The sequence below is a fragment of the Plecotus auritus genome, assembly GCF_963455305.1.
Source record: "Plecotus auritus genome assembly, chromosome: 11".
In the NCBI taxonomy this organism is placed as follows: Eukaryota; Metazoa; Chordata; class Mammalia; order Chiroptera; family Vespertilionidae; genus Plecotus; species Plecotus auritus.
In genome coordinates this window covers 46,469,812-46,586,309 of record NC_137777.1, presented here as the reverse complement: position 1 = coordinate 46,586,309, position 116,498 = coordinate 46,469,812, and the positions used below count along the sequence as shown (strand labels likewise).

Below are 116,498 nucleotides of genomic sequence, written 5' to 3'. Positions count from 1 at the left end.
TGAGAACCGCTAGCAGGGTCGCCTAAGACCATCGGAAAACACAGATATTTACATTATGATTCATTAACAGTAGCAAAATTACAGTTATGAAGTAGCAACGGAAATAATTTTATGGTTGGGGGTCACCACAACATGAGGAACTGTATTAAAGGGTCGCGACATTAAAAAGGTTGAGAACCACTGCTCTAGAACAAGACAGCAAATTATAGCCAAAGGGTCAATTCCTCAAACCCCTGGTTTTGTAAACAAAGTTTTACTGGCGCACAGCCACACCTATTCATTTTCATACATTCTACAGTGGCTTTACCTGCTACAAAGATAGAGTGGAACAGTCATGACAGAGACCTTAAGGTCTGCAAAGCCTAAAATATTTACTCTATAGCCCTTTATAGATACACTAGAGGCCCGGCGCACGAAATTCGTGCGTGTGTACAGTCCCTAGGCCTGGCCTGTGATCAGGGCCACCTCCCCCAGCTGCCTGCAGCCGGCCCCACCCCCCCCACCACCACCCACCCCCAGTTCCCCATTCACCATCGGATGATCGGTGCCTGACAGCCAGGGGGAAGGGAACGAGAGGTCGGCCCGCCGGCCCCGCCCCCGCTGCGGGTGGCCATCAGGCGACTGGAGCCTGCCGGCCATGGAAAGGACCAAAAGGTGGTGAGTGTGCTTCATAGTGACTGGTTCAGCAGTTGTTCTGGTCGTTCTGCCGTTATGGTCAATTTGCCTATTACCCTTTTATTATATAGGATTTGCTATCCCCTTGTCTAAGAAAAAGTACAACCTAGAATGGATTCGGTGAGATAACTAGCAGTCTACACGTTCAAAATATATCTCAGAAATTGTTATAAAGACACAAGGACGCCCTAGCTGGTTGGGCTCGGTGGATAGAGCATCGTCCTGAGGACTGAAAGGTCACGGGTTTGATTCCGGTCAAGGGCACATGCCCAGGCTGTGGGTTCAATCCCCAGTGTGGGCTGTGCAGGAGGCAGCCAATCAAGATTCTCTCCCATCACTAATGTTTCTATCACTCTCCCTCTCCCTTCCTCTCTGAAATCTATAAAATATATATATACTAGAGGCCCGGTGCACAAAATTCGTGCACTGGGGGGGGCGGGGGTGTCCCTCAGCCCAGCCTGCACCCTCTCCAATCTGGGACCCCTCAAGGGATGTCTGACTACCTGTTTAAGCCCAATCCCAGTGGGCAGTCGGACATCCCTCTCACAATCCAGGACTGCTGGCTCCCAACTGCTCGCCTGCCTGCCTTCCTGATTGCCCCTAACCGCTTCTGCCTGCCAGCATGATCACCCCCTAACCACTCCCCTGCCAGCCTGATTGATGCCTAACTGCTCCCCTGCCAGCCTGTTTGCCCCTAACTGCCCTCCCCTGCAGGCCTGGTCACCTCTAACAGCCCTCCCCTGTAGGCCTGGTCACCCCTAACTGCTCTCCCCTGCAGACCTGGGTCCCTCCCAACTGCCTTTCCCTGCAGGCCTGGTCGCCCCCAACTTCCCTCCTCTGCCGGCTTGGTCACCCCTAACTGCCCTCCCCTGCAGGCTTGATTGCCCCCCACTGCCCTCCCTTGCAGGCCTAGACCCTCCCAACAGCCCTCCCCTGCTGGCCTGATCGCCCACAACTGCCCTCCCTTGCAGGCCTGGTCCCTCCCAACTGCCCTCCCCTGCTGGCCATCTTGTGGTGGCCATCTTGTGTCCACATGGGGGCAGGATCTTTGACCACATGGGGGCAGCCATCTTGTGTGTTGGAGTGATGGTCAATCTGCATATTACTCTTTTATTAGATAGGATAGAGGCCTGGTGCACGGGTGGGGGCCAGCTGGTTTGCCCTGAAGGATGTCCCAGATCAGGGTGGGGGTTCCCTTGGGGTGTGGGGCGGCCTGGGCGAGGGGCCTGTGGTGGTTTGCAGGCTGGCCACGCCCCCGACGACCCAAGCGGAGGCCCTGGTATCTGGGGTTTATTTATCTTCTACATTGTAGCCTGGAGCAGGGCCAAGCCTTCTGCTTGCTCCGTGGCGGCAGCCATTTCTGTTGGGGATTTATGTATCTTCTATAATTGAAACTTTGTAGCCTTAATCGGAAGTCTAGGCCGGCCAGGGTGTGCAGAAAGGTTGGCTTCCTCCATCGCCGGGGGCAACCCTAGCCTCTTGCTCTTTCCAGCTCCATGGCTGGCCCCATTTCTGTTTGGGTTTATGTATCTTCTATCATTGAAACTTTGTAACCTTGAGTGGATGCCTAGGCCGGCAAGGGCAGGCGGAAAGCTTGGCTTCCTCCATTGCAAGGGAAACCCAAGCCTCCCTCCTGCTCTCTGTGGCCGTAGCCATCTTGGTTGGGTTTATTTGCATATTCGCTCCTGAATGGCTGGTGGGCATGGCTGGTGGGTGTGGTTCGTGGGTGTAGCGGAGTGATGGTTAATTTGCATATTACTCTTTTATTAGATAGGATATGTGAGTGAACTGAATAAATACTACAGTGTTTCCCCGAAAATAAGACATCCTCCGAAAATAAGACCTACTTACAGGTTTCCTTCTGAGTGAAATATAAGGCATCCCCCGAAAATAAGGCCCCCAGGCTCTGCCTCAGAATGAAAAGTAATTTACCGTAAACTGGTCGCTAGGGCCGCCCCGACTGGCGTCTAGCAACCAGTGACGTTACGCGGAGTCCTGACTTCACTGCTGTGTGGAGGCGGAGCGGAGGTCGGAGTGAGTGGTGAGCGCGGGGCAGGAGAGAGGAGAAGACTTTCGCAGATGCGTGTAGAAGAACAGGAGGATTAGAGCGGACGGGATGCGGCGAAGGTGGTGAGTGCTGGTCTGTCTCTGGTGACACTACCTGATGCTCGCAGCTGCCTTCATGATGACTGAAGGTTCTCAGTCAGTGGCAGACCCTGCTCCAGCCCAGATCCAGGCCCCAGCAAGCCCAGTGACAGTCCCCAGGCAGGCCCCAGGGGGTAAATGTCTGATAAAGGGGTAGGGGGGATGTCTAGTGAAGGTGTTCAGTGGCACAGGGGTGGGGGGAGGGGGATCACTTAAAATGACACAGGAGGATCAGAGGGGGCAATTAAAATGACACAGGAGGATCAGAGGGGACAATCAAAATGACACAGGAGGATCAAAAGGGGTTACTAAAATGGTAATCCCCCCTCTGATTCTCCTGTGCCATTTTGATTCCCCCCTCTGATCCCCCCTGTGTCATTTTGAGTGATTCCCCTCCCCCCACCTTGATACCCCAATTCCTTTTTTTTTTTACCCCCAGAAATGAGCGCAAAAAGAAAAAGCTACCCCGTGGAGTACAAGAAAGGAATCGTGGAAGACTCTTGGGGCCAAAATCTTACTGCTTTTTGCAAAGAGAAGATGTTGAGTATCCGATTGGTCCGAAAATGGCGAGCAGGGTATGGTAACCTCATTGAACAAGTGGACAAGGGAAATGCTAAAAAGCGCAAGTGTGGATCAGGTCGGCAACCATTATTTTCTGAGCTGGAAGACCTGATCTGTGAATGGGTTGTTGACAGGAGAGCAAAGGCTTTGGTTGTAATAGGGCTCAGATTCAAGAATTTGCCCTTGCAATGGCACCACAGTTTGACATAGCCCCCGAAGACTTCAAAGCATCACAACACTGGCTGGATAATTTCCTTCAGCGAAGTGAACTGTCTTTAAGAAGATCTACAACATTGTTTAGGTTGGAAGATACTCAAGTTATTAAGCGAGCACTTGCATTCAAGTCCTTTATTGATGATGCTGACTTCTCTAAATACAATCTTTCCAACATGATTGCTATGGATGAAACTGCAGTGTTTATGGGCCAATCATCTCAAACAACAATTGAACAGCGGGGTGCCTCCTTAGCTTACATTCTCTCCACTGCTTACGAAAGTGCACGTGTTTCCTGTATTTTGGCAATTCGTCTGGATGGCACTAAAATCCCACCTTTAATCATTTCTAAGGGCAAGAAGGAAAAGATTGAACGTGTTTTGGGCGTTTTTATTCTTGAAACTGAAAAAGCCTGGGCCACACAAGCAGTTATAAGGAAGTGAGTCGATTTAATGCTGCCACTTGTTATGCGAGGGAGCCAAAGAGGTCTGCTAGTCTGAGATGCAGCCAGCACTCACCGCGCTAAAGACATGAAGACATTTCTTCACAAAAGAAAAATAGATCAGATGATTCCCGCAGGAATGACGGCCTATCTCCAGACTCTTGATATTGCAATAAACAAGCCATTCAAAGACAATTTGCGCATGGAAATTAATGACTACATTGAAAATAGAATGGAGAGAAATCAGCGTGGAAACTTTGTGAAACCTAAACTGCAAGAAGATGTGACTTGGGTGAAGAATTCATGGGAGAAAATCACTGACAGTTGCATTGCAAATGCACTGCGAGCAGGCTACCTTGACAAGAAGTACTCATTTAAAGACAGTGCTATTGCTAAACATGAGAGATTTGGTCCACTGATTCTGAAAGAAATGGAGTCACAAGAAATTCACCAGGAAATTCAGGAATTGGATTGTTACGATGATGTTCCAGAAGATGATGACATGATTGTCATTGAATAAATGAGTAAATTCTTGATACTGTAGGATTCACAGTTTGTCTGGTTTGTGTTGACAACTACCGTACTACCGTACCGTATACAGGTAATAAATTTCCTTTATTTTCATTTAACAATAAATGTGTGCCGTATTCTTCTTCATGGAAAAATAAGACATCCCCTGAAAATAAGACCTAGCCTGTCTTTGGGGGCAAAAATTAATATAAGACACTGTCTTATTTTCGGGGAAACACGGTAGAAAGAGGAACTTTCAAGAAAGCAGGGGGCTGAAATACAATTTGTAAGTTGACTATGGAAATAAAGTATATCTGAACATCTGACATACAGTGGAACAGGGATGCAAATAACCTATCTAATAAAAGAGTAATATGCAAATTAACCATCACTCGGCTACACCCACAAGCCACGCCCACAAGCCAATCAGGAGCGAATATGCAAATAAACCCAACCAAGATGGCTACAGCCACAGAGAGCAGGAGGGAGGCTTGTGTTTCCCCAGCAATGGAGGAAGCCAAGCTTTCCACCTTGGCGTAGGCCTCCACTCAAGGCTACAGAGTTTCAATGATAGAAGATACATAAACCCAAACAGAAATGGCGGCAGCCACGGAGCTGGAAAGAGCAGGAGGCTAGGGTTGCCCACGGCGATGGAGGAAGCCAAGCTTTCTGCACACCCTGGCCGGCCCAGGCCTCTGCTTAAGGCTACAAAGTTTCAATTATAAGAGATACATAAATTCCAACAGAAATGGCTGCCGCCAAGGAGCAAGCAGAAGGCTTCGCTCCACTCAAGGCTACAAAGTTTCAATTATAAAAGATAAATAAACCCCAGATACCAGGGCCTCCGCTTGGGTTGTCGGGGGCGTGGCTGGCCTGCAAACCACCACAGGCCCCTCGCCCAGGCCGCCCCACACCCCAAGGGAACCCCCACCCTGATCCGGGACATCCTTCAGGGCAAACCAGCTGGCCCCCACCCGTGCACCAGGCCTCTATCCTATATAATAAAAGAGTAATATGCAGATTGACCATCACTCCAACACACAAGATGGCTGCCCCCATATGGTCAAAGATCCTGCCCCCATGTGGACACAAGATGGCCACCACAAGATGGCCAGCAAGGGAGGGCAGTTGGGAGGGACCAGGCCTGCAAGGGAGGGCAGTTGTGGGCGACCAGGCCTTCAGGGGAGAGCAGTTGGGGGGGACCAGGCCTGCAGGGGAGGGCAGTTAGGGGTGACCAGGCCTGAAGGGGAGGGCAGTTAGGGGTGACCAGGCCTGCAGGGGAGGGCAGTTAGGGGCAAACAGGCTGGCAGGGGAGCAGTTAGGCATCGATCAGGCTGGTAGGGGAGTGGTTAGGGGGTGATCAGGCTGGCAGGCAGAAGCTGTTAGGGGCAATCAGGAAGGCAGGCAGGTGAGCAGTTGGGAGCCAGCAGTCCTGGATTGTGAGAGGGATGTCTGACTGCCCGTTTAGGCCCGATCCCACCAGGATCGGGCCTAAACGGGCAGTCGGACATCCCTCGAGGGGTCCCAGATTGGAGAGGTTGCAGGCTGGGCTGAGGGACACCCCCCCCCCCCGTGCACGAATTTTGTGCACTGGGCCTCTAGTGTTGAATATAAAAATAAACAAATCTGACCTCAGAGAAAAACTAAGCACAGAAAGACAAAAGTAGAAGTTCCTAAGCCTGATAAAATAAACAACTTTGTAGAAAAATCTTGTAAGGGAACCAACCCACCTTTCCGTTCAAACTGACATTGATCCAATTCACGCATGCTGAAGAGAAAAGGGAACCCACTGGTTTATGTAACTGGGTAGCTCAATAGTTGGAACTGGCTTGAAACACAGATCTATGGCCCTGCTCTCAGTACTGCTCAGTTGCACTCTGCAGTCAGGCCCCTGTCTGTGGCAGCAAGATGCCCACAGAGTCCCAAACCCCCAGGTCCCTAGCTTAGCAATCCTGATGGAGAGAGAATGTCTCTCTCGGAACTCAACACAGCAAATCTGGAGAAGACGTACCAGGTCATTCTTAGACTTGTCCGAGGCTGTGTTCCAAGCCTGGCCCAGTTTAGGCTTTATGCCTTTACCCTCAGGCCCCCAGAACGATATGAAATGTGCAAAGAGGGGTTCCCCAAAGGGCACTGCAGGAATGCTAAGTAAAAAGAAACAATAAATGTCCTCTATGGCCACTTACAAGTTAAGACTATGGCCCCTGGATATTTTAACAGGCTTTCAAAATGATACTCCTTGCTCCTTCCCTGGTTAGGAGACAGGGTTTTTCAACTTCATCAAGGCAAGGTAGCAGAGAAGGTCAAACTACCACACACACACACACTGTCTGATTTGTCTGCACTAGACATAATTTTGAATACCATAGAGAAAACCTGCTTATAGATTAGCAAAAAAAAAAAAAAAAGGCAATTTGTAAATCAGATGACCATCCTTTGGCCCCTCTGAAAACATTTCGTTCAGGACAAAGTATTTCCATGGTGCAGCCTGCCAAATTTTATCTTCTTCATTTTAGCCACATACTTTTTAAATCTCCATTTGAAGGTCAACAAGATATACAAGTTTGAGGTCTATAATTAGCTCTAAATTATAAAATAACTTAAGAGGTTGTATTTGTATTCCTCTTACAAACGTTCATTCACTTTCTCTGAGAAGCTTCCTGGTCAGCTGAACCCAATGGATACCTGATATTTCCTTAGATTGGTTGATCCTTGAGTAAATCATTTCAGTTGCCCCTCCACAGCACAAGGTAGAAAGTTTATATTAAATTAAAGTGTTTTAATAAGCAGAAAACTCATTTAAGATCAAAAGCTTGGGCACCCTTGCTATAAGAAATTATTTTTTACAGTAGAATCAGAAAAACATGGACGAGGGCTGCCGCTATATGCTGGATTAACGCCAAACATCTTTTATTTGGAATTATATTATGAAAGCCAAAATTTCTAACACATCTTCAAGAAGGAAGATTGATAAATGTATTTTAAAGCCATAGTTCCCATCTACAAATTAGAATATTCTTGGGCATCTCTCAGGTCATCAAAAATGACACAAAATCTTTAAAATCAAAATTAATTTTAAATAAATTTTTATTTTTTTTAAAAAAACACACACACATACAAATAGGCCAAACTACATTCAAACCTGAGCGAGCTGTAATCTTTTTAAAGAACTTAGTAGTCCAAAAAGCCTAATACTTACTGCTGATTCAGCTCACAGAATCAGCCCTCTTCAAGCAGCCACACAATCACAAACGTCATCTGGCCACCTTTTCTGGGTATTGGAGATCCACTGTGCAGGGAGCCACAGAGCCCTGCCCGCTAGGAGCTTACAGTGTAGCTGGAGAAGAACGAAACATCCAGAACAGACACAAAGTCTACACTCCATCACAACGAAAGCAGTTACTGGCATAAGTCATCACATGTTTTAACAAATGAGCCGTTAGGACTATCTTGGCAAATATACAGTACATCACGTTTCAACCTGACACATGGGAAAAAAGGTTTTCTGTTTTTGTTCCCTCATGTTTCAAGTGAAATGAATTAAAAGAAGAAAACACAGTTGCAAACCAAAGGTACCAGGAAATTTACTGTTCATGTCCCCGCACTGCTCCGTGGTTCTACATCCGGATGTCAAGTTCAGTAGCTTTGACTGCCAAAACGATGTACAAATTCAGACAGCGAGTACACAGCTCCCCACCCTACCTTGGGGTCCATACTGATAAAGTCATTCAGGTTCATTTTGGAATCTAAAAAAGGACATGAAAGAAATGTCCACTGAAAACACAATTTTGGTTTAACAGCAATAAAACCATCCAGAAGGCCAAAAGTAGGGGGATTTATTCAAATGGATAAGGGTTCAGTATCACTGCTGTGGTATTCTTGTCGCAGATGTAAAACCTTGATCTACTCAGGACAAAACATCACACAAACCCGAACTGAGGGATGCCCTACAAAATAACTGACCAGTACTCTTCAAAGGTTTGAAAGTTACAAGAGAAAGAAAGAATTTGTCACAGATTGAAGGAGACCAAGGAGACATGACAACGAAACCTAAGAGCCTGGACCAGAAAAAACATCAGTGGGAAAACTTGCAAAATGTAAATGACGTCTCTAAGTTCATAGTATTATGTCAATATTTTTTTTATCAATTGTATCATTTTCTTAGTTTTAATGATTACACTATGGTTTACTCGGAATCTGAGTAAAGTGTATATAGGAACTTTGTTCTATTTTAGCAAATTCTCTAGAAGTCTAAAGTTATTTAAAAGTAAACAGTGAATTCCATTGTGTAATGGTTAGCACTCTGGACTCTGAAACTAAACAGTTAAATGAAAAAAAAATGCATGAATAACCAAACTGCCAATTTACATGGAATTCAGAGGATACAAAAGAGACACCATTAGGAAAATCCAGACTGCTTCTCCCAGACTGTTTCTTCAGCAAATAAATTACAAGAAAATAAAAGAATTGCAAAAAGCATCTATATATTTAAAAAGCCCATCCTTACAACGAAAGCAACTAGATAATCAGCAAAACCAGTAGTTTCACTGAAGTCATCAGAAAGCTGGGGATGCAGGGTGACCAAGTACCCCGAAATAAAGCAAAGATAGGAGCCTCCAAGGAGAGAGGGGCAAAAGCTCTTGCTTACCTGGGATAGATACCATGCCCCATGTAAGTCAGTAAGCAGGTCAGCTAACATTTTTAACAAATTGCTAATGGAAACCTCAACTTCTGAAATATAATAGTATTTGTTTTCTAGGCCCTCTAATATATTAAGTAAAAAATTATTACTATCTTCAAGTATTCTTACTTAAAAAGATCAATAGCCCAGCTGGTGTGGCTCAGTGGTTGAATGTCAACCTATGAACCAAGAGATCATGCTTTGGGTTTGATCCCCAGTGCGGGAGGCAGCCTATCGATAATTCTCTTTCATCACTGATGTTTCTACTTCTCTATCCCTCTCCCTTCCTCTCTAAAAATCAATAAAAACATTTAAAAAAGTGTGTATAGCATTAAAAAAAAACAGACACCTCCTCCCTCCCCCATAAAAAAAACCTTTCTTAAGCACAGTGTGCTGACCTTACCACTTTCTAGCCATGCACCTTAGGCAAAGGGCTTATGCATCTATCCAATGTGGAAAATAAAGCTGAACTCGTTGAGTTGTGGTGGAAAATAAATTAATAACAGGATAGCAGTCATCAAACCCTAAGGAATGACTCAAAGACCATCAGGGCTGATGAGGTGGTGTTTCCTGAACGTCTACTATGCACAAGGCTCTGAGTTCACATCCATGAGATGGGAAGCTGCCAAAGCACATTGCCCCAGACCACGCCCCCTACGGCAGGTTGTCCAAGACTGAAAGGTAGACCTGTGAAGCCCTCGCCTAGCCAAGGATCGGTCCCAATTCTGATGCTGAGCCTGGAAAGCAGGCCGGTAGACCAAAGAGCAATTCCAGTATAAATTTTTTAAATTACGAGAGCTTCTCACAGAGACCCTCAAAAATCAGAGTTTGATTCCTCTCTTAGTTCACGCCCTTCGAATATGTTCTTACCTTCTTCCTTGCTAAACTCTGAATACTTCTGCTCCATTTTTCTGGCTGTTGCACAGCTTACAGAGCACTTTCCACAGACAGTATCACCCATGTGAGGGGATGACCTCACCAATCAATGGCAATGTTGTGAATTACTCTCAACCATTAATAATGTTTCAACTCATGTGAATGCCAAACAATAGTAATAGGGTGAAGAACTCTTCATCTACTCAAATCTCAAGGAATTATTAACTGGACTGATGCCTAAAAGCACATACACCAGATGAGTGGTACAATAAAATCTGCTTGCTCTCCCCGCCTCCTAATGCAGATTTTGTTCTAGCGCCAGGGATCTGACGCTTCATCCATCACCAGGATGCACTGGTGATTTTCCCACCATAACGCGAAACCCTACCACAGCAAGGTGCTACTAGCCCCAGTGTTAAACGACACAAACATGCAGATCTTCTAAAGGCCAGTCATGTCCCAGCAATAAGTACATTCAATATTCTAGCAGGTGGCAGGGTCTACTCCCAACACTTTCCTCTCCCATGACTCCTATGTCCTGTTCTCCGTGCCTCAGTTTCTGAAGCTGATAAAAACACAGAACCACACTTCCTCTAACCTCTTTACCACTCAGAGGGTTTACCCAAAAAGCAATGAGATGTTTGTCCCTGATTAGGGGGAAAGGCTGATCTGCACAGGGACTGGAAATGCCTCCACGAGGCGTGTGTGGCTCACCTCCAGTTTGAATGCAGGGATACGAGGGAGGAGGTTCTCTCCAGTTCCCACTGGAATCTTTCATGTGAGATCGGTCAGAAGCGAAGTTCTTCAAGTAAGAATCGGCGCGGATAACTCTAAATTTCCTGCAGATAAATCAGCATTCATTTACCGCAGGGAGGTATCACAGTTGAAATTCTAACCTCAATTTTTGTAAAGACTCATTTTCTATGACATGCACAAAACTAAGCAGGCATTTTGCCCTTACTGGTTTGGCTCAGTGGATGGAGCATCGGCCTGCGGACTGAAAGGTCCCAGGTTCGATTCCGGTCAAGGGCATGTACCTTGGTTGTGGGTACATCCCCAGTGGGAGGTGTGCAGGAGGCAGCTGATCGGTGTTTCTCTCTCATCGATGTTTCTAACTCTCTATTCCTCTCCCTTCCTCTCTGTAAAAAATAAATAAAATATACTTTAAAAAAAAAAAACTAAGCAGGCATTTTCATACTATTAGTAATATGCAAATATGTGTGTGGCTTGTTACCTCTTAAAGAAGCCATGAGAAATGATCAAATGAAATCCAGAACTACAAAGGCACAAAATACATCTGGTATCGGGAGCAAAACACATTATTTTCAGGTGCTGCCATGACGGCCTTCTCAATTTTGGCATCATAAGGCATCCTAACCCCACACCACACACACCCTACCACCCTCTCAAAAACAAGAGTATGAGAGAAATCCCCCAAATGACTAAGAAAATGTTTGAGATCTTATCACACACATTTTTAAAAGAGTGCCAACCTTTTATACGATGGACAACCTTTAAAACTTTACAACATTTTGAATCTTCTGTGTAGCACATCATTCTCAAATATCAACTCAATGGTGATGCCAAGATAAACAATCTTTACTAAGCAAATGCAAAAAGAAACAAACCAACTCTATATCATTGTCAAGGTCTCACGTCAGAAAGTAAGAAAATTCATCCTGAATTTCCTCACCTTCTAAACTGGGGATGGATGTCCTCATCGGACTTAAAGGCATCTTCCACATAAGCATCAAAGAGGCAGGGAAATGGCAGGACAGTGTCGAGATCATAAATGAAGCTCTGTCCTCCACTTGAAACATGAAGCAAAACCACATGGTAATCCTGGAGGTAAAAGTTGCCCAAGTTAACCAGGTTACTCTATGATGGTGAATTCCAAGGCTGAGATATAATGCATATATAGCCCCAACAGCAGACACAAGATGAATACAACCCTCTTTATAAGAGCAAAATAAAATAAAGCAAACACAAAATCCTGAAAACAGACCAATTGTGCAGTGACAGGGTAAACAGTGGAAATGTTCATATATATCAGAAACTCTTTGACCCAGCAATTTTACCTCGAGGAATCCACCCTAGAGAGAAATGGCAATACACAAGTAATGGTATATATATATTTATACATATATAAAATCTCTGCAGCACTGTTTATAATAGTGGAAATTCAGAAAAAAACAAAAGCCCACCACAAGGGGTAAGGTTAATAAACGATGATGCATGCAGCCATAGGATGGAGTAGCTGTTAAAAAGATTTTGGTAAATTTATGTGGAAAACAGAAAAATGTCCATGTTATATAGCTGGGTGGAAGAAGCAAATTGCAGAATATGCATAATATATTCTTTTTAAAAAGTTTATGTGGACACACATGCATTCAGAAGTACATATGCATGCATATGAACACAGAGGATAGAGTCTGCAAGAATATCCTCCCACCTCTTAACAAAGGGGACTGTTTTATACTAGATTGGTAGCTAAAGGAAAGAAAAATGTTGGCTTTTGTTTTTGGTTTGGTTTTGTTTTAATCAGCTAAAACCTCATGTGTAACCATTAAGGAATAAAGAGAGTTTTGTGTGCACAGCTTGGACACTGTACGTGAATCCTCACTCTCACTCCCGGACACCAGGCACTGCTGGAAGGGATGTCAGGGTGGTTATCAAGGAACATGAGGGCAGTCCAGTGCTTTGAGTTCTTCGAAGCAAAAATGCTATCACAGAGAACAGCACTGCGAGATTAAAAGTTCAGTCATCTATATAATATGGCCGAACAACCGGCAGAACGACCAGTAGCTATGACGCGCACTGACCACCAGGGGGCAGACGCTCAACGCAGGAGCTGCTCCCTGGTGGTCAGTGTGCTCCCACAGGGGGAGCGCCACTCAGCCAGAAGCCGGCTCGCAGCTGGCGAGCGCAGTGCCAGTGGCAGGAGCCTCTCCCGCCTCCCCTGCAGGCAGGTGGTAAGGAGCGAGGGGTCCCAGACTGCATGGGGGCACAGGCTGGGCTGAGAGACGCCCCCTCCTCCCCCGAGTGCACGAATTTCATGCACCGGGCCTCTAGTATTAGGATAACATTCATATTATCATCTTACGTTTCTAGTTCTTCAGAGCTTATAAAGCATTTTCTCAAATGTTATTTCATTTGACTCTGTGAGGTGAGAAAGATAATTCACTTATTGAGACTTGAGATGTTGTACCATTGGAGCCTAAAGTGCTTCCTCTGGCTCCAATTCCATCTTAGGACAGCAGAAATAGCTTCAGAAATGGATGCTCATCCCCTGTACTCCCCTCCTAATGCATCTGACCCTCCAGGTTTAAACGAAGAGTTGCTCCCCCATAACAGTCCAGTTTCCTTTCCCCGCGCTTGTCCATCTTATTCCCCCCCATCTGTGGCAACCTTCCCCACGATTCTCTCCACACCCATCACTCAAGCTCCAACTCAAAGGCTCTCTTCCCCATAAGTCCGTGTTGTTGTTTTTTTAATCTTCTCCCATCCCCTGCCAGTCTCTGCCATATCCAAAATCTGTTTCTCAAGGCGTTGGTAGTATAGTGGTGAGCATAGCTACCTTCTAAAACCTGTTTCTCTCTTGACATCTTCTAACTCATGTTACAGTTGTTTTGCCGTACACACTCCCTTCCCTATCGTTTGTGGGAAACGGTGCTATTGAGATACAGACACAGAGATGAGAAAGACCGCTCCTCACCCTCAGGGAGTTCCCAGAGAAGTGAGTGGGAAACAAGTCAACGGCTGCAGGAGGCAGGAGAGCAAGCAGTAAGGGCATTCTGAAGTTGGCTCGCCTCCGCAAGCCCTTCCACTTACCAGCCTGCTACCCTTTTATAAAATGAAGGGAACTGTAGCATGTACCTCAGAGTACAATGGGAGAATGAGTGAGACTATGTATGTAAATGCCTTTTATTTTATTTACTTATTTATTTATTGGTAAATGCTTTTAAAAAGAGGGACATGACCACAGGTCCTCGCCCCGCAAGTTACCTAAAAAAAAAGGGAAGCAAGACCCTGACTCAAAATCAGCTGCGTGGGTCATTAATGAGAATGGTCATAAATGAAATGGACTGTCTGCAACAGGGGTCATGCGGTGTCGCTAACAACAATACTAGTAGCTACCGCTATCGAGCACAGTACCAGGCACCGAACCGAATGCCTGGGTAATATTTCCTGCCTTACCTCATCAAAGCCTCCCAAACCCACTGACCAGAGAGGACACTGAAAAAAGAGGGTACGTAACTGTAGGGAGCGGTTATAGGGTTAAGCCTCGGACTGACCTGCTGGCAAAGCCGCAAACCAGTCCCAGCTTAGAGGGCGCAGCCCTCTAAGCATAATTAAGCTTGATCTTGTGACCCTCCCTAGATCCTTCCTGGGTAGCTAATGGGCTGTGGGAGGTGCAGCAAGTGCTGCCAAAACAAGTGAAACTCACAAGAACACTGTAACTATGGTGACCACTACCTTGTTTACCTCTGACTATAAAATAAAGCATCAGCTTGCAGTCTGGGTCTGTTCTGTGGCCTCAGCCAGGCCCAGAAGATCCACCTCGACCCAGCTTATTCTCTTTGTCTTTTCATCACCCTTCGCCGGCCCTCCCTCAAGCTCGCCAAACCCTTGGCTGTGCTGGCGCAGCACACATAACACGTCCAGTTCAAAGCCATCAATGCGAGACTGGGCTTCACCCCATTGTGTCTGACTCTAAATCCGAGCTCCTAACCCAACACCCAACACCCAACACTGCTGGGTTTGGGCTTTAGTGTCAGAGCCGCACATCACCCGCTGGGGAAAGAAGTGAAAACGTAGCTCTGTGAAGCCAAGGACTTTAGTCTGTTTTGTGCCTGACAAATAATAGGTACCCAATAAATATGTTAAATGAAGCCAATTCAAATGGTATCTTACTTTAAATAAGTATCAGAAACTACATGTTCATTAAATTATCATGAATGGCCCTAACCGGTTTGACTCAGTGGAGAGAGCGTCAGCCTGCGGACTGAAGGGTCCCAGGTTCGATTCCAGTCAAGGGCACGTACCTTGGTTGCAGGCACATCCCCAGTAAGAGATGTGCAGGAGGCAGCTGATCGATGTTTCTCTCTCATGGATGTTTCTAACTCTCTATCCCTATCCCTTCCTCTCTGTAAAAGATCAATAAAATATATTTTTAAAAATTATCATGAATGGAGTTTTTCTTTTACTTTATCTTCGTGGTTACTAGCTTAAACAATTCTGTTCTTCACGGGGCCGTTAAGGTGACGCACGATGTGCACTGGAAAGGACCCAGGCCTGAGACCCAGTTCTGCCCCTGATCAGCTGGATGACCTTGAGCTACTCGCTCTGCCTTTCTGGGCTTGTTTCTTCACCTGAAAAATGAAGGGGCTGGAACAGATGTGTTTTTCCAACGCCAATCATGTTCACTCAGGAGTTTTCTAAAAACGCTAACTCCTAAATCCTTCTCTAGATCAACTACATCAGAAATATGTACAGTATTTTTTAATATATTTTTATTGATTTCAGAGAGGAAGGGAGAGGGAGAGAGAGACAGAGACATCAATGATGAGAGAGAATCATTGATCAGCTGCCTCCTGCATGCCCCCTACTGCATGTGCCCTTCACCGTAACCAAAACTGGGATCCTTCAGTCACCAGGCTGACGCTCTATCCACTGAGCCAAACCAGCCAGGGCTGTAGAGTATTTTTAACAGTTTCCAGATAATTCTCATGTGCAGCCAGACTAGATATTGCTAAAGTCCTTCCCAGTGCTAAAAGGATAAGAGTCTGGGAGATAACAAATATATCTGCCACACAGACCATTTAAATTCATTCCTGTAATGCCTTAGGCAGTGTGGCTCCGTGGATATAGCCCAAAGACTGAAGGGTCCTAGGTTTGATTCTGATCAAGGGCATGTACTTCGGTTGCAGGCTTGATCCCTGGCCCTGGTCAGGACACATGCGGAAGGCAACGAATTGATGTGTCTCTCACATTTTTTCACAGTTTTTCTCTCACTGTCTCTCCCCCTCCCTTCCACTCTCTCTAAAAATCAATGGCAAAAATATCCTCAGATGCGGATAAATAAGAACAACAAAACAAACAAAAAATAAAATCATTCCTGTAATAATTTCAAAATTAAAATAAACATGCCTGTAAGGGCTTCTACCTTAGGCCAACTAACATCTATTCTCAAAAGTCAATTTATAATTAGCCTTTCTCTACTGCCCTATCCTTTCTGCTCTACCAAAACTTTAAGGGCCCTCAGGGATCACCATACTAATAATGCATCAGACACTCTCTGTGTTGACCGTCTTACCCAAATCACAGGCCCATCTCCAGGTCTTGCCTGCTGTTTCCAGATAGGAATCTACAAAAACAATAAATTTCATAAGCCACCCTTTTAGCTAAACCACCACTAAATTCTTCAAAGCAACACATACACGAAAAATAAAATATGTCTAAGCAACCAACAATCCAGGTGAAAGAATGAATGGGTAAGAAATCCAAATACTACTTCTAAGTGTCCTTAAAACTGAAAAAGCAAAAGTTAATTATACGATGGTCCTTGGAAAGTAGAAAGAGACCTGAATGAGGAATCAGAAGGCCTGGAAGGTTCAAGTCTTGCTTTCCCACTTCATTATTCATGAAACCTCCCTGAGTCTCTATTTCCTCACCTATGAAACAGAGACAGCTGTCTGAAACTGCCTAGTTCACAAGATTCCCATTAGGATCAAATGAGGTGATCCTTGCAAACGTGCTTTACAAAATAGGAAGGACTTACTTTTTTTAATACTTCATATATGTTCACTGTAGTTCTACTTAAACTCCTAGAGAAAAGGAATTTCATCTGTGTGAACACACCATCACATATTTCCTACCTACAAGTGAGAAACTAAACTCTCCTAACTCAACTGTACCCTAGAAGGTAAAAAAAAAAAAAATCTCATCCAAAAACAAATGTTAAGATGCTGCTGTATTTTACAAAGCACATTTTAAAATAGTATTAAACCCACTCTATATTTAGCATCTAATGTCCTAAATCTCTTGTTTTCTTTCTGCAGTCACTCACCAACTTACCATCTTCCTCTCATTTGATATGAAGACAGCGTAGCATTCTTCCAAGGGATACTGGTCGTGGTTTTTGATGTATTCACAGAGCTTCCAAATATTTTCTTCACTGGAATAAAATAATTATCTAATCAGTATAATTAAGCAAGAACACTCTGTGTCTTTCAAATCTGAACAAAAGACTGATGATGACATGAAACAGTTGGAAGAGACCTTAAACAAACATTTGAACCTCCTCTAAAACATCCCCAACCATCTGTTATCCAGCCTATACTGTGTGGACCCTCTGCAAACATAGAGCTCATTACCTCCCCCAGCAGTGTGTGTCTATAGAGGCATTTTATTTTATTTTTTTAAAATATATTTTATTGATTTTTTACAGAGAGGAAGGGAGAGGGATAGAGAGTTAGAAACATCGATGAGAGAGAAACATCGATCAGCTGCCTCCTGCACACCCCCACTGGGGATGTGCCCGCAACCAAGGTACATGCCCTTGACCGGAATCGAACCCGGGATCCTTCAGTCCGCAGGCTGACGCTCTATCCACTGAGCCAAACCGGTTTCGGCTATAGAGGCATTTTATAACTGATAAAAAGCTGCGTCAGTATTCTATAAGTCCTGGCCAGTAGCTCAGCTGGTTAGAGTGTCATCCCGATATGCCAAGGTGTGGGTTCGATCTCTGCTCAGGGTACATATAAGAGGCAATCAGTGAATGCATAAATAAGTGGAACAACAAATCAATGTCTCTTTCTCTCCCTCCCTTTCTCTCTCTCTCTAAAAATCAATTAAAAAATAGAATGTCTAATATTTTATAAGCATTGGGTCCAGGGATGTGAGATACAGTTGGAATTCCAACTCAGACACTTAAAAAGTAAGAAACTTCAAACATCCTGAGCTGAGATGAACATCCTTTCTCGTCTATAAAATGGGCATAATCACATTATATTAGAAATACTCAATACATCTTAGTAATACCAGTTGCCTGCTCCTTAAGGATGGGACAGGGTGGGTGTGTGGGGTGGTAGGGCTCCTGAGTGGAAAGGATCAGGGCAGTGATGTGCTATGTCCAGGAATTCTTTGGGGGGAAGCCCCTGTGAGTGTGATTCCCCAAGTCCCTCTGGAACGGAGGAAGTCCTGACTTACATAACGTTCTTTCTCATACTGAATTGAAATCTACTTTCCTATACCTCTGCCCCAGATACAACTCCCTTCTATAGAAGCGGCCTTTAACTATCTGCAGCAGCGGTCAGAACCGCCTAAGTAACGCAATGCCCAGTGCGTCCAACCAAGCCACACTAGTAGCCACAGTCACACTCCTGCCCAGGCACGCACAGCGCCTGCGGGCAGTACTCTCAGGTCAGCTCTTGGGCTCCTTTCTCCAGTGAGCCACACAGTGCCTTTGCTCAAAACCAACTACACCAACACTCCGTTCACGCACGTGACTCAATCTGTCAGAGCCTGACTTCCAGCCACCTACACCATGCTACCCAAAAACAAAGCAAGGCACAAACGGCTTGGAGGGCTGCCACCATTTTATGGAAATAAACCCTTTTTTTATTCACAGGTCTTGCCCTTGTCTACCTGTCTCAATGTTACATGAGACTGGGCTAAAACTGTGGTACATCTACACAATGGAATACTACGCTGCGGTAAAAAAAGAAGTTCTTACCATTTGCAACAACATGGATGGAAATGGAGAGCATTATGCTAAGTGAAATAAGCCAGGCAGAGAAAGATAAATATCACATGATCTCACTCATTTGTGGAATATAATGAACAACATAAACTGATGAACAAAAATAGATCCAGAGACAGAGAAACATCAATCAGAACGTCAAACCTCAGGGAAGGTAGGGGAGGGTGGGGGTAAGGGGGAGAGATCAACCAAAGGACTTACATGCATGCATATAGGCCTAATCAATGGACACAGACAACAGGGGGGTGGGGGCATGAATGGGAGGTGGGGGTAATGGGGGAATAAGGACACATATGTAATACTTTAATCAATAAAGAAATAAAAATTTTAAAAAAGACTGGGCTTAAAGCAACGAAGTTGAGCTTCTGTGTTTTTCTCCAACGATTTTGTACCTAAGAAACCTTATGGGAAAATGGGTGGTAGAGGTAACAACAAGAGATTGCTACTAACTACTTCCATAGGCTATGTCATATGGAGCAACGAAAATGTACTGTTTCAATGGGACATATAACATGTAGTATCTAACATTTTTAAAAATCTGGATGTTTTGAGACCAAGTTTTGAAAAGACATTTGTCCGTCTTGCCTACAGACATTTTGGAGAGTTGGCCACAAACATCTTCAAGAGCCTGTGATACACAAAACGCTGTGCTAAGTGCTTGGAAGATATGATAAATCAGAGCTTACAGACAGTGAGAGGAGACATACAGGTCCATAAATAAGCAAGCATCCAGGGCCATGAAAGATGCATAGAGAAAGCACAGAAGAGGGAATCACTAACTTTAAGGGATAAGGGAAGATGGAGGAATAGGTCAGTTGTTTTTTCTTGTTTGTTCCCCTTAACCTGCTCCCACAGATGTGCATAGAATTAATGCAAAAAGTTCATGAATCCATGCGTACCATAAGCGCTACTTGTAGGCTGAACACACATGTGGTTTGGACATATTTGGCCTAATTCTTCAAATATGTGTGAATGTTACACAGGAGAAACAAATTTAAGAGATACTGAATTTATAGTCCATTTCTATTGTCCTTTTTCTTTCAAGAGTGCAATTAATATCATGTAGGAGGATTTTGTGAAACTTGTGATGTTAATAAAACAAAGGGCCTTATATACTTGGAAACACTGGGATGGAAAGAGCCCCTGATTTAATGTGAGTCCTGGCACCCATTTAACTGGTTTAGAAAAAAGTAGGGAGTGATGATAATTTCTCAACCTGTCGGTTGATTATTTTGGCAGCAGAGAAGCCAACAAAGCAGCATGAGGGCCAAGATTCTGCAAGGAAGGACTGCTCGTGATGGGTTTAGTCAGAGAAGCAGGCAGGAAGGTAAAATGCTCCACAAATCACACAGTGCCACACAGAAACTGGCCACCGCCGAAACCGGTTTGGCTCAGTAGATAGAGCGTCGGCCTGCGGACTGAAGGGTCCCGGGTTCGATTCCGGTCAAGGGCATGTACCTTGGTTGCGGGCACATCCCCAGTAGGGGGAGTGCAGGAGGCAGCTGATCAATGTTTCTCTCTCATCGATGTTTCTAACTCTATCCCTCTCCCTTCCTCTCTGTAAAAAAATCAATAAAATATATATATTTTTTTAAAAAGAGGCAGACTTTGTTGTCTATGCCTATATTCCTCGAAATGTAATCAATGGACTCAAACTCCTCCACTGTGCTGCTCATACACCCAGAGTCTGGGGTGGGACCCTAAGGGCTGCATGTTTTACAAGCTCCCAGGTGATTCTCCAGCACAGTCAAATTCAGGATGGCACTGAGTAGTGTGAAGCCAGCTGAAGTTAAAGACCTGGCAGGGTAGGGAACAGCTGGTAGAATGGCCTGTTAGGAAGAACTGGAACAGGTCCCCAAGAGCTAGCCAAGGAGAGTCTGGCCTATGGCTGAAGAAACTAAAAGATGATCTACTGGAGAAACATTCATCTCCTACCATTCTCCCATCAAACCGCTCCACTCCAACACTGCCAACCTCCTTGTTAGTCCTAGAATATTCATGGCAGAGACCCTTCTCAGAGACCCTTGCCCCTGCTGTTCCTCCTGCCTGGAATGTCCCACCAATATCCACGAAGCTCGCACCCTCTTTTTCTTCAGATTTCTGTTCAAATACTACTTTACCAACAATGTCTTCCTTAAATATCCTAATATAAAAAAGTTAGTCTCCACCTGACCTGGTTTTGTCTTGTAGCACTTACCACCCAAACATGGTTTACTTGTTTTTGTCTGCTTTCCCCCAACAAAAAGCATTTAAAAAATATCAGATCTTACCAGGTACATTGTCTATTTTGTTCACTGCTGTATTCCTAGTGCCTAGAATCGTGTACTACACACTCCAAATGCCTAATACACATTTACTGAATGAATGAATGAATGAATGAATGAAACAATGAATAGACATTAGAGATAAGAACTAATAAGATTTAGGTGAGAGAAGGGCAGACAAAAAGTGTAGTAGTTAAGCATGGACTCCAGCATTACAAGTTCCAGTTTCAGGACTACCATGTGCTAGATGTGTCATCTTGGGCAAACAGGCTTCTCTGTGGCTCATCTTTTTCATTTAAAAAATTAGGAAAATGATAATAAGCAGAACCTGTGTCCTAGGCATGGATGGAAGAACTTGGCACTGGGCCTGACATGCAGTCAGAGCTGAACAAATTGTTAATCTCTTGGTGGCACCAGATTAGTGACCAGCTGAGGGAACAGTAGTTTCAGATGGCCCTAAGGTTTCACAATTGTTTAGGGACTGAAGTGGGGAAGGAGTCATACAGGCAAGGGAAGGGTAGGTGTGGGAGTCAAAGGACCAAGGTAGGCGTGGTCATTCAGCCACAGAGGTGGTCGTGGACAGGGGCACAATATGTAGAGTCCAAAGCCAAATTCTACATGTAAATCCCCATTCCTTACTCACAAGTTATGTGGCCTTAGACATATTACTTCAGTGTTCTCATCTTTAAAATGGGTATAACAATGGGTACCTACCTCCTACCTAGGGTAATTGTGGGACTTCAATGAATTCGTTTACATAGACCACTCAGCACAATGCTTGGCATATAGCAAGTGCTATGTAAGTATAACCATTATTATAATGACAACAGGGTGGTTAAGATCATGGTTTTTGGTACAAGAGGGTCTGAATTGGATTCCGGGCTGCTATTAACTGGGTGATCCTAGGAAAGTTATTGCAAAATCTCTGTGCCTGCATTATCTTCCAAAATTAAAACGACCTTCACATCAGTGTGAAACCACACCGGTTTCGGCAGAATAATTTCCAAAAGGCTGTCTGCGTTCCACCCTCCAGCTCCAACTCCCCTGCCTTGCCCTCAAGCACTGAAATCTGCTGAGAAATGTCCAAGCGAAGAGCGCCCAGCAGAATTAATGCGCCCCCGACCCTACCATTCGCGGAGAAATCCGCCCTTCCCCACCCCCACCCAGAGACCACGTTCTACCAGGAGACGAAGCTACCATTCCCGCTGCCTCCTCCCGCCAAACCAGAAAACCCGCCAGTCGGGACCCAGAGCACCCCGGGAAGGGGCCGGGCGGAGGCGGGGCCCGGCAGCAGCGGAGCAAGCCTGGGAGATACTGGGGGCTGCGCCCGCGCCCCTCACCAGTAGCAGCTGTTGTAGACACAGGCGTCCCGCGGGGGGCTGGCCGGCTGGTACTGGGCGGCTGCAGCGGTGGGGACATCCCCATCCATGGTGGCTTGGACCAGGGCACGGGCTTGAGGCAGGCGACTAGCTCAGCCCCGCAGGCGGGCTTTGGGGACGGAGCTGGCGTGCAGCAGTCCGCTCGGGTTCTCCTGCTGCGGTGGGCGGAGCCTGGGCCCTCTGGTGCAGTTCCGAGCGGTGGAGCCTGGGATGGGTGGGCGGGGCCTGGGTGGAGCCTGGGGGTGAGTGGGCGGGTCTGGGTGGGACCTGGGGTGGGGGCGGAGCCGGGGCGGAGCTGGCGGCGCAGTTTCCCCCGCGCACCGCCCAGGTGGGCAGTTCAAGTTCTGGGGGGTGGGGCTAGGGGCTGGGTGGACTGGCCCAGGGCAGCCCTGAAGGCGCAACACGTGTGGGGCCCGGGCAACGTGGGTGGGATCGGGGTGGGGTGAACGGCCTGAGTTTCCTGCGAGGAAGACTGCGCGATTCTAGAAGGAGCCGGGCCCGGTGGGAGGAGCCAGGGGCGGGCCAGGCGGCGCGGGTTCCGGGTGGACGGCGGGGATCAGGTTAGGTCGGGGAGAGGAGGTCACCGACCGCGACCTGGAGAGGAGTCTGGGGAGCGCTTGGAGTTGGTAAGCCGCGAGGCCCTGGACGACGCTTCGTGAGGCCCCACGAGGAGCCTGAGCCCTTCCTCCAGCCTGGGGCCGGGTTGCCAGCTGTGGAGGAACCCGCTGAGATGCGGAGGGCTCAGTGTGTGCGAGTGAAATAACAGAAACTTCTGTGTGAAAAACACGCTTTAGCACTTTGAGCCTAGAGTCCGCGGGAGGCCGAAGGAAGAATGGGGCGGTGGGGGGATTAATTCCAAACAGGTCAGTGCTCACTGAGCGACACCGGTCAGGCAAGAAAGGTGTTTATTTAGGGGCCTTTAGTGGTTTAACAAAGCCCATTTCATGCCAAATGGACTGCATTTCACATTGTTGGAAGAATTAATTGATTGTCGGATTACAATACAAACAATATAATTTTATTCCAATAAAGCAGCTGGCCCAGTTGTGTTTTGTTTTGTTTTTAAATCCTCACCTGAGGATATTTTTTCCATTGATTTCTAGACAAAGTGAAATGGGGGAGAGGGAGAGAGAGAAACATGGATTGATTGCCTCCTGCACGTGCCCAGGGCTGGGAACCTGCAACCGGTATGTGCACTTGACTGGGAATCGAACCCACGACCCCTTCGGTCCACAGGCCAACACTTAAGCACTGAGCAAACCGGCCAGGGCTGGCCCAGTTTTGTTATCGTGACTCTACTCATTTAGTTAAAAGTCAAGGCAGAAAAACTGTTTATCAGATTGTTTAACACTTTAGGGTGAGCAGCAGAAACCAGGATCTCAAGGGATCAGAAGCAGAGCTGGCCTCTCAGGCCTCCTTTCTTCCCGTGTCAGCCAGTTCCTCCCTGCTTGGCTTCACTCTCAGGTGGCTGCACTTGGTGCTGTGGGAGGATGGCCGCTGGCAGCCCCATATTCATATTTTCCAGGCTTGGCAACCCCAGTGGAAAGAGAAAACTTCTTTTTCCTCATAGCAATCACACAGAGGGACTTGTCCCGTGGTTTTTTACATTTCTGTTCTGCTTGAAATTTCCTCATGTATTAGTTTTTAGGAAATTTTTATTAAACCAAACATATAAGCGTTAATATAAAGAGCTGCATGGACATACTGTTGCTCACTGCATTGATGCCCAACTGTTTGTTGCACATTAGTTTGTTTTCAGATCCTACTATTATAAATAAAGCTGCAATCAACATCTTTACACATAAATCTTGGTCCATGGCCGATTATCATGTTAGGATGGAGTCCTAGAGATAGAGTTCCTGGGTCAAAGGTTTTTAATATTTTCCAGGTTTCTTTTCTTTTTAAATATGTTTTTATTGATTTTTGAGAGTGAGGAAGGGCGGGAAGGAGAGAGAGAAACAAAAACATGTATTGGCTGCCTCCTGCACACTGCACACAACCCAACTCCGGGGACCTAGCCCACAACCCCGGCATGTGCCCTGACCGGGAATCAAACTGGTGACCTTTTGGTGCATGGGACAACACTCAACCACTGAGCCACACCAGCCAGGGCTCCAGGTTTCTTAATACCTGTCGTTATATTGGTTTTAAGAAATAAGCCCATGCTCTAGCTGGTGTTGTTCAGTGGATAGAGCATCGGCCTGCGGACTGAAAAGTCCCAGGTTTGATTCCAGTCAAGGGCACATGCCTGGGGTTGCGGGCTCAATCCCCAGTAGGGGACGTGCAGGAGGCAGCCAATCAATGATTCTCTCTCATCATTGATGTTTCTATTTCTCCCTCTCCCTTCCTCTCTGAAATCAATAAAAATATATTTTAAAAGAAGAAATGACCCCATACCTCAATATCACATTGAGTACTATTATTACTTTTAAAACCAAAAATATTTGTATAAAACTGGCATTTTTATTGTTATTTTAGTTTGCATTTAACAGATTACTACTTTCCTGTACTAAAAAGGAAAATTTTAATATAAAGCAGAAAAATCCTAAGAACAGCAATGTACTACGGGAGCTCTGAAGGGACCACCCTCACTATTGGGGTCAATATTGGACTGGGTTGGAGCACAATACTATTATTGCTCATCTTACTTAGAATGGGATGGGAGGGAGGCAATAGTCCCAGACCCCTCTGCCATGGACCAGTCAGTGACTGTGGTATTAGGGGAGGCTAACTAATGATTTTCCTTCTTTTGTGGAAAACCAGTAAGATTAGCTACAAAGTTAAGGTCAGATTTACAACATTCCTGAAAGAAATCCCTGTGCAAACTGATGTTTACTTTCCAACTTCGTTACCAAAAAAAAGAGAGAGAGAGAGAAAGACCCACCTATGACCTCATCTCAAATGAGGTCATGGAATTATGATTAGCTCTTACCTCAGCCCTCTTTTCTGCCACACTTAAGGAAAACAACAACAGCAACAACAACAAACTTGACCCTGTTTGCAGTCAGGTGATGTGGGAAAGAACCTCAGTTTCCATCACCCCTTCTTTGCCTAAATCAGGCCACTCCTATCTGCAATAGCTGAAGACTGTGGAAAAGGAAAGAAGTACTACTTGCCAAAGGCCAGTTCTAGGCCAGATCTTTAAGTTTCCTAAGGCTGCGGTAACAAATTACCGCAAACTAAGTGGGGGGGGAAAGCACACAAATTAATTCTCAACTCAGGAGGCCAAAAGTCTGAAATCAAGTTGTCAGCAGGGTTGGTTCCTTCTGGAGGTTCTGAGGGAGAATCCTTCCATATCTCCCTCCTACTGGTGGTTGCTGGCAATCCTTGGTGTTCCTTGGTTTAACAATGTATCACTCCAATTTCCGCCTCCATCTTCACGTTACATTTTCTGAGTGTCTGTTGTGTCAAATCTCCCTCTCTTTTATGACACCAATCACTGGGTTTTTAGGCCCACCATAAATCCAGGCTGATCTCTTTTCAAGATCTTTGATTACATCTGCAAAGACCATATTTCCAAAGAAGGTCATATTTACAGATACTAAAGTTTATAACTTAGACGTATCCTTTTGGGGTACACAAATCAACCTGCTGCACCAACCGAAGGCTGAAGCAAGTATGGTAATCCTTAATACTCTGGGAGAGAGAATAAAGGGACAGGAAAACCCTTTGGCTGGCTCTGTCTATGGATGGTCTGAAATTTCTATTTCTTTGCTTTTTTTAAAAGAACTAAAATGACTGCTATAATTTCCACGGAAGTCAATTTGATACTATCTAACAAAATCAGAAAGTCATATGCCTTTTGGGTGGAAGTCCTTTTTATACATTGTTATCTATATATATATAAAAGGCTAATATGCTAAGTGTCCCACCGTCCAATTGGTTGCTATGATGCACACTGTCCACCAGGGGGCAGATGCTCAATGCAGGAGCTGCCATGACGCACACTGGCACTGCGGACCTGGTGCCCACAAAGCAACACTCTGCTTCCCCCAAGTGGGACACAGGCCCTGCCACCACCCAGAGAGACACACCACCAAATTGCAGCCAATGCTACTGAGACCCCATGGTGCAAAATGCAGCCCACAGACCAGACCAGCCGGGAAATGGTCATGGTGTGTGCTGGGTAATGACATCACATAGCAACGCCCAGCTTCCTCAACCTAGCAACAACTGGCTTCCTTGCAGTTTTTCAGCCCAGGAACCCGACTTGGACTTGCTTTATAGCCAGGTGCAAACATTTCACACTGTAACCAAATGTCTGTGAAACATTTTCCTGTGCCTCATCTCATTTGATCCTCACAGAAGTCCTGGAGTAGGTAGACAGGAGACTCGGTAGAATCCCATTTTCTTTTCATTAGCCAGAAAATGGAGATTTAGCAAGCTTAGAAACTTGACCCAACTGAAAAGAAGAAATGGTGGAACTTGAAAATGACTTCAGGTTTTCTCACTGCGCAGAATATAGTCAAACACTGCTGCAGTTAAATATTTTACCCTTTGTTCTCCCTGCATGATCTACAAAAATAAACTGCTTCATGTTGATATTTACTGCTGTGTTGCTGACAATTACCTGAAAGAGAAGTTGGGGTGCTTCACTGAGCTGGAAAAAGTTCAGCTACATCAGAAAGCATGACTAATTAAGCAAGTTTATTCTACATATATAAAAGGCTAAGTTGACTTGTGCATGTGCAATACCTATAAAGCTCTCACTGGCACCAATCGCACGCATGTGTTTCAATCTGTCATTGTCGATCATGAATTTGGTTGACACTTCTATTATAGAGAAAGAGCAAATAGTGATTTAATTTTCCATATAATTTTCCATATAATTAAAACTTTTTTGTTATTGTTAATTAAAGTATTTCTCTAATTAATTTCCTTTCAATGTGTACAAACCCATGCACTGGGCCACTATTTGAGGTATAATATCCATAAAGAAAAGTGAACATGTCAGAAGGGTAAACTATTTGACTTTAAATATTATTTTTTCCTCTTCCACTTATATTTGGTAAGCAGCCATTTAAAGCTTTTTTAATTATAAAATTAATACATAGTCAATGCAAAATTATAATAATTGAGAAAAGTACAAAGAAACTACACAACCATTTATATTACCATGCAGAAATTAACCATTCACATTTTGTTGTAGTTTCTTCTAGGCTTTTTCCAATGCAAATATACACATACAGTTGTTGTTTTTTAAAGATGGAACTCTATGATCCTATTTCTTAACAATTCACAATGCATTGTACAAATATAATTTTCCATATAATTAAAACTTTCCATATAATTAACAGTTACATTCATACTTTTTTTAAAAATATGTTTTATTGATTTTTTACAGGAAGGAAGGGAGAGGGATAGAGAGCTAGAAACATCGATGAGAGAGAAACATTGATCAGCTGCCTCCTGCACACTCCCCACTGGGTATGTGCCTGCAACCAAGGTACATGCCCTTGACTGGAATCGAACCTGGGACCCTTGAGTCTGCAGGCCAACGCTCTATCCACTGAGCCAAACCGGTTAGGGCACATTCATACTTTTTAATGATTGTATAACATTTCTTTTTTGTTATTGTTAATCCTCACCTGAAGATATTTTTCCATTGATTTTTAGAGAGAGTGGAAGGGAGAGAGAGAAACATCAATGTGAGAGAGACACATCGACTGTGGCCAGGGACTGAGCCTGCAACCAAGGGACCCTCCAGTCTGGGCTGACACTCTATCCACTAAGCCAAACCAGCTAGGGCAAACTGCAAGCCGCCGTTTGCCACTATGTTGACTAATGAGTTTGCCGACCACTGAGCTAGGGCATAACATTCTTTTTAAGTGAGGCCTCACTGAGGGACATTACAGATGTTTTCAGTTTTTGACATTATGAACAATTCATAAATATCTTTTTTAGATATGCATTTTTTAAAATTTATTTTTCAATCAGTTTACATTCAATACTTTTGTATTAATTTCAGGTATAGAAAACTTTTTAAAGGTAAAATTTCAAGTGTAGAATATATAATAATTCTGTATCTTAAATGTGCATCAAAAGGAATTCCTAATATTCCCTCCAGACTTGCTTTAGCCATAGCCTTCTCCATCTAAGTGTAGCTTCATCTTTTCATTAGCTCACACGAAAAACCATGCAAACAAAAGACCAAACTTTGCAGTCATCCATGACTCCTCTTTTTCTCTAATGCTGAAATCCAATTAATCAGAAAATTCACTTTGCTCTTTCTTTCAAATATACCCATAATTTGACCATTTTCCATGATCTCCACTGCTCTCATACTATGTCACCATCATCTCTTGCCTGGGTGATTGCAGTGGCCTCCTAACTAGGTTTGCCATATTTAGCAAATAAAAATATAGGACACTCCATTAAAATTGAAGTTCAGATAAACAACAATTTTTCTTAGTATAAGTATATCCCAAATATTGCCTTCTCCGTGCAGGAGCCAAAGGGATTCTTTTAAAAAGTCAGAATAAGTCACTTCTCTGTTCAAAATCCTGTGATGTCTTTTCATGTCACTTATAATAAAAAATAAATAAAAAAACAGCTGAGGTCCACAGCCCTGCAGGATCTATTAGCTGCTCTTTCCTTTTTGATCCTCCCTATCCTCCCCTTTCCTTTGCTTGCACTTCTATTATCTGGGTCAGACTTTTCCTAATCACCCTGTTTAAAATTGCACTTCCTTTCCCTTTCCCTACTTTATATTTCTCTGTGACCACTTTTTTTTTTTTTTTTTTAACAAATCATTTAGTTTGTCTTTCTCCTTCCACAGAATTGAAGTTGTATGAGGGCATTTTTGCTTTTTGTTCACTGCTGCATTCTCAGTGCTTAGCATAGTGCCCAGCAAATAATAGATGCTCAATAAATATTTAATAAATGTCGGAATAAAGTAAATGTAGTTAGCCACATCAATAAATAGCTTTTGTTTCTGTTTCACTAGAACACTCACATTCTGATCATTCAGCATATTATCTATTTCAAAGTAGTCAACTGCTGTAATCTTAAAGAAGCCTTCCCCGCCCCCGATAATTCTATAACAGTAACATTTATAATTGTAGACACGGTTCTGAAGTATAGTAATATCTTACAACTTTAGGTATTATTATTACAGTTAGTTTAAAGAGGAAAATTAAGACCCGGAGAGGTGAGTAATTTGCTTAAGATCGTTCACGTGGGATATGGCAGTTTGGGTAGAGAACCTGCGCTTTTAACTCCCTTTCTGTTTGCTTTTGAACTTGTTTAAGTTAAGCTATCAATAATTAAAAAAATCTCTTGTGGATTCAAGCCCAAACTCAACAAAGGCCAAGCGCTTCATCCCCTCCGGGCAAGGGCTCCACATTTTGCATTTGAAGCCTGCAAGTAGGAAGCTGGAGGCAGGTGTCCTAAGGGGCGGGCCGAAGTAGCCGGGGCCGCCGCCAACCAATCAGAGCGAGCGGCAGCCTCCCTTCCCCCTCAGACAGCCTCGCGCCAAAATTCCAAACGGGACGGCGTGCCGCTACCCGCCGTCTCCCTCCGCCGAGATCCCCGAACCGGAACTATGTAAGGGAACTAAGGCAGCGTTCTCCCGCCACGGTCCGCTCAGGGCCTCAGTACTGTGGGTGCGGGTTCTCCTCCACGTTGTCCTTTGCTCCACAGATGGGGAGGAAAGTTTGGAGACCGCCGCGGTAGGGGGCGGCGTGGGCGGGACCGGCGGCGGAGGGATTCCGGACGCGCGCGCTGCCGTCGCGGGCACCGAGCTAGTGGCGCCAGAATTCAGAGCGCGGAAGAGCCTGAGTGTCCGCTCCTGCTGCTCGGACCCGCCGCCCGCCGCTCGGACCCACCGCCCGCCGCCCACGCCGGGGCCCGGGCCGAGAGAAGATGGTGGTCCTCCGCAGCAGTCTGGAGCTGCACAGCCACTCTGCCGCTTCGGCCACGAGCTCCCTGGACCTGTCCAGCGAGTTCCTCAGCTTGGAACGGATCGGCCGGAGGCGGCTGCGTTCGGCCCGCGCCGCCGAGCAGTCCGCCGTCCCCGCGGCCGCCGTGGGAGTGAGTACCGGCCTGGGGCGGGCTCCTGGGGCCGGGCCGGAGGGACTGCTCGCGGCTCGTTGCTCGGGTGGGGCCTTGGGGTGGGCGGCGCGGTCGGGTGACAGTTGGGGGGCGGGGAGGCAGTTGGGAGGAGTGCTGTCGAGGACGGGTGAAATGGAAGGCTCCTTAAGATCGGAGCCCCACGGGGTGTGGGTCGGGTGAAGAGATCGGGCTGCCAGGAAACGGGCTAAGCCGTGACGACCCGCTTTTACGCAAGAGGAAGCCGAAGCCCTCCGGAGCTGCAGTGCAGTTGAGGGGCGAGCCTTAGTTTGGGGGGCTGCCCCCCCCCCCACCTCACACCTCACACACTTTGCCCAGGCTCCCGCCCTAGGTTCGCATCAATCGAGTACCAGACGCATGTCCTGACTGTGAACTGTACGCACAGGGAAGGTTTTAGGGACCACGGGGATAGGAGGATTGTCATTCCGGTTCCCTGACCTCCATTTACGATCCAGAGAGGTTCCGTAATCAGAGCGCAGTGAATAAATGCCAGGTTGCATAATGTGGAGGGATGGAGACCAACATTTCACGCACAACCGCGTCACGCGAGCCTCAGAACAGCTCCGTGAGCGTGGGGGAGTTAGAATATGTACCCGACAGATGAAGAAACTGACTCAAGAAGGTAACCAGTAAATGGCAGCTCCCCACTGGGGACTTGGATTCTCAGCCTCCAAAACGCTTCCTATTCCAGCATGCTGCAGCTACCAGCAGCGTCTGTAGGGAAGTTTCCAAGGGCTTGGAGCAGTCAATTCTCCTTTGGAAGACGTGCTTCTCCTTCGAGGGAGAGTCCCCTCCACGCCCCACCCCTGCAGAAGGCACGGGTGGAGGGGGCAGCATTCACCAAAGGTTGGAGAAGTGGAGGAAGCAGCACTAGGGAAGTGAAGGCAGCGGGAAGTCTAGTTCTGTTGAGGGTGGGGGGAGGCGGGAGGGGGGGTGTAGGGCCAGAGAGAGGGTTAGGAGCTGGAAGTGGGAATGAGAGACCCAGCAGAGGTGTGTGGGGGGAGAGAGGGACAGAACGGGGTGTTGGGGACGTTCACCGTCTGAATTGAGTTGTCAGTTTCTGTGGTAGATGCTGCATCTACAACAGGGCAGTGGAAGAGTTCCTGTTCCATCTCTGAAATTGTGGTTCTGAATTATAAAAACGATTTCCTGAATTTCAGGGTCTCTGTTTCTCCAGCATGTGCAGAAGCTGGTAGAGATCTGGGGAGGCCAGACACTTATTTCTGCACTGAACTCAACCTATGTTCAAAAAAGTAATTATTTCAGTAGATATGTATGGAATGTTTATCATTTTGAGGACAATGCTGGATCCTGTGACTGTAATAATGTATTGAGTACTGGCTAAATAACCTAGGTGCTTAGAACAGCTGTTATTTTGAATCTCAACTTACCAATAATCAGGTTCCTACATGTTAAAAGGTGATACCCACCACATAGGTAGTGTGAATTAAATGTGATCATGCATGTAAGGAACAGTTGGCATGTACTGTAGTGAGGACTTGGTCATTGCCAGTTATTAAGACCACAGTCAGATAATGGCCACTGTCTTTCCAGTTCCTCAGGCCAAAAGCCTTCGAGTCATCCTTCACTCCTCTTTCATTTTATGTTAGCAAGTTTTGTTGGCTTGCTTTCACCATGTATTCAGACCACTTCTCAGCTCCTTCTCATTATTGCCATGCTGATTCAAGACATTATTGCCTGGATTATTAAAATAGGTTCTTGACTGGCCTCCCTGCTTTCCACCCTTATGTACATATGTGTTGTTGATTGTGCTTGCTCTAACAGAACTTAGTCTAGCATAAGAGACCTAACAGCAAAACGTATACAGAGACTATTTGCCATGAATATCATTTCTGTGACCTGGTGGTTGAGCAATTAACACTCAGTTAGCTGTTGTAGGGTAGAAAGGATTTTTTTCCAGGCCTGGCTTATATCTTTTTGAGACATAGTATTTCTCTCTTTTATAAATCCTCTGTGGACCAAGTGAGCATGGGATTGAATCAAAATAAATGGATAATCCTGAAGAGCGGTGTATTCATGTTGACAAAGCCCACCAATACCAAATAAGAAACATACCTTTGTGATTAGACTATTTTCTAATTTGGGGACATTACATTCAATGCATTTGATTAAATTATAGCTTACCCTTTTTTTTTTTTTTTTTTGGCATTTATCATGTATTTCAGAAGCTTAACACCCTGGTTTTATTTGGGTCTAATTGTATTTTTTAGCCTCCTCAACCACAGTCATTGATAGAGTATTTCTTAGGGTAAGTTACTTTTAAAGATGGTTAAATTTATTCATATACATTAACTTGGATTTTTTTTTCCATCTAATCTCAGAGGCTGACCTTATCTTTAAATTCTGAAGGTACCTGCCTATAGTCATCTATTTATTAACCACATTCTACATTTAAAATTTTATAAATAACAATATATATGTATATATATGTATGTGTGTGTGTGTGTGTGTATATATATATATATATATATATATATTGTTTTTTACTTCAGAGAGAGAAAGGGAGAAAAAGAAACATCAATGACGAGAGAGAATCATCAATTAGCAATCTCCTGCACGTCTCCTACTGGGGATTGAGCCTGCAACCTGGGCATGTGCCCTGACTGCAAGTCAAACTGTGACCTCCTGGTTCATGGGTCAACACTCAACCATTGAGCCACTCTGGCTGGGCCCTCATTCCATTGAGCCACACTGGCTGGGCCCTCATTCTATGTTTTGAATATTATCTCACTCAACTGGGCTTAAGGATTTTTCCTCCTGATTTGTATGGATTCTCTGAATTTTTTGTTTTAATTTTTTAAACTTTTACTTATATTTACCAACTTTATGAGTTTGGATGCCCCCTTTGGTTTCCTTTTCCTTCAGAGTTAGACTAGCCATTGTCTATTTCTATGCTTTCACAGGTCTGGGCTCTGATTTATTAAATTTAGGGTTGTTTCCAACACTGAAGACTCAGTTAAAGATGGATAGTAAAAGAGTTTGGTGTTGATTGTACGTTGCTTTTGGATTGTGTTTATGTACACTTTTTATTCTCTAAGTTAGGTAAAGTAAAATATGCTATAGCCTGTGGAAGATACTTTTTTTTTCATTGTATATTTATTTAAAAGTTGGAAAAGATATTCTAAACTCGACCTTGATGTGTACAACATATGGGAGATTTTTTAAAACTTGTAATAGACTTACAATCTAACTATATATTTTTCCTCTTTTAACACTTTTAAAGAATTATCAGTGCTCTCAATAATTATGTTTTAGTCAAAGAATAAATGAGGACATTACATCTCCAGTCTTATTTGTTTTCAGATTATGTTTTCTCTTTGTTTTTTACTTCTTAGGGAAACTTTTTCTGGTACTGTATGTTGTAAAAATGTAAAAAATAGAAAGTGAAAGTCCCCATTTTTATCATTCAATGTTAATTGCCATTATGAGTTGGCTTTTAACTTACCTCTTGAGAATTATTTTGATTTAATAATTGCGCTAGTTTTCTTTGGAAATCAAATGTGCATAAGATAATTTATTTATGACACACAAAAATTGCAGATAACCTAAGTTAAGCAATTTGTTAAATGCATTCATGTAATGGGTAGAATACTATTGATTCATTTAAAAAGATTTTAGAATAATATTTCACAACATGGGAAAATGTTTGTATTACTAGAAAAGAGTTACAAAACATAAATAGCATTACCCCAATTTTTAAATGAATATTTTTGCATAGGAAAAGAATGCTGTGTACACCAAGAGGTTAATGTGTGTTATTTGTGATTGCTGCTTTCACTTCACATAATGTCTTTTATAAGAAACATTTTTGAATGTTACTGATATTTTAAAATTCTCCCATGTGTACCTCTAGCTGATTCACCCTAAACCTGTTTTTATTTTTTTCCTCCACATAAGGAGAGCCAGTGCTTATTTAGGAAGGATGGACTAAGCCACTCACTACACAAATGAAAGGTTCACTTATGCCATGTTTCTCAAGGAATCTTTTTTCCTATGGAAACATACTTATTTTATTATCCCTAGGAATATGGTGACATTTACTTTCTTTTTTGTTAAAATACAGATATATAAAATTTACCATTTTAACCATTTTTTTTAATGTACAGCTTTATAGCATTAGTACAGTCACATTGTTCTGCAACCATCACCACTATCCATCTCCAGAATTTTTTCATCTTTAAAAACTCTGTACCAATTAAACATTAACCCCATTCTTCCCTCCTCCCAGCCTCTGGTAACCGCCATTCTATGTTCTGTCTCTATGAATTTGATGAATCTAGGAGCCTCAAATAAATATTGTCCCCGAAAAATGCTTATTTTACTGTTTTCTTCTGAGTTTCAAAAAATTTTTAGCTCTATATTCTATTGTACATTTAAAAAAATTTTTTTTTGATTTTAGAGAGGAAGGGAGAGGGAGAAAGAGATAGAAATATCAATGATGAGAGAGAATCATTGATCAGTTGCCTCCTGCATGCCCCCCCCCCCCCCATTGGGGATGTTCCCTTGACCAGAATCTAACCTGGGACCCTTCAGTCTGCAGGGGGAGGCTCAATGATCTGTCCACTGAGCTAAATCAGCTAAGGCTATATTCTGTTGTACATTTTTAAGCTGCTAAATTTCTCCCACCCCAGTTGGTTTAAAGAGTTACAGCAGAGATCATTTCTATCATCTTTTAATGTCGTCATTAAAAAAATAAAACTATTGCCCTAGCTGGTTTGGCTCAATGAATAGAGCATTGGCCTTTGGACTGAAAGGTCCCAGGTTCGATTTTGGTCCAGGGCACATGCCCGGGTTACGGGCTTGATCCCCATTAGGGGGCCTGCAGGAGGCAGCCAAACAATGATTCTCTGTCATCATTGATGTTTCTTTCTCTCCCTCTCCCTTCCTCTCTGAAATCAAAAACAAACAAACAAACAAAAAAAAACTATTACAAGTATCCACTGGAATTTAAAACCATAGTTATTTGATACCTGTCTTAAGAACATTAAAATAATACATGAATAAGCTTTCTTAGCAGTCACAAATTTTATTTTGCTTCTTTACCCCCTCTTGTAATTTGCATTTCCAATCCACAGCATTTTATCTTGATATATTTTTATGCTTTTAATTTGTTTATATATTTGTAAAACAAAATTTGAACTTCTTTCCTACTTTTCTATGCACACAAGGCTCCGATATAAAATTTTTGTGTATTGAATTATAATTACTATTCAACTGAACAAAACAACATAAACATTTTGATTAACATGATTAAGCATGGGAAGTAAGATTTCATTAGGATTTCATGTGTGAAATCCTGCCCACCCAATTCATGTATCTGTAGATAAATTTTATTGCTATAGACAGTGTTTGACATCAGTTTCATTGTTTTTATAATTTTAAGCACTGAAAACATTCATACAAATAAGTAGAAGGTAATGAAAGAAGTTTGTTTAGCAGTGCCATTCAGTTTTTCTGGCTTTTATGCCAAAAATCATTTGCCAAAATTTATTTTTAATGGTCTCTTAGCTTATTTAGGTCTTTTTTCAACTTTGTTGAAAGCAAAGAATTGGAAACCACTTAACAAAGGTAAGGATTTTGTTGCTTAGCTTAGTCATTCAATTACTTAACACCTACTCTAGTGTTTTCTTTGTTTGGCTTTGTGAAGGTTTGTAATGCCTGAAGGCAGTCCACAATAAAAAGATTCAAAATGAGAGAGAGATGGGACTCTGGGTAAATGAAAGAGGGTGCCTTGTTAGTTAAGGTTGCCTTCGCAGGCAAGTCAGTTTTAAGAAAAAGTACCTGTGGAAGTTGAGAATCTGGAAATATTCTCCTCAAACTTTCCTTGGAAAGTCTTATGTTACCTTACACCCATCAAGATGTAGGTGTTTGTTTTAAAAATAATACACTTATCTAAAAGTGTAGGTATCGCCCTGACCAGTTTGGCTCAGTGGATAGAGCGTCGGTCTGCGGACTCAAGGGTCCCGGGTTCGATTCTGGTCAAGGGCATGTACCTTGGTTGCGGGCACATACCCAGTGAGGAGTGTGCAGGAGGCAGCTGATCGATGTTTCTCTCTCATCGATGTTTCTAACTCTCTATCCCTCTCCCTTCCTCTCTGTGAAAAATCAATAAAATATATTTTAAAAAAAAAAATAAAATAAAAAAAATAAAAGTGTAGGTATCTTTTTTTTAAAAGGTCCTTAAATATAGGGATGGGCAAAAGTAGGTTTACAGTTGTGAGCACACAAAATAGTTAATTATTATTTATTATATAATTTATTTGTATTGCAACTGTAAACCTACTTTTGCCTACCCATATATCATATAAAAGCACACGGATAAAAGTGCTAACAAATCATACATATGACTTAGTATTTTATTAAGTATTTTCCCAGTTCTTACACAGATCCTTGTGGTATACATATCTTTATCTTGTGAACCAATCAATATTCTGCCCAAAACAAAAATCAAATGACAAAATGTCTCAATAAAATGAAATAATTGGGTAAAGCCTGTGGGGGCAGGGAGGATTAATCTTTAAACACTTCCTAGTTTTCTAACCTTATCAATTTTCAGAGTAGTAAGGCATCTATCCTATCTAATAAAAGAGTAATATGCAAATTAACCATTACTCCACTACACCCACAAGCCATTCCCACCAGCCAATCAGGAGCGAGTATGCAAATTAACCAAACCAAGATGGCTGCGGCCACGGAGCGAATAGGAGGCTTGGGTTTCCCCAGCAATGGAGGAAGCCAAGCTTTCTGCACACCCTGGCTGGCCCAGGCCTCCACTCAAGGCTACAAAATTTCAATTATAGAAGATAAATAATCCCAACAAAAATGGCTGCAGCCACGGAGCAAGCAGGAGGCTTGGCTCTGCACAAGACTATAAAGTTTCAATTATAGAAGATAAATAAATCCCCGATACCAGGGCCTCCGGTTTGGGTCGCCGGGGGGTGTGGCTGGCCTGAAAACCACCACAGGCCCCTCGCCCAGGCCGCCCACGCCCCAAGGGAACCGTCACTCTGATCCGGGACACCCTTCAGGGCAAACCAGCCGGCCCCCACACATGCACTAGGCCTCTATCCTATCTAATAAAAGTAATAGGCAAATTGACCATCACTCCAACGCACAAGATGGCTGCCCCCATGTGGACACAAGATGGCCGGCAGGGGAGGGCAGTTGGGGGTGATCAAGCCTGCAGGGGAGGGCAGTTAGGGGTGACCAGGCTGGCAGAGGAGGGAAATTGGGGGCGAATGGGCCTGCAGGGGAGAGCAGTTGTGGGGGACCAGGCCTGCAGGGGAGGGCAGTTAGGGGCAAACAGGCTGTCAGGGGAGTGGTTAGTGGGTGATCAGGCTGGCAGGCAGAAGCCGTTAGGGCCAATCAGGCAGGCAGGCAGGCAAGCAAGCAGTTGGGAACCAGCAGTCCTGGATTGTGAGAGGGATATCCGACTGCCCGTTTAGGCCCGATCCCTATAAACGGGCAGTCGGATATCCCTCGAGGGATCCCAGATTGGAGAGGGTGCAGGCTTGGCTGAAGGACACACCCCCGTGCACGAATTTTGTGCACCGGGCCTCTAGTCTATATATATATTAAAGCCTAAACGACCGGTCGCTATGATGCGCACTGACCACAAGGGGGCAGATGCTCAATGCAGGAGCTGCCCCCTGGTGGTCAGTGTGCTCCCACAGGAGTGCCACTCAGCTGACCAGTGGGCATCAGACGTAGGGTTCATGTCTGGCCACCGCAGCCCGAAGACCACAGTGGAGCGGCAGTGAGCCTACCAAGCGGCAGCGGCAGCAGGTGCAGTGGGGCTAGCTAGGATGAGCAGGAGCAGCAGGCAGCGTTGGACTGCCGGTTTCAGCCCGATCCCCACAGGCTATGCCAAGGGACCCCACCAGTGCATGAATCGGTGCACCAGGCCTCTAGTTAAATTGTAGAGTTGTTAGGTACTTTTGCCTTCTAATGTAAAAGTATCCTTTATACATGAGGTGCATATGAACTTTTGAATAGTTTATGATAGAAGTTCTGTAGTTCATGAAGTCTATTGTGCAAAAAATAGTTACATAAAACTCTGGTTTTTACAATAGATTAATATACCTAAGCAGTCTTTGAATTCAGTTGTTGCATTATCTGGGCGAAATAGGTAACTCCTTTTTGTCTTTCAAGCCAGAATTATAATTCTGATTGTCTAGTTATTTTAAGGCTAGTGGTCCAGTGCATGAAATTTGTGCACATTAAAAGGGGATTAATTAGAGGAAATAATTTAATATTGCTATTTGCCCTTTCTCTATAATAGAAGTGTCAGAGATGAAAGAAAATTAGTAAAATGTATATGAAAACCTTCCTCCTGTCAGAGTCTGGGGCGCACCACAGGACCCAGAGTCAAGTCCCCGCCCACCCACATGTGCCTCAAAATTTTGTGAGACCCAGACCCGGCCACGCCTCCCCCCCATTGGGCTAGATCCAGACCTGGCCAGTCCCACCCTTGTCAGTCCCCACCGGGCAGGGGAAGTATCCTCAGGTCCCCTGGCCCAGCGCCAGGATGGGGGGCATGGCCTGAGGTCCCCCAGCCCAGACCGGGGTAGGGGGCGTGCCTTGAGGTCCCCTGTCAAGCCCCGCCAGGAGGGGGACACGGCCTGAGATCCCCTGTCAAGCCCTGCTGGGTGGGGGGCATGGCCTGAGGCCCCCCATCAAGCCCCACCGGTGGGGGGGTGCAGGTTCCCCACAAGCCCCACTGGTGGGGGGGTGCAGCCTCAGGTCCCCCATCAAGCCCTGCTGGGTGGGGGGTCACGGCCTGAGGTTCTTGGTCAAACCCTGCCGGGTCAGGGGCACAGCCTGAGGTCCCCTGTCAACCCCTGCTGGGTGGGGGGCCGCAGCCTGAGGTCCCCTGTCAAGCCCTGCCAGGTGGAGGATGCGGCCTGGGGCCCCGTCAAGCCCCACAGGGGCAGGGGAGGGCATAGCCTCAGGTCCCTGCTGATTGCTCGTTAAGGCTCCTTATGGGAACTTGGCTTCAGCTGTGGGTGCAACCATCTTTGTTACGGAGTGATGGTCAATTAGCATATTCCCTCTTTATTAGATAGGATTGCTATCAGTGATTGCATGACAGCAGTGTGTATCTTTCTAATTTCTGTAGCCTCAAAAAAAGGAGTACTTACTGTTATGAACTATCACAACTTTTTTTTCAGTGATGGAAAAATTCTGTCTAAACTACTTACTGTGAAATAGAACTATAAGTCTCAATAATCAATAAGTCTTGCCATAGCTGATTTGGCTCAGTGGAGAGCGCATTGGCCTGTGGATTCTTGATCTCCAGTAGGGGCATGCAGGTGGCAGCTGATCAATGATTCCCTCTCATCATTGATGTTTCTATCTCTCTCCTCCCTTCTTCTATGAAATCAATAAAAATACATATTTTTTAAAATCAGTGTCTTACATTAGCCATTTCATAGACATTGCTGATATCATAAAATCATTCTAGATACTGTTGGGAAGATACAAAAATGATTCTGCACAAAAAGCAGTTGTACAAACTTGTAATCAGAGAACACTCTTGGAGTAGTTTAACTTGGGAATTTTGACTAAATAAAAACTTAGCCGAAACCGGTTTTGCTCAGTGGGTAGAGCGTTGGCCTGCGGACTGAAGGGTCCCGGGTTCGATTCCGGTCAAGGGCATGTACCTTGGTTGCGGGCACATCCCCAGTGGGAGGTGTGCAGGAGGCAGCTGATCGATGTTTCTCTCTCATTGATGTTTCTAGCTCTCTATCCCTCTCCCTTCCTCTCTGTAAAAAAATCAATAAAATATATTTTTTAAAAAAACCAAAAAAAAAAAACTTAGATGGCCTTCTTAATTTTTCTTGAAGGATGGGTCTTCAGTTAAGGAAGTTGAAACCTACCACCGGAAACGTGTTTTAAGGACTTTGAGAAAAAATGCACAGAATTCTTCAGATTCTAGTTTTGATAAGAATATGGAAGTAACAGAGAAACATGCTAATGGCAGGCATTTTACAAGGTAATACAAGTTTTTCGAATGCTAATTCAGAATAGTTTTAAAGTAACATTTTAGGATTTGCATTTAATTTTTAAGTGTATTCTTGACTGCTTATTAAGATTCTAGGGTTATAAAATGTCATTTATAAATAGTTTTATTGAAATGCACCCAAGCCCATTCATTCTGTTTATGATTGCTTTCCTGCTTCAAAGCTAGAGTTGTGTGAATGTTTGTGATAGAGAGACTATATGGCACAAGAGCCTAAAATATTTACTATCTAAGAAACAGCTTACCAACTGCTATAAGGGGAAAAGTGCTCCCCTTCCTCAGTAGGCAAAAAGGAAAGGAAAAGTAAAACACCCCTTCAGTCATTGTGTCTCTAGTATCTAATTGGAACCTAGTTTATAAAAATAGACCTACATGGTATGGAAGGAGGGGCTCTTTTTATGAGAAAAGTCTATAAGCCTGTTTCACAACAGGTTTCTCAGACTTTGTTTAGACATCCTATATAATAAAAGCCTAATATGCTAAGTGTCCAGTTGCCTGGTCGTCCATTCACCAATCAAAGCATGATATGCTAAGGCCGCTCAACCACTCGCTAGGATGTGCATTGACCACCAGGGGGGCAGACACTCCAACCGATAGGTTAGCTTGCTGCTGGGGTTCACCTGATGGGGACTGCGTGAAACAGGCCGGACACACCTGGAGCCCTCCCACAGTCCCGCCCCAGCTGGCCAACCTCCTGCGTTCTGCCCTGATTGTGCACCAGTTGGGTCCCTTGCCCTGGCCTGCGCCCTCTCGCAATCCAGGACCCCTTGGGGGATGTTGGAGAGCCCGTTTTGGCCCGATCCCAGAGGCCAGGCCAAGGGACCTCACTAGTGCACGAATTCATGCACTGAGCCTCTAGTAATTTATGTAAGCATAGATAGTTTCAAGCTATTTTTTAGTGTTTGTAGGTTTTTATGTATCTACAGTTACTCTCCAAGCTGATTTAAATTTTAGTCCTACTTTGTATATTATGAAATAGAAGATTTAAAATTATGTCAATTATTTTGAATTATTTTTTTTTTCAATAGGCAGTTGGCCAGACAGCAGGCTGATAAAAAAAAAGAAGAGTGCAAAGAAGGTAAGTAATGTTAAAGGCATTTTTTTGATGTTGTTGATTCTCACCTAAGATATTTTTCCATTGAATTTAGATAGAGTGGGAGAAATGGAGGAAGGGAGGTAGGGAGAGAGGGGGAGAGAAAGAGAGAGGAAAACATTGGTGTGAAAGTGATACATTGATCAATTGCCTCCCACACTCACACCAACCAGGGCGAGGGAACAACCCAGGTAGGTGCCCTTGACCAGGAATTGAACCTGAGATCCTTCGGAGTGAAGGCCAACTCTCTAATTATTGGGCAACACTGGCCAGGACTAAAGGCATTTTGAATGTTTAAAAAACATAATGTTTTGTTTATAGGTGCAATGCAATACATACAATAAACTTCCCTTATTTAAAGTATACAGTTTGTTTGATTTTGACAAAAGTATATGCCATGACATCACCACAATAAGGTAGTGAAGATAACCATCACCCCCCCCCTGCCCCGCAGATTTCCTCAGGTCCCTTTATCCCTCCTGACCCCCCAACCTTCTCCATGCCCTCTATCCCCCAAAGTTCCTGAGTATCCATCAATCTGCTTTTTGTCACTATCAATTCATTTACATTTTCTAGCGTACTCTACTTATAATTTTATAATTCTATAAGTAGAATTATACAGTATGCATTCTTTTATGGTCTGGCTATGCAGCATAATTACTTTGAGAATCACCTATTTTGTTGCTGAGCAGTTTTCCATTATATAGATACTAGAGGCCCGATGCACAAAATTCATGCAAGAGTAGGCCTTCCTTCCCCCGGCTGCCGGCACAGGCTTCCCTCTGGCCACCAGCAGGCACCCGGGACCCCAGCTTCCCTCATAGCCCTAGCTTCATCCGGAAGGTCGTCCCGAAGGATGTCCGGTCTAATTAGCACATTATGCTTTTTTTATTATAGATACCACAATTTGTCCTGTCCCATCCCCCCACCCCACCAGTTTTATTGTGAGGTAATCCTATATAATAAAAGCCTAGGTGGAGTCATGCGACGTAACAAGATGGCTGCTGCGACATCATCACAAGATGGCCGGCAGGGGAGGGAAGTTGTGGGTGGTCAGACTGTCAGGAGAGGGCAGTTGGGGGCAACCAGGCCGGCAGGGGAGCAGTTAGGAGCCAGCAGTACCAAATTGTGAGAGGGATGTCCAACTGCTGGTTTAGGCCTGATCCATCGGGCTAAACCGGCAGTCAGACATCCCCTGAGGCGTCCCAGATTGGAGAGGGTGCAGGCTGGGTTGAGGGACATCCCCCCCACCATGCACAAATTTCATGCACCGGGTCTCTAGTTGACATGTAATGATGTATAAGTTTAAAGTGTTAAAGGAATATTGATTTGATACTCATATATTGCAAAATGATTACTAAAATAGCTTAGCTGACACCTGCATCTTGTCACATGATTACTATTTCTTTTTTTGTGGTGAGAATATTTAAGATCTCTCTTAGCAACTATCAGGTATGTATAACAATATCATTAACTATAATCACTCTGCTGTAGATCCTCAGAACTTACTCATAGCTGGAAATTTGTACTCTTTGACTAACATCTCTCTTGAACCTTTACCATCTAGCCCTTGGCAAGCAGCATTTTTGTCTCTTGCTATGTGTTAAGCTTTTTTAGACTCCACATATAAGTGATATCATGTGGTATTTCTCTTTTTACATCTAACATATTTCACTTAGCATAATGCTCTCAAAGTTCATCCATGTTATTGCAAATGGCAAGATGTCCTTCTTTCTCATAATAGTTCATTGTGTATATATAACAGGTCCTTGAACAATGTCATTTTGTTTAATGTTGTTTCTTTTTTAAGATTTTTATTGATAGAGAGAGAGGAAGGGAGAGAGAGAGAAACATTGATTGGTTGCCTCCTGCAGGCCCCCTACCAGAGATGGAACTCGAAACCTGGGCATGTGCCCTGACCAGGAGTCAAACCGGCAACCTTTTGGTGCACAGGACAATGCAGAACCAACCGAGCCACACTATCCAGGGCTAACCTCATCTCTTATAACATTGATGAGATCCTGTAGGAACTTAATTCTTTAAATTAACTAGCCTAATGTAAAATTGGTTTCATTATGTGTCATTTTGCTTAAAGTCACAGAACCTATTTAGAAGAGTGTTACGTGAGGACTAACTATATTCCTCTTCTTTTTTGTTGTTTGTTAATCCTTGCCTGAGAATATTTTCTTTACTGACTTTTAGAAGGTGGAAGGGAAGGGGAGAGAGAGAGAGAAACATATCCTATGTGAAAGAGACACATCGATTAGTTGCTTCCCACACACACCCTGACTGGGCTGGGGATCAAACCTGCAACCCAGGTACGTGCCCTTGATTGGGAATCGAACCTATGATATTTCAGTGCACAGGCTGACCCTCTAACCACTGAGCACACCAGCCAGCGCTCCATGTCTTCTTTATCCATTCATCCATTGATGGACAGTTCGGTTGTTTCCCACAATTTTTCTTTCTCCCCCCTCCCCTCCAATTTCTTTATTCATCTTTTGTTGAATGTTTGGGTTTTCAGTTTGGTGCTAGCACAAAACTGCTTTGAACATTTTGTGTCCAAGTCATTATGTTATATATATATCTTTCCTTTTCTCTTGAGAATGGAATGGCTGGACTATATGATAAGAGTATGTTGTAACTTCATTTTTGTTTTCTAATATTTTAGTAAAGGCTAAGTTCAAGATACTATAATTCTGTTATGTGAAAGTGTAGCTGTTCAGTCATTTATTTTAGAGTTCTTTTTAAAGTGCTATTTCTATTTCTACTTATTTTCATGTATTCATCTATGAAGACAAAGTAATTCCAGTTACTCGGTCATTGAGGACTAGAAACATTGTTCAGACTCCAGAACACTTGCATGAAGAGAATGGTGATGTTGAAGTTCGCCGCAGTTGTAGGATTAGAAGTCGTTACAGTAGTGTGAACCAGTCTGTGCTATTTGATAAACTTATAACAAAGTAAGTGAAAATTATTTAGATCAAGATGATTTAGGTGACAAAAACTTTGTTGGGGAGGGGTCATAAATTTTGACTAGCCTGAATATTTAATACATTTAGTTTACGTTAAGCATAAAGGAGAATGATTACTAGAGGACTTTATAATAATTCTATATACATATTTAAATTATTTTTGAAAATATAAAAAAATATACAAGTAAATTAAGAAATAGAGATATTTAAAATGCCAGTACTCAAAGAATACGATGGAAGGAAAATTAAGTTTTTTAAAATGCAATATTTTACAGTGTTAGCTTATATTTATATAAATTTTTTTTAAGCACTGCTGAAGCTGTACTTCAAAAAATGGATGACATGAAGAAGATGCGTAGACGGCGAATGAGAGGATTAGAAGACTTGACAGTGTTTAATGAAACAGAAGAAGTAAATATATTTTCCATCAAGGGGATAATTTAATAATCTTTAACCTTTTCTATAGTACCCATCCATTTTTTGGTTAAATTGATCATCGTTTTATTTAGCATTTTGATTAGTCACTAGTTATTGCTGGAGTTGTAAGAGTTTATGGCTGTAAATATATTTATTTTAAGTAACATTGGAAAGTCCTATTGAATTTCTTTAAAAAGTGTACTAAATGCTAATGGCTTTTATTTAAATGTTTTTAGGGGAATCTTAATATGTACACAAGAGGAAAACAAAAAAGTATTCAAAGAACTGATGAAGAAACAACTGATAATCAAGAAGGCAGTGTGGGTTAGTCTTTTCTCTTGTTCTATCCCTGAGTTTGAATATTAGTACTTTTATTTAGTAGAATGTAGTCTTTTTATTCAGAAGCTGTGACTTTTATGGTAGTTTGGGAGAGATCAGAGTAGTGGTCATAATTTAAAAGAAAAAAGTGAGGGCAGGGAGAGCTTAAAGGATAGTATGTTTTGTTTGGGAAAGTATTTGAAATCAACTATTCTAAAGCAATAAAACTGGTTTTCTTGTGTAATACAAGATAACACATATCTAGAGATAACATTTACCTATTTTAATTTTTAAAAGAAATTATTAAAATTTTGCTATTCTGTTTAGGACTTATAACTATACTCTGTTAGAAATTTTCTTGAGTGAAAACCAATTGTCAGAAATGCATTTTATTTTTTTATTTTTTATTTTTTTTAAATAAATCTTTATTCAGATTATTACAATTATTTCTCCTTTTTCCCCCCATAGCTCCCCTCCACCCATTTCCCACCCCACCTTCTGCCCTTACCTCTCCCGCACTGTCCTCATCCATGGGTGTATGATTTTTGTCCATTCTCTTCATGAACCCCCCATACCCCTTTCCCCCTGAGAATTATCAGTCCACTCCCTTCTATGCCCCTGATTCTATTATATTCACCAGATTATTCTGTTCCTCAGGTTTTTAATTCACTTGATTTTTAGGTTCGCTTGTTGATAGATATGTATTTGTTGTTCATAATTTTTCTCTTTACTTTTTTCTTCTTCCTCTTCTTAAAGAATACCTTTCAGCATTTCATATAATACTGGTTTGGTGGTGATGAACTCCTTCAGCTTTTTCTTATCTGTGAAGCTCTTTATCTGCCCTTCAATTCTGAATGATAGCTTTGCTGGGTAGAGTAATCTTGGTTGTAGGTTCTTGCTATTCATCACATTGAAAATTTCTTGCCACTCCCGTCTGGCCTGCATAGTTTCTGTTGAGAAGTCAGCTGACAGTCGTATGGGTGCTCCCTTGTAGGTAATTAACTGTTTTTCTCTTGCTGCTTTTAATATTCTCTCTTTGTCTTTTGCTCTTGGCATTTTAATTATGATGTGTCTTGGTGTGGTCCTCTTTGGATTCCTTTTGTTTGGGGTTCTGTGGGCTTCCTGGACTTGTAAGTCTATTTCTTTCACCAGGTGGGGGAAGTTTTCTGTCATTATTTCTTCAAATAGGTTTTCAGTATCTTGCTCTCTCTCTTCTTCTGGCACCCCCCATAATTCTGATGTTGGTACGCTTGAAGTTGTCTCAGAGTCTTCTTACATTATCTTCAACTTTTTGGATTTTTTTTTTGCTTTTTGCTTTTTCGGTTGAGTGTTTTTTGCTTCTTTGTATTTCAATTCTTTGACTTGATTCTTGTGTTCCTCTATTCTGTTTCTGGGTCTCTGTATAATATTTTTTATTTCAGTCAGTGTATGTTTAATTTCTAGTTGGTCCTTTTTCATATCTTCGAGGGTCTCGTTATATTTATCGGCCTTTTCTAGGATATTCTTAAAAAGTCTTATAACTGTGGTTTTGAATTCTATATCCAGTCGTTTGTTTTCCTCCATTTCTTTCGTTTGTGATCTGATTCTTTGACCCCGCATTTTCATTGATTCCCTGAGTTGGTAAGGTAGATATTTGTGCTAGGTTTCCAATATGGCCCAATGGGTCTGCCTCCCCAGTTAACCTGAGTTGGACACTCTTGGTGCACCCCTTTGTGGACTGTGTGTACAGCCTTGTTGTAATTAAGTCTTTATTGTTGTTGGTATCACTGGGAAGAATTGACCTCCGGGCCAGTTGGCTGTAAGGATCAGCTGTGTCTATGCTGGGAGAAGTTCGGTGCTGGAGACAGCCTTATAGGATTAGACTTGCCAAATTGCAATAGGCTCTGTGCTCAGCTTGGATGGGGTGGAGTCTCAGTTTTGGCTTCCTGTCAGCCTTGCCCTTGCGCGCATGTGCGCTTTCAGTCCTCCGCCTTCCCCAGCTCGAGTCTCCGCCTGAGAGTCCAGACTCCCCCCACAAGAGCGTGGGTCCCCAGGGGCTCGCCTGGAACGGGGGTTCAGTGCAGTCAGAACTTGGGCTCAGTGCAGTCAGGATCCTCTGACTCCCTTCCACTAGGGAAAGCCTGTGGCAACCTCCGCAGCCTTTGTGCGCACTGGCCCGCGTGCGCCTTCAGACTTCTGCCTTTCCCAGCTTGAGTCTCCGCCCGAGAGTCCAGACTCCCCTCGTAAGAGCGTGGGTCCCCAGGGGTTCGCCCGGAACTGGGGTTCAGTGCAGTCAGAACTGGGGTTCAGTGCGGTCGGGAGACTTTCTCCTTTTCCGCCAGAGAAAGTCAGCCAGGCTCTCAGCCGCCCTTCCTCTCTGCGCGCACAAAGACCCTTTGCCGTACCTCCAATTCTCTGTGAGCTTTTCTCTTTCCTTCTAGTTGTAGAATTTTCACTCAGCCAGCTTTCCTGTGGTTCTGGATGGTGTCCGTTCTGTCTTTTAGTTGTAGTTTTGAAATTGTTGTGCGAGGCAGCAGTTTAGGTGTTTACCTATGCCGCCATCTTGGTTTCTCCCCAGAAATGCATTTTAAATGTTTGGTGTTTAAATGATCTTAAGTAGATTATTTGAGTTATTCTCTTATGTAACTCAGTGACAGCCAGAAAGGCTGGATTGAATGTCCAAACTGAAATTTAAAAGGCAAAAAGCTAAGTAAGGAGATACTTAAATTTGTCAACATGTTACATTTACTTGAAGCTTAAGTATAGTCATTATATTTATGAAATTAGCAGTAATACCATAAACTTTAATTTGATACCTACTAACAGTAGCCTTTATTTTTAATTTATTTTTTAAATTTTTATATATTGATTTGAGAGAGAGAGAAAATGAAACACTGATTTGTTGTTCTATTTATTTATGCATTCATTGGTTGATTCTTGTATGTGACCTGAACCTGCCACCTTGGTGTATCAGGATGACAATCTAACCAACTGAGCTACCTGGCCAGGGCTAACAGTAGCCTTTAAAAAGTAGAAATTGAAGCACTACAGGCAGAGTTAACTACTTCCTCTAGTTCCTTTATTCTTCCTCTAAGTTGTTTTTAATTCTACAATTATTTTATTTCATTAAAAAATTATTTAATGTTGTGAAAGAATTAGATTCTTTATACATATACTAGAGGCCTGATGCACGAAGATTTCGTGCAAGAATGGGTCTTCCTTCCCCTGGCTGCCAGCACCGCCTTCACTCTGGCTGGAGCCACCTTTCTGCCTTCCCACGCTGCCCAGAGGCCCAGAGCTGCTGGGGCGGTGCAGAACATCTGCGTCGTCGCCCCCGGCTGCTTGGCACCTGTGTATGCAAATTAACCCTCCATCTTTGTTGGGTTAATTTGATTTGTATACTCACTCCTGATTGGCTGGTGGGCGTTGTGAAGGTACAGTCAATTTGCATCTTTCTCTTTTATTAGTGTAGATATATATTTATTGATTTCAGAGAGGGAAGGAGAGAGGGAGAGAGAGATAGAAACATCAATGATGAGAGAGAATCATTGATCGGCTGCCTCCTGCACACCCCCTACTGGGGATCAAGCCCTCAATCCAGGCATGTGCCCTTGACCAGAATCGAACCCAGAACCCTTCAGTGCACAGGCCAATGCTCTATCCACTGAGCCAAAGCAACTAGGGCAGAATTAGATTCTTTTATATAAGAAGCACTCAATGAATGCATAAATAAGTGGAACAACAAATTGATGTTTCTCCTTTCCCCTCTCTCTCTCTGAAATCTTCAATAAAAAAAATGTAAAGAAAAAATTAGATTCTTTCTATGAATAATCTAGAAAAGCCCAGCCGGTGTGGCTTGGTGCTTGAGCATCAACCTATAAACCAGGAGGTCACTCTGATTCCCTGTTAGGGCACATGCCCAAGTTATGGGCATGATCCTCAGTGGGGAATGTGCAGGAGGCAGCTGATCAATGATTCTCTCTCATCATTGATGTTTCTATCTCTCCCTCTCTCTTCCTCTTTGAAATCAATAAAAATATATTAAAAAGGAAAATAGTAATCTAGACGTAAATACATTTTAACAGAAGGGTCTCTTTCTCAGTTACCCTATGTTAAAAAGTGTTAACATTTTGGTGTGAGTATCCTAAGAATAAATATTTTTAAATTGTAGAATCATCTGAAGAGGGTGAAGACCAAGAAGATGAAGATGATGGTGAAGATGAAGATGATGAAGATGAAGAAGATGGAGAAGAAGATAATCAGAAACGATATTATCTTAGACAGAGAAAAGCTACTGTTTACTATCAGGCTCCATTGGAAAGTAAGTGCTATTTTTTTCCCAGGAGATGTAATTATATTACCTTTGTCTTTACTGCCCTTCCTCTTTTATTATTTTTTTAGTCTTTATTTTGCATAATACACATAGTTTTTGTCTTTCTTAACCTATCTTAAAAGTGCAATAAGTCAATTCTTTGAAAAAGAGTTAAATTTTAGTTATTACCCAAAGCAAATAATTGAGCTGTTTTGAAATTTCATGTCTGTCTAATTATTTTAGGTCTTACAGCTTTCTACTTAATTTGTCAGTTTATATAACTAGAACTGCTTATGGTTTATGTTAAAGTTGTGCCTCAATGCTTATGAGCATATACATGCAGGTCTGATAGTGAGCTGTTATCTGTCAGTATAATCATAATGGTTAATTATGGCCAGTGTATGTTTGGTTGTTGGTATATGTGCTATACATATTTTCAGTAGCAGCCCTGCAGACATAAATGATTGAAAATATGAATTGTAGAATATTCTATAGTAGATGTGTACTAATATTTTCATGGAAGGGGCAGCACCTTTGTAAGTGTTTATATGAAGAACAAAATTACCTTCAAACATATTCATATGTCATGTACATTCTAACTCCTTCTTTTAGAACCTCGTCACCAGAGAAAGCCCAACATATTTTATAGTGGCCCAGCTTCTCCTGCCAGACCAAGATATCGATTATCTTCTGCAGGACCAAGAAGTCCTTACTGCAAACGAATGAACAGGTTTGGTTTTGAAGTAGTAATTGATTTATGGCAACATAATTGTGGCTATGTTACGGTAGGATTCTAGAGTTTTAGAATTGAGGATATCAGAATAGAATTCTAGAGTCATATATTTGGGCAAGTAGTTAACTCTGCCTATAGTGCTTTAATTTCTACTACCACTGACTAGTTTTTGCTTCCACTAATAGGAATTGTTAGTAACTACCATGGTAAGGTAGTTTACTCCGTTGTTCCACACTTTAATAATAGAGAGCTTCCTTTGCTTCAATGTTTACTGTATTCCTGGCTTGGTATTAAGCATTTTACGTAGACTATTTTCTTTAATCTTTACATTAAGTTAAATATAAGTTTAATTTTCTCTCCACATACTATCACAGATATATTTTCCTACGATGAAAAGCCTTCTAAGTTACATTGCTTCTAGACTTGTCCTGACTCTGACCATCTTTTTCTGGATCGATCTTAAAAATTTGTTTCTTTTATATATGAGTATTAATTTTCTCTATTTAAATTATTTGTGGTTTTCTTTTTTTTCCACATCCCAACATTTGTTACTTGTTTTTTGTATTTAAATCCAAAGAGGTAATTCTTGTTATTTCCTCTTTCTCCTAAGTAATAAAAGTTTTTCTGACCTATTAGAACTTTCTGGATAATAGTAACATTGTAGTCATTCGTGAATAAGAGAGCTTGTTAGTGAAGACTAAAAAGGCAGGAAAAAAATGACACTGGTGTGGGAAATGGCACTTTTTTCCTAATAGTAATTTGCTCAGAAGTTAAGACTGAAGTCCTGTGAGAATTCAGCTATTTGAACAGTCCTTAGAAGTCTCCTCCTAGAAGCAGACTATGTGATCATGTTTTGGTCATGGAAGGCAACACCTTTGTAGGTGCTGACAAATTTCTTGTCTTCTAGGAAAAATAAAAAATAAAACTGTGTCCCTGGGTCTTTTAATTTTCAGAGTGCCAAAATCACAAGTGTACATTCTAGATTTCTTGTATCATCATTCCTTTTCTCACAACTAGAAGACCAGGAAGGCAAACTCAACCTGCCTGGCTGTTCAAGATAAATTGCACTTGAAAGGAGGCCACATTGTCGATATTTTTCATAGGTTCCTTGTTAAAGACCGATATTTTGATAGTGAAATTTAATGATCTTCAGAAAAGGAAAGGAAGGCATATTGCTCCCTGGAATCCCCAACAATCATAAGGCCCAGGCAGTTCTTGGTTGCGTGACTCAAGGGACAGATCTCTATTTGATTCAGCAGAAGTGAGAGGCTGGCCGTTACTTTGAGATTTAATTTCTTCCCTCATCTTTACTGGAAGTTGCATACTGGAAATAACATACTTGTTGACTGACTACCTCTACAATCACCACCTACAGTATATCTTGTAGCAGGTAGGAATTTTTTTGCCCCTTTTGGTTCACAGAGTCTACTCTTTCTCTATATAAAGTGTCTCACATTGTTGCATAGCTCCTTGGGTGCAGGATTTTTTACCCCCTCCAATTATTTAACAAATGTTTGAGTACTGCCATGTGCCAAGTACTACGCATATAAAAATGATGAAGCCAGGATTCCTGCCCTTGGATGTCATAGACTAGTGGAGGATCCTGGCACATTTAAATTAAAAGTATGAACTATGATTTATGATGTATCCTAGAGTCATATTATGTGACTTGATGACCTTCTTGGTGTTGGTTTTGATAACCCTTTAAACAGTTTTTCTTTGATCACAGCTTTATTGGGACATAATTCACATAAATATAGTTTACCAGTTTAAAATATACAATTCAATGGCTTTTAGTATATTCACAGAGTTGTGCAACTATTACCAAAGTAAATTTATTTTATTTTAAAAATCTCATAATGTTTTTTATTTTAAAAGTGTTTATTGATTGATTTGAAAGACAGAGTGAGAAACATTGATTTTATCGTCCCATTTATTTATCCATTCGTTAGTTGATTTCTTATATACTCCCTGATTGGGGCTTGAACCCACAACCCTTGTATATAGGGACAACACTCTAATCAACTGAGCTACCTGACTAGGGCCCACAATAATTTTAGAATATTTTTCTTGCCTATACACTTTAGTTATCACCCCCAACTCCCAATACTTCTTTTTTTTTTTTTTTAATATATTTTATTGATTTTTTACAGAGAGGAAGGGAGAGGGATATAGAGTTAGAAACATCGATGAGAGAGAAACATCGATCAGCTGCCTCCTGCACACCTCCCACTGGAGACATGCCCGCAACCAAGGTACGTGCCCCTGACCGGAATCGAACCTAGGACCCTTCAGTCTGCAGGCCGACGCTCTATCCACCGAGCCAAACAGGTTTCGGCCCAACTCCCAATACTTCTATCCCCAGCCCTAAGCCACCACAGGTCGACTTTCTGTCTTTATAAATTTGCCTATTTTGGGTATTTCATGTAAGTGGAATCTCTTGTGACTAGCTTCTCTCACTTGTTATAACACTTTCAAGGTTCATTAGTGTAGTGGTATGTATTATTACCTCATTCCTTTTCATTGCCAAATGAGATTCTGTTGTATAAATATACCATATTTTATTTATCCATTTATCAGTTGATGAACATTTGGGTTGTTTCCATTTTTTGGCTGTTATGAATAATGCTACTGTGAACATTTGCATACAACTTTTTGTTTGGATAATGTTTTCATTTCTTGTGGGCATATACCTAGAAGTGGAATTGCTGGGTCAAATGCTAACTAATATTTAATGTTTTGAGGAAGTGCCAGATTGTTTTTCAAATGGCTGCCTCATTTTACATTCCCAGCAGCCAGAGTTCCAGTTTCTCCGTGTCTTTCTAACACTTGTAATTACCTGGCCTTTTGAATGTAGCCCTTTAAACCTTTTTTTTTTTAAACTTTCTTCACAAGGTGGTATGAACATCTCAATTTTTTTCTAACAACTTTAATGATACTTTGCTTAGCCTTTTTATTTTTCAATCAAGAGACCAGCTTCTGTTTATAGTTCATGTTCTACTACAACTACTTAGGCACAGAAACAAAGCACACATCCAAGGAATCACTGAACATTGCTTTTAGTATCATGGCGAATAGTTAAGAAAGCTTTCAACCACAGTGCGGGAGTTTCCAAGGGTCATTTGGCAACTTAACAATAGCAGAGCTTCAGGAATACTGCCTTTAAGCAGGCTTTTCTTTCTTCCTTATGATTGATAACCTCTAGTCATCTAAGGATTATTCTTTAGCTTGATCTGCAGTTTCTGGAACAAGTCTAGTCCCTTTGAACAAGAAGATAATATAATAACACAATTGTTTCACCAGTATTCCAAAGTACTCCTTCCTTGCTAAGGAGCTACAACTGGCGACTCTAGCACTCTAGTTAGGTTTACAGTGTTTGTCCATGCCAAATTTTTCAACAGTTTTTAATAAAATGAAAAACAATGCGCGCACACACACAAATATGGATATGTGTGTTTAGAATCTTTTTTAAACTGAAATAATGGCCTTTCTTCAGTATAGAATAATTATGAAGAACCTGGACCCATGACTATGACAGCTCAGGTTGCCAGCTCAGTTCCACCACTTATTAGTGACTTTGGGCAAGTTACTTAACCTCTCTATGCTTCAGTTTTTTTGATCCACACAATGGGGGTAATAGCACCTATTTCCTAATATTGTGAGAATTAGATGACTTAATACATGTAAACCTTTTAAAATTGTATCTGGCACATATTAAGGGCTACATGTGATTGTTATTGTAACTATACTTTAATGTTTTAAAATCAGATTTGTAAATCAAATGTTGAAAACTTTATGACAGTTCACAAAGTCTTGTTTGCTTGTAATTTTACTGGTTTGTGAAATTAAACAACTGGAAATCACCAGTATAGTAGTGTATAGAATGCAGATTTTTGGAATAGACAGGCATGAGTTTTAATGCTGACACCATCATTGACTAATTCTGGTATTTTGAACAAGTTCTTTAAACTATGAGCCACATTAGCTCTGATTGTAAAATGAGTCTACTAATAAGTACTTTTCCAAAGTTTTAATTAATATTATATGAGACTAGAGGCCTGGTGCACGAAATTTGTGCACTGTGTGTGTGGGGGTGTCCCTCAGCCCAGCCTGCACCCTCTCCAATCTGGGACCCCTTGGGGGATGTCCAACTGCGGGTTTAGGCCCGATCCTTGCAAGATGGGGCCTAAACCGGTAGTTAGACATCCCTCTCACAATTCGGGACTGCTGGCTCCTAACCACTTGCCTGCTTGGCTGCCTGATTGCCCCTAACCACTCTGACTGCCAGCCTAATTGACACCTAACCGCTCCCCTGCCGGCATGATTGACACCTAACCACTCCCCTGCTGGCATGATTGACACCTAACTGCTCCCCTGCTGGCCCAGTCACCCCCAACTGCCCTCCCCTGCTGGCCATCTTATGACAACGTGGCCGTGAGGGTCTATTTGCATATTACCTCTTTATTATATAGGATAATATGTCAACCACTTGGTACAAGAAGCACTTAGTAAATGTTAGTCTCTTTTTTTAAATTGTGAAGTTAGTTTTAATTATATGTGAATGCATACTGAATTCACATACAATTATGTGACTACAAGTTAGAATCTCTTTGTAATATTTATATATATAAAAGGCTAATATGCAAAGTGTCCCCACAGGAGTTCGATCACTCACTATGATGTGTGCTGACCACCGGGGGTGGCGCGGAACGAAGGAAGGCCCCAGCTGGTGGCTGGCAGCCGGGGAAGGGAGGCCCTGGCTGGCAGCCGGAAGGTTCTGATTGGCCCTGATCACCGGCTAGGCCTAGGGACCCTACCCGTGCTCGAATTTTGTGCACCAGGCCTCTAGTTGTAATATATAATAGGTAGGTTTTTTATATAAGATTTCAGACTTATATTAGACGAGAGGCCCGGTGCACAAATTCGTGCACAGGTGGGGTCCCTCGCCCTGGCTGTCTAGCCCAGTCCAGAGGGAGGGACCACGGGAGGTTGGCTGTGGGAGTGCACTGACCACCAGGGGGCAGCTCCTGCATTGAGCGTCTGCCCCCTGGTGGTCAGTGTGTGTCATAACAACTGGTTGACCGGTTGTTCAGTCGAGTGGTCGTAATGGTTGCTTAGGATTTTATATATATACTACTATATAGATAGTTTTAGTTTCAGGCTGATCACAAAGGTGTTCTTGGACATGTTTGGGTAGGTGGACAGTGAAGGATTATTTTCTCATTTATATCTATGTTTCCACAACCCTTTTTCCAAAACCCTTGGGGCCATTTGTGCTTCACAATTCAGATTTTTGAGAGGGGATTTACAAAGGTAACATGCAAAATAAACATCTCCAATGGTGTCTGGGCCAGCACTCCCTAATCAGATACATTAATTCTATAGCAGAACATATGAATAATCATAGTAAGTGGGACTAATGGAGGCTGAATTGCCTTTATGACATTTCAGATCATGTTTTGCTAAATGTATAATGGAAAAGCTTGTGTTCAGAGTTTTTTAGGTACACGATTTTGGACCTACATTATGCAGACAATAGAAAAGTGAACCTTTTATATTTTTGGAAATACCTACTTAACCATGATTGCACTCTGACTCAGAAAAAACTCTAGACCTGGAGCCAATGGAATAATTAAAGGTTTTCCAGCCAGATTTTTTGTGTTTGGTTTTCCCCTGAGGGTCTTTTGCAACTGTCCAAAGGTAGTAGAAATGATTTAAAAATTCTTTGAATATTCGTAGCACTTGAGACCTTATTTAATACTATCAACCAGGCTAAGAATTTCATTATATTTTAATTTTTTTGTGTGAGAAGATTAAGATATGGGTTTGGTAACTCATTTACATTTACACCGTGGTTAAATGGTAGTTGTGAATTTACGGCTGATGATATACTGTAGATAAAAGGCCATTTTATTTGTCCCTGTTTGCATTTTTTTTTAACCCTTCTTGATCCCCTCTGGTTTGCATAAAAATTCTCATGTTCTCCTTCAAAGGTTATTTGACATTTTATAATAGTTAATTCCCTTCCAAATGTAAAATTTTATATATTATAATATTGAAAATAATTTGCTAAAATTACAGTCCCAAAGATTCTAATACCTTCTTTATCTCACCTTTTTTTGAGGGTAAGTGATTTATATAAAGACTAAGAACTTAAGAGTAACTGTCTAGAGACCATATGCTGTCTTAGTGAACATTTGACGGTCAGCTTACCACAGCCTTTTATCTTTTTTCCTTTTCCTCTTAGTTATCCAAGTCTTTTATCTCCTTCAAAAGATTCAGCCAACAAAGCTTATTTCATTGGTTCAACAAATGTATTAATTTTAGGATAAACCATTTTGGATTATTAGGTATTTCTGATGTTTACATCTTATGCCTTTTTTCCCTGCCATTCTTCATCATGATTTTAGTTTTCTTCTTTACTTCAGGCGAAGGCATGCAATTCACAGTAGTGATTCTACTTCATCTTCCTCTTCTGAAGATGAACAGCACTTTGAGAGGCGCAGGAAAAGGAGCCGTAATAGAGCTATCAACAGGTAAATATTATTTGAAGCCTTTTAAAACTACCACCTTTTTTTTCTTAAATGGTGAGAAAGCTGAATAATTTGGGAATAAGAACAGCTTAACTGATTAAGAAGTTATACAACAGATTAATGTATAATAACAATACAGCCCTAGCTGGTTTGGCTCAGTGGATAGAGCGTTGGCCTGTGGACTAAAGGGTCCTGGGTTCGATTCTGGTCAAGGGCACATGGGGTGATCAGGCCAGCAGGGGGGTGGGGGGGACAGTTAGGGGCGACCAGGCAGGCAGGCAGGTGAGTGATTATGAGCCAGCGATCCAGGATTGTGAAAGGGATGTCCAATTGCCGGTTTAGGCCCGATCCCGGGGACATCCTCTGAGGGGTCCCGGATTGGAGAGGGTGCAGGCTGGGCTGAGGGCACGAATTTCGTGCACCAGGCCTCTAGTTATAATTATAATGTGTATTGATACAATCTGAATTCTCAACCATGAATTACCTTATGGTGATGCAGCTTCTTAAAAATTGGTATTTTCTTTTGATTGTATGTCTTTAATAATAAAGCTTCAGATATAACTATTTTCTAACAAATTCTCAACCTGTATAGAAAATGAGGAAGCTGAAATACATAATCTTAAGATTGCTCTAGTTGAAATTTAATTTATTTTTAAATTTTTAAGAAAAATGCTTGTATTTTAACATGGCATTTGGGGGAGAAAGGTGAGTTGATGGTTTTGTTTGTATTTTTTCACATCTTTTTAAAAATAGGTGCCTGCCACTAAATTTTCGGAAAGATGAATTAAAAGGAATTTATAAAGATCGAATTAAAATTGGAGCAAGCCTTGCTGATGTTGATCCAATGCAATTAGATTCTTCAGTGAGTACTGTCCTGAAATGTATGGTGAACTGTAATAATAGTGTTCTTTAACTTTAGTTTTAAAGGTGTGTTTTTTTATCAGAAAGTTTAATTTTTACAGACTTTTTTCTTTTTTATCTTTAGACCACAACTAAGATATGTTTTAGTGTTAACTCAGTTGATTGTGTGTTGGTTGTGTATAGTTTAGAGATAGAGTGACATTTTAACTTTGACTCCAAATCAAAGAATGTCTGTATTTCCCTTCCATCATCAGGTACGATTTGATAGTGTTGGTGGTCTGTCTAATCATATTGCAGCTCTAAAAGAGATGGTGGTATTTCCATTACTTTATCCAGAAGTCTTTGAAAAATTCAAAATTCAACCTCCAAGGTAATTACACATTTTATTTTAGCAAAAAATCTGCATTGTGCTACTGTTGTCCAGAAAGATAATGCTTCTCTGTTGAAATATTTTAGGTCTACAATAATTTGTATGTTTTTCCTGCAAGGTCCTGGGTGCTTTGAATATTTTCACTTAATGTTTAGCATAAAAAATGATTTCAAAATTGATTCTCCATGGAGAAAAAAAGATTGTCCATGGTTTTTCAAACATTTAGTGAAATTCCTTCCATACATACTTTTTTCTCATTTTTAAAATTTAGTTTAAATTTGTATCATAGTAATACATGTACATAGTTTTAAAAATTAAATTGTACTATAAGTCTTAAAAGAAAGGTAGTGCCCTAACCGGTTTGCCTTAGTGGATAGAGCATCAGCCTGCGGTCTGAAGGGTCCCAGGTTAGATTCTGGTCAAGGGCATGTACCTTGGTTGTGGGCACATCCCCAGTAGCGGGTATGCAGGAGGCAACTGATAGATGTTTCTCATCGATGTTTCTAATTCTCTATCCCTCTCCCTTCCTCTCTATAAAAAAAATCAATAAAAATGTATTTAAAAAAAAAAAAAAGAAAGGTAGTAACCCCACTTCTCTATTCTCTATTTCACTTCCCACCTACATGGAAAATTAATATAAATAAACTTTTAAAATTAGTAAGCTTTTTTTTTTTTGCATTGTAAAAGTTGTATATTATAAAATGATCAGTTAAAACATTGGTGAATTCAGTTTTTGTCTTTAAATTTATTTTTCAGGAATATTACTCCATCATAAAAAATTTTTTAATCAAATATTAATATTAAGTAATAGCATTTCTTACAGGAAGTATTGGAACTATCTAGTTAAAGTATTTTAGTGAATTTAAAAAGGAAGAACAAACTCCCTGAATTTTTTCCTCTTTATTTCACCTTTACAACATGTATTTACTCCCGTAAAAATCAAGTATATGACTGTGTAAACTTGTTTTCATATACGCTCTCTTTGTATTTTAATAACTAAGTAATACTCCATTATGTGGTTGTGTCACATTTTATCTGCTTTTGCTGTTGCTAACTGTGTAGTTTTTTCCTAACTTTTCATTATCATAGTGTCAATATGATGAACATCTCATTGCTTCCTCTTTGTGTGAATCCTTAATTCCTTCTTTAAGATATAGTCTAACAAATTAGATTGTTGGCTCAATAGATACGTTTTTATTTTTTTAATATATTTTTATTGATTTCAGAGAGGAAGGGAGAGAGAGAGATAGAAACATCAATGATGAGAGAGAATCATTGATCTGGCTCCTTCAAGCCCCTCATAGGGATCAAGCCCAAAACCCGGCATGTGCCCTGACTAGGAATCAAACTGTGACCTCCTGGTTCATAGGTCAATGGTCAACCACTGAGCCTCGCCAGCTGAGCTCAAGAGATATGTTTTTAAAATCTGTACCTACCTTGGTTTTTGTACGTTGAAATCACTGTTGTTTTTTCCATTTGTTTAGTTGTTTTCTTACCAGGTGCTTTGTTCTTTACATCTCTACTTGATTGCTCCTATCTTATTGTCTTTTCTTTTATATTTTATTAATTTTTAGTAGATTTCATCTGTCACTTGTGACTTTTCCCCTGCCATTCTTATTTTGTCATTTGTTTTTCTGGGATTTTCCTTTAAGTGTTTCTTTTCAAGGGTAGTTATTTGATGATCCAAAACTGATTATTTCATATTAGTTTGGTAGACTTTAATTTATGACATGTATTTCTACACCCTTTTAACATTTCTGTTAAGAATTATGAGCCTGAGTGGTGTGGCTCCCTGGTTGAGCATCAACCTATGAACCAGGAGGTCACAGTTCAATTCCCTGTCAGGGCCACCTGTCCAGTTGCCGGTTTGATCCCCAGTAGGAGGCATGTAGGAGGCAGCCGATCAGTGATTCTCTTTCATCATTGATGTTACTCTCTCTCTCCTTCTCCATTCCTCTCTCAAATCAATTAAAAAATATATATATTTTTAAAAAAGAATTATGAGTAAAGTTCATTTTCTCAGAATTCTATCCTAAGAGCAACAAATAACTTTGGAACTTTGTGGAAAACAAAACAAAACAGTAGGTTACCCTATGGCAGTGATGTCACAAAAATTATTTTAAATTATTTACACTTAGTTCCTACCACCCAACCACCATTATTTAAGTTCTCTCTTATCTTCCTTTCCTATTTAGTTCCAACATGTTTTTTAACAAAACTTTTAGTGTTATGCCGAAACCGGTTTGGCTCAGTGGATAGAGCGTCGGCCTGCGGACTGAAGGGTCCCGGGTTCGATTCCGGTCAAGGGCATGTACCTTGGTTGCGGGCACATCCCCAGTAGGGGGTGTGCAGGAGGCAGCTGATCGATGTTTCTCTCTCATCGATGTTTCTAGCTCTCTATCCCTCTCCCTTCCTCTCTGTAAAATATCAATAAAATATATTTAAAAAAAAAAAAACTTTTAGTGTTATGTTACTGAGACTGAAGCCAAAGATTGTAAACTATGAAGTCTTTTTAAGTGTAACTTTTATGCAAGGAAAGGTAATATGATGAGCACAATGAATGAATAAAAGAAAATATGTTTTACACTTCATTTTAGCCAAAAGACCAAGACTCAATTAAAAGAAGATATGTTTTAAATAAAGGGTTTTATTTAGTTTCAGTATTAATTTTGTAGTATCAATATTAATTCCAAGGTTTTAAGTTATTCCCTGTGAATTGAAATATTTCAGTTGTCTTTTTTTAAAAAATATGTTTTTATTGATTTTAGATTGGAAGGGGAGAGGGAGAGTGATAGAAACATCAATGATGAGAGAGAATCATTTATCGGCTGCCTCCTGCACTCCCCGTACTGGGGATTGAGCCTGCAACTGTGCATGTGCCCTTGACTGGAATCGAACCTGGGACCTTTCAGTCTGCAGGCTGACACCCCACCCACTGAGCCAAACCAGCTAGGGCTCATTTACTTTTTTATTCACTAATTAAGTACACTCATGAAATTGGTTTGTAATTTTGTCTAAATAGTCTTATTTTTTGATGTAGTAATAATAAAATAATACTTATTCTTTTACAGAGGTTGTTTGTTTTATGGTCCACCTGGAACCGGAAAAACTCTGGTTGCTAGAGCACTTGCCAATGAGTGCAGTCAAGGGGATAAGAGAGTAGCATTTTTCATGAGAAAAGGTGCTGATTGTCTAAGTAAATGGGTAGGAGAGTCTGAAAGACAGCTACGATTGCTATTTGATCAGGTATGATATTAAAACTTACCTATATAGATTTTCAATCAATGTAGATGTAAGTATGTAAGGATTAGATAAATCTTGCATTTAATTACTTTTCATAGAGCAAAAATTCAGAATACTTACTTAATCTTCCTAGATTATTTTTCTTTGTGTATCAAGATAACACTGACCTATAAGGAATAGTTTTATAGTAAGAAGAGAAAGGAATAATTGGATCTAAATTCTTTGGAGTCTTAGAACCTAGAAAGAGAGTGGTAGTTTCATACTTAGGGAGACAACAGTAGTGAGCTATGTCTTAATAGAAGATTAGTTCATCCCTAGACTGGCTTTAATTTTATATGCCAGATTGTATTGACAACACACTGTGAGATAATACATTCTGATCTACTAAGGCATATTGTTGCAGATGCTTTTAAATCTCTTTATGGAACTCATTGAGAATTTTTGTTTTAACTTTACTGAGGTATGTCTTTTTTAGACTATGGCATCGTGCTAATTATTTTCCCATCCAGATAGGAAGGAAGGTTGTATCACTTTCTATTCTTTATCTTGTTTTGACAATTGGTCTTTTACAGATTTTTTTATATGTCCCAATAATTATAGCTATACGAAATCTAAGTTATAACCAGTAAAGTATGTATTGAATATTTCCAGTTGAAATGCAAATAAAATTAAACTATATGTTATAATTTAGTCTGAACGCTTAAAACATAGTTCTTGAATTTACATTTAGATTTATAACTTACAAATTTTGTAAGCAAGTTTTAATGAACCGGATTAAAATGGTTTATATTAAGTCTAAAATTTGAAGGTTTTCATGATAACATGCAACCACTGGACCTCCTTTCTAGGCTTACCAGATGCGCCCATCCATTATTTTCTTTGATGAAATTGATGGTCTGGCTCCAGTACGATCAAGCAGGCAAGATCAAATTCACAGGTAAAAACTTGCTTGATGACACTTCTGCCTTTTTCCCTATATTCTGAGCTCTATTGGTATTATATGAGCAATACAATTATTAGTTAAATGGTGAAAGAAACTTTACAAACCAGTAGTTTCCCTTTTTGTTGGTATTAAAATCCCAATATACTAGAGTGGAAAAAGAAAAGGCAAACCTGTTCTGGATGGCAGGGTATTTTAAAGCACAGTATTAAATTTTTGGTTACACTTTTTGGCTCTCTGAGTGGTACCATGGTTGTCAGCAAAAACAAGTGTCTTACAGGAGAAGGCAAAAAGGGAGCCCAGAAGAAAGTGATTGGCCTGTTTTCTAAGAAAGACTGATGTGCTGTAAAACTGCCAGCTATGTTCAACATCCTATATAATAAAGAGCTAATATTCAAGTGGTTGTCACGCCCTCATGCTGTCACGCAGTAATGGCTCAGACACTCAACATTGGGGAGAAAGGAATAGGGACCAGCCAGGCACAAATGAGCTTGCGATAGAGGAATGGGGACCATCCTGGGAGAGGGAGAAGCCGCATACCCCGCGGTCCCGGGCCCCAGAGGCTGCGCCTGCGGCCCAGGAGAGGGACAAGCCACCCGCCCCCTGGTCCCGGGCGCCTGCGGATGCAGCCAGCCCAGGTGAAGCCGGCCAGGTTCTGGCTGCCTGGGGCCAGCCAGAGGGAGGGAAATGAAGCCTGGGTCTCCAGTGCCTGCGACCATCTGGAGGAGGGAATGCTGGATCCCTGGTGCGGGGCGAGGCAGAGGTGGTTAGAGGCGATCAAGCCAGCAGGGGAGCAATTAGGGGTGATCATGCTGGTAGCGGAACAGTAAAGGGTGATCAGGTAGAGGTGGTTAGGGGTGATCAGGCAGGCAGGCAGAGGGGTTAGGGGCGGGCAGGCAGGCAGGCAGGCAAGCGAGCGTTTAGGAGCCAGCGGTCCTAGATTGCGAGAGACAGTCAGACATCCCCCGAGAGGTCCAGAATGGAGAGGGTGCAGGCCAGGCTGAGGGACCCTCTCCCCCACCTCCATGCATGAATTTCGTGCACAGGGCCTCTAGTAAGTAATAATGGAAAAACACGTCATGAGGATTCAAGGAACCAAAATCCCATCTGATGGTCTCAGGGGTCATGTTTTTATTTATTTAAAATATATATATATATATATATATATATATATATATATATATATATATATATATATATAATTGATTTTTTTAGAGAGGAAGGGAGAGGGATAGAGAGTTAGAAACATCTATGAGAGAGAAACATCAATCAGCTGCTTCCTGCACACCCCCCACTGGGGATCCAGCAGCAACCAAGGTACATGCCCTTGACTGGAATTGAACCTAGACCCTTCAGTCTGCAGGACCACACTCTATCCACTGAACCACACCGGCCAGGCAGGGGATCATGTTTTTAAAGTGAACCTAGCTGATCTGCAGAGTGATGAGATTGCATTTAGAAAACTCAAGCAAGCTATGACCGGTTTGGCCCTCGGACTGAAGGGTCCTGGGTTCGATTCCGATCAAGAGCACGTACCTTGGTTGCTCTGGTCGGGGTGCATGCAGGAGGTAACCAATCCATGTGTCTTCCACATCGACATTTCTCTGTCTCTCCCTCTCTCACTCTAAAAACCAATGGAAAAATATCCTCTGGAGAGGATTAACAAACAAAAAAAAAGAAAAAGAAAACTCGAGACCTCTGGTGGAGATGATAGTCCCGCGGACTTGGGCTTGTGGGTCGCATGGACACCCTGGCTCTGGGCCGCTGGCGTTGGCGGAGGCCGGAGGAGTTGCAGGTTCCGGGGGACGCGAAGCGGGTGTGCTGGAGCTTTGAAGCAGCTGCGCAGGAGCGGGGCTGTCCCCAGGTGAAGGCCAGCGCCCTGGTGTCCTGGGGCAGCCGGGAGCTGGAGGCCAGCCTGGAGGCCGCCTCCCTGCGCCAAAGCCAGCCAGCGGCCAGGGGCCACCAAGTGTGGTGGTCCCTCCGCCCAGCCCTGCCTGAGATGTATTGCAGGAGAGTCTGGCCACTTTAACCATACCGAGACTCATTAGAAGATGGGAGATGGAAGAGGAACATTCCGACTTTGGTTTGAACCGCCATGTGATGGCGAACATAAGCCTCTTATGGATGGGTGTGGGTGCACACCTGTGCCATCGTCCAGATAACCCAGCCAGGAGGATCCTGTCACTTCCAGAGAGACTGCGGACCACTAGCACCATCTGAGCCGTCTACCCATGCATCCCGGTGGAAAGGAGGTCAATTGTGTCATTGAAAAGCTTTGAAAATTTCAATCATCAAATTTCCTATGAGGTTGAAGAACCATGTGGCTTCTGGAACCATATCCTGATGTGGCCTCCCTTTTGTACTTTCAGTGGCTTTGTGGGTGTGTCCAGGGCTGCTTGTGCATTCTTTTTAATGAAGACTTATTTTTATACTTAAATGCCCTATCATCTTAAACTGAATCTTACCAAAAAAAAAAAAGAATAAAAGAAAGAAAACTCAAGCTAATTACTGAGGACATTCAGGGCAAAAACTGCCTAATTTCCATGGCATGTATCTTACCTGTGACAAAATGTGCTCCATGGTCAAAAAATGGCAGACCATAATTGAAGCTCACGTTGATGTCAAGATTAGCAATGGTTATTTGCTTCATCTATTCTATGCTGGTTTTACTAAAAAATACAACCATCAAATTTGAAGACCTTATGCTCGGCATCAATAGGTCTGCGGGATCCGGGAGAAGATAATGGAAATCATGACCCGAGAGGTGCAGACAAATTACTCAAAAGGAAGTGGTCAATACATTGATCCCAGATAGCATTGGAAAAGACATAGAAAAGGCTTGCCAATCTACTTATCTGCTCCACAATGTTTTTGTTAGAAAAGTCAAATGCTGAAGAAGCCCAAGTTCAAATTGGGAAAACTCGGAGCTTTGAAGGTAGTAGTACTGGAAAAGCTATTGGGGATGAGACAGGTGTGAAAGTTAAATGAGCTAATGGATATGAGCTGCCAGTCTAAGAATCTATTTTTTTTCCCCATTTTTAAATTGGTTTTTATTTTATTTATTTATTTATTTTATTGTTTAAAGTATTACAAATAGTAGTACATATGTCTCCTTTTTTTTCCCCATTGACCTCCCCCCGGCCTCCCCTACCCCCCAGTACATGCCTTTACCTGCCCCCCCCCCCCAGTGTCTTGTATCCATTGGTTATGCTTATATGCATGCGTACAAGTCCTTCGGTTGATCTCTTACAGCCCCCACCCCAACCTCCCCTGCCTTCCCGCTATAGTTTGACAGTCTGTTCAATGCTTCTTTGCCTTTGTATCTATTTTTTCCCCATTTCTTTTCTTTAAAAAATCTTGCCTCTGCAGACTAGAAATAAACATATAATAACAAAAAGTGTTTGAGTCCCAATTTCAATGTCCAACAGTTCTGAGTCCCCGTTTCAATGTCAAACAGTTCCTTATGTGTACATGTCAGCAATGATATCTGGATGGTGGGCACACAGTGGCAATGCAGGTCCGACCCTCTCTGGTTTGGTCCTAGGCAACCTGCTGCGACACACAGCTGCTGACGGCTAGCATGGCAAGGCGTCGTCAGCGTCTTCCATCTCTGGACTGTTTCTCCTCTTGTCTTCATGGTTGGAGCAGACCTGTCAATTCCTCTCTGTTGCAGGAATCCACATGGTCTTGGAGTTGTTTTCTGAAAATATACAAACATATTCTTGACCAAAAGTTAATAAAGGAATCTTTTCTATATAATTGATTTAGGATCCTTTTTATTTTTGCCCAAACGATTTTTTGTCTTATTTAGACATGTGTGTTTTTCATCGGTGTCTTGCTGTTAGCATTACAAATGAAAATTAATTTTGTAAAGTAAAAACTTTCTAGATGTAATTTACTTATAGGATATTTTTCCTTACATGATATTACCCTACTATCCCCCCCCTTTTTTTTTTGATTAATGGAGGCTTTTGTAAATTTTATAATGCAGTCTTAATAACTTTAAATTTTAATTTTTTGCACAAAAATATGACTGCTTTAGGTTCTTTGCATGTTCAGGAATTTTAGCATGAGATGAACTACCAATAGAAATTTTAGTTACTACTTTAGGAACAGTTTTTTGTCCAGTACAATTAAATTTTCTTGAATATTCACTTATTTCAATTAGCCTATTTAAATTAATCTGAAAACTTGATTATTATTTTACGGTCAAATTTAATACTCTACCAACAATCTTAGTTTACCCTGTAAATATTAGTGGAAAGGATTATTTGCATTCTTGAGTAGGCCCTGTGCATTCCTTGTGCTAGGCTGGATTTAGATATAGGGCAGCTGCTGTCGGCCCCAAGAATCTGTTCAAAGTTCAGACTTTTTTTTTTTAATAAATCTTTATTCAGATTATTACAATTGTTTCTCCTTTTCCCCCCATAGCTCCCCTCCACCCGGTTCCCACCCCACCTTCTGCCCTTACCTCCCCCCCACTGTCCTCATCCATGGGTGTATGATTTTTGTCCAGTCTATTCCTGAACCCCCCCATACCCCTTTACCCCTGAGAATTATCAGTCCACTCCCTTTCTATGCCCCTGATTCTATTATATTCACCAGATTATTCTGTTCCTCAGGTTTTTAATTCACTTGATTTTTAGGTTCACTTGTTGAGAGATATGTATTTGTTGTTCATAATTTTTCTCTTTACTTTTTTCTTCTTCCTCTTCTTTAAGAATACCTTTCAGCATTTCATATAATACTGGTTTGGTTGTGATGAACTCCTTTAGCTTTTTCTTATCTATGAAGCTCTTTAACTGCCCTTCAATTCTGAATGATAGCTTTGCTGGGTAGAGTAATCTTGGTTGTAGGTTCTTGCTATTCATCACTTTGAAAATTTCTTGGCACTCCCGTCTGGCCTGCATAGTTTCTGTTGAGAAATCAGCTGACAGTCGTATGGGTGCTCCCTTGTAGGTAACTAACTGTTTTTCTCTTGCTGCTTTTAAGATTCTCTCCTTGTCTTTTGCTCTTGGCATTTTAATTATGATGTGTCTTGGTGTGGTCCTCTTTGGATTCCTTTTGTTTGGGGTTCTGTGCACTTCCTGGACTTGTAAGTCTATTTCTTTCACCAAGTGGGGGAAGTTTTCAGTCATTATTTCTTCATATAGGTTTTCAGTGTCTTGCTCTCTCTCTTCTGGCACCCCCATAATTCTGATGTTGGTACGCTTGAAGTTGTCCCAGAGGCTTCTTACACTATCTTCAACTTTTTGGATTCTTTTTTCTTTTTGCTTTTTCGGTTGAGTGTTTTTTGCTTCTTTGTATTTCAGTTCTTCGACTTGATTCTTGTGTTCCTCTAGTCTGTTGTTGGGTCTCTGTATAATATTTTTTATTTCAGTCAGTGTATGTTTAATTTCTAGTTGGTCCTTTTTCATATCTTCGAGGGTCTCGTTATATTTATCGGCCTTTTCTAGGATATTCTTGAAAAGCCTTATAACCGTGGTTTTGAGTTCTATATCCAGTCATTTGTTTTCCTCCATTTCTTTCGTTTGTGATCTGATTCTTTGACCCGCATTTTCACTGCTTCCCTGAGTTGGTAGGGTAGATTTGTGTGCTAGGTTTCCAATATGGCCCAATGGGTCTGCCTCCCCAGTTAACCTGAGGTGGACACTCTTGGTGCACCCCTTTGTGGACTGTGTGTACAGCCTTGTTGTAGTTAAGTCTTGATTGTTGTTGGTATCACTGGGAGGAATTGACCTCCAGGCCAGTTGGCTGTAAGGATCAGCTGTGTCTACGCTGGGAGAAGTTCGGTGCTGGAGACAGCCTTATAGGATTAGACTTGCCAAATTGCAATAGCCTCTGTGCTGAGCTTGGATGGGGTGGAGTCTCAGGGCGGAGCAGACAGTCTTGGCTTCCAGTCAGCCTTGCCCTTGTGCGCACGCGCGCCTCCAGACCTCTGCCTTCCCCGGCTCCCGAGACTCCACTCTAGAGTCCAGATTCCCTCCACAAGAGCGTGGGTCCCCAGGGGCTCGCCTGGAACTGGGGTTCAGTGCAGTCAGAACTGGGGCTCAGTGCAGTCAGGAGCTTCTGACTCCCTTCCACTAGGGAAAGCCTGTGGCAACCTCCGCAGCCTTTGTGCCCACTGGCATACCGCGCCTCCAGACCTCTGCCTTCCTCGGCTCCTGAGTCTCCGCCCGAGAGTCCAGATTCCCCCCACAAGAGCGTGGGTCCCCAGGGGCTCGCCTGGAACGGGGGTTCAGTGCAGTCAGGAGCTTCCGACTCCCTTCTGCTAGGGAAAGCCTGTGGCAACCTCTGCAGCCTTTGTGCACACTGGCGTGCGCGCCTCCAGACCCCTGCCCGCCGGGGCTCCCCCGGGTCTCTGAGTCTCCGGGTGCCTTTTTCTATACCTGACAGTCCAGACTCCCCCCGTAAGAGCCTGGGTCCACGGGGTTTCGCCCGGGACTGGGGTTCAGTGCAGTCAGAACTGGGGTTCAGTGCAGTCGGGCGCTTCCTTCCCCCTCCCACCAGAGAAAGTCAGCCAGGCTCTCAGCCGCCCTTCCTTTCTGCGCGCACAAAGACCCTTTGCCGTACCTCCAATTCTCTGTGAGCTTTTCTCTTTCCTTCTAGTTGTAGAATTTCCACTCAGCCAGCTTTCCTGTGGTTCTGGATGGTGTCCGTTCTGTCTTTTAGTTGTAGTTTTGAAATTGTTGTGCGAGGCAGCAGTTTAGGTGCTTACCTATGCCGCCATCTTGGTCTCTCTAAAGTTCAGACTTTTAATGGTGATAAGTAAAAAATACTATTTGTAATTTTTTTAAAATCTTGGTTACAAACTTAAATGCACACTGGCCACTGAAGTAAGGCATAAGGCAAATGAGATGAGTGAGGCAAACTAATGGTAAGTGTGGGGTTGTGATGTGGAATGTGGCTGAGTGTTCAGTCATAAGAGCATAACCAGTTGTTTTTATCTCCAACCTCCTGAAGTGCAGAAGCTGACCCAGACTTGAAAAATAATTTTTCTCTTTCTTAAATTTTATATTCAAATTTGTAAATATCTTTTAAATATTGCCAACCAATTCAGATTCTTTTAAGACACTGCCTGAGCCAAATAAAATATGTCCTAGCATGACTACTAGTTTAATATTCTAATACTAGCACAACTTCCTCATTTTCAGGATGGGAAAATTGAATATCCCTTGTGATAAACTGTTTACTCAAGGGAGTACTTTTCTTTAGTGACACTGCCTCAAGTCCCAGTTCCTTTTCAGTTTTTCAGAACTTCTTTGAAAATGAGCTCATAGCCCTAGCTGGTTTGGCTCAATGGATAGAGTATCAGCCTGCGGACTGAAGGGTCCTGGGTTCGATTCCGGTCAAGGGCATGTACCTTGGTTGCAGGCTTGATCCCCAGTGGGGGGCATGCAGGAGGCAGCCAATCAATGATTCTCTCTCATCATTGATGTTTCTGTCTCTCTCTAGCTCTCCCTTCCTCTCTGAAATCAATAAAAATATATTTTAAAAAATAAAATGAGCTCGTTCATTATCTGTAATTGCTTAATTAGTTTGGGATACCCTAAAGCAAATGTTTGCATGCCTTCATGTATGCCAGTATTGTTCTTTATTGTAAATGATATAAAAGAGGAATAAGAAATAATGTAATAGGTAGGTTTTGACTCTTCTAATACTTGACAATATTTACTATATTCTGGTTGCCTTCTTTGACTTGATGCTATACAATTTCATTTGTTGCTGAGTAGTAAATGAAAATGTCAAGTACTATGGTAAAAAGTTGTCTGTATATGTCCTACCAGTAATCATACAAACTTTTTATATATGACTTTTTATATGTAGAATAAATTTAACAAGAAATTTGATGTACAAGTAATTATATCGATACATTAGAAAATAAGATTGTAGCCTAGGAAAAAGAGGATACAAATATAAAGTAAGTTCAATTAAAATCTTTACTGTGAATTAAAAATATCATTATGAGCATGTGGGCTGTTTCCAGATCTTAGTTATCCTATATAATAAAGAGCTAATATGCTAATTAGACTGGATGGCGGAACAACCTTCCGGAATGACCTTCCAGACCTTCCAGAACGACCAGGGGTGGGGGCGGGCCCGTGAGGCAGTCGGGACTGCGAGGGCCTACGCTTGCATGAATTTTGTGCATCGCAGCTCTAGTTGTAAATAACACTGCTATGAACATATTTCTGACTGGTATTTCAGGCTTAGGATATATTCCTAGAAGTGGATTCACTGGGTCAAATGGCAGTTCCATTTTTAATTTTCTGAGGAAACCCCACACTGTTTTCCTAGGTGGTGGTTTTAATTTGCATCTCTCTGATGATTAGTGACTTGGAGCATTTTTTCATGTCTCTTGGCCATTTGTATGTCCTCTTTGGAGAAGTGTCTATTTAGATCCTCTGCCCACTTTTTAATTGGATTATTTGTCTTCTTTTTGGTGAGTTGTATGAGTACTTTATATATTTTGGAAATTAACCCCTTATCAGATGTATCATTGGCAGACAGGTTCTCCCATACAGTGGGTTCTTTTTTCATTTTGATGCTGGTTTCTTTTGCTGTGCAGAAGCTTTCAGTTTGATGTAGTCCCATTTGTTTACTTTTTCCTTTGTTTCTCTTGCCCTAGGTGTTGTATTAGTGAAAATTCTGCTATGTGAGATATCTGATATATATTTTTTAATTTTAATTTTTTTTTTTTTAGAAAAGCAAACAAGAATTTATTGACCATAGCAAACATATCATGAGGTCCCTTAGAGGTTAGAGGAAATGTGCCTGTCGGGGAAGGAGAGGGGGAGGGCACAAACACACCCCCTGAAGGGAGAAAGCCCAATGTTTTTTAAATTATATTTTCTTGATTTCAGAGAGGAAGGGAGAGGGAGAGATAGAAACATCAATGATGAGAGAGAATCACTGACCGGCTGCCTCCTACATGCTCCCTACTGGGGATTGAGCCTGCAACCCAGGGCATGTACCCTGACCGGGAATTGAACCGTTACCTAGTTTGTAGGTCGATGCTTAACCACTGAGCCACACCAGCCAGGCTGATGTCTGATATTTTGCTGCCTACATTTTCTTCTAGGATTTTTATAGTTTCACAACTTATATTTAAATATTTTATCCAGTTTATTCTTGTATATGGGGTAAGTTGGTGGTCTAGTTTCATTTTTTGCATGTACCTGTCCAATTATCCCAACACCATTTATTGAGGAGACTATCTTTATTCCATCGTATGTTCTTGCCTCCTTTGTCAAATATTAATTGAGCATAATGGCTTGGGTCAATTTCTGGGTTCTCTGTTCTGTTTCATTGATCTATATGCCTGTTCTTGTGCAAGTACCAGGCTGTTTTGATTATAGTGGCTTTGTAGTACAGTTTGATATCTGGTATTGTGATCCCTCCAACTTTGTTCTTCTTTCTCAAGATTGCTGCAGCTATTCAGGGTCTTTTTTGGCTCCATAAAAATTTTTGGAGTATTTGTTATAGATCTGTGAAATATGCCATTGGTATTTTAATAGGGACTGCTCTGAATCTATAGATGGTTTTGGGTAGTATGGACATGTTAATTATGTTAATTCTACCAACCCATGAACACAGTATATTCTTCCACTTGTTTATATCTTCTTCTATCTCTTTTTTCAGTGTTCTATAGTTTTCCGAGTATAAGTCTTTTATCTCCTTGGTTATGTTTTAAAATTATATATCGTTATGAGTTCATGATGAATTTTTTTAAAGAAAAAAATAATTACTAACTCTGGACACTAAAAAGGTCTAGAAGCAATCACAATCCAGTAGCAATTGTACCCCTAGCACACAGATTATGGGCTCTAAATACTAGCACTATTAGGAGAGATGATAGATTTCAGAACTGAGTCAGGAAATAAGACAAGCCTGCAACATCTCGTCATGCCTGGAAGCAAGGAAGCAATCGAAGACAATTAGGTTCATATCAGAATGAAATAGGAGTCAATTTTGAAGGAGTTTTCATTGGACAAAGATGGGACGATTTGAACATCAAAAATAATAATGACTACAATAGATTGAAATACATCAAGTACATTAAAAAGTCAGTTTATAATGATCTTTTTTTAAAAATCTAATTAGGTTTTCTGAGGTTGCTAAGACGGTGACTCATTACTCTGAAAATTGGATAAAGAGAATGAATCAAGCATTTCTTTTTCCTATTCGATAACTATGATTCAGGCCATGAATCAGGATAATTTCATAGTAGATGAATTAATGTTCTTCTTTATAGGAAAATCACAGTTAATAAAAGCAAAGGAAATTACTGAGTTAGAAAAACCAGCATTTCGCAGCCCTTTATGTAAAAGTGAATCTCTACCTGTAGTTTTCAACTGGAGGTGACTTTGTCCCCCAGAGGACAAATGTCTGCAGACAATTTTGATTTTCTCACTTGTGGTGTGGGGAGGGGAGCACGTGGTAGGTGAAGATCAGGAATGCTGTTGCATCCTAGAATGCACAGGACAGCTTTCCACCACAAAGAATTTTCTGATCCAAAATGTCAATTGTGCCAAGGTTGAGAAATAACTGATCTAAGCAGTAAGTAAAATTGATGAGTTGAGTAAGCTGACAACACATCACTTAAAAACCCAACCCACTTGATCTTAAGTGAGAAACTAGTATTATGTAACCCTTGAGGTATACAGTTGGAAACACATGGTATATTCCTATGAAATGTGCTATTCCAAGTAATTTAACCTGCATCTATAAGCTTCTAGATCTAACTACAAGTTTATAGGATACATAAATAATAAAAGACAAGTTATGTTGACCCCATCAGGAAGCTATCAACCCAGTTCACAATGTGGGAAGAATATTCTTTAAGACAAATGACCCAGTTTCTTCAACAAATAAATGGCATGGAGGAAGGAAAAAAAAGGGGAGGGAATGTGATGGGAACTGGTATGGATTTGAGGGTTGTATGGCCTAGTGCAGAGTATGGATCTTGACTGAACAAATTAGTAAATCGGGGGTGATTTGGTACTAGTATTAGGTCATATTAAGGAATTACTATTATTTACATTGATGTCATAGTATCATGGGAGTGTTTAAAGTCCTTATCTTAGAAATGCATACATGATATATTTATATTAAATTATCTACCTGAGGTTTTGATTTTTAAAGCTATCAGGTAAAGACATAGAAAAGGAATATTGTTGGTTGAAACTAGGTGATGAAGATGTGGAAATTATTTTACTGATCTCTCTCCACAATAAAATATTTAAAGTAATTACAATTCTATGCTTTATTTATATTCTATTTTATGCTTTATATGTATTCTATTTTATTTTGGGGTTCTTTGATCTGTATACAATGGAACATTTTACAATTTTAGATACTGTTTATCTGTGTGGTACTTACTAGTATATTTTTATGTTTTGTTTGCGAATTCAAGTTCCTTTGAAAAATCATGTTTTATGAAATGGCTTTCAGGATCCATTCTAAAAACCATCTATGTCTTCTGTTTATTTTAATCTGTACATATTATTTAGTATGCTGTTTTGCAGACATTTTAAAAATCTATTGAAAGTAGTGGGATACTCTAAGAAAATTTGTTCATGTTTAATGTATTAACCTCTTACCAAAAGAAGTGATATAGTCCACATCCAATCGATTAATCTCTTCTCTCTTATTTTTAAATTTAGCTCAATTGTTTCCACCCTGTTAGCTCTTATGGATGGATTGGACAGCAGAGGAGAAATTGTGGTCATTGGTGCTACCAACAGATTGGATTCTATTGATCCTGCTTTACGAAGGCCTGGTCGCTTTGACAGAGAATTTCTTTTCAGCTTACCTGATAAAGATGTAAGAATTTAAGTAACATCACTCAAATTTTGACAAAATATGTCACCCTTATCATGAACAAGTCTTGGTACAGTGAAAATTTGAAGGTTGAGTTTTGTAGGTTCTGAAGCAAAGTTCTATGATTAACACCCAAATATGTATGTATGTATTTTTAGGGAGTATTACTCTATTTAAAGAAAATAAGTCAGATAATTTATTATTTATTTTTTAAAATAATGCCTCCTTAAAAATACTCTTGAAATTCTTTCAATTTGAACACAGCCTTTGAATTTAATCATACAACTTTGTTTTGCTTCAGAACATATGGCCAAATGGACAGTCAATCCTTAGCCAATGTATTAGCCTTGGCTTTTTCATGGGTACCTCCATGTTATTTTAAAGCCACTTAATCTTGCCCTAACCGGTTTGGCTCAATGGATAGAGCGTCGACCTGCGGACTGAAAGGTCCCAGGTTCGATTACAGTCAAGGGCATGTACCTTGATTGCGGCACATCCCCAGTGGGAGGTGTGCAGGAGGCAGCTGATCGATGTTTCTCTCTCATCGATGTTTCTGGCTCTCTATCCCTCTCCCTTCCTCTCTGTAAAAAATCAATAAAATATAAAACACACACACAAAAAAAAAACCCAACCACTTAATCTTTTGAAAACCAAGCAGAAAATACGGCAGAGCTGTTCAGCACTCTTAAAAACAGTTCCATATATATATATATATATATATATTTTATGCATTTCAGAGAGGAAGGGAGAGAGAGGGACACATCAGTGATGAAAGAGAATCATGGATCAGCCCTTCCTGCACGCCCCCCCCTCCTGGGGATCGAGCCTGCAACCCGGGCATGTACCCTGACTGGGAATCAAACCGTGACCTCCTGGTTCCTAGGTCAACGCTCAACCACTGTGCCATGTTGGCTGGGCTAACAGTTCTTAATATGTACCAGAATGAACGTTCATTAGTTATTTACTTTCTCTCATTCACATTTATATGAATGGAACTTGAGTCCTATAAATGTAAATGTGTTTAATATAAAGTTCTTAAACGTGTACAAATAAATTTTTTTTTTACTATTTCATATTTCTGGTTAGGTACTAGATGTCTGGTGCACAAAATTTGTGCATGCGGGGAGGGTCCCTCAGCCCAGCCTGCACCCTCTCCAATCCGGGACCCCTCGGGGGATGTCCGACTGCAATCAGACATCCCCCTTGCAATCCAGGACCATTGGCTCCTAACCACTCACCTGCCTGCCTGATCACCCCTAACCACCTCTGTCTGCCTTCGCCTCATCGCCCCTAACTGCCTCTGCCTCGGTTCCCGCCACCATGGCTTTGTCTAGAACAGTGGTTCTCAACCTTTCTAATGCCGCGACCCTTTAATACAGTTCCTCGTGTTGTGGTGACCCCCAACCATAAAATTATTTTCGTTGCTACTTCATAACTAATTTTGCTACTGTTAATGAATTGTAATGTAACTATCTGTGTTTTCCGATGGTCTTAGGCGACCCTGCTAGCGGTTCTCAACCTGTGGATTGTGACTCACAGGTTGAGAACCGCTGCTGTAGAGCCTAAGACTGTAGGAAAACACAGATAGTTACATTACGATTCATTAACAGTAGCAAAATTAGTTATGAAGTAGCAACGAAAATAATTTTATGGTTGGGGGTCACCACAACACGAGGAACTGTATTAAAGGGTCGCCACATTAGAAAGGTTGAGAACCACTGGTCTAGAAGGATGTCCGGTCTATCTGGTCTAATTAGCATATTACTCTTTTATTATTATACAGTGATATCTTTAACATTTTAGATAATTAAAAGTATTTTAAATTGAAATCATTCTAATCTGAATATCAGTTTATTATAGATGTAAAAATTTGTTTTTATTTGTAGGCTCGAAAAGAAATTCTAAAGATACACACCAGGGATTGGAATCCTAAACCACTGGACATATTTCTAGAAGAACTAGCAGAAAACTGTGTTGGTAAACATTGCTTTTAAGCATTAAAAGAAATACATGCATTTCAAAGATATATAGTCTTACAATGTTATGGTTAAAGAAATTCACACTTATATTTGTTTCTCATCTCTACTGTTCCCTTCCTACAAAGTTCCAGATATGAAATAGAGATATTTGACAAATTAGCTGTTGGGGATTTTGAGAGCCAAGTAGATAATAATAGGTATCTTTTGCTGCTTAGTTTTCTAGTCATCCTGTTGAGCATTCTACATATATTTCAGGTGATTCTCACATCAGTCCTATAAAGTAGGTAACATTATCCCCATTTTACAAATGTAGAAATGGCTGACAGAGCATACATGATTCTCCAAAGAGCACACGTCTAGAAAATGACAAACTGGAATTTGAAACTTGTCCGTGATTTTAAAACTGTTGCTGTTGACCTCTATGCTATATTAGTATTTGCCTATTTCACTCACAAAAGTTGATTTGTTGATGGTTATCACCACCATATTAGCCTTCTTACTCCTAAATATTTTGCTACTGTGCTGTTAGGGTGATTTTTAATTTTAACCATCGTCATGCTAATAGGATGGTAGTTTACTATTCCTTTTTTTCCTCTTTTTTTTTTTTTTTTGCCTTGGGTAGGATACTGTGGTGCAGATATTAAGTCAATATGCTCTGAGGCTGCTTTATGTGCTCTGCGTCGACGCTACCCACAGATCTATAACACAAGTGAGAAACTACAGTTGGATCTCTCTTCAATTACTATCTCAGCTAAAGATTTTGAGGTAGCTATGCAAAAGATGATACCAGCCTCCCAAAGAGCTGTGACATCACCTGGGCAGGCACTGTCCACCATTGTGAAACCACTCCTGCAAAGTACTGTTCACAGGATCTTAGAAGCCCTTCAGAGAGTATTTCCACATGCGGAAATCAGAACAAATAAAGCACTAGACTCCGGTATGAAATTTGATCGGTTAAAGTTAATTTTCATAATCATAAAGCTAAATGTTTTATACATCTCAGAAATGTTTCTTTATACACAACATCTTGAAAGGAACTTGGTCATGCTTTGCTTGGATATTTTAAGTTTGGAATGCATTTTTATATTTACAGCAGGTCCTTAAATAACATTGATTCATTTAACATCGTTTCATTATAACAATGATGAGATGCTGTAGGAACTTAACTCTTGTTTATATCAATTAGCTTATGGTAAAATTGTTTTTTATACATAATTTTGCTTAAAGTCACAGAACCTATTGACTGTTAAATGAGGACTTAACTGTACTTGTTATTCATGTCTACACAATATCTTTGATTCTCTAAAAAATGTCATTGATGTACACTGATTTGCTAACTGAAGCACTACATTAAAATTTGCTTTGCAATCCAGAAAAGTTACTAATGTACAATTTTTTGTTTGTTTATAGATATTTCTTGTCCTCTGCTAGAAAGTGACTTGGCATACAGTGATGATGATGTTCCATCAGTATGTGAAAATGGGCTTCCTCAAAATTCTTTTAGTAAAGCAAAAGAAAATTTTAATTTTCTTCATTTGAATAGGTACATTTCCCTTGCAAATGAATTGTGTGTGTGTGTGTGTAAATTTCCAAAAACTAAATGAGATAGTTGTTGAAAGATTAAAAAAATTCCAACTAATCACTTTCTTTTTTAAATTAAAATATCAAAATATCAAAAAAATTGTTCTTGCTGTTGTCACTGTAGTAGAAATGCCACTGCATATGTATTCTTTTTAAAAACATGTATTTATATTGACTTCAGAGAGGAAGGGAGAGGGAGAGAGAAATAGAAACATCAATGAGAGAGATCATTGATGAGCTGCCGCCTGCACCTCCCCCCGCTTTCCTCACCCCACTGGGGATTGAGCCCGCAACCTGGGTGTGTGCCCTGACCAGGAATCGAACCGTGACCTCCTGGTTCATAGGTAGACGCTCAGCCATGAAGACATACTGGCCAGGCTGATATTCTTAAAAATCTTTGAAAGTTATTTCCAAAACCATGTGAGTCGTGCTGATATGATTGTCCAATGAAACATTAAAAATTTTTGACTATGTAAGTCCATAGTTGGTAGTTTGGGAGAAAAATTTAAACTTTATATTTTTCTAAAACAGCTTATTACTCATTTCTTTCAGAAATGCTTGTTATCAACCTATGTCTTTTCGACCAAGAATATTGATAGTGGGAGAACCAGGATTTGGGCAAGGTTCTCATTTGGCACCAGCTGTCATCCATGCTTTGGAAAAATTTGCAGTGTATACATTAGACATTCCTGTTCTTTTTGGAATCAGTGCTACATCTCCTGAAGAAACATGTGCCCAGGTAATTCATTGTTTTCCTAGATAAGCTGTAAGACAAAGGAAACTTCCAGAGACAAAATGTAGAATTGCTTCTTTTTTTTTTTTTTTTTTTTTTTGGTACTTTTCTTTGTTTACTGATTTGTAACTGTAGGATTAAAAAATAAATAAAACTAAGGCATAAATTTCTTGGTCATTAAAGAGTATGGGTTTAAATCCCATTTTCACCACTTAATATCTTAGTGACCTTAAGAGAGTTGTTAGATCTCTCTGCCTCATTTTCCTCATTTACAAAATGGAGATAATAGTATTTACCTTGTATGGCTGTTGTGAGAATTGTACTTGAGTGACTGCTATGTTGTAAGTACTCAGATATTCTGCTGCTTCTGTTTTTGTTATTTATATAAAAAAAATTTTAATGAAAAGTTGTTTTATACTTATTTTTATATTTAACCTTTGTTACAGCAGAAAAGTCTTCTATATTTCTTGAGTTGTTTTCTAACTGCTTGAAACAGTTATGTTTTCTAACAATGAGACAAAACATAAACAGGATTGAGGGGGAAGCATTTTAGTTATTTTATTTTTTTTAATTTAATAAATCTATATTCAGATTATTACAATTGTTCCTCTTTTTTTCCCCCCATAGCTCCCCTCCACCCGGTTCCAACCCCACCCTCTGCCCTTACCTCCCCCCCACTGTCCTCATCCATAGGTGTGTGACCTTTGTCCAGTCTCTTCCCGCACCCCCCCACACCCCTTCCCCCCTGAGAATTGTCAGTCCACTCCCTTTCTATGCCCCTGATTCTATTATATTCACCAGTTTATTCTGTTCATCAGATTTTTTATTCACTTGATTTTTAGATTCACTTGTTGATAGATATGTATTTGTTGTTCATAATTTTAATCTTTGCCTTTTTCTTCTTCCTCTTCTTAAAAAGTACCTTTCAGCATTTCATATAATACTGGTTTGTCGGTGATGGACTCCTTTAGGTTTTTCTTATCTGTGAATCTCTTTATCAGACCTTCAATTCTGAATGATAGCTTTGCTGAATAGAGTAATCTTGGTTGTAGGTTCTTGCTATTCATCACTTTGAATATTTATTGCCACTCCCGTCTGGCTTGCATAGTTTCTGTTGTGAAATCAGCTGACAGTCGTATGGGTGCTCCCTTGTAGGTAACTAACTGTTTTTCTCTTGCTGCTTTTAATATTCTCTCTTTGTCTTTTGCTCTTGGCATTTTAATTATGATGTGTCTTGGTGTGGTCCTCTTTGGATTCCTTTTGTTTGGGGTTCTGTGCGCTTCCTGGACTTGTAAGTCTATTTCTTTCACCAGGTCGGGGAAGTTTTCTGTCATTATTTCTTCAAATAGGTTTTCAGTATCTTGCTCTCTCTCTTCTTCTGGCACCCTCATAATTCTGATGTTGGTACGCTTGAAGTTGTCCCAGAGGCTTCTTACACTATCTTCAACTTTTTGGATTCTTTTTTCTTTTTGCTTTTCTGCTGAGTGTTTTTTGCTTCTTTGTATTTCAAATCTTTGACTTGATTCTTGCGGTACTGTAGTCTGCTGTTAGGTCTCTGTATATTTTTTATTTCAGTCAGTGTATGTTTAATCTCTAGTTGGTCCTTTTTCATATCCTCGAGGGTCTCGCTAAATTTATCTGCCCTTTCTAGAAAATTCTTGAAAAACCTTATAACCGTGGTTTTGAACACTATATCCAGTCGTTTGCTTTCCTCCATTTCTTTCATTTGTGATCTGTTTCTTTGTCTCCCCATTTTTGCTGCTTCCCTGAGTTGATAGAATAGCTTTGTGTGGTAGGTGTCCTATAGGGCCCAGTGGCTCAGCCTCCCCAGTTACCTGGGGTGGACACTCTTGATGCACCTCTTTGTGGACTGTGTGTACAGCCTTATTGTAGTTAAGTCTTGATTGTAGTTGGTATCACTGGGAGGAATTGACCTCCAGGCCAATTGGCTGTGAGGATCAGCTATGTCTACGCCAGGAGAAGTTCGGTGCTGGAGACACCCTTATGAGACAAGACTTGCAAAATTGCAAAAGCCTCTGTGCTCAGCTTGGATGGGGCGGAGTTTCAGGGCTAAGCAGACAGCCTTGGCTTCCCGTCAGCCCTGCCCTATGAGGCCCATGGGTCTCAGTGTCCCTCGGTAATCGCTGCAAGCACCTCTGAGAGAAAGCCACCCTCGAATTTCGCCCGCTGCCAGACAGTCCATTTTCTCCCCAAATGAGTTGGGATTCCCAGATTCTCACCCAGAACTGGAGTTCAGCGCAGTCGGGAGCTTCAGTCTTCCTCCCGCTAGAGATAGCCAGCGGCACACTTAGCAGTCAGTCCTCTGTGCACACTTGTGTGCGCGCCTTTTGACCTCTGCCTTTCGTGGCTCCCCTGAGTTTCTGTGCGCTCCTCTCTTTTCCCGACAGTCCAGACTGCCCCGTATGAGTCTGAGACCCCAGGGTCTCACCCGGAACTGGGGTTCAGTGCAGTTGAAACTGGGGTTCAGTGCAGTCGGGAGCTTCCGTCTCTCTCCCACTAGAGAAAGCTAGCCAGGCACTCAGCCACCCATCCTCTCTGCGTGCGTGTCTCCTTACTTCAGCCTTTTGCTCCTCTGAGTCTCCGTGTGCCCCTCTCTTTTTTTTTTATTTTTTTATTTTATTTTTTTTATTTTTATTTTTTTTTTTAATTTTAATAAATCTTTATTCAGATTATTACAATTGTTTCTCCTTTTTCCCCCCATAGCTCCCCTCCACCCAGTTCCCACCTCACCTTCTGCCCTTACCTCCCCCCCCACTGTCCTCATCCATAGGTGTATGATTTTTGTCCAGTCTCTTCATGAACCCCCCATACCCCTTTCCCCCTGAGAATTATCAGTCCACTCCCTTTCTATACCCCTGATTCTATTATATTCACCAGATTATTCTGTTCCTCAGGTTTTTAATTCACTTGATTTTTAGGTTCACTTGTTGAGAGATATGTATTTGTTGTTCATAATTTTTCTCTTTACTTTTTTCTTCTTCCTCTTCTTTAAGAATACCTTTCAGCATTTCATATAATACTGGTTTGGTTGTGATGAACTCCTTTAGCTTTTTCTTATCTATGAAGCTCTTTAACTGCCCTTCAATTCTGAATGATAGCTTTGCTGGGTAGAGTAATCTTGGTTGTAGGTTCTTGCTATGCATCACATTGAAAATTTCTTGCCACTCCCGTCTGGCCTGCATAGTTTCTGTTGAGAAATCAGCTGACAGTCGTATGGGTGCTCCTTTGTAGGTAACTAACTGTTTTTCTCTTGCTGCTTTTAATATTCTCTCTTTGTCTTTTGCTCTTGGCATTTTAATTATGATGTGTCTTGGTGTGGTCCTCTTTGGATTCCTTTTGTTTGGGGTTCTGTGCGCTTCCTGGACCTGTAAGTCTATTTCTTTCACCAAGTGGGGGAAGTTTTCTGTCATTATTTCTTCAAATAGGTTTTCAGTATCTTGCTCTCTCTCTCCTTCTGGCACCCCCATAATTCTGATGTTGGTATGCTTGAAGTTGTCCCAGAGTCTTCTTACACTATCTTCAACTTTTTGGATTTTTTTTTTTTTTTTTGCTTTTTGCTTTTTCGGTTGAGTGTTTTTTGCTTCTTTGTATTTCAATTCTTTGACTTGATTTTTGTGTTCCTCTAGTCTGTTTTTGGGTCTCTGTATAATATTTTTTATTTCAGTCAGTGTATGTTTAATTTCTAGTTGGTCCTTTTTCATATCTTCGAGGGTCTCGTTATATTTATCGGCCTTTTCTAGGATATTCTTGAAAAGCCTTATAACCGTGGTTTTGAATTCTATATCCAGTCGTTTGTTTTCCTCCATTTCTTTCGTTAGTGATCTGATTCTTTGACGGCGCATTTTCACTGCTTCCCTGAGTTGGTAAGGTAGATTTGTGTGGTAGGTTTCCAATATGGCCCAGTGGGTCTGCCTCCCCAGTTAACCTGAGGTGGACACTCTTGGTGCACCCCTTTGTGGACTGTGTGTACAGCCTTGTTGTAATTAAGTCTTTATTGTTGTTGGTATCACTGGGAAGAATTGACCTCCAGGCCAGTTGGCTGTAAGGATCAGCTGTGTCTATGCTGGGAGAAGTTCGGTGCTAGACACAGCCTTATAGGATTAGACTTGCCAAATTGCAATAGCTTCTGTGCTCAGCTTGAATGGGGTGGAGTCTCAGTCTTGGCTTCCCATCGGCCTTGCCCTTGCGTGCATGTGCGCGCCTTCAGACCTCTGCCTTCCCGGCTCCTGAGTCTCCGCCCGAGAGTCCAGATTTCCCCCCACAATAGCGTGGGTCCCCAGGGGCTCACCTGGAACGGGGGTTCAGTGCAGTCAGAACTTGGGGTTCAGTGCAGTCAGGAGCCTCCGACTCCCTTCCACTAGGGAAAGCCTGTGGCAACCTCCGCAGCCTTTGTGCGCACTGGCACGCACGCGCTTTCAGACCTCAGCCTTCCCCAGCTCCCGAGTCTCCGCCCGAGAGTCCAGACTCCCCTCGTAAGAGCGTGGGTCCCCAGGGGCTCGCCGGAACTGGGGTTCAGTGTAGTCAGAACTGGGGTTCAGTGCGGTTGGGGGCTTCCTTCCCCCTTCCACCAGAGAAAGTCAGCCAGGCTCTCAGCCGCCCTTCCTCTCTGCGCGCACAAAGACCCTTTGCCGTACCTCCAATTCTCTGTGAGCTTTTCTCTTTCCTTCTAGTTGTAGAATTTCCACTCAGCCAGCTTTCCTGTGGTTCTGGATGGTGTCCGTTCTGTCTTTTAGTTGTAGTTTTGAAATTGTTGTGCGAGGCAGCAGTTTAGGTGCTTACCTATGCCGCCATCTTGGTTTCTCCCCTCTCTTTCCTTCTAGTTGTAGAATTTCCACTCAGCCAGCCTTCCTGTGGTTCTGGATGATGTCTGTTTTGTCTTTTAGCTGTAGTTTTGAAATTGTTGTGCGAGGCAGCAGTTTAGGTGTTCACCTATGCTGCCATCTTGGTTTCTCCTCCCTAGTTATTTATTTAGTGAGAGTTTTTTTGTTTTATTTTTTCCTTATCATCCTTTATCTCCTCTATGCCCCCTTCCACCTCTACCCATCCCCCTATTTAAAAAATTTGACGGATTTATACGATAATTCTGGGAAGTTAAACATTGTTCTAGACCAGTGGTCGGCAAACTGTGGCTCGCGAGCCACATGCGGCTCTTTGGCCCCTTGAGTCTGGCTCTTCCACAAAATACCATGGCCTGGGCGAGTCTATTTTGAAGAAGTGGCGTTAGAAGAAGTTTAAGTTTAAAAAATTTGGCTCTCAAAAGAAATTTCAATCGTCATACTGTTGATATTTGGCGCTATTGACTAATGAGTTTGCCGACCACTGTTCCAGACTAATAAAGCTAGCATTACTGATGTGCTGATTCTCTAACTGAATGTAAATCTTTTTCTCTCTACTAGATGATTCGTGAAGCTAAGAGAACAGCACCGAGTATAGTGTATATTCCTCATATTCACTTGTGGTGGGAAATAGTTGGACCAACACTCAAAGCCACATTTACCACATTATTACAGAATATTCCTTCATTTGCTCCAGTTTTACTACTTGCAACTTCTGACAAACCCCATTCTGCTTTACCAGAAGAGGTAATTTGTGTGGGGAAATTTATTATACTTAAAAAGAAAGTTATTTTTATTAAAACATAAAAATTCCAAATGCTTCAGAATGAATAAAATGATAAAAGCTTCCTTATCAAAGATAACATTGTTAACTATTGGTATATGTGCTTGTTAGGCAGGTTGATGTGTGTATTTGTGTATATGTAGAGTAAGGTTACATTATAGATTATTTTTCTCTTCCATAAAGGGAATTTTATATGATGCATACAATTCTGCAATTTGCTTTATATGTCTTATATAATCTTCAGTATATGCCTTATTCCTTTTAAGAGTAACATGGCTTTTCCCATTGTCTTGATGTACCATTATTTATTTATCCAAATCCTTGTGCATATGTATTTGGTGGTTTTCTAGGGTTCTTTTCTATTGAACTACTACAGTGAACATTCTTGAGTTTTATTTATATATTTATTTTGCATTCTTGGGTTTTAATTTGCATAAGCATTACTATGTGGGTTCTAGCATTCGTTTCTAAAAGTGAAATAACTAGCTTAGTTAAAGAGTATGCACATTGAACACTTTTTTTAAATCCTCCCCTGAGGATATGTTTCTATTGATTTTAGAGAGAGAGGAAGGGAGAGACAGAAAAGCATCGATCAGCTACCTCCTGTACATGCCCCAGCCAGGAATTGAATCTGTGACCCTTTGGTGCATGGTACAATGCTCCAATCAATTGAGCCACACTAGCCAGGGCCATTGAGCTTTTTCTTTTTTTAATATATTTTATTGATTTTAGAGAAGAAGGAAGAGGGAGAGATAGAAACATCAGTGATGAGAGAGAATCATTGATTGGCTGCCTCCTGCACGCCCCTACTGGGGACCCAGCCCACAACCCAGGCATGTGCCCTTGGCCAGAATCGAACCTGGGACCCTTCAGTCCGCAGGCTGACGCTTTATCCATTGAGCCAAACCAGCTAGGGCCATTGAGCATTTTTGATAGTACCAAATTACTATCTAAGCTTATGCCTATTTGTTCATTTATTTAGTATTTTAATCCTTACCTGAGGATATTTTTTTTTTCCAGAGGGAGGAGGAGGAGAAGTGGGGGGCGGAGGGGAGAGAGAGAAACTTTGATGTGAGAGACACACATCGATTGGTTGCTTCCACACACCCCCAGCTGGGGTTTTGGATGGAACCTGCAACCCAGTTACATGCCCTTTACTGAGAATTGAACCCATAAGCCTTCAGTGCGGGGGCATATGCTCTAACCATTGAGAACACAGGCCAGGATTGTTTTATTCTTATTGAAGAACCTCTCTCATATCTCACTTTGACTGTGAAAGTGAATTAATTGATTAAAACAAAACCCTTTAAGTAAAATATTACCATGTCAGTAACCAGAGTTGAGTTTTAAAGATCCCATTTTTTAAATTCTTAATCTGTTATATGCCTGGTTAATTCATAAATTCAACATATATAAAAGATTTGTTTTTAAAAATTATTTCTTTATTAAACAACTTAGATTGTCATTAAAATTGTGTATAATAACCTATTGTTGCATTTATTTTTATTTTTTTAAGGTGCAAGAATTATTTATCCGTGATTATGGAGAAATTTTCAATGTTCAGTTACCTGGTAAAGAAGAACGGACAAAATTTTTTGAGGATTTAATTCTAAAACAAGCTGCTAAGCCTCCTATATCAAAAAAGAAAGCAGGTTAGTTCCTATATCAAAGTTAGTATGTAATGATTTTGAGGAAGTGAGAATAAAACATTAGTTAATGTCTTTGCCATCTTATATTATTACAAGCTAAAAACCTCAGACATGAGGTTGCTACCTCTATTGCTTAAAAATCTGTTTTCCATTAAAATAGACTAAAGTTCCTAAAGCCCACACAACCTTTCAAGTACAGCTTCTATCTGTGTGTACTTTGGGCCTGAATTCATAGTATAGCCCAAATCTTTCTTTCTAAGCCCATTTTTGGCACTTTTGTTACCTCCCTCCCTCCACCTCTTTCCTTACAAAGCATTCTGTCTTTAAACCATGCACAACATATTTCTGCCTTTTCATAAGTTCATTCATGCTTGCTCTCTGTCAATAATGCTTCTATCCTCACCCCCATTTCTGCCTAAGGAACTCTTTGTTCTTCTACTATAACTCATTTTTTCTTCCTTAACCTATCTAGGCAAAATTAATTTTTTATTCTTTCATACTACTAATACGATATTACATTGATGTTGTAATTATGTCTCTTACTCCCTTAATAATAGATTGCTAACTTATTGCGACAATAATCATATTCCTTTTTTTGTGTCCTGAGTACTCAGTACTCTTTAAACAAAATTAAACTTCTGTTATATTTGAAATATACTGCAGTTTTTCATTAGTTCAAAAATTAACTAGTAAAAAATACATTTTAATAGAATATTTTTGTCCTAGAAATAATGCATTTTCAAAGTTGTAAGCACCTGTTAAAATATCTAAAAATGGAACAGAGGCAGTGGATTGGAAATTAGCATTTCAAATTACATGTTACCAGTTATTGTTGGGGGAATGTATTCCATGTTAGTATTACAAATCCTCTGATTCCTGCCAAATGTAAGGAGGATAACCCTGAAAGCCTGCCTACTGTGTGTTCTGAAGGATTTATCACACTTGATATGATGGGAGAGTAGTAACTAAAATCTTCCATTTATGTGAAGTTTTGCAGGCCTTGGAGGTACTCCCAGTAGCACCACCACCTGAGCCAAGACCATTGACAGCAGAAGAAGTGAAACAACTAGAAGAACAAGAAGAAAATACATTTAGAGAACTGAGAATTTTCTTAAGAAATGTTACACATAGGCTTGCTATTGATAAGCGATTCAGAATATTTACTAAACCTGTTGACCCTGATGAGGTATTGATTTAATCTTAGAATCAAATGTTTTCTAAACTATAATGCTTCTAAAGTAGAGATTATTTGAATAGTTTATGTGGTTCTCTGCCTACACTCTGAACTTTTCTCTATATGAAAACCTTCCAAGAATGTCCTAAGCACATGGAAACTTCAAGAGTTATTGAACACATTTTCCTTTCCTATAGAGAATAGACAACTAAATTTGTCTGCTCAACTCAAACATTCTAGAAGCAATCTGTGAATGTCTTAATGCTACATGATCTTATTCTTACATACACAGAGTGAGCTGGAGAGCAAGCTTTTACGTTTTCATTGAAGGATGGGTGGCGTTTGGTTGAGGAAAGAGGTATAGGCTATTACTGGAGAGATAGTTGCCCAAGACTAAGAATAAATACAAAATAAAACCAACCTTAAAGAGTCAGAGGTTTCATATTAATATATTATCATTATCTCTTATGTATTTATTCTCCCTCGCTCCTGTATTGCTTGACAAAGAAACTTTACTCAAATGTATTTTTGTTCAGAGTTAATTTAAGTGACTTGGTCATTTGCTTGAATTTTAGGTTCCTGATTATGTTACTGTAATAAAGCAACCAATGGACCTTTCATCTGTAATCAGTAAAATTGATCTCCACAAGTATCTGACTGTGAAAGACTATTTGAGTGATATTGATCTGATCTGTAGTAATGCTTTAGAATACAATCCAGATAGAGATCCTGGAGGTGAGCATTAGTGGAATGGGGGCTGCTAACTAACTTCAAGGGTTGATTTTATGCCAGGTGCTATCTTATAAACATTTTACATTCACAGTGCCATTTAGTCCTTATACCAGCCTTACCCCTTATATTGCAATGGAGGAAAATGAAGTTTTGCAAGGTTAAAGAACTTATTCAAAGTTATACTGCCAGGCAGTGGCAGAGGCAGAATTTGAGTGCAGTTTTCTTTCACTCCAAAATCCTTGTGTTTATTACATAATATATTCTCTAATAAGACTCAACATTGCATAACAACTTAGCTTGTTTCCTTTGTATGTTAATATTCTTTCTCACATTGGAAAAATAAACACTCTGTAATCAAATAGGTTTGAAATAATTTTCTTGGTTATGACCATTATAATTTTTATTATAAAAGTAATAATACAATATTTTAAAAACTAAGTCTTCCATTTCCTTTCTTCAAAGGTGGATACTTAAGTTTGAGGATATCTTTTCAATGCATGTACCCATTCTGCCCTCACCCAATCTATTAAAAATTTCATAAAGTACAGGATTTTTTAAAATTACATATTTATTCATATACATCAGAAGTGGGGAACCTTTTTTCTGCCAAGGGCCATTTGGATATTTACAACATCATTTGCTTAATATAATTCACTTAGTATAAATTTATGTTCCTTTGAAAAAAGCTCCTAGATTTATTGAATTTTGAGTCCCACCTGGGTTTGCTTTGGCAGGACCAGACCAAAGGATTTCAAGGGCCAGACATTCCCCATCCCTGACACACATAATGATGCATTCGAATATCTACATATTTGAGATAAACTTAATTATTTCCAAAAATATTTTTTCTCCGGTGCTTCTTTTTCTTTTTTAGCATCCTGTTCTTGTTTTATAGATGCAGTGTCCTTAACACTTTCAGTGGATAGTATAGTTTTAATAGTCTGTTTCCTGCATTAACTATCCTATTGGCTGCTACGGTTGTTTGTGCTTATAAATTAGATTAATTAGCATAGGGGCCTACTGAGTTCTTCAGCAATTGAAAAGCTCACTAGTTTTCTACTTCACTTTCCCTGGGCTTTTCCAGACTTCTGGTGGTAAGCAGTGGAAACAGGCTACCAAACTGGGAATGCCCCTTAACTAGAAGGAAGGAACATTGACCGTGGAAGCAGAAGGTTTTTTTTCTCTTTGGCTTCTTCTCTTTCTGTCCATGTGGCAGCCTAAAATTACTTTAGACCAGTAGTGTTCAAACTTTATGAAGTATGAATCTCCTAAAGGACTTGTTGAGATTCAGAATTTCTGAATCTGTAGATAGAGTAAAGGCCTGAGAATTTGCATTCCTGACAAGTTCCTCGGTGATTCTCATGCCCCCACACTTCTGAAACAAATACTCCAACTTTGCTCTGCTTTTCTTCAGGCCCAGATGCCATGTTAGAAGACCCCTCCAACATCCCTTCTGACATTGTAGCTATTGCTGTCATCTACATCTTGGGTGTGAATATTGCAGCCTATTGCCCTGTGAGAAGGACTGATAAAACCCATACAGTCAACCTTGTATTCACTTATTGTCTGCTTTCTGCCTCAGCATATTCCAGTTTACAGTAGTTAGACTCAGTTTAGGATTTCTTCCAGTGTTTCTTGTGTAGGGTTGCTCTTTCATTATCTTTGCTTAGTTTCTCTGTCAATGCAGTAACATTCTCTATATCTCTTCCAGAATTATTTTACATTCTGTTCACTAATGACACTGATAGACTTCCTTTCTGTTTTTGTTTGTTTTGTCATTATATTTAATCTTGCTATTGATTGATTCTTAGATTTTTTTCTTGATATTTCAAAAAGGTATGGATAGGACATAGCAATAAAATTTTTTGGATTTAGTCTGCCATATTGAATTAGATGTCTAGGACACTAGATTAGCACAAAGAAAAGAATTACACAGTTTTTATAACTGTTACTATTCATGATAAAACTAAAAAAAGGAATTGTAATGGCTACAATCTTAACCTTAAAATGTTAAGTTTATTTTTGGTAAGTTATTAAAAGGAGAAAATTTTAAATCCTTTATTCATTTTCCAGATCGTCTTATTAGGCACAGAGCCTGTGCTTTAAGAGATACTGCCTATGCAATAATTAAAGAAGAACTTGATGAGGACTTTGAGCAGCTTTGTGAAGAAATTCAGGAATCTAGAAAGAAAAGAGGTAAAAAAAAATTATTTGGCATTAGAAAAAGATTCTTTTGATGTAGTGTGATTGCTTTTAATTAATCCTTCAGGTAATTTTGAAATCTAGAAACTTAATTTGACGTTTTATGTGTCTATTTATAAGGTTGTAGCTCCTCCAAATATGCCCCATCTTATTACCATGTGATGCCAAAGCAAAATTCCACTTCTGCTGGTGATAAAAGATTGGATCCAGAGCAGAATGAAAAGCTCAAGATGCTTAATATTCCTGTGGCTTGCAGCACTCCTGGTAAGTGCACTTGGGTAATTTTTACTTATGAAATTGTAACCTTTATGCTCTTCAATGCTATGTATTTTCTCCCTCAGTTTTCTTTATTTATATTGATTTAGTGAATTATATTGGTTTGGTTAATATTGAAGCAGCTATGCATTCTTGAAATCCAGATTGTAATGATATGCCACTTGCAGTCCCAATTCATCTTCATCTAATTGTGGATTGATTTGATTTGAAACTAATTTTCATTTCCTTAAAATCCTGGTCATTTCCTATTCCTCCTTATTTTTAGGATATACCTTTATAGGGTACCAACCCAAAGCCTGTGGATTTTCTAAAGACCTCCCTTCCTTGGCAGGCTCTTAATTCCATTTTTTTGTTCTTTAAGCCCCATGAATGAGAAACTCTCAGCTCTTCATTTGTTTTCCCAGATTTAGTTGTCTTAATTCCTTAATGCCTTATTAGACACCAATGCTTTTAAACAGAAATTTTAAAAGTGTGTGTGTGTGTGTGTGTGTGTGTGTGTGTGTGTGTATTTTACTGGGGTTGGAATTTTCCCTTATTGTATTGCATGTTTTTCCATTCTGGGATAATTGATTTGAGATAGGTAAGCCCTACTTTTGTAAAAATGAGAAGAGGCAGGAAGGAAAGGAAGGATGAGAAAGGCAAAGAAATCTCTACCAGAGAGTTCTCAGTCAAACTCTAAGCAAGTATATATGTAGAAATTGAGAGCATGAAAAATGACTTCCTTAAAACAATCCATTCCTAACTATATACCCAACAGGATTGCATGCATTATGTTTACCAAAGACACATACAAGAATGTTCATAGAACAAATATTCAAAATAGCCCAACACTTGGACCAACCCAAATGTCCATCAACAATAGAATTGAAAATGTGGACTATTGTACAACGGTGAGAATGATTAAACTTCAACTACATTTAACAGTATAGATGAATCTCCCAAGCATAATGTTACAGTATGGTCATATATTGTGTCTGGTCTAGGCAGAAACTTTAATCTTTGTATACCTTAGTTACATCATCTGTAAAATGATGTTGATAATGGTAACAAACTGATCAGGTTAAAGTGAAATTTCAGTAACTTTTAGCGTACATTAAGAACTTAGAAGAGCCCTAACCGGTTTGGCTCAGTGGATAGAGCGTCCGCTTGTGGACTGAAAGGTGCCAGGTTCGATTCCGGTTAAGGGCATGTACCTTGGTTGCGGGCACATCCCCAGTGGGGGGTGTGCAGGAGGCAGCTGATCGATGTTTCTCTCTCATCGATGTTTCTAGCTCTCTATCCCTCTTCCTTCCTCTCTGTAAAAAAGCAATAAAATATATTTTAAAAAAAGAGAGAACTTAGAAGAGTTTCTACTGTATGATAGGCATTTAAGTGTAAGCCATTTTTAATCTTGCCTTTTCTCTAGTTTATTCCTCAGATTACTGCCAAAATGTTCTTTGTAATACATGCAGCAGACAGATCATCCATTGCCCTCCTTAAAATTATTCAAGGTTTTACTTTATTATTTTTTAAATATATATATTTTTATTGATTTCAGAGAGGAAGGGAGAAGGAAAGAGAGTTAGAAACATCAATGATGAGAAAGAATCATTGATTGGCTGCCTTCTGCATGCTCCACAATGGGGATGGAGCCCGAAACCCGGGCATGTGCCCTTAACCAGGAATCGAACCATGACCTCCTGGTTCATAGGTTAATGCTCAACCACTGAGCCATACCAGCTAGGCATTATTCGAGATTTTTTTAAAAATTATTCAAGGTAAAACTCAAACTCCTCAGAATGACAAGTCATTGCCCACTTCTCTGCCTTCTTGTAGTACTATATATTTCTGTTTCTATACAAACCATTCAAAACTCTGGTGGTTTCTCAAACTTGCTTATCCTATTATATCTCAAGGTATTTTTCTCCCCACTTACTTAGACTTTAGAAAATTGTTGAATGTTCTTTTATCCTTTTTCTTTAATTCTCTGAAGCTCAGTTGAAGAGAAAAATCCGCAAAAAGTCGAAGTGGTACTTAGGCACCATCACAAAACGAAGGAAGATCTCACAGACAAAAGATGGCAGCCAAAATGTCACAGATGACAAAATTGAGAGTGATACAGAGGAAAATCACGATATAAGTGTAGACCACATCGAGACTGGAAACACAGGAGAGTCTTCAATGGAAGAAAATGAGATGCAGCAAAATGGCTCTGAAAGCAAAATAGATTTGGGAAATAACTCAAGTACCTGTAGTATTGAGAATGAACTTGAATCTGGGAAGGCTGCAGCAAATACAGAACTGAAGAAAGATAAGATCAGTTGCAGTGGAGATTCTTTAAGCTCTCAAATAATAAATGTTTCTAATGAAAGTGAAGCAAAAGGTAAGTCTCAATTAAACAACTTACTAGTTTTAAAAGATGTTTTACTCCAAGTTCTTAAGCAACTAATTACCATCTCAATTTAGTCCTTTGTCCTTGTCTTTTGTAGTGCAGGTGTTAATTCATTAGGAAAGATAGCATTATCTTTAATATCTTTTATTAACTATGGAGCTAATAAATTCACTGTTGCTAAAAGAATACTGTGGCATCTAATAGACCTGGATTTGAGCCCCTAGCCTCCATCCACTACTTGGTAGCTTGTGACTTTGGGCAAGGTTCTTGACCTATCAGTCTCAGTTTTCTCTTCTGCAGAATTAGGGTAGATAGCTTCGGGTAATGAGATATTTTGAGGATTGAGTAAAATAATCTAAAGCAAGAAGTGAAGGGATTTGGCTCTGCCATTTTTTTTAAAGCTGGCAGGATACCCTCATTTTTAAGCAAGATAAGCTGTTTCCTGTGGTTCTTGCTGAGTTGTGTAGAACAACTGTAACCTCCATCATACCTCTATTCATATTGTAGGATAAGTTCAAGATTATTTGTATTCTAATTCTGCTTCCAAAGTTTGTCATTGAGAATTGTCTTCATCTGGATCTTCTTGGATCTTTGGCAGTAGATTTGTTTGATCTTTGGAAAAGGCAAACATTATTTGGTCTTAAAAGTAAAAAGAGCAGGAATAGGGTCAACATTTTCTTTTGGTCAATGACAAGTACTAAGTGAGTTAATGAGACTTTTTTTTCCCCCAGTGGCTTATATGCTGTAGGTAAATCTTTTTCGAATACTTCTTGAAATGAGTTCTAGTGTGTTTGAGTAATCATAGCAGAAGGGGCTAGGATGCAGCCTTTCCAGTATAGATAATTTAAATGTTAATCTTCTGACTATATAATTTAGTATGTTTTGTTTGGGTTCAAAATTGTCTTATTTTTCTTTTATTATTATCGTCTTTATTTAAAAGGACACTATTTAGTGGGACATGTACTTGTTTACATATTAAGAGATTGGGGTTCTTGTCTGGAATCTTATAACAGGTATGTTAACCTTAGAAAAGTCTCTTCACCTTTGGTGGCCTCATTTTTTTAATCTACCAGTGAGTAGATTGCCCTAGATTAGGGATATGCAAACCTTTTCTGTATAGTGCCATCTACGAAATATTTAGCTGCACAGTATCTGTCGCAAGTACTCAAACCTGCCAGAAAAGCCACACTGACAAGCATATGTAAAATGGGAGTGGTTGTGTTCTAATAAAACTTTATTTATAATGATAGGCCAGATTTGGTCTGTGGGTAGTCGTTTGCAACTCCTATTCTCAATTACTGAGGTTCCTTCCAGCTCTTATATTTTGTGAGTCTTATGCCTAAGTAGAAAACAGTTGAGGATCCCCTGAAATACTCAAATGTTCTTAATTTTTGAGTGTATAAGTGACAGCATTTTAATCTTACAGCAGAATCAGTATAACAAAATTGGTATTTGTGTCTTAATAAATGTCCTGCAATTTAATCTGCCTAATATTTATTTACTTTAGGCATTATAATGTGTGTTTACCAAATTGTAACATTATTTAATCACTCATTCTAGAAAGGTGGATTCTGCAAATGACTCGAGCTAGACATTCTCAAATAGAGCAACAGCAGCTCATCAGTGCTGAAAAGGCTTTGGCAATTCTTTCACAGCCTATACCCTCACTTGTTGTGGACCACGAGCGATTAAAAGTATGTAAATTGAAATTGTAATGCTGTCATTGTGCAGATTAGTAACATAACACACCAAAAGAGAACTGTAATAGTATTTTGTATCAATTCAGCATGTAATAAATAATGATCTTTTATGAAAGGGAAGGTTTGGCATAGAATAACTTTTATAAATGTGGTGGTTGGAGGTGGCTAGTATATTGATATTATGGTTTTAACAGACTTGACTACACTATTTACCCATAAATTGTTTTTATGACTGTTACGTATGACTATTTTAGTTAGTTTTTACTTAGCCATAATGGCATGTTTTATGAGGTAATGACATATCCTGCTATGGCCAGACTTGAAGAATCACAGAAATCCAGTGACCATTTCAGTCATGAGAAAAAAACCACTAAGCAAATGGAAAATCCTTTTTATAAGAAAAATAATTTTAAAGTGGTGAGGTAATTCATCATTTATGAAGTTCTTTCTCTTTTTATTTCACATAATGAAATTAGTTACTATATACTGATAGTTTAATAAAATACCCTGTAAAAATGGTGCTTTTTTTCCCTATTAATCTAGTTCATCTGTAGAGATTTATGACTAGCATTGAAATTGGCAACCTCCTCAGCTATAGTTTTTAGGATGTAAGTTACCCAGGGCAGAGACTAGGATCAGAGAATGATGATAAAAGTTAACTACAGCCTATTTACAGAGCCATCATCAGAGGCTGCCATGTCGTATCAGATGACTTGGTCTGTCCTCTCTCTGGTGTATATGCTAAAAATTCCCCCAATCTTCTAAGTTAAAACATCTCAGAGAATTTATCTCTCATATGTAAACACTTATATTTTCTTTTAGAATCTTTTGAAGACCGTTGTTAAAAAGAGTCAGAAATACAATCTTTTTCAGTTGGAAAATTTGTATGCAGTAATCAGCCAGTGTATTTATCAGCATCGCAGGGACTATGACAAAACAACACTTATTCAGGTAAACTAATCTATATAGAAATTAACTTATTTTATAAAAATTTTTAAAGACCATTGTTTAATATATGGCAAACATTGGAACTATAATCAGCAAATTCTGGGAAAATCTTTATTTTCTATATGTATTAATGAAGATATGTAGCTCCTTTTTAAGACATACCTATTTTTCTTTATTTGATCTTGCTTTACAGTGGGCATTAGAGTTCTAACTTTTAAAAATAGATACTGGAAAAAAGGAAATAAAAAAAGATATTGGATGATACCTATATAGTATAATATAAATATTACTGGTACCAAATATATACCTACTAGTATATGTAGTATTTAGTATACCTACTAAAATATACTGTGGTACCTACATGGTATCATATATGTGACACTAGTACCTATAAATAGGTACATCAGTGTCTTGATTATAACTATTTGAATTTAACATAAGATGATCGCATCTCAGACTCATTTGAAAGGGATTTAAATAATGAAGTCCCATCAGTGAGCTCAGTTTATGTGATAGTCTTAAATACTGAACTAAATTTTTGTTTTCAATATCAGATATATACATGGGTAATAAATTCTTAAGGGTGTTTACTGAAGAAAAAAAAATCAATAGAATGATGTTTCTTTAGCGTTTCCACATTGAAACTTACTACTTTTCCTTTTTACCCTTTATCTAGAAAATGGAGCAAGAGGTAGAAAACTTCATATGTTCCAGATCCTGATGTCATGGTATCACGTATTCTTTATATTCTGTTTTTACTTAGTTCACCTCTGCCATGTTCACATAACTGATGCAAGGTGAAATCCTGCATCTTTAAGAAAAATATTAAAATAGTAAATAAAAATATTTAAACTTTTAGTATCTATGTACATGTGTAAGATAAATTACAGAGATAAAATATTGGGAGTTTGATGGAACAAGGCGCTGTAGTAATAGTAATGCTATGGCATATCAGTAGTTGAATGTGGATGACTCTTAATATAAAGATAGTAATGTCTTATGGCACTGAAGAGTAATTAGTGACATTGACATTTTTTTTGTTTTAAGCACTTTTAATTTTACCCGTCCTGCAATCGTTTATTGCATCAGACTAGAAACTTAACCTTTGTATCTTTGCCATCCTTTTGTTGTCTTCAGTACCCATCTCTCATCTACCTTTAGCTTGCCCTGCTCATTCACATGAAAGCCAGTGTTCAATTCATGAGCACCCTTGACAATTTTTGGCTGCATCACAATTCTGTACCTGAATGTCAAAACAAATGCTTTTTAGATAACATTTTTATAATTCTTACTTGGGTTAATAAATTTTAAGTATTTTTAGTTAAGTCTTACGATTATACACAACAAACATATTAATAACTACTTTGTTGAACAGCTTTTTAATAGCACAAAGTTTTTATATTTGAAAAATGTTTATATCCTTCTAAATTTGTGTTTAGGTTATATTCTATAGATACCTTTTATATGCAATTACATAAATATAATAAATTTTGTAATAATGATACCAAAAATATATTTCTTTCTTAAAGGAATAAAACCATTCACCACCATGCACATTCTTTTTCTTTTCTTTTTTTTTTTTTTTTTTTTAGGAGCCATTCTAATATTTGTAAAATAGCTTCTGTTGGAAACTTTCAAAAGGAGTTAGGGGATAATGATCTCAAATGAGAGATTCTGGATTCTAATAATTTCAAACTTGAGCTGCCTTTTGCTGATTTACCTGGATATTGTATTTAAAGCATTTTAAAACCCAGTCATTCAGATACCTTAATTAAAAGATACTCTCTTAGTAATGCATAAAGCAATGCCATTCACTATAAACATCTGAGTATGTGCATATTTCTGGATTCATGCACATATACACATACATACTTATTTTTATTGAAATTTATTATAATTTATTCCAGATGCATCTTTTATAACTAGGATTTCATTTTGTATGTATAATTTCTGTAATAAATGTTAAATGTAAAAATTGTTTCTCAAATTTGTTTCTATTTCTTCATCATTTTAAATTGTCCTAAAGATAATTCAGTGCAAAACAGGTACAAAATTTTGTTTTATTACTGTTTATAATGTTGACATTGGAATGTTTATTTGGTATAGGCTTTTAGGCTACAAAGACTGATGTGCTTCCTGTCCTTTTCAGACATACTGTCTACAGACATGGGAAGTAATAGGTCTACATTCCTAGATTTTCAAAACCATACTAAATAGCAAGCCTGGAATGCTTCTTTCTCATTTGTTGCTTAAAAGTACAGTCAGTCTATAGTAATTAGGCAAGAAAAAGAAATAAGAGACATCCAAATGGGAAAAGAAGTAAAACTACTCACAGATGATATGATCTTATAAAGAGTCCACAAAAATGTTAAAGCTAATAAATGAATTCAGCAAAGTGACAGGATTGAAGATCAATAGATAAAAGTCAGTTTTATTTCTAAACCTTAGCAATGAACAATACAAAAAGGAAGTTAAGAAAGCAGTGCTATTTATAGTAGCATCTAAGATAGGGGTGGGCAAACTTTTTGACTCGAGGGCCACAATGGGTTCTTAAACTGGACCGGGGGCCGGAACAAAAGCATGGATGGAGTGTTTGTGTGAACTAATATAAATTCAAAGTAAAGGAGCGGAGGGGAGAGCAAGAGAGAACAGCCGGATCCGGCCCGCGGGCCGTAGTTTGCCCAAGGCTGATCTAAGACAATAAAACACCTACAAATAAATTTAACCAAGGAGGTGCAGGACTGTTGCTGAAAGAAATAAGACCTAAACAAATGGAAAGACATCCTGTATTCATGGATTGGAAGACTTAATGTTATTAAAATAGCCATATTCCCCAAAGATGTCTGCAAATTTAGTGCAATGCCTATTAAAATCTCAATGCACTTTTTTGCGGAAATAGGGAAGTCAATGCTCAGTTAGTAATGGAATTGCAAAGGACTTTGAATAGCTGAAACAATCTTGAAAAAGAAGAGAAAATTGGACTCACACTTCCTTCCCTATTCCAAAACTTACATTAATAAAAAACCTACATTAATAAAACGTGGTATTGCCATAAGGACAGATATAATAGATCAATGGAATAGACTTGAGAGTCCAGAAATAAATCCGTATATCTATGGGCAATTGATTTTTGACCATGGTTCCCAAGACCATTCCATGGGGAAAGAATAATCCCTTCAACAAATGGTGCTGTGAAAATTGGATATCTACATGTAAAAGAACGAGGCTGGACCTTTATTTCACACTGTATACAAAGTAATTTAATAAAATGGAACAAAGACCTAAATTTGAGAACTAAAATTAAAATTCTTAGAAGAACGCAAGGACGTATGTTTATGACCTTAAATTTGGCAATTATTTCTTAAATATAGCACCAAAAACACTGGCAACAAGACAAAAATTAGATAAATAGGACTTAATCAAAATGTAAAACATTTGTGCTTTTTCTAGAGATACTATCATAAAGGGCTATTTGGTTGGAGCATCGTCTTGTACACCAAAAGGTTGTGGGTTTGATTCCCAGTCATGGCACATACCTAGGTTGCAGATTTGATCCTTGGTCAGGGAATGTGTGGGAGGCAACCAATCGATATTTCACATCGCTGTCTCTAAAATCCTATATAATAAAAGGCTAATATGCAAATTATCCCCTCCACCGGGAGTTTGACCAGGGGTTGGAGCCAGCCGGCCAACCACCCACAACCGCCCTCGCTGGTCCCGCCCCAATCAACCCCCACCCCCACCCCAATCAGGGTGAGCCACTGAACCCCACCTGTGCATGAATTCGTGCACTGGGCTTCTAGTAAAATAATGATAATAAGACATATCCTTGAGTGAGAATTAAAACACAACAACAACAGTTCCACTAATGGATGTAAATGCTTTTGATGACTTAATGATTTTGAGGACTACTGGTCAAATATTTTGGAAGATGCCCCTCTATTGCAATTAGTCTGTTTTTTCTGCACTGGATTTTGGGAGGAAGATCACAAAAGTAAAGTGATCATATCAAGGTCACCTATTATCAATGTAACATGATGATTGACCTTGATCACATGGCAGAAATAATGTTTCTCAGGTTTCTCCAATGTCAGATTACTCTTTCCCTCCCTTTGGAAGATCACTGTGCACAGCCTACTGTTAAATAATGGGGAGTGATGCTCTTCCTTTGCTTTTTTATTTTAACTGATTGTCTCAGGGATCCCTATAAATATGTACTATGGTATTGTGGTTACTTCAGACTCAACGTCTTCACTACCACCCCCCCATACACATACACTACTTTTTTGCACAAAATAATGCATTTGAGATTGCCCCATAAAATGAGGGACTTCGTTAGAATTTGAATATAAGTTAATTATTTTTTGCTGAGGGATAATGTGCGAGTGCTAGTTTGCCCTCTAATACCATTCTCTCATTCCTGGTAACAGCCCTGGGTACCCAGCTGGTATGTCTCAGTGGTTGAGTGTCAACCTATGAACCAGGAGATCAGTTTGATTCCCAGTCAGAGCATGTGCCCAGGTTGTGGGCTCAACTCCAACCCTAGTAGGGGGCATTCAGGAAGCAGCCCATCAATGATTCTCATTGATGTTTCTCTTCCTCTCCTCTCTGAAATCAATAAAAATGTGTATATTTAAAAGCCCTGGACAATTTCCCAGTATTTTACTGGGAAATTATGTTTTTGTTCCTATATTGTGGCAAGAGGTGGCCATGTGACGAAGTTCTGGCCAACGAGATACAAAGGAAAACGCACAATTTCTGGGAAAGCTCTTTGGAAGGGAAGTGGGTGAGAGCTCTTTCTGCCTTTCTGTGCTTCCTTTTTTACCTGCTGCCTGGATTGCATACGTATGGATGACTGGAACTCCAGAAGCTATCTTGGACTCTGAGATGACCTTAAAGATAGAACCCATGCCCACTTTCTCAAATGAGAAAAATAAAGGACCTTGCTCATGGTAACTTCAGGGTATTGTTGAAGCCCTCAACTATATCTGGACTTCTTATTTGACAGAGAAATAAACTACTTCGTTTAAACTGCTGTTGTGGGGTAGATCTCTATAATTGACAATGGAATGCAATTCTAACCAACAAAGGCATAGAGGATACATAAAGAGTTGGGGCCCTAGCCGGTTTGGCTCAGTGGATAGAGCGTTGGCCTGCTGACTGAAGGGTCCCAGGTTCAATTCCGGTCAAGGGCATGTACCTTGTTTGCGGGCACATCCCCAGTGGGGGGTGTGCAGGAGGCAACTGATCGATGTTTCTCATTGATGTTTCTAACTCTATCCCTCTCCCTTTATCTCCGTAAAAAATCAATAAAATATATATATATTTTTAAAAAGAGTTAGGGACTATTTTTGGTGCTTGGCTTCTCAAAAGGTCTTACTCAGGACTTGATTCTTATAGGAAGCAAAAGCTAAATGAGTCACTGAGTCCTTGAGCACACAGATGGCATGTTCAAATGGACTTGAAAGCCTTTCTTGGATGGTCTAGAGACTCTAGAAAAATGACAGGCCAGAAGCAAGGCAGTCAAAGGGAAGCCCTCGGAGGCACTTTCGTAAAGGAAAGCTTAGTAAGACCCTGCTTGGTAATACAAGGCACATTAAAGATAATTTCAGAGGATTAGTGGGAATATTGACAGTAATAGCAAAAGTTGCTAATTTCAAGGATGAGTTGACTAGTTAGAAACGTTGATTTTCAGGAAATAATGGAATGCTAGGGAGGCAGAAGAGAGTTCAGTCTTTATAGTCCATATTTTGCACATAATTTTTATGGAAGGCTTAAAAATGGCCACCCAAAAGATAACTTCATCCTAAGCCTTGGAATCTGTGGATGTTTCCGTCTGTGGCAAAACAAAAAAGGAGAGCGGGCCCTTTAGATGTAATTCAATTAAGGATCTTTATTATCCTGGATTGTGTGGGCCCTAAATACAATCATGCATCCTATGAAAGGGAGATAGAATGAAGTTTTAGAAGAGAAGGCAATGTGACCGTCAGGTCAAAGAATGGTGTCATGCAACCACAAGCCAAGGAAATCTGACAGCCACTAGGATCTGGAAGAAGCAAGAACAGATTCTTCCCTAGTTCCTCCAGAGGAATGCAGCCCTGCCAACTCTGATTTTGGCCTAGTGGTACCAGTTTAGCCTCCAGAACTGAAGGAGTTATTGTCTGGAAGTAATGCTGCTGAGAAAGAACAACCCTCCCTTTGAGATGAGCCTTCCTCAGAAGATAAGGAGGAAGAAGGTGGTCATGTGCAGTTCCCACACAGTATCTTACTTTAATTCTTAAAAGACCCTAGGAGGTAAATTCTAGTATATTTTACAAAGTAAGCTAAGGCTTGGATATATTAGGCAATTTTCTCAATTTCATACATAAGTGGCAGAATCAGGACTTAACTAGGTCTGTGTGATGGAAACCCATGTTCTTAACCACCTCCCCTGAACAGACACTCATATACTATTGGCATTCAACATTCTAGTATGTGCCACTGGCAGCCTCCTGCAAACATCTGTAACCCCACCTGAAGGTTTTCTCATGGTTCATACTGGATGTGAAGGGAAGGTAAAATCCCCAGGAATAGCTGCCAACCAGTTACAGATTGGAGTTGGTAAATGATACCCCAGCTCCTTAGCGCCTTGGGAGGGGCAACTCTGAGGTGTATTCAAAATTTTTGTCGCCGAAACCGGTTTGGCTCAGTGGATAGAGCGTCGGCCTGCGGACTGAAGGGTCCTGGGTTCGATTCCGGTCAAGGGCATGTACCTTGGTTGCGGGTACATCCCCAGTGGGGGGTGTGCAGGAGGCAGCTGATCGATGTTTCTCTCTCATCGATGTTTCTAGCTCTCTATCCCTCTCCCTTTCTCTCTGTAAAATATCAATAAAATATATTTAAAAAAAAATTTTTTTTGTCTATGTTCTCCATTGTGGTTGAGTCCTAGGTCCCAGCACTATACCTGCCTGAACCTGCACTCTATATTAGCTCCCTTCCCTTCCCTGTCTCACTTTACTTCCCTGTTTGTACTTCTTGGCATCCCTTCCCAAATAACTACTTGCTCTCACATCTTTTTTTTTTAATATATTTTATTGATATTTTACAGAGAGGAAGGGAGGGGGATAGAGAGTTAGAAACATCGATGAGAGAGAAACATCCTGCACACCTCCTACTGGGGATGTGCCCGCAACCAAGGTACATGCCCTTGACCGGAATTGAACCTGGGACCTTTCAGTCTGCAGGCCTATGCTCTATCCACTGAGCCAAACCGGTTTCGGCTGCTCTCACATCTTTTACTCAGGATCTGCAATGGAGAGGACCCAACTGAAGATACTTCCTTTATAACATAAAAGTAGGAAAATATGAAATGCCCCAACAATGACTACATTTTTTTAGGTTTCTCAGCTATTACTGAATGCCACAAACCAGCACTAATTTTATTGTAACAGCCTATTTTCACATTTCTTCAATTTCAAAGATTGTCTGAATTATTCTTATAGCAATGTTCAATTATGTTTTTATTCCATTTTTAAGAGGAAAACTCTGGGAGCTTCAGGTTTAGGCTATGTACTAGTAATTTTAGTATGCAAAGGTTGGAAATAAAATCACTACATTTGAGCAATTAACCCTGCCAACATCCGAGCTCTGGCTGGGAGTCAGAGAACAGCACTTAGCATGCAGTGAGAGGGCTCTTGGAATACTACTACCTTCAGAGCACATGCCAAATCAAAATGATTTAAACATCCAAAATATATTGAGACTAAAACATTTAATGGATCAAAGAATGCCAAACATGGGTACCCTGGGCATGCAAACATTTGTTTGCTAAAAGTATTGATTTAAAAGACTATTGTGAAACTTCAACTGGTAAAGATTGGGGGTACAAGGGGCTCATTGCAATAGATAATGTATTCATGAAATAATTTGGAAACTGATTATGTGTGATGAATCCTAATTATAGCTATTTATTGTGGTGAATATTTAGGAAAATCAGGGTCTTAAAAAAGGCACAAGCTTTTACTTTAATTATTTAGGAAGAAAAATAAGTTACCCCAATTTTATTTGGTGAAATTATTTCTGTCATTCAGTTTGCTTATTTCATATTTAGAACCACAGAATATGTCTCATTGTCTTTTTTCTGTTTCTTCCTTAAATTTTTCTTAAGTCTCCTTCCCCACCCCACTCTGGAGAAAATGTAAATTACCATCACTCAAATGAATTCCCTGGTTTCTTCTGAACCTTCACCTCACAGCTGTTGCATGAAATATAATCACTAAAATACTAGCTAAATGAAAATGTCTATCCAAAATGACAGTTTTTGAATAATCTTATGCCAAATAACCTTGTAGGAAAGGAAACAGAGACTACTATGTGTATTTTCTTTTATCTATAAATGGCTGATTTTGCCCTGCCAGGTAGCTCAGTTGGTTAGTTAAAGCATCGTCCTGATACCCCAAGGTTGTGGGTTCAATTCCCAGTCAGGGCACATACAAGAATAAATTTATGAATCCATAAATAAATAGAATAACAAATCAATGTTTCTCTCTTTCTCTCAAAAATTAATTTTTAAAAAAAGCTTTACAAAAACAGCTCATCTGAAAATATGCCAAAATGCTAATAGTGGTCAGAAAGAGGACAATGGATGGATTTTTATCTCTTTTTTTAAGTTGCTTTGGTAATGAAAATATGTTGTAAATATTTAAAAGTTGCTTTTAAGCTATAATTCTCATTTTCATTATGAAATCTGAAATAAGGACAAAAAAGATCAGAATGTACCTTTTTGTATATAAAGTGAAAAATTATGTCTTATATTTTATATTGTCCTTCAACTGTCTTTTGCAAGTACTTTTCAAAAAAAAAAGTCGTTAAATGATGAACAGAGTGAATCCAGAGACATGGAAGTATGGAACAGAGTGCAGAATCTTAGAGGAAAGGCGGGGGAGGGTGGGTGGTGGGAGGTAATCAACCAAAGAACTTGTATGCAAAAAAGAAACCAAGATAGCGGCATAGATAAACACCTAAACTGCTGCCTCACACAACATCAAAACTACAACTAAAAGACAAAACGGACACCATCCAGAACCACAGGAAAGCTGGCTGAGTGGAAATTCTACAACTAGAACAAAAGAGAAAAGCACATTGAGACTCAGAGAAGCTGCAAAAGGCTGAGGTACAGAGACACTCGCACGCGGAGAGAAAGGGCGGCTGTGTGCACGGCTGGCTTTCTAAAGCGGGAGGGAGAAGGAAGCTCCTGACTGCACTGAACTCCAGTCCCGGGCAAGACGCTGGGAAACCAGACTCATTCGGGGGGAGTCTGGACTGTCAGGAAAAGAGCACACTGAGACTAAGGAGCTATGGAAGGCAGAGGTCTGGAGGCGCGTGCGCAGAGAGGACTGACTACTGAATGCATGGGAGGCTGAGTGCGCGGCTGGCTTTCTAAAGCGGGAGGGAGACAGAAGCTCCTGACTGTGCTGAACTCCACTTCCAGGCAATATTCTGGGAACCCCGACTCATTCGGGGAGAAACTGGACTGTCTGGCAGCGGGCGAAACTCAAGGGCGGCTTTCTCTCAGAGGTGCTTGCAGCGATTACCGAGGGACACTGAGACCCAGGGGCCTCATAGGGCAGGGCTGACAGGAAAACAAGGCTGTCTGCTCTGCCCTGAAACTCCTCCCCATCCAAGCTGAGCACAGAGGCTTTTGCAATTTTGCAAGTCTTGTCTCATAAGGGTGTCTCCAGCACCGAACTTCCTTCGGTGTAGACACAGCTGATCCTCACAGCCAATTGGCCTGGAGGTTAATTCCTCCCAGTGACACCAACTACAATCAAGACTTAACTACAAGAAGGCTGTACACACAGTTCACAAAGGGTTGCACCAAGAGTGTCCACCTCAGGTAACTGGGGAGGCTGAGCCACTGTGCCCTAGAGGACACCTACCACACAAAGCTACTCTACCAACTCAGGGAAGCAGCGAAAATGCGGAGACGAAGAAACAGATCACAAATGAAAGAAATGGAGGAAAACAAACGACTGGATATAGAGTTCAAAACCACGGTTATAAGGTTTTTCAAGAATTTTCTAGAAAAGGCCAATAAATTTAGCAAGACCCTCAAGGATATGAAAAAGGACCAACTAGAAATTAAGCATACACTGACTAAAAAATAAATAAATAAATAAAAATAAACATACACTGACTGAAATAAAAAATATTATACAGAAACCTAACAGCAGACTAGAGGAACACAAGAATCAAGTCAAAGATTTGAAATACAAAGAAGCAAAAAACACTCAACCAGAAAAGAAAAAAGAATCCAAGAACTTGAAGATAGTGTAAGGAGCCTCTGGGACAACCTCAAGCATACCAACATCCGAATTATGGGGGTGCAGAAGAAGAGAGAGAGCAAGATACTGAAAACCTATTGGAAGAAATAATGACAGAAAACTTCCCCCACCTGGTGAAAGAAATAGACTTACAAGTCCAGGAAGCGCACAGAACCCCAAACAAAAGGAATCCAAAAAGGACCACACCAAGACACATCATAATTAAAATGCCAAGAGCAAAAGACAAAGAGAGAATGTTAAAAGCAGCAAGAAAAAAAAAAAACAGTTAATTACCTACAAGGGAGCACCCATACGATTGTCAGTGTATTTCTCAACAGAAACTATGCAGTCCAGACAGGAGTGGAAAGAAATATTCAAAGTGATGAATAGCAAGAACCTACAACGAAGATTACTCTACCCAGCAAAGCTATCATTCAGAATTGAAGGACAGATAAAGAGCTTCACAGATAAGAAAAAGCTAAAGAAGTTCATCACCACCAAACCAGTATTATATGAAATGCTGAAAGATATTTTTTAAGAAGAGGAAGAAGAAGAAAAAGGTAAAGATAAAAATTATGAACAAGCCGCCAAAACCGGTTTGGCTCAGTGGATAGAGCGTCAGCCTGCGGACTGAAAGGTCCCACATTCGATTCCGGTCAAAGGCATGTAACTTGGTTGCGGGCACATCCCCAGTAGGAGATGTGCAAGAGGCAGCTGATCGATGTTTGTCTCTCATCGATGTTTCTGACTATCACTCTTCCTTCCTCTCTGTAAAAAATCAATAAAATATATTTAAAAAAAAAATTATGAACAAGCCGAAACCGGTTTGGCTCAGTGGATAGAGCATCGGCCTGCGGACTGAAGGGTCCTGGGTTCGATTCTGGTCAAGGGCATGTACCTTGGTTGCGGGCACATCCCCAGTAGGGGGTGTGCAGGAGGCGGCTGATCGATGTTTCTCTCTCATCGATGTTTCTAACTCTCTATCCCTCTCCTTTCCTCTCTGTAAAAAATCAATAAAATATATATTTAAAAAAAATTATGAACAACAAATACATGTCTATCAACAAGTGAATAAAATTCAAGTGAATAGCCGAAACCGGTTTGGCTCAGTGGATAGAGCGTCAGCCTGCGGACTGAAAGGTCCCGGGTTCGATTCCGGTCAAGGGCACGTACCTTGGTTGCGGGCACATCCCAAGTAGGAGGTGTGCAGGAGGCGGCTGATCGATGTTTCTCTCCCATCGATGTTTCTAACTCTCTATCCCTCTCCTTTCCTCTCTGTAAAATATCAATAAAATATATTTTTTAAAAAAATCAAGTGAATAAAAAATCTGATGAACAGAATAAACTGGTGAATATAATAGAATCAGGGGCATAGAAAGGGAGTGGACTGACAATTCTTGGGGGGAAAGGGGTGTGGGAGGTGCGGGAAGAGACTGGACAAAAAGCGTACACCCATGGATGAGGACAGTGCAGGGGAGGTAAGGGCAGAGGGTGGGGTGGGAACCGGGTGGAGGAGAGCTATGGGGGGGAAAAGAGGAACAATTGTAATAATCTGAAAAATAATGATTTTAAATTTAAAAAAAAGAACTTGTATGCATATAGGCATAACCCATGGACACAGACAATAGAGTGGTGAAGGCCTGGGGTGGGACAGGTAACTGGGGTGGGCTGGAGGGGGTCAATGGGGGAAAAAGGGGAACATTTATAATACTTTCAACAATAAAGATTTTTTTTAAATACTTGTCTAGGAATATATCCTATGAAATCAGAAACACCAATCATAGAGGATACATACACTCCTATGTTCATAGCAGCACAATTCACCATAGCTAAGATTTGGAAACAGCCTAAGTGCCCATCAGCAGATGAGTGGAATAAAAAACTGTGGTACATCTACACAATGGAATACTACACTGCTATAAAAAAGAAGGAACTCTTACCATTTGCAACAGCATGGATGGAACTGGAGAGCATTATGCTAAGCGAAATAAGACAGTCGGAGAAAGATAAATATCACATGATCCCACTCATTTGTGGAATATAATGAACAACATAAACTGATGAACAAAAATAGATCCAGAGACATAGAAGCATCAGACAGACGGACTAACCTCAGAGAAAAGGCAAGGGTAGTTGGGGATGGGGGGTAAGAGATCAACCAAAGGACTTCTATGCATGCATATAAGCATAACCCCTGGATACGGTAGTGGGGTGAGGGCATGTGCTGGGGGGTGGGAACGTCTGGGGAAATGTCAATGGGGGGAAAGGAGACATATGGAATACTTTAAAAAATAAAGAATTTTTTTTAAAAAGTTGTTAAAAGGTCTGAAGATCTATCTGATCAAGAAGGTATCTAACTTTTGGGTACATGCATTACAAACCTAGCATTGTATCTCCTTGCTGGCTCTAAGCTATGACACAGGAGAGAAAGAAACGTGGAAGGTGGAGGTAGCTTATAAATTACAAATTAATGAGAAATCCAAGCAAATTGCTCTATATTTTCCATTTATAACATTCACAATTAAAATGAGATAATAGGAGTTCAATTAAAAATGACAAGACACAACACTAATATGTTATTTTGGGGGTATTTTAATTGTAGTTCTGAGGACAAGAACTAACTGCGTTGTCCAATTTATACTTGCTGAATTTCTGTATACGTGTACATACATACTATTACTGAGGTCCTACTGTATGCAAGGCATTAGGAGAGATAAAAATAAGAATGAGGTATGGTCCCTGTCCCCCAAGAAATGTATAGTACAGTAAAATTACATGTCAATGCACCTAAATTGTGTCATACCTCAGTAAAGAATTTAGGTTTATCTTTATCATTGAAGGCACAGAAGGATGGACTGCAGGCTTCACTGTGTGGTGGGAAAGAGGGCCTGTGGAGTCAACCTAGGTTTCAATCTTATTGAATATGTTCTCCACAAATGATGCCTTTTGCCCAGCCAGCGTGGCTCAGTGGTTGAGCACCCACCTATGAAACCGGAGGTCATGGTTCGATTTTTGGTCAGGGCACATGCCTGGGTTGTGGGCTCAATTCCCAGTGTGGGGCATGCAGGAGGCAACCAATCAATGATCCTCTCCTCTCTCATCATTGATATTTCTCTTTCCTTCTCCCTCCCTCTCTGAAATAAATAAATATATATATATATATATATATATATATATATATATATATATATATATATATATATATATATATATAATGCCTTTGTTCAGGTAACAGGGTGGAGGCATTTACTGCTCACCAAAATGTTTTTGTGCTCCCCCACATTTCCTGTGACTAGTTCTGATCAAAGGGCTCTAAGCAGACTCTGCGTCATTTCTAAACAAGCATTTACTAGCTGGTGGAAATCTCCCTCCCCTCTGCCTCAGCAACTTAGGAGACATATATTCCAAATGGAATAGCCTAAGAGAGAAAGCAGCCTAGATCCCTGAGTCACCATTTGGTGGGGAGTTGTCCCACAGAGACCGAGAGCTAAAGAAACCTTGATGAATGAGAAATCATTGTATGTTAAGCCGAGGATATTTATTCACAGCAGCCCAACTTAGTCTGTTTTGACAATCAGAGATATTATACTCTGTGGTTGTTGAGTCTGTGAAGGAAGAATCACTGGGAAGGCAAGACTGTGAGGTCTCTTTTTCAAAAGTGACCAAAAATGGATGTATTTCTGTGCTGATTCCTTCGACAATCAATGGAGAAGGCCTGACCAACCTCCACCCCTATCAGTCCAAGCGAATTGGCCTATATTTTCCATTTATAGCATTCACAATTAAAATGAGATAGTGGGAGTTCAACTACATTAAAAATGACAAGACACAACACTAATATGTTGTTACTGGGGTATTTTAATTGTAGCTATGAGGGCAAGAACCAATTCTGTGATCCTGAGCAAGGCAATCTTCTTGAGCCTCAGTTTCCTTGCCTGTAAAATGGAGGTGTAGTACTAATACTCATAGGATTGCTTTGAAAATGAAATTATACAGCAAAACACTTAGCTCATGGCCTGGCAGGTAGAGGTGCTTCCTAAGAGTTGTCTCCCCTAACCTTTATGTGCGGCCAGTAGTTCTCAAAACTGACTGCATTTTAGAATCATTTGGGAAGATTTAAAAAAATAAGTGCCTCTATCCCACATGAAACCAAATCATGAGACTCTTTGGAGGTGGGCTGCACCAGGTGCCCTGGCAAGTGTGGCTCAGTGGATAAAGTGTTGGCCTGTGCATTGAGGGTCATGGATTTGATTCCCAGTCAAGGGCACGTACCTGGAATTCAGGGCCCTGGTCAAGTGAGTGTGGGAGGCAGCTAATCAATGTGTCGCTCTCACATCAGTGTCTCTCTCTCTCTCATCCTCCCTCCCACCCTTCCACTCTGTCTGAAAATTAATGGAAAATATACCCTCAGGTGAGGATTAACAACAACAAAAAGTAAAATTTTAAAAAAATTAAAAATGAAAGCACCAGGTAATTTTATTGTCCAGTCAGGGTTGAGAACCAATGCCTTAGATAATGTATAAACAAAATATTTGATTACACATAATTTTAAACAATGTCTTCATAATTTTTTTACAAGCCTTCAAAAAGCACATAGTATGACCACTTTTTCACAGACTTTAGCTTTAAAAAAGGCTTATTTATAAATGATAGACATAGAATCAGCAAGCAGTTACTGGAAGCTCTCAGGGACAGAGGGGCAGTCCAACAAGCGGAATTATAGACAAGCCCAGTGATGTCCCAATGGAAAGAATAGGCTCAGATACCATTTACACTGTTTATAGTGATGACTGTTTTTGTGTTGTTATGGGCCGATTGTGTGTCTCTCAGAATTCATATGTTGACATCCTAACTCCAGTATCTTAGAATGTGACTGTATTTAGAGACAGGGTCTGCACAGAGGTAATGAAATGAAAAGGAGGGTGCTAATCCTATCTAATAAAAGAGTAATATGCAAATTAACCATCACTCCACTACACCCACAAGCCACGCGCACCAGCCAATCAGGAGCGAGTATGCAAGTTAACCCAACCAAGATGGCTGCGGCCATGGAGCGAGCAGGAGGCTTGAGTTGCCCCTGGTGATGGAGGAAGCCAAGCTTTCCACACACCCTGGCCGGCCTAGGCCTCCGCTCATGCCTACAAAGTTTCAATTATAGAAGATAAATAAATCCCAACAAAAATGGCTGCAGCCACAGAGCGAGCAGGAGGCTTGGCTCTGCTCAAGGCTACAAAGTTTCAATTATAAAAGATAAATAAATCCCAGATACCAGGGCCTCCGGCTTGAGTCACTGGGGGGCGTGGCCAGCCTGCAAACCACCACAGGCCCCTCACCCAGGCTGCCCCACGCCCCAAGGGAACCCCCACCCTGATCTGGGACACCCTTCAGGGCAAACCAGCTGGCCCCCACCCCCACCCGTGCACCAGACCTCTATCCTATCTAATAAAAGAGTAATATGCAAATTGACCATCACTCCAACACACAAGATGGCTGCCCCCATGTGGTCAAAGATGGCTGCCCCCATGTGGACACAAGATGGCCACCATAAGATGGCCAGCAGGGGAGGGCAGTTGGGAGGGACCAGGCCTGCAAGGGAGGGCAGTGGGGGTGATCAAGCCTGCAGGGGAGGGCAGTTAGGGGCAAACAGGCTGGCAGGGGAGCAGTTAGGCATCAATCAGGCTGGCAGGGGAGTGGTTAGGGGGTGATCAGGCTGGCAGGCAGAAGCGGTTAGGGACAATCAGGAAGGCAGGCAGGCAAGCAATTGGGTCCCAGATTGGAGAGGGTGCAGGCTGGGCTGAGGGACACACTCCCCATGCACGTATTTCGTGCACCAGGCCTCTAGTCCTATATAATAAAAGCCTAATATGCAAATTGTTCCCTCAACCGGGAGTTCAACCAGGAGTTCGACTGCTTGCTATGATGTGCACTAACCCCTGGGGGTGGCACGGAACATGGCAGGTGTTGACAATGCAGCACTGGCAGCCAGCAGCAGGGGAGGTGCTGCTGGCCCTGATGAGCCCCTACGAGAGCGCGACTGCAGCAGGATGGTGCAGCAGATGAGTGGGTGGTGCCAGGCCAAGGCAGGTGCAAGCGGGGCCCGATCGCCCTGTGGATTGCCCCGCAGATGATAAAATTGTAAATACTTCATCACAAGGGAAATTAGTCAAGCACTCTGAAAGTGTTTTTACTCTTAATGCAGTATACAGGGAGACATTAAAATAAGTTAACTCAATTTATCAGTCATTGTTTTTTTTAATGTTTTTATAGCATGTCTTTGTTGTTGTTCTATCATGTTGTTATTGTTTATTTATTAATAAATTCATATATTATTTTCATATACATTTTACTAATTTTCTTTCATCTCTGACACTTCCATTATAGAGAAAGGGCAAATAGCAATATTAAGATATTTCTTCTAATTATTTTCCTTTCAATGTGCACGAATCCTTGCACCAGGCCACTAGTCTATATATATATATATATATATATATATATATAGGGGCCGAGGCAGAGGCAGTTAGGGGCGATCAGGCAGACAAGTGAGTGGTTAGGAGCGATGAGGCAGGCAGGCAGAGGGGTTAGGGGTGGTAAATTAAATTATATTTAATTTACAATATATATATATATATATATATATATATATATATATATATATATATATATAAAAGGCTAATATGCTAAGTGTCCGACCGTCCAATCGGTCACTATGACACACACTGACGACCATGGGGCAGATGCTCAATGCAGGAGCTGCTGTGACATGCACAGAGAAATAACACCACGGATCTGGCACCCACAAAGTAACATTTGGCTTCCCCCAGTGGGACACAGGCCCCGCCACCACTCCGGAGCAACACCCCACCAAATTGCAGCCAATGCTGCCAAGGCCCTGTGGTGCAAAATGTGGCCCACAGCCCAGTCCAGCCTGGAAACAGTGGCTTGGGCGCCGGGTAATGATGTCACATAGCAACGCCCAGCTTCCTCTCCCTAGTGACGACTAGCCTCCTTGCAGTTTCTTCAGCCCAGGAGCACGACTTGCTTTATAGCCAGGTGCAAACATTTCACACTGTAACCAAATGTCTGTGAAGCGTTTTCCCATGCCTCATTTCATTTGATCCTCACAGAAGTCCTGGAGTAGGTAGATAGTTGACTCGGTGGAATCCTGTTTTCTTTTCATTAGGCAGAAAACTAAGATTTAGAAAGCTTAGAAACTTGACCTGACTGAAAAGAAGAAATGGTGGAACTTGAAAATGACTTCAGGTATCTCACTGCACAGAATATAGTCAAACACTGCTGCAGTTAGATATTTTATCCTTTGTTCTCCCTACAGTAATAATCTGCTTTGTGTTGATATTTACTGCTGTGTTGCTGACAATTACCTGAAAGACAAGTTGGGGTGCTTCACTGGGCTGGAAAAAGTTTAGCTACATCAGAAAGCAGGACTAAGAAAAATAAAAAAGAAAAGAAAAGAAAAGAAAAGAAAGCAGGACTAATTAAGCAAGTTTGTTCTATATCTATAAAGGCTAAGTTGACTTGCACATGTGTGATACCTATAAAGCTTTCACTGGCACCAATCTCACCTGTGTGTTTCAATCTGTCATTGTCAATCATGAGTTTGTTTGACACTTCTATTATAGAGAAAGGGCGAATAGTGATATTAAAGTATTTCTTCTAATTAATTTCCTTTCAATGTGCACAAATTCGTGCACTGGGCCTCCAGTTCTATATAAGAGAGGAATTTGAACAGACATGTGCAGAGTGAAGACACTGGGAGAAGACAACCATCTGCAAGTCAGAGAGAGAGAGGGAGAGAGAGAGAGAGAGAGAGAGAGAGAGAGAGAGAGAGAGAGAGAGAGAGAGAGAGACCTGGAACAGATCCTTCCCTACAGCCCTCAGAATGAACCAACCCTGCTAATACCTTGGACTTAGAGCCCCGGGAACTAAGAGAAAAATAAATTGCTGTTGCTCAAGCCACCCAGTCTGTCGCGTTTTATTACGGCAGCCTTAGCAAACTAATTCACTTGTGCTACAGCTGAGGCATGTAGTAGGTTTTTGGTGATTGGGTGGGAGAAATAACCACGCTGCCTCCACTTTATCAAGAGGTGGTCAGAAAGGAGTTGGATTTTTATCAGGTCCCTGAAGTGGAGTACTTTGACTATTTGATGAGGACGTAACTTAAAATATTAGCAAAGGCTGCCTGGGTCCAGGAAATGTGAATCACTTTGTCTGCTGGCTTATAGCCATCAACTGAAGGAACTGCCCTTGCTCACAGCCTCTACTGCCCACATAAAGCTGCCCTTCCCCACAACTGCCCACTCTCCCTGCCATGGCAGACTAGACTAAGCTGAACTTGTTAGAAAGTATGTGCTGGACCAAACAGTTTCTCTCTTTAGATTTTGGAATTGGAACACTGAGAACAGCCATTTAGCTCTAATAAACGGAGCTGTACAGCCATATTGGACTACTGGGCTAAGGCCACTTAGGTGGGCTAGGTTCTGAGGAATCTTACAGGCGAGTCAAGGGTGGAAAGGATGGGGTGGACCTACAGGACAAACAGTAGCTTTGGCTTCTTTAATTGAGCTAGCTTGAGTGGACTTCTGGACCACAACCAGAAGAGGGCTAAGTGACACATCGTGAAATCAAGAGAGAAAATCAGGGCCAAAGTCCTGCCTGAGGGGCCACCAAAAAAGCAGCCTAATCTCTCTTCCACACAGATATAGATGTGTAAGATTTTCAGGCTGGAAAGACCCTAGCCATCATCATGGCTAATATTTGCTGGGAAATTAAGATAAGCCATAGCCCTGGCTGGGTAGCTCAGTTGGTTAGGCCATCATCCTGATATGACAAGGTTTTGGTTTTGATCTTCAGTCAGGGCACACACAAGAATCAACCAATAAATGGAACAACAAACCTGTGTCTCTCTCTCTCTTTCTCTCTCTGAAATCAATCAATCAATCAATTTCTAAAAGATCACCCAGGCCCTTTGCATGAACTATCAACCCCTTGAGATAAAGCACAATTATAATATTACTAGAGGCCCGTTGCAGGAAGATTCCTGCAATAGGGCTTCCTGTGGCGGTCTGCTTCCCTCCCTTCTCTGCAGCCCCACTTGCTTGCTTTTCCGCAGCTTCGCTCCCTTCTTGGCTTCCTTCTACGCTGCTTCACTCTGCTCCTGGATATGCAAATCAACCGCCATCTTGGTTGGGTTAATTTGCATACTTGCTCCTGATTGGCTGGTGGGCGTGGCTTGTGGGTGTAGCAGAGTGATAGTTAATTTGCATACTGCTCTTTTATTAGATAGGATTTTCATTTTACAGATGAGTAAAAACAGGTTAAGAAAAATACTTTTAGTCATATAGTGATAGTGATAAGTCAGTTACAAAAATGGTCACAACTGTTTGCCCTTCCTGTACCCTCTTACTTTGCAGTGTGACTTTGTAGCTGCTCCCATCAAGAAGTGGTGTCTGAGCTGGCCCTGCGACTTGCTTTGGCCAGGAGAATGTGACAGAAACGACTGTGTCAGTTATGAGCCAAGCCCAAAGAGGTTTAAATGCTGCGTCTTGATTTCTTAGAACCCTGTGCATGTGAAGGAGTCCATGCACATGAGACACGTATGGCTCAGTCACCCTGTGATCAATAGCCAACCACTGGAGGTGTGACCGAGGCTATCCTAGATGAACTATCCCCTAGAGAGCCAACTGCCAGATATATGAATGAGTCTCCTGGACCAGGCAGCCCCCAGACAACCCACTTGCTAAACACAGATGCATAAGTGAGTCCAGCCAAGATCAGCCAAACCTGGCTCAGGTCAACAGAACCACCAGCTGATCCACAGACCTACGAGCCACATAAAAGCTTAGGCTTTTAAGCCACTGAGTTTTGGTAGGTTTGTTAGGCGGCAACAGCTGCAGATGCAGAGGATCTGGGACTTCAAGACCAGTGAATGTTTTCAAATCCTGTGCACACTGTAGCCTGGCTAAGGCTACATAAAAGTGCAGAGAATCAGCATAAAAGTGAAGTCTATAGATGACTAACAAAAGTGTCACCAGCTGTTTGTCAAATGCAGATTCACCCCCTTATCCCAGACCTACTGAATTCGACTCCCCTGGGAGCAGGGTCTGAGAATCTACATTTTAAACAATTTCCATGCACATTATTTTAGAACTGTTGCTCTAGACTCCTCAGCTAAGACTTTGAAACACATAAAGCATTGCATTATGTCACTCTGGTATCTCTTTCTCCTTGGGTGGTCCTATAGGCTTATTTATATGGTGAGATTTCAGGTCAAAAAAGATACATTGACACTTTTTTTTTCTCAGATGTAGTGTTGACATAGCCATTTTTTTATGGAAATAGAGTATATACGAATGAATGAACCAAACCAGATGACGCCATAATTTCTTTTATGTGTATTCACATGACTCCTTGAATAAATACTGACAAATCAGGTTTTCCTGATTCTGTAGTTCTATATATATGGTCTTCTGCTAGATATAGAAATAGGGGAGGAATGGAGTAGATAGGGCATTTACCAACAATATTAACTTGCCTTTACTGTTATTATCAATAACATTTTTATTTTTCCCAAAGCAAAGACTAAGAGGAATAGGAAATGACCTGACCCTAACTTGACTTTGAGTTTGTTTAGTCTGAACTAGCTTTAGCAGTAACATTTGTTCACCTCGGAGGTAGCCATTAGAATTGTGGGAATTAGAATTTCACTAGTGCTACATTCTCAAGTTCACCAAACTCTAGTTAAAAGTTTAAAGTGTCTTAGTTTGATGTCTTTTTGGCTGCTCTGTATCATGCTATCATGTTTCATAGAAGACTTTTTCACCGAGAGTAGAAAAAGGAAAAATAGTAACAGAAGGAAACTACAACAAAAAGCTCGTTCTTGCTGAAACTGGTTTGGCTCAGTGGATAGAGCGTCGGCCTGTGGACTGAAAGGTCCCGGGTTCGATTCTGGTCAAGGGCATGTACCTTGGTTGCGGGC

The 116,498-nt window shown here is 40.9% G+C and overlaps 2 protein-coding genes across 3 annotated transcripts; one reads left to right on the top strand and one right to left on the bottom strand.

The window, feature by feature from the left end:
* Window positions 1-7,432: 7,432 nt before the first annotated feature.
* Window positions 7,433-22,717, bottom strand: NTAQ1 (N-terminal glutamine amidase 1). Of its 2 annotated transcripts, XM_080646354.1 has the most exons (6): window positions 22,472-22,671; window positions 17,181-17,280; window positions 16,420-16,470; window positions 11,797-11,945; window positions 10,818-10,942; window positions 7,434-8,292 (listed from the first exon to the last, which is right to left on the bottom strand). In XM_080646354.1, exons 1-6 carry the CDS (start codon window positions 22,558-22,560, stop codon window positions 8,183-8,185), a joined length of 624 nt encoding a protein of 207 aa, XP_080502480.1. In that variant the 5' UTR covers window positions 22,561-22,671; the 3' UTR covers window positions 7,434-8,182. The 2 variants fall into 2 exon arrangements, with proteins under 2 accessions (XP_080502481.1, XP_080502480.1); XM_080646355.1 differs by lacking the exon at window positions 16,420-16,470 and having other exon boundaries at window positions 7,433-8,292; window positions 22,472-22,717.
* A 7,641-nt stretch (window positions 22,718-30,358) lies between these two features.
* ATAD2 (ATPase family AAA domain containing 2) lies at window positions 30,359-97,188 on the top strand. Its single transcript, XM_080646769.1, has 28 exons — window positions 30,359-30,541; window positions 40,447-40,595; window positions 41,651-41,700; window positions 44,513-44,678; window positions 44,999-45,101; window positions 45,344-45,431; window positions 49,576-49,725; window positions 50,329-50,446; window positions 56,878-56,985; window positions 57,736-57,844; window positions 58,098-58,213; window positions 61,285-61,459; window positions 62,305-62,393; window positions 74,063-74,222; window positions 76,106-76,196; window positions 76,821-77,135; window positions 77,609-77,741; window positions 78,332-78,518; window positions 83,930-84,115; window positions 85,669-85,804; window positions 86,791-86,987; window positions 87,551-87,710; window positions 89,781-89,903; window positions 90,030-90,173; window positions 92,158-92,547; window positions 94,117-94,250; window positions 95,079-95,207; window positions 95,881-97,188. Exons 1-28 carry the CDS (start codon window positions 30,374-30,376, stop codon window positions 95,923-95,925), a joined length of 4,119 nt encoding a protein of 1,372 aa, XP_080502895.1. The 5' UTR covers window positions 30,359-30,373; the 3' UTR covers window positions 95,926-97,188.
* The last annotated feature ends 19,310 nt before the right edge of the window (window positions 97,189-116,498 follow it).

What these genes read in the sequence shown, in the direction of transcription:
- NTAQ1 (XM_080646354.1), bottom strand. Translation starts at nt 22,560, where the DNA reads ATGGATGGGGATGTCCCCACCGCTGCAGCCGCCCAGTACCAGCCGGCC. An exon ending in GTCTACAACAGCTGCTACTG is followed by an intron (nt 17,281 to 22,471) that starts GTGAGGGGCGCG and finishes ATTTTATTCCAG; the next exon opens with TGAAGAAAATATTTGGAAGC. An exon ending in TCCCTGCATTCAAACTGGAG is followed by an intron (nt 8,293 to 10,817) that starts GTGAGCCACACA and finishes GTCCTTTTTTAG; the next exon opens with ATTCCAAAATGAACCTGAAT.
- ATAD2 (XM_080646769.1), top strand. Translation starts at nt 30,374, where the DNA reads ATGGTGGTCCTCCGCAGCAGTCTGGAGCTGCACAGCCACTCTGCCGCT. An exon ending in AAAAGAAGAGTGCAAAGAAG is followed by an intron (nt 41,701 to 44,512) that starts GTAAGTAATGTT and finishes TCATCTATGAAG; the next exon opens with ACAAAGTAATTCCAGTTACT. An exon ending in ACAAAACAACACTTATTCAG is followed by an intron (nt 95,208 to 95,880) that starts GTAAACTAATCT and finishes CCCTTTATCTAG; the next exon opens with AAAATGGAGCAAGAGGTAGA.